Source organism: Aulonocara stuartgranti (assembly GCF_965226115.1).
Source record: "Aulonocara stuartgranti genome assembly, chromosome: 12".
NCBI classification, from domain to species: Eukaryota; Metazoa; Chordata; class Actinopteri; order Cichliformes; family Cichlidae; genus Aulonocara; species Aulonocara stuartgranti.
In genome coordinates, this window is record NC_138948.1 from 5,624,417 (window position 1) to 5,740,598 (window position 116,182).

At 40.3% G+C, this 116,182-nt stretch overlaps 5 protein-coding genes across 9 annotated transcripts; 2 read left to right on the plus strand and 3 right to left on the minus strand.

Annotated features, from left to right (window-relative positions):
• Positions 1-2,642: 2,642 nt before the first annotated feature.
• LOC309718388 (natterin-3-like) lies at positions 2,643-5,019 on the minus strand (the record flags this gene model as incomplete). The annotated part of the gene is made up of 3 exons (XM_082553556.1): positions 4,992-5,019; positions 4,048-4,141; positions 2,643-3,730 (listed from the first exon to the last, which is right to left on the minus strand). The coding sequence occupies exons 2-3, from the start codon at positions 4,139-4,141 to the stop codon at positions 2,643-2,645; spliced, it is 1,182 nt and encodes a 393-aa protein (XP_082409682.1). The 5' UTR covers positions 4,992-5,019.
• Positions 5,020-10,633: 5,614 nt separating this feature from the next.
• On the plus strand, positions 10,634-28,770 carry LOC309719516 (natterin-3-like; the record flags this gene model as incomplete). Its single annotated transcript, XM_082555678.1, has 4 exons — positions 10,634-10,679; positions 13,117-13,194; positions 26,336-27,577; positions 28,742-28,770. The coding sequence occupies exons 1-4, from the start codon at positions 10,673-10,675 to the stop codon at positions 28,768-28,770; spliced, it is 1,356 nt and encodes a 451-aa protein (XP_082411804.1). The 5' UTR covers positions 10,634-10,672.
• Positions 28,771-34,948: 6,178 nt separating this feature from the next.
• On the minus strand, positions 34,949-37,150 carry LOC309718387 (natterin-3-like). Its single transcript, XM_082553555.1, has 3 exons — positions 37,052-37,150; positions 36,697-36,775; positions 34,949-36,091 (listed from the first exon to the last, which is right to left on the minus strand). The coding sequence occupies exons 1-3, from the start codon at positions 37,055-37,057 to the stop codon at positions 35,001-35,003; spliced, it is 1,176 nt and encodes a 391-aa protein (XP_082409681.1). The 5' UTR covers positions 37,058-37,150; the 3' UTR covers positions 34,949-35,000.
• Positions 37,151-57,993: 20,843 nt separating this feature from the next.
• On the plus strand, positions 57,994-71,569 carry fam163b (family with sequence similarity 163 member B). Of its 4 annotated transcripts, none has more exons than XM_082553909.1 (3): positions 57,994-58,767; positions 64,181-64,296; positions 67,389-71,569. In XM_082553909.1, exons 2-3 carry the CDS (start codon positions 64,204-64,206, stop codon positions 67,833-67,835), a joined length of 540 nt encoding a protein of 179 aa, XP_082410035.1. In that variant the 5' UTR covers positions 57,994-58,767; positions 64,181-64,203; the 3' UTR covers positions 67,836-71,569. The 4 variants fall into 4 exon arrangements, with proteins under 4 accessions (XP_082410035.1, XP_082410036.1, XP_082410038.1 ...); XM_082553910.1 differs by lacking the exon at positions 57,994-58,767 and adding an exon at positions 59,015-59,158; XM_082553912.1 differs by lacking the exon at positions 57,994-58,767 and adding an exon at positions 61,230-61,245.
• A 5,325-nt stretch (positions 71,570-76,894) lies between these two features.
• Positions 76,895-112,858, minus strand: LOC309719574 (ADAMTS-like protein 2). 2 transcript variants are annotated; one of them, XM_082555749.1, is made up of 19 exons: positions 112,545-112,858; positions 98,595-98,700; positions 95,819-95,961; positions 93,504-93,579; positions 93,148-93,250; positions 91,619-91,764; positions 90,637-90,760; positions 90,376-90,456; positions 90,095-90,270; positions 88,395-88,695; positions 86,993-87,338; positions 85,492-85,595; positions 84,456-84,582; positions 84,149-84,362; positions 82,287-82,442; positions 81,118-81,288; positions 78,990-79,166; positions 78,730-78,874; positions 76,895-78,509 (listed from the first exon to the last, which is right to left on the minus strand). In XM_082555749.1, the coding sequence occupies exons 2-19, from the start codon at positions 98,697-98,699 to the stop codon at positions 78,382-78,384; spliced, it is 2,823 nt and encodes a 940-aa protein (XP_082411875.1). In that variant the 5' UTR covers position 98,700; positions 112,545-112,858; the 3' UTR covers positions 76,895-78,381. The 2 variants fall into 2 exon arrangements, with proteins under 2 accessions (XP_082411875.1, XP_082411876.1); XM_082555750.1 differs by lacking the exon at positions 112,545-112,858 and adding an exon at positions 107,206-107,400.
• Between the last annotated feature and the right edge of the window lie 3,324 nt (positions 112,859-116,182).

Sequence of the window (116,182 nt, forward strand, 5' to 3'; positions counted from 1 at the left end):
TGAGTTTGTTTGAGCTTCTGCAACATACCGTTACACTCATATGGTGTGTAATCATACTGACAGTTACAGCCAATTGGCAGCTTTAATGTCTTGTTCAAGGACACAGTCTTACAGAGGCTGTGAGTGTCATGAAGTCTTCTGCTTGCTCAGAGGATTTGAAAAACTAAAATAGGTCAAACATCCAGGGTACGAATGCTTGTTTCTGTTACTTTACAATGCAGATGATGAATTGGTGCAGTTTTGCTATTGAAACTTGAATTGAAAATTGGTTATAAGTAAAATAATTTTGAAAGAAGTAAGAAAGAATTTGTTTTTCCATTGTGATACCCAAGGAGAAAACTAATTTGGTTGCACTGTTTTAACAACTTACATTTTTTCAGCCCTCAAAATGAATTGTTAATATCTTCTATGAAGTGATGAAATGCTGGAAAAATTGTGTGAACTCACTCGTACCTATGTGCGTACATAGGGACAGGTCAGGTACTTAGATAATGTGGAACAGTTTAATAGTATGTGGCGAAACTTTTCAATGTACTGTGCAAAAAAAAGAGCTGCTCCTGAGGGGGTTTGTGGACTGATTATTTTTTTAGAATAACATCAAGACACTGAGATATTCCATCATTTGGTGTTTGATGAAAGCTTTTTATCAGTGTACAAAACTGCAACAGATGTATGAGGAGCCTAGCTTACAGCATTGTCTTCCCCATCAAACCCCTCTTGGCCTATAGATGAGGAGCACTTTCATCTGTTGTACTGGTTTTTAGTCACCGTGAGAACCCAAAACATGCCAGCCACAGTTTCCCTTCACTGTGGAAGTCAAGATTTAAGGGTTTTCCTTAAATTTGCAAAGAATTTAGGTCAGCTTAAAGACTCATGAATGGATGGCTGCGGTTGACCTTGACCTGAAAGCCTGCAGCTCACGAGTGTTGGAAACAAAAGTCCTCATGCGCCTGATGATAACAGGACTCCTTATTGATCCTTGCTCTTATTTAATAAGATCGTTAAAAGTGCCTCATAAATAAATTTGCTTGGATTTAGTGTGCCGTATCTACTCGATCACATGATGTCCAAAGTGCTGTGGCCTCTCTCTCGCCGCTGATGAAAAGATCCTGTACGTTCAGATAAGCTCGGACAGAGAACAAGTTGATTAGATCTCCTGTAATAGCGGGTCAGTGATTAAGACGGGCCTTGTTGCGTAATGTCGCTGGCTGCCAAGATTCAGCTGGAGAAGAAGCCGCTCAGCACGGACATTGTTCTCCACACACAGTGCTATCATTGAAAATCGCTGATGTCAGGGCCATCTCTGTGCGTCCTTCAGACAGAAAGTTATTATCAATTTATTTATTTAGGGCTGAATGAGGACTGTGTATCAAACAAGGCTGTGCAAAGGTCATTTGCACTGATTAAACTGCACAGTCACCAGTTTCAGCTGCTTCAGCATCCAGTCTCTGTCTGTAAAGAACATTTATATTATGCTATTCAGATTCAGCCTATATCAGTGAGCGTGCCAAGCAGTTATTCAGTCAGACAGCTGATGATGTTTTTCTGTCTCACCATTTTATTTTCACACAATAGAGGCTAAATGTTCTCAGTGTGATTTACAGTTTCAAATTAAATGATTATTTTATTCATTGTCAAAACTGGACAATGGATTGTGCTACAAAACAAATTAAAAGCGCTTTTTAAAAACTCTACTATGTGTTAGCACATCATTTCCAGAAAGTTTTTCTGTAGTTGTCCAACACCAACAAATTATTTTCTTACCCATGTTTGAAATCAGTTTGCGTCGCTGTCTTGAAAAAATGACTGAATTAATGCCTCTTTTCCTCTTATTCAGTCTTCTACCAAAACACATTAATATCTATGATACTAATGTGAATTGTGAGTAAAAGTTTAACCAAGAACTGAATAATATAAAGGGAAAAAAATATATATACCCCAGGGCCTATCACAGAGTTATTATGCCTATGAACCCATGCTGATGCTGCCTTGGGTTGCTATAGTGAGACCAGATGAAAGCTGTGGGTAAATATTTTCTTCCAAAAAGAGAAATTTGAATGTTTTAGAACTTAGGAAACATTTTAAAAACACAAGTTCTGACAGTGAAAATAAAGATAAACTTTTCAATTGTGTAACTCAACCTGTAGTCTTGGTTCACCTGTTAGAATTACAGCTTTGTAATAATGAGAAGCATGACATCAGAACTGTGTGTCAGAAGTCAAATTATTATTTATGCCTTCTAATGAATCTGAAATAGTACTGTTTGCTATGCTGTGGGTTAATAGAGGGATATGTCTTTATTGAAAGTAGATCAATTATTGTGCCAATTTACAAACGATATAGCAGAAATAGAAAACCGTGCTTGAGTACATATCTGGCCTCAATTGCCCAGATACCCTTTTTTTGGCACATTCTGGTGATTGATTTAATGAGCTAATTTAACAAAATGCAGAAAACAGGAGAAACGTGCCAAATTGCTTTATTTTTGAATAAACTCATACACTTGCGCACATGAAAGATATTTTAAATTTACCAACAAAGACATGAGTGGTATTTTTTATTGTGACATATCATTTGCTTCCATTATCACAATCACCAGATAAGATCAGAAAAATATGATTTAGTGTATCTTCTCCCAGGTTTTAGGGGCAAGGCTTGGCATCTATGACAGGTTCACAGCGGTCCACCACTGCCCGGACTTCTCCGATCTGGACTCCGTCGTATGTCCCGGTGATGGTGGTCCACTGGGTTTCTCCGTTGCGGTAGGTTCGGCTGAGGCGAGCCGTGTAGGGGATATCGGCTTTCATCTTGCGACCCTCCATGCGGACTTTGCAGGTGTGGTTTGGTGGGACTGTGAGCTCCACAGACACGGAGTGGCTGAGCGTCTCGATTACGGTGGTTCCCCTGGAGAACTGCAGCGTCTTCTCAGCACCAAGCTCAATGCCCCCGGAGCCGATGAAGGGGATTTCGGCTGTGATGCTGCCCGTGACACCAAGCATCGTGGCTCGTCCGATGTTCCAGGTAGTCTCCACCTCTGAGGTCTTTGTGATGGTGACTGTCTTCACCACTGTCTGGCACTCATTGTTGGTGATACCAGAGATACGCATGGTCTCAGGAGGATACTGGAAGATGGTGACCTCATCAATGCCATACTTAACATCAGAGATGTGCTGGGTGTAGGCGTCCCTGTTGATGGCTAGGACCTGGTAGTTCTTATACCAGTACTCATCACCTTCCCAGGGCAGGAAGAAGGCCTCAAACTGAGGAACAACCTTCCCGAGACCGTACTTGTTCTTCCCAACGTAGATGTCAACTCCTGCACACGTCCTCACTGAATGTTGTGGGAGTGAACCGTAGGAGCCTTCCTTCCATTCCAGGAATTCAAAGTTGTCCTTGTTAGCCAGGATCTCAAACTCAGGGGCGTAATACTCACGGTCACCATAGGGGTAGCGGCAGTAAGGTCCCAGGTTAGGGTTATAAAAGCCAGCCTCACACTTGTACTTGCAGACATAGTCAATACGCTCGGTATAGCCGTTGTAGATGGAAACGGCTCCATTGGGCAGAGATCCATCCCAGGTCAGCCACTGCAGGTTGACATTATCGCCAAAGAGGAAGGAGGAAGGCAGATCCTGTTGCTGCTCCAGATCAGCAGGATTTAGAGGACCCAACACCTTTCTGTTACCAGTTGGTTCAGGGACCCGGCCCTCCACCTCTGGTTTCAATAAGGACACTATATAAGAGAGACAAAGAAAAGAAAAAATGCCATAAAACAGAAGAGATAAGTGTCAAACACATCAACCTCAATTCAGGCAACAAGCTTTAATCTCTTTTTAACCTCTTAACACTTGAATGATCCTGAATTAAGGTTGTTTTTCCTTTCTTTTATTCTAGCTACAAAATATACAAAATATTCAGAAACTACATTTTTGTGGGGGATCTTTGGATGTTGAACGCAACACACTTCAGGTTTACTTTGGTTTAAGTGTTACTACAAAGCTGTTATCCATATCTCTATACAATATGTCATAAAATGTATGATATGCTTACCTTTTCTGAGTTGTATGCTCTTCTTCACAATGTCCTGCAGACTGGCTGAGGACAGAGCCAGCAGGGCCGAGAGCAACAACACAGACAGCTTCATCTGAAGATGAAACACAAAACCTTAGTTATGAGATCTTTTTACAAGCTAAATCTTTAACATCAGAATCTATTATTCCACCAATCCAGCTATCCAAATGACAAATGAGCTCAAATATTTTCTGGCGTAATATTTTACAGTTTCAAATATTATTTCTTTCTTTCAGCTGGTTTCAGTTATTACAATGTTTATCTTCACCAGTGTCAAACACCTTAAACGACAAAGAACTAAATTTACAGCCATTTATTTTTGACTTTACTCTGAAAGGTTAGAATCCAACATAGTGAACTCCATTTTCACTGAAAACCCCCAAAATATAGAAGAAATAAACATCTGTGCCACCACAATAACGCTTTATATGTAGTTTATCTTCTATGTTACATTTTTGGGTGTATTGGGTCTATTTATTCTACATTTCCCCCCATCCCTCCGACCCAAAAGAGACAGTATTTATGACAGTAGTATGCATCAGTGAAACAAAACAAATACAAATTTAAAGCATTATAAATTTATATTATTATAAATATATAAATTAATATATATAAATATATATTATCATACTATTATTTCCATTATAGGTCAGGTGGAAGTTATAAACACACATATAGCATATAAAATAACTTTACATTTGATGACTTATTGCCTTAAAATGGTAATATTAAAGCATTTCTTAAAACCACACTATATATTAAAATAGTAGAGTTCCTCTTGCCACATCTGATTAGATTTTTACTTGACATACATTTATAAAATAAAATGAAATATCCCACTTTATTAAAAGAAAATTAACATCTGAATATGTCAGATTATTGTCATTAGAAATTTGAGCATGAATGTGCTGATCAGCACTCACCCTTACTGTCGCTCTCCGGTGAGTCCACCTCGGGACACCTCCAGGTTTATATAGCTGCTTTATGGCTGAATCATAAAGCAGACTGTGCACTTTCACTGTCTGGATACTGACTTTGAGCAATAAACTGGTCAAAGAAAACTGTGTGAATGTGTGTGTGAATGGGTGAATGACTGAATGTAGTGTAAAGCGCTTTGGGGTCCATACACTGTAATCCCAAAAGTTATTATCATTCAAATGGTTTAGCTATAATCACTGATGGTAATTAATTTTCTTTGTAAAACTAAAATCATATAACTGTGTCAGACAGAACTCATTGGTGGAAGCTTTTTGCACTTAACCTATATTGTTTTGCATGTGATGCACTAAAATGAATACATTTAACATGGTCCTTTCTATTTTAAGTTTATTCTAATAAATAGTTTAAGTTCAATTTTTATAAGAGAATAAGTTTTAAACTCAACACTCAAATAATAAAAGTAAATTTGATGTTTACTGATCATGTTTAGTTGAAAGCACTTTCACTATTTTTAAGTTTTTGTTGCCCCTCCCATATTTTTCCCAGCACTGGAACCGAAGAGACGTCTGGACTTGTTTGTCAGGAAAAATTAAGACAAGTCGTTTTTGGTGGTTTTGCCTGGGATTGGACATGTTTGTTTCAGTCTACAGTCGATGGAGTACTTTTCCTCAAACCTCCACGCACACTGGTGAGTTAAATCTTTTTATTTCAACTTTAAGCAAAAATAGTTGCATGTTACATTACGCAAATGTGCACGCTAATTCAATCTACAGTGAACCCTCGTTTACCGCGGGGGTTACGTCCCAAAAACAACCCGCAATAAGTGAAATCCGCAAAGTAGTGAAAAGTATTTATTATAAATGTTTTAAGGCTGTAACCCTCACAGCCTTAACCCCTGCTCATGCGTAATGGTTCTAGCATCTTCCTCGTCCATCCAAACCGCGCGGTTCCATTGTGTGGTGTGAGCACATCCAAACCGTGTTCAGGGTTAGCCCGGGTCCGGACTCCGGCCCCGGTCAGAGGAGGAGGACCAGAGCACGGCCGGGCACCTCCAGCCGTTCACACGGACAAATAAACCTGTCATTATTCTCTGCACAGCCGCGCTCTGACGCTCAGCCCCTCGCTGAGGCTCGAGGGGCTGAACACCGCTCCTCTGCACCTGTACGGCCTCTCGTAAAGTTTACTTTATTAACATGTGCGCCGCTGCAGCGCCATTCTCTTGACGGGTTGCTGCCTTATCAACATTGAAGAATGGGTCAAATGCAGAGGACAAACTTCATTATACAGTTGTTTAATGACAATAAGCCTTACAGATTCCCCAAAATTTCCTGTTGTTTTTTTATTTGAACAATTAACTTGTACTTAAATAATAAACAACATTTATAGAAATACAATACTTTGACCTTTTATACTTACTCTCCACCAACAGGTTAACTCACAGTCCCCCCCCCCCCCCCCCCCCCCAGAATGCTGCTGATGGTGACCTTGAAATCCCAATAGGAATCATCTTCAATGGTGAAAACGGAAGTCCAGAGCAAGAACTGAACCCCTCCCAGCTGGGGATCCTTCTAGAGGACAATGTGGTAATGGATTCCATCTGCAGTCTTCCTTTGGCAATGTGTCTCCTGTTTGGACTGACTTATGCACTCCACTTGGAGTACCCAAAGTGCGTGAAGAATACATTCCTGTTTATCCAGCAGATTATGCTGAATCTGGGATGAAACGATCCTCCTCCAAAATTCCAAAGGCTAAAAAATGAGCTTTCAATGTGTGCATAGATACATTGAATGTTCACTCTTCATTGAGCAGCTTTTTCCCAAGTTCAGGAAGTCATTATTGTGTTTGTAATTGTCTTTTTTTGTTTTTAGTGGATGGCAAAACCAGGGCTTAAAGGAGTAGTTCACTGATTTTACATACTGAGATATGTTCTTACCTTAGCTTTGAAGAGTTGATGCATATCTGTCTTGTCTTTGTGCGAGACAAAGGCTCTCCCATATATTCCAACTACCTCCACTTTTTGCTCCTTTTAGAAGCTACCGAGCTCCTCCACGTTTTCCCTATTTATGTAAAATTACATGAAAGGTTACACTATCTAAGTTTAGTTTCACTAAATTTAATGTATAGATTTTTTAAGCCGATAAAAAGGGGCACTATATTACAAGCGCGCAGTAACCCTAGTGCACTCTGGAGCATAGACTGAGTTACTGGGGGGATGAAGAAGTGCTCCTACAGTGTTATTACACCTTGTAATATAGTACCCCTTCTTATCGGCTTAGAAAATCCACACGTTAAATTTAGTTAAACTAAACTTGGAGAGTGTCACTTTTCATGTAATTTTACATAAATAGGGAAAACATGGGGGAACTTGGTAGCTTCTAAAAGGAGCAAAAAGTGGAGGTATTTGGAATATATGGGAGAGGCTTTGCTCCATTTGCATGACTGAGGGCACGCACAAAGACAAGACTGGTACACATCAACTTGTCAAAGCTAAGGTAAGAACATATCTTATTACGTAAAATCAGTGAACTATTCCTTTAATTTCATTGTCTCGCTGGGGCCATTCCTTATTCCATAGTTTTTATTTTTCCAAGTTAAAATATTTGTGAAAATAAGTTTTACTGTTACAACTTGTTACCCAGAGTGTCGCACCAAAGTTCTTTACTTGTGATACACAGTTTTATCTGTTTAAAAGGATTGTTTTAAAGAAAATGTTTTATTGGAAGTCCAATTGTGCTAACAAAAAACTTACTGTTAAAAAAAACTACCTCAGAGACCACAAATAAATTCTTGTCAAAAAGTGGCTAGGAACAACTGAAATATTGTGTTTGTTTCTGAAAGAAATGTCTTCTTAGAAGCGCCATGTGTAAAAATTGGAATACTGTTCAAAGGAAAACAAAAGTCTTGTTTTGTTATAAATAAAGTAAAAAACAAAAACAAAAAACACTTTAGTGGTCTTTGGTTTTGAGTGTGTTTGCCTTGACATATTAAATTTTAGTAATAATAATACATTTAATTAAAAGACGCTTTTAATTAAACACTACGCAAAAAAGTGAGTTTTGTAATATTAGCACCAATTTAGTTTTTTCTATTAATATTAATTTAACTGTACTTAAACAAATTATTTTTGAAATATTGAATACTTAAACACTTTAGGTAGCGATGACTCAATATAGTAAATTGTGACAATTTTACTTTTAAGTTTACTTGACTAAATCAGTTAATTTTTTGTTTTGGGTTGATTACTCAAATCATTTGAAGGGAATCGGTTTCCTCAAACGATTTAAATGGTAAATGGCCTGTATTTATATAGCGCTTTTACTAGTCCCTAAGGACCCCAAAGCGCTTTACATATCCAGTCATCCACCCATTCACACACTGGTGATGGCAAGCTACATTGTAGCCACAGCCACCCTGGGGCGCACTGACAGAGGCGAGGCTGCCGGACACTGGCGCCACCAGGCCCTCTGACCACCACCAGTAGGCAACGGGTGAAGCGTCTCGCCCAAGGACACAACGGCCGAGACTGTCCAAGCCGGGGCTCGAACCGGCAACCTTCCGATTACAAGGCGAACTCCTAACTCTTGAGCCACGATCAAGTGTATTGAACTTATCCGGGTTTACAGTGTAGGGACTAAGTAAAGCTGTCATGGTTAGCTGTGTGGCAGGCAGGCAGGAGTGGTGGACACAAAATGCAGGATTCAACACGGAAGTCAAACTTAAAGCGCAGCTTTATTGCTGGGACAAAAACCTCTAAAACTCATCAAACCAAACAAAACTCTGTACAGAGGAACTAAGGACTGAAACACTGGGAAAGAAACACTAAGCCAGAGCAGGAGACTAAACACACAGCAGGTTGAGGGTACAACACAACAGGGGAAACAGGAAAACACAGGGCTTATATACACAGGGGAGTAATCAGGGAATGGAAAACAGGAGGGAGACACAGGGAGCAAAGCTAGACACACTGACACAAGGCACAACCTTTCACAATAAAACAGGAAACAAGAAACAGACACAGACCTGACACTGAACTGAACCTAAACTAAACAAGAGACACAACCTAAGAACTAATCCCTCACAAAGAATAACTAAAACACAGAATAATACTAATAAACAAAGCATAACAAAAGGATCAGAATACAAACCATAATACAAAGGAATTTAAGAACTGAAAATGCTGGGTCAAAATGACCCAGGACCGTGACAAAAGCGCTATACAAATGCAAGCCATTTACTGGTTTTGTCGGGATTGTTTTCAGATTAAGATGAAATTCCTTTTCGCGAATGTGTGACTTCTTCATCCATGTAACCAGGACAAAAAGAGAACATAATTATTAATTTACACATTAATATACATAACACATAAGATGTGTTTTCATAGTTAACAATGTTATAGAGGTGTTTTGCATTGAAGTCACCATAAATCATTCAAATGAAACAAAAGCGTGAGGATTTTTCCTTATTAGACTTTGTCCCAAATTCTAAATATTGAGGATAAGAACAAAACAACACTGGCCCAGAAGAGGGCCGTCAAACAATGATTTTATTAAACACACGCGTGGGAAGATGTACACTGCAACACATCAGCATAGATCTTCGCCCAAAAATAGCCTTCAGACTGCTTTTATTTCATCGGGGTTCCGCCCCTTCATGTGTGACTGATGAATATGACATGCATCAGTTGCAGTAAATGGTCAATTAAAAAGCTAAAAACAGAGAATGAAGTTCCTCTTTCAATCACATTCTTCCATACATGGCAATTTGTTTCACATTCCAGGTGGTCCCTGAGGGTTTGTACTCTTCTTTACTCTTCTTCTGTCACCTGTTACTAGGCAAACTCAAATGCAGCTAGAAGCAAAATTAATTCCAGGCCTTTGTGTTTGTAAGCGTGTATGCGTTTTAACCTTCTGTTGCACCGAGTCACTTACACCATAGATCGTCAGGACATCAAGCCAAACGAAGCTTAAGACCTTTAAATAGACTGAGCATCAACTCTTTGATGAGCACAACCTGCAATGTGTGTATAAAATGATTATGGCCGCACCTGTAATAAAAGTTTTAATCTAATGCCAGTAGCTTTTAATTAACTTTTAATGCAATGATAATGATGAAAGCTATATGTAGCAGTAAAATATTTTCTTTATTCCCACAACTTCTTTGTGCCTCTTCTCTGCCACCTGTCCAATCAATTCACCAGATATTTCTCCAGGAAATAGCATCACCATTACTATATAGTTCTCAGAATCAGCTCTTTGAGCACAAGAATGACAACATCACAGAGCATAAGTTTGATAACATCATGGAGAAGCTCACGGCTCTCCAACGGGAGATTGAGAGACCAGTGTCGGACTGTTAGAACAGCTTTGAAATTCATATGAGTTGTTCGCACTAAAGTAAAATACACCATCATTTCACGCGGATACCCCTTCGGCGCCAGCTGTGGTCTCAAGGCTGGAGCTGAACAACAACACCCTGATAACGACTGTGTTTAGACTGTTCCCCCCATTCAGAAATATAACAGCAAAATATTTTCAGGAAACTCCCTCACATCCTACTTTTATCGCACTGGCCCCTTTAAAAGAGAGTGGAAAGAGAAAGTAAGCACACACATACTTAATCACAAGGAAGTCACAGGTCAGTTGAAGCAAGCGAAAGCAGACCGAAGATGGAAGGTGAGCACTGCTTATTGTGTTCTTTGCCAATTTTAACAAACATTACACATTTTCAAAACAGGTTGTAAACGTTTAGCTCCTCTTTCAAAAGGAATTCTGTCATGAATCGCTGTGTGGCAGGCAGGAGTTGGACCCAAGATGCAGGCACTCAGACTCGAGGGATGAACTCAAAAAACTCAGCTGTATTTGCTGACAGGGGAAAAGCATACTAAACTAAACTGGGAAAAATATAAACTCACACTTTGCAGAGAGGCACACAAGGAAACAAACAGCTTGAGGGTACGACGCGACACTGGGCACAGGAAAACACAGGGCTACACACACACACACACACACACTAACATAAGACATAGACTTTCACAATAAAACAGAAAAAAAGACACAAGGATGCAGACTAGGAAACACAGACTTAACACGGGCAGAACTAAGAATAAACCAGAATAAGCTGGAACATAGAACATCATCATAATCATCATCATCACAAGCACTAAGAGAATAAGGAAACAATCAAACACACCAAAGTAACTTGAAAGGCAGATTCATCATAAAACCCAACAAAGCACCAGAGAAACATAAAGAACAATCATTCAAAAATAAACCAAAACATAACTCAAAATACTGGGTCAACCTGACCGTGACAAATTCCCCATCAGCGACGTGCAGGGGGGGGGGGGGGGGCTAGAGGGGCTTGAGCACCCTTTCCTGATGAGTGCCCAAAGTGCCCTTTTGTTGAGGCAACTTTTAAATTTTTTTTATTTATTTTTTTTATGTGTGTGTGCGTGCGGAGTCCTGTCTGTGCCCCTCAACAATAATATTTAACTATTAATCACAGTTTTGCTAAATAAAAGGATCTGGCTTGCATCAGTCACATGATCACTATTAACCAATGATCGCCCTCGACGGCAGAACGCGCTGGTTACGAGCCGGGAACGAGCTCACAAAGAGCACGCGCATTTTTTGCGGTCCGCAGCTGCAGGAGAAACACAAGTTAACTCAGAGACACAGACTGATGCGACAAAACCAGTAAGTAGGTGCACAGCGTACACTGTAGTGTGTAGCACACAGGAGTATTAGCTTATTACGTACACGTTGGTAAGTTGTCTTGTTGCAACTGACGAACTGAAACAAACGAGCGTGCTGTGTGTGCAACAGCGCGACAAACATTACCTGTCCTTTTATTAACTGCACATGTAGTGCTGGTCATAGCTGCTGGCTACCTGTGTAAGGCTGTCATGGGTCTGTAGCTCTGTCACCGTTTTAGGGAACATATTTAGTTTTAAAGTAAGTTTCTGGGCATTTCCTGCCTTTCTGGAGGGATTATATTTCACTAAAAAACGATCTAATATGCATGTCCACATAATAATAATTATAATTATAATATATTAAAAAACACACGCTGTATTTTAAAGAACATACATTAAGAAGCAGATTATATTAGATTTATATTTTAAATAAGACAAAAGTTGGATTTTACAGCAGTAAAATGATTGTATCTCTACAGTTTAAAAATGTAATAAGCTTTGCCCTGCACAGAGTGGATAGTGAAACAAATGGAATCATCATAAATACATTATTTCATATTTATTACTTCCCACTCCTCTTTGCTTTATTATTGTAGCTCTAGTAATAAATAATAATGTAAGGATTCTGGATCAGCACCATGATGCCCATAGTATATACAGTATTCTGAAGAAGGTCTAAAATGTCACTGTGTGTGTGTGCATGTGTGTGTTTTATTTAGCTGGATTTAAAAAAATATTACTCATGATATAACATTGTGCAGACATGGCTGGTAAGGACATGAGGAGGAAACAGTAGGAGCTGTATGAGGCTACTAAAGGCAGGGCTATAACATTTTTCTGTCATCATTTTATTATAGATTAAGTGCAAGAGTTGTTAGGTGTGGATAATTAAATTATAGTTTATTGCAATAACAAGTTGTGCCTTGTTCTCAGATAGACAGCAAGTGGAGAGTGATATATGAAATGATGGGAAGGAAGGAAGAAGAGAAGCAAAGAGTGATTCACAGGCAGAGCCTAAATTATTTCTCACAGTTTTTTGCTGCCTTATGGTTCCAAGTGCTGTCACCAATCTTTGCATTTTGTTATTATCTCATGACACTTGTTTAATCAGCTACCATCTCTCCTATGGACTTTTTAATGTCTACAGTCTCAGATCAACACAGCCCCGCCCTTCCCATATTAGATTCTTGATGAATGTGTGTTGTTGTTATTCAGCCTGGTTCAATGTGCCCTTTTTTAACTTTGAGCACCCGCCCCTTTAAACCTCTCTGCACGTCCCTGTTCCCCATCTTGAGACAGTTCAGACTCTTGACTCAGTGTCTTCATAGCTTTGCTGTTCAGAGCTTTTATTGATTTTATACACTCCTGATTATATGATTTTCCCCCTGTTTTCATATCCCACATACATTTGCCAGTGTTGTTGCTGCTGATCCTGCTAATTCTGTCTTCAGCCAGTTCTCATGACATTGAGAACAGTACGCAGCAGAAAGACGGTAAGCACAAACTGTCAGCAGAAATTTGGTAAATTATATGCTTATAATCAAATGTCTGACAGCAAATGTGATACAGAGGCTAATAACTTCATTTCATACTGTTTCAAATGGGTTTAAAAGTAAAAGGAATAGTGTGCCAAACAGACATAGAGCACAACGCCCAAGCAGTATATACTTGTACCTAGGGTTGCTCAATTAATCGAATTTTAATCACGATTACGATCTGGGCTTTCAACGATCATTAAAAATGACTGAGCCGATTATTAGCCCCTCCCTCGTTTATCCGCGACACCTTAAAGGCCGGTCCATGAAAATATTGTCGGGCATAAACCGGTCCGTGGCGCAAAAAAGGTTGAGACCGCTGATTAAGAGGACCCGAGGGAAGCTCGGAAAGCTAAGCAGAAGTTATTTGGAGAGGAGAGTGACTGCCGTTGGTTGAAAAGAGAGGTAAAAAAAACTTCAGTGGTGTTGCACACTATTTTATATTATTTTTTAAAGTCATTATTCAATACATTGTTATTGTTAACCCTTTAAAGCCGGTCAGAGCAGCACGCTCCGTTTTGTGTAACTATTTTTAAATCCCTGTAGAACCTGAACCGTGTAAGCTAGCGCAATAATTTGTTTTGCATATGAAACTTACATCTTATGTCATCAGCTTGTCCTCGGTCACGGTTTCCTTCCACATAAATTGCATAAAAAGCGCTTGCAGGAACAAAAACATAATATTCCAGAAACACGCTTTGCCGATCCGATCAGCTGTTCGTAACACTTCGCACATTGAAACAGAAGTCACCGCTAACTATCACATGTCCGCCATTTCCTGCCCGAAACCGGAAGTGATGTCATTTTCACGGAAAATGTAGTTTTTTTTTAACTTGTAGGCCTTAAAAGCCTATACTGGTCATGTTTGACTTTTCTGAATAGTTTCTGGGATGCTTAGAACTCGAATTGCACTGCTGGAAATAGTTAATTTTGATGCACCTGCTGTTTTCTTTGCAAATTTGCATCATAGGATTGTTTTCGTTTTTCCTGCAGTATATAAAAATTGCTGTATCTCCAAAATAAAACTATGAAGACACTCAAAATTAATTTCCTGTTGTTGTAAACTATTTTTTGCAACTTTTTTGTATTTAAAGTTTTGAGGGATAAACCTCTTAAATTTCTCCAAGTAGAAATATATGTTAAAAAACAAAAACGATTTTCAATTTTTTTTGTAGTTTATTGCACTTTTTTGCAATTAATGTAGTTACTATGGACTTAATGCATACATATTATTAAAATATGGGCTATAACAGTTGTATAGCAACTTGAAATGCTCCCACAAATGGCACTACAACATGTAAAAAAATAATATAAGCTCTGGCGGACTTGGTTCTATGGTAGGTCTTAAAGGGTTAAATAAATATCGTCAAATAATCGAGATCTCAATTTCAGTGAAAATAATCGTGATTATCATTTTAGCCATAATCGAGCAGCCCTACTTGTACCCCTTTATTTGGAGCTGGGCCCAGCTCTTGGCTAAATTTACAGTTTGGAATGGAAAACTCTGGAATGGAAATCCCCCTCCAAGAAAAGAGCAGAAAAACAACCCCTCCCTCCCTTCCCTCTTATATTGAGTTAGGTTCCCAACACATGTTGTCACAATCACATTTTAGGAAAAAAGTTAAATATTAAGGAAATATTATAATATTTCTCTTAATAGTATAATAAGGAAATATATAGAAGTAAAATGATAATATATTATGTTTAATTATGGTTTTTTTTTCCCCTATTGATGCTGTATAATGATGCTATTATACGGTGTATTTTGATAGCACCTGGTCATCAAGCAAAGTGATGCAAATGAAAGAAATTAATAAAAATCTCAAAAAATCTTTATATTGCTACCTTTATTCTGGTGGTTAATGATTTTTCCATCATTTTACTTTTTGTGTATCTGCATTTTAAAATTTCATGCATGTCCTTTTCCTTTTTAATAATAATAGTGCCTCTAATGATTGGCCTGTTTTAAACTTTTGTATACAAACCATGGATGTAGTTTCCAGGTCTGAAAAGTGAAGCCTATGTGGAAGTACCTTAAGTCTGCATTTCTCTAATGATCAGCAAAGAGTCAACTCTTGTATTTGTGTAAACACTTCTGGTCATATGAACGTCTGGGAAAATAAATCTCTACTGCTCCCTTCATCCGTGACATCACTTTTCTGATGTGACGTTGTTAATCATGTGTCAGTGTGTTTCAGGTCAGTTCTTACAGAGTAATGCAAAAAATAATGTAATGAATAATGTAATGTATTGCTTTCTTTGGTGAGTAACTAAAATAAAGAAGTTAAAAACTCTACATCTTCAGATTATTCTAAAATGTGAAAAATAAAAAATGTTTTTATAACAACTTGAATGTGATAATTGTTAATGATTGTTCAATGATAGATAGATAGATAGATAGATAGATAGATAGATAGATCTATTCTTCCTGCTAGTAGGACGGGGGATAACAGTGTCTGAATCTCAATCACAGTTCAGTGACATTAAAAAACCCCGAAACGAAACATAAAAGTCTTTAATGTTGGGGCTCATTCTGTTTTAATCATGTGTATTTATATTGGGGCTTGAGTTTGATGTTTGTTTTAAGCCAAATAGCTGGATTTACTTCATGGTTTGGAGTTTTTGGCGACTTCATATATGACTGCAAATATGTGGACAGAAAAATAAGCACAGGCAGTGAGCCCCTCTAGTGGACTGATAGAATAACTGTCTCTAAAGTAAAGTGCAGAAGTAAATATTTTCAGTTATACTTTTCAGCCATTCCACTGGTGAAGGTATAAACTGCAGATCCATGTAGACATTGATCCAGATTAAAATACAGCAGAATCTGTTGTGATGAATCTGAATCTGTGGTACGCATTCATGCTACCTATAGAACAACCTTAAAACAAAAGGCTTAAAACACAAAAACTCTAATTTCAGTTACAACTGATAAAACATGGTAAGATTTTGAGTTTTTGCAGTGTGGTAGTCAGTGTTGGGTGTAACGCGTTACTAAATTGGGTGTAAATTACCCAAGTCAGTGTTGGGTGTAAATTACAGTAACGCGTTACTTAATTACTTTTCCACTAAAAAAGTAGAGTAACTAATTACTGTTCATTTTTAGGTATTTTAATTACAGTTACTTACAATGTACTTGCGTTACATTGTAAAATAATTAAACTCGCTGAATATCATTATTTAATTTAATTAATTTATCTTCTAAACGTAGAAGTAAACTCTGCCGCTTTAACATCGCTGTAGTGCAGGTGCACGTCATTTCGCACCAGTTTGCTGCATAGTTGTATTCTAAAGCGGAAGATGTCAGACTCGGCTGAAGCGTGTGGCTGTTTTATGAAATGGACATATTCCCGTCTCTTCACTTTTCTGAAACAAGCAGACAAGAACATTACAGCAATATGTAAGCTATGTCCTGGGGAGAAAAAACTATCGGCTGCTGTTAATAGCGCGAGTAATCTACTGAAGCGCCTGACACAGAGCATAGACGAACACTTCTGAGTGATTCTTGTTCATCATCCATGGATAATGTTAAGGTTCAAAAATTGAGGAAGGAGAGTACAAACAACCATGGTCCAGAAGATCTTGGTCAAACAACTGATTTTAATGAATACACACGCGTGGGAAGACCAGCTCCGTTCGCCGACAGGAATTGATCTTCGACTTAATCAAAGCATACACAGATTTTTATAGCATCAGGGTTTAAATTAATGACGCCCCTTCATACGTCACAGACAGATTATATACATACGTCAAATCAAAACCACAATGACTTTTAACACAGTTCAAAAGAACATCGTCTTCTATCTTCATAACAGGTACATCCTGTCACTGCCGGATGCTCGCTTGTCATCTTGACACCTCAGCAGCAGTTGTGCGACAAACTGCTCTTTTTGCAACATCAAAGCATAACATGATTAAACTTTCCCCTATAAATGATTCTCTCTGAGTGTGTGTGTGTGTGTGTCTGTGTGCTAACCACAATTGCACCCTATTTCACCTCGCCGACTAGCTCTTGACCTCTAACCAGACAGAGAGACAGAAACCACTCTCGTATATGTAATAATCTTTCATCTATAAATAAATCTAACTAATGTGTGTGTGTGTGTGTGTGTGTGTGTGTGTGTGTGTGTGTGTGTGTGTGTGTGTGTGTGTGTGTGTGTGTGTGTGTGTGTGTGTTGACCTCACATGCTCTCTCATCTCACCGTTGCACTTCTGACCTTTTACCAGACCAGAGGCTCATCCTTAGGTACAATAACCTAACTGAAACTACATGTACTATGTTGAATAAATGTTTTAATCAAGAACCTCTAATGAAAACTTAATATAAAATGACCTGATATAAGTGTTTTGTAAGCATGTATTGCAATCCTTCTATGTTCTAGTTTTCCCTCAGCATGGATCATCTGGACACTCTCACCAGTGAAGCTTAAGACCCTTAATGAACCTGAACATCAACTCAAAATAAGCACAGATATGCAATATGTATAAAATAGTTATAACTGCATCTGGAATTCAAGGTTAATATAATAACTGTATGCATAAACATCTTAAGGCCTTCTTAAAGCTATCTGTTACATTGTTAGAGCAATGATCAATTTGAATAACCTAGTAATTCAAATAGCCTCGTCTAGCCAGCTGCTCAGAATAACTTAAGACTCTGCTTTCACTTCTGCAAACTCTCTGCAAGCCTGCAGTTTCCTGTCAGCCTGTGACTTTAATCTTTCTGAAAGACACACACTGTTAAACCTCTGAATGCAATATCAATGCTGCAGATTATATTCTTAATGCAATGGTAATGATGATTCTTTAACAATAGCAGTAAAATAATTTCCCTGCTCCACAATAACACCGCGGCAACTCCTGCTAAGCCGCAAAACGGGATTTTACTTCAGCAGCACAGAATGCGTCTGAAGGTGAGCTTAAAAAATGACTGCAGGCTACATAGCTGGACTGGCCATCGGCCCACCGGGCGGTGATTTTTCGTTTTTATGGGCCGATGGGGGTTTTTTTTCTTCGTTTTTTCCGTAACGGTATAAACACTGAAAGTTGGTGGATTTGCCAGATGAAGGGAGATGTGTAAAAATAACTCAATTGTTTGGTGGTGGCTATTGCGGAGCTTCTACAGATTCAGTAACATTAGCAAGTGGTGGAGGCCAGCAGATGCAACACGCTGGCAGGTGAATGATGGAAAGGCAGGAGGAGCAGAGACCCGAGGCAGTGAACTGAACTTCAGGTAAGAAGTTATGACCTGCAGTCTGTCTGGGTCAGATATAAACCAAGTTTAGGTGGAGTTTATTTTCGTTATGCTGACTTTTTACAGTCAGTTACAATAACTCGTTTCTATACTGCTGGGCGGGTGCTATGATATTATTGATGTTGAACTTGTTTTATCTCATTTATAAGGTTAGTTATTAGAGTTTCCAACTGTCCCGTAAAAAACGGAATCGTCTCGTATACAGAGAAAATATTGCGCGTTTGGTATTGAGGTGAAAAGGAACACAGTTTGTCCCGTGTTTCAGCTACAATGAAAAAGACACAAAGCTGGAGTTATTCTGTGTCTTTGCTGCACAGCTGCCTCTTCTTCTCTCATTCTCTCCCCTCCCTCTCCTGTTTCTACTTCAATCATGAAACTGATCAATGATCAGCTGATCGGCTTTTCTCTCTTGTTTGTTTATCGCTCTGAATCTTAAAACAAACGTATGATGACTCAGTAGTGGGTAATATACAGAAATGGGAATTTATTAAATTCAAAATCAGAGAATTCACTATAAAATTCTGCAAAGAACTGAACAGGGAAAAACAGGAATATGAAAGTAATTTACTTCTTGAAATAACTCAGTGCTGTAGTAAAGAAAAACTAAACGTGCAAGAGAAGAATAAATTGATGGAGTTACAAACTAAATTAGACGATCTTTACCTAGAGAAAGCCCAGGGTGCCTTTATAAGATCGAGAGCCAAGTGGATTGAGGCAGGTGAAAAGAACTCATCATATTTTAGTAAGCTGGAAAAGTGTAGACAGCAGAGAAATCTAATCTCAAGCTTGTTGATAAATGGGACTGAATGTAAAGATTTCAGAAAGATTGAAAAGGAAGTCTTCACTTTTTATTCCAAATTGTACTCCTCAGAATATTCGGCAACTGATTCTGATAGTTTCTTTGATAAGATTCATAATCTCATCCCATGTATTGACAAGCCGTTCAAAGATCTGTGTGATTCAGAGTTTAAAATTGAGGAACCGGATTTGGTGGTCATGAAAATGGCATTAAACAAGTCCCCAGGGACAGATGGTGTGATGGCTGCACTTACAGCCACACAGTGGTAATCTCACCATGTTAGTGTAGAGGCTTTTAAGTAACATTGCATTCACATTTCTTTCTTTAAATATAGGAGTTTATTTACAGAACAATAAATAACTGGTTTTGGTTTAGAATTCATTCACATATCCACATAACACTGCATTCTAAAATAAGTGCGCACATTTTAGTTTACACTGTTATGTATGATTAATCTTTTGTTTTCTGAGTTACCTTAGTTGCAGCTGTTCCAGTCCCATGATTAAGGAGCCAAGAGGTGGAAAAGGGGCGGAGCGAGCTTTAAAGGAAGGCTACAAATTGGTTCACGCCATAACTCAGGACCATGGGGGGGAATTGGAGTTCATTATGCTTGGTTTAGTTAGGTTTTGTGTGTTTTACCCCTTTTCCTGTTTTTGTGGGCTGATCAGCCACTATTTAAGTTTCCCCTTTGTCTCATTAAGTTAGGTCAGTTTGTTTGTGTTGTCAGTTGTGTTGTCAACTTTGAGTAGAGTTTTGTTAGTTTGACCTCTTTTATGGGCCCAAGATTTTGATTCTTTTTGCATGAGTTAACCAATTATGTTTTTCGGGTTAAATAAAAAAATCATTTTTTGGACTTTAACCTGTGCCTAAGTTTCCTTCACTGCTCGGTCCATCACAGATGGACTCACTACTAATTTTTATCAATTCTTCTGGAAGGACCTAAGAACTTTATTGTTTGATGCATTAAAGGAATCGATAGAGAAATAAGAACTGTTCTTGCATCCTATATCCTGTTCTTGGATTTTTACAAAGCATTTGACTCAGTTGAACATACGTTCATATTAAAAACTCTGCAGTCTTTTGGTTTTGGAGAGGAATTTATCAATGTTATAGAGATGCTATATAATGACATTAACAGCTCTGTTTTGCTAGAACATGGTACATGTTCAAGGTTTGAGGTTAATAGAGGGATAAGGCAGGGATGTAGCAGCTCACCGCTTCTGTTCATCATGGTTGCTGAGCTGTAAAGTAAAGTGTGCGTGTTAGTCCCCATAGGGAAATAGTTCCTCTGCATTTAACCCATTCACCCAGTGAAGCAGTGGGCAGCCACCAATGCAGCGCCCGGGGAGCAGTGTGTAGGGACGGTACCTTGCTCAGGGGTACCTCAGAGTAGCTGTTCAGTGGAGTCGAACCCCCGACCTTCCGATCATGGGGCCACCACTCTACCTACTGAGCTATCCCTGCCCTGAGCTGTTGTCTATTTTGATTAAAAACAGTCACATTGAGGGGTTAACTGTGATGGGTGAACAGATAATAATCAGTCAGCTTGCAGATGACACCACCCTGTTTCTAAAAAATGAGGACCAGATTCCTTTAGCCTTACAGGTGATCAACCACTTCTCCAAAGCTTCTGGCCTACAGCTGAATATTAATAAATGCGAAATTCTAGCTCTGCATGAGTGTCCCCTGCAAGCAATAAATAATATACAGATCAAAAAAGAGGCATTGTAATTTGCAAGGATAAGACATCAACAGAAAATAAGAATATCTGTGCCAATATAGAAAAGTGTAAGTCAATTTTAAACATGTGGCTGCAAAGGGACATATCTCTGTTTGGGAGAATCTTGCTAACCAAAATGGACAGTCTATCCAGACTAATCTATCCAGCCTTTTCTCTGCCCATATCTCCAAAACTAATTAAATCTATAAATAATCTTAATTTTAGGTTCATATGGAGGAACAAATGTCAATATATAAAGAAAAATTATATAATTAAGAATTATGAAGAGGGTGGGGCTAATGCCATTGACTTTGATGTTATGAATGGTGTACTAAAATTGAAATGGTTTCATTAGGAACAAAAATTCCTTTTGGAACATTATTCCCAATGTGATTTTTGGCAAAATGGGTGGAATAGACTTTTTGTTACGTTGTGACTTTGATTGCAGTTCGTTACCTGTTAAACTCTCAGCTTTCCATCAGCAGGTCCTTCTCTACTAGAAATTAATCTATAAACATAACTTTACTCCTCACAATACCCCTATATGGAACAACAGGTATATCTGTTTGTGTAGGAAATCTGTGTACGTGGATGAATGGAGATCTAAAGGGATTTGGGCTGTAGCTCATTTTATGGATGATAATGGGGTCTTATTAAAACATGAGATATGTTGTGAGAAATTTAATGTAAGATGTACTGTTAAGAGATATAAATCCCTAGTGAAAGCCATCCCAGTCCCTTTGAGATCAATGATAAAAGAAGATATTGTGCACTCTAAAATTTCTTCTGGACTGAGGCAGCTCTGCATAACTGGAGTTGAATTTGGTGACAGCAGGTTTACAAACAAAGTGATCAGGAATATTTTGATAAACGAAATTTGCCCTAATCCGGTTAAAAGAAATTATATCCTTAAAGAATTTGAGACCATGGAGGTTAAGGCGATAAGAAAAAAGTATATCTCACTTCCTCTTTCTCCTAAAGTAAAAGAGGTTCACTTTTTTTTTCTTTCTTTTTGGCCTGTCCCATTTGGTTCTTTAGCCATCAGAATTGTTGTCTGAAGACCAACAAGGATACCCAATGGATTTACTTTGCCAAATGGATCATCGTGGCATTGCCGTATTGGTCCATTTCATCGATCTTTGTTTTTGTTATTTATTATATTTTATTTTCAGATGTTACAGACGGGACAGACATGAGTGAGGGATAGGAAAGGGAAAAAGAAAGAGGAAGGAAAGGAAAAACAGAAGGGGAGAGGGACAGTGAGAAAGGGGGGAGAAAAAAAATAAAAATCTCCTGGATCACCTGTTGAGAGAGGAATAGAAAACAAGCAAAAAAAACCCAAAAAACAAACAAACAAAGCAACATACTAAACACAACACCATCGCATTAATCTAGCTAAGTGTAAACAGCAGTAAATACTAAATATTCAATGTTGTTGTGCAGCACGCAGGACAGACAGCGCACAATGTGCTTCGAAGTAGCAGCCAAGAAAGGTGTAAAAGAGGTTCACTTTAAAATCATTAATGAGGTTTATCCAACCAATGAATTCTTAAGACGGAAATTTAACTTAGATGTGAACGCCTGCACATTTTGTGAAAATGATATTGAAAGTCTGGATCACTTGTTTTTCAACTGTGAATCAGTGCACTCCTTCTGGACTGACATGTGGAGCTGGCTACTGTTTGGAATACTTGCTGAGAATGCAGATTTTGACCTGTTGATTAGGACGTTTTTGTTAATGGGAAATTTTTTTATTCACAAATGCAGATACTTTAAAGCTAAACCATGTATAAACAGATGGCTGAATGACTTTAAACTCTGGGCTAAATCGCTGAAACTTGTGAATACTAAGAAACCCCATAAACTTGTTGTTTTATTTAAAGAGTTTAATCTATGTTAAAAAAAAACCCCAAAAAAACCCCTCCCTATTTTATAATCATGACTGCCCTTTTTTGCTCATGTTATTTTTTGCCTTTGGTTCAAATCCTTCAATGACTGTTCTTTCTTTTTGTACTAACTCTTTTAGCTTTGTGCTTATTGTTTTTTTGTTTTTTTTTTTCGTTTTGTTTGTTTGTTTGTTTGTTTGTTTGTTTGTTTTTCTTGCTATAATGCTCAACCGAGGATGTAACATAATCAGATTAATGACGGTGCCTTGTATGTTATACTGTTGTTTGTAAATAAAGTTAAAATAAATAAATAAATAAATAAATAAATAAATCTTACAACAAACGTTTTCATCTGATGTAAAATGTATAGAAATCCATTATTGTACATAGTATTTTTTTAGGGTCCCATCATAATTTCTTCAGAAGTAGCTAAGTACTGTTTATGATGCCAGCATTTTCCCACATTTTCTAGATACTGTACCAGTACTGTGTGTAAAATGCCATCAAAAAGTCAATTAAGTTTTTTCTTTCTCATCTGTCTTTCTGTCTCCTTTCACTTTTTAAAGGTTGCCATGTTAGAAAAAATATTTTGCCCTGCCATGGTGTTTATTGATGTGGCAAATGAATGGTTTATGAAAATATATCTAAATCTGTCATCAGTAATCAGTAATGATCATGTCTCACCTCTAGTCTTCTGTCTTAATTTCAGGTTTTCACCATGTTTTGTAAATAGTTCAGGAGGTTAACTCGACCAAGCAGTCTACTTTCGGGTACTGTTTAGAATACCAGAATAGGGAGGATGCGTAGGTTTAAGTTTATTAGATTGATACATATATACCAGCACAACCCGTTCTCACTCCCAAAGCGTAACATTTTACGCTAGGTGACAAATCGTCACCATATTACGTTTTCGGCTACCCACCACGTTCCTAAATGACGACCTCGGAAAAAAGAGGAAATATGAGAACCGTCTGGACTGAATCTACACATGTTTGCTCTTTTTCTTCAAATCGCTTAGAAACACGCTATTTAACATCATTAAAGTCGGAATAAGGTTATGGTCAGGGCTAGGGATAAGGTTAGGTTTAGGGCTGGAATACAGGGCTGGAACGTCTATTACCGCGGGAGCGTCATTTCACTGGATTCCAGCCATAACCCGCCACGTACCATAAGAACGCCGAAGGTCTCCTTTCGCGTTCCTCAGGAACAAGTGGAGAGTGATATATGAAAAGATGGGATGGAAGGAAGAAGAGAAGCAAAGAGTGATTCACAGGTAGAGCCTAAATTATTTCTCACAGTTTTTTGTTGCCTTATGGTTCCAAGCGCTGTCACCAATCTTTGCATTTTGTTATTATCTCATGACACTTGTTTAATCAGCTACCATCTCTCCTATGGACTTTTTAATGTCTACAGTCTCAGATCAACACAGCCCTGCCCTTCCCATATTAGATTCTTTTTTTTTTTTTTTTTTTTTTTTTCTAAATGACATCAGAAACAGCAGTATGCGACATTACGTGATGGCAGAGCTTCAGTTCATCCTTTGTCATTTTTTTTTTTTTTTTTTTTAATAAATAGGACAGGGGGAATGAATGAGAGAGAGAGGGGGAGAGAAAGAAAGAAAACCAAAGGGGAGAAGAGACGGTGAGAAGGGGGGGGAAGAGAGAGAAAAAAAAAAAAAACTCCTGGGTCACCTGTATGGAGAAAAAACAAACAAACAAACAAACAAACAAACAAAAACAAACAGAGGAGACAGCAAACAACAAAGAGCAACATAATAATAGAGAAAACAAAGCACCATCACAATAAACTAGCTAGTCATAGATATCAGTATTTACTAAGTAATAAACGATATTGTGCAGCACGCAAGATAGACAGCGCACAGTGTGCTTTGAGGCAGCAGCCAAGAAAGCTTTAGTCCGCGTCTGTGAATACCCATGTGTGCATACCTGTGTGGATCAGCATGCTTGCATTCCAAAGGTTTCTCCATGTAATGATCTGCTAGGGAGTGTGGGGGGGCCACAGCCCCGTCCTCCAGGGTGTGAAGCGGGTATGGAGGAGATCAAAACTCCAGACATCCAGAGACCCCCATATTAGATTCTTGATGAATGTGTGTTGTTGTTATTCAGCCTGGTTCAATGTGCCCCTTTTTGACTTTGAGCACCCGCCCCTTTAAACCTCTCTGCACGGCCCTGCATCACAGAAATATAACAGCAAAATATTTTCAGGAAACTCCCTCACATCCTATTTTTATCTCACTGGCCTCCTTATAAGAGAGTGGAAAGAAAAAGTAAGTCACAGGACAGTTGAAGCAAGCGAAAGCAGACTGAAGATGGAAGGTGAGCACTGCTTGTTTGCAAATTTTAACCAACACTACACATTTTCAAAACAGGTTGTAAACGTTTAGCTCCTCTCTGAAAGGGAATTCCCCATCTTGAGACAGTTCAGACTCTTGACTCAGTGTCTTCATAGCTTTGCTGTTCAGAGCTTTTATTGATTTTATACACTCCTGATTATATGATTTTCCCCCTGTTTTCATATCCCACATACATTTGCCATTGTTGTTGCTGCTGATCCTACCTCTGGATTTTGATTTTAAATGGTAAATGGCGTGTATTTGTATGAGTCTGCGTCTGTTAAGTTCTGTGTCTCGTCTGGATCTCTCTATCTGCCGTGTACTTTCTGTTTTATTTTGTAGGTCTGTGCCTAATGTCTGTGCGTTCAGCTTTGTGCTCTCCCTGTCTCGTCAGTGTAATCAGCGTCAGCCGTTTCTCCCAGCTGTTTCCTCTTAGCTCTGTTCACCTCTTGTATTTAGTGTCTGCATCTTCCCCTGCTCGTTGTTGCGTCACACCCTCACTTTCACTGTGTGTTCTGTTTGCCAGCCTGCCTACCTGTTTAGTTTGCTCCGTATTCCCAGTTTAGTTAGTTTTTGTTCAGTTTCTTCCCAGCAATAAAGCTGAGTATTGTGAGTTACTTCTGTCTCTGAGTCCTGCATTTTGGGTCCTCTCTTCCTGCCTGCCTGCACACAGCAATGACAAAAACAGTATTAAATTGAGTCACGTAATATTATTTCTACATGTTCGGAGGGTTTTTGAGTATATTTTTGGGACTTTTGAGTCTTTTCTTTATTAAGATGATTTAGGTCTGCGTTTTAGTCTTCCCATGGTCTTTGAGTTTACTCATGTTTTCCAGTCTGGTCCTTGTGTTTCATTCCATTTCATCATATTTCAGAGGGAAATTATTCTGAAATTATCTACAGGAAAAATTGTTTAATGAACATATAAATTAAGGTGATGTGTATAGCATCGTGCTGTTTAATGATGCTATTATAATTTGTATTTTGAGGCTTTGCAAATAATGTTTTGAGACATTTGCATCATTTTACTTTGTGTGCCTGCATTTTAGTTTCATGCATGTCCTTTTCCTTTTATCCACATGAACAGATTCCAGTGGCATCCCTCCAACTGCAGTGAACAGACTGATGCAAACAAATCTGCCACTTCTAAGTGTTCATAACTTCAGACAGAAGAGACAAGTTCAGTCTTCCTCCTTTGTCCCTATCAATGGCACTAACCTGATGTGGGTGACCTGGAACAACTCTCTTCCTAATCATACCGTCTCGATTTACAATGGCTATACTAATCGAGTTGATTATATCTGTAAGTACAAGTGTGACGCTGGCTTTTATACGCCCAGCAAGGGTCGATATTGCTACTATCCTAGCGCAATAGAAAAGAGAAGTTTTCAATTTGAAATATTGGTTAACAAAGACAACTTTGAGATCCTGGAGTGGAATGCTGATTCGTATGGTTCAGTACCGAAGAATTCAGTCTGGACCTGCTCAGGGAAGCAAATATATGTGGGCAAGAACGAATATGGACTGGGGAAGGTGTCCACTAAAGATAAGGTTTTCTACTTGCCTTATAAGGATAAAGAATATTCATACAAGAAGTATAAGGTCTTGACCATCAGTGAAAATGTAATCAGCCAGACGATCTACAATGTCAGATACAACAATGATGATTCTAAAGTCTTCAAATTTCCTCCTGAGGTCATGCATGAAGCAACCATCAGCAACTATGAATGTCACAAAGTAGTGAAAACAGTGACACTCTCAAAGACATATGAGGTGCAGCAGAGGTGGGACTTTGCCTTTTCTGTCAAGTTTGGGGCTAACACAACCATTAAGGCTGGCATTCCACTCCTTGTGGGAGGAACTGTTGAAGTCAGCACAGAGGTGCAGTTTCAGTTTACAAAGGGAGCCACTGTGACAGAGAGTATGACTGACACTGCCTCTGTGGAGCTTACCGTGCCACCAAACCACTCCTGTAAATTTTCCACTGTTCGGCACAAAGAAAAAGTTGATATTTCATTCACAGCACTCCTCAGGCGTACTTACGGTGATGGAGAGATCCACACAACGTCAATCACTGGGACATATGATAATATTCAGATTGGAGAAATCCAGGCTGTGGTCGATCGATGTGAACTTCTAGAAAAATTCAAGCATTGTCCGGTCCAATCCAGTTCCACTGAACAGAAAAACGCAGCAAACCACACAAAACACAACGAAAATAGGAAAAAAGAAAACAGAAATAGGAAAAAAGAAAACAGAAATAGGAGAAAACTGAGGCTATTGTCAGCTAATGTGAATTTCTTAGAAAACCCCGTCGAATCCAGTTCCAGTATGTCTAATAATGTCAATCTTGTTTTTCTTCTCTTAACATCATTTTACCATTTTTGTTTGCTTTGAATCAGTTTCAAAGCTTAATAAAAAGGATATAAACGAATAAAAAGGATACGGATGAATAAACATGATATTAAAATGATATAATCCCCACACATTATACCTTTAATCAAAGAATGGTTGAATCATGATTAGGGATGCGTATCGTTTAGGTTTTATCCGATACCAGTACCAAACCGGTACTTTTGAAACGGTGCCGGTGCTTAAACGGTGCTCGAACCGGTGCTCGAACCGGTGCTTAAAGAATGGAGAACACAAAATTGACCCAAAAACCTCTTGTGTTTAGCTGTTAAACATTTAACAGTTGGAGGTTTATCATTGAGCAGGAAGAAAGCAAATCAAAACGCTTTCTTATCACGACTGCTGCTGATGACTTTGTATTCAATAAGCTTAGAAAGTTAATAATGTGTCAGATAATATGTATTTTATGTGGAGCAATGTGTATTTCATCAGTCAGTTAAACCTTTGACGTAAATAGAATATTACAAGATAACCGAGTCTGAGTAGAATCAACAGGATGACTGCAGTCGCTGACATTAACAGGTTATCTGGAAGTTACAAAGAGCAGCTGACCTGCATTTGCTCGCTGTTGGCAGAGGTATGAAAATGCGCAGTGAAATCTAACGCACATGGCAAACTTCGCCGACGATATTCTAGGGAGGAAAAAATACACATCAGCCATCGGCCATTTTGATGAACGCATACGCCCCCTAGAGCGCGCTAACTTTATTAACAGCCACACAAATGTAAAGCACATATCAAACATAAATAGACCATTTGACTGTCTCCATAATTGAGAGCATTTTCTCTTCTTATTTCAACACCCCCACTTGCTCTCATATTATGATGCTCTTAAGCAAACAAAAAACAACAAACAAAAGGTTTCTTCCTCAGTACTGTATACATGTCCGTATACCATGTTAATGCCCGAACATAAACTTCTCAAACTTGAACAACTTAACTTTTGTTGCAGGTTTTGTCATTACATCTGCAACCATCTCTTCTGTTGAACAATAATCCAGAGTTATTTTTCCTGCACTCACAGTTGACCTCACAAAGTGGTACTTTATGTCAACATGTTTACATCTCTGTCTCGTCACAGGATTCTTCGCCAACGCAATGGCACCCTGATTATCTTCATGAACTTTTGGCGGTGCATATTTTTGTCCATCAATACCTTGTAACAGTTGCATTAGGTACAAAACTTCTTGTAGGGTTGCAGCTAAAGCCATGTACTCCGCTTCACAGGTAGATAATGCAACAGTAGGTTGTCTTTTGGTTTTCCATGAGATTAAAGGACCATCTACAGACAAGCTTATGCAATAACCAGTTGTACTCCGTCTGTCTGTTACATCAGCTGCCCAATCAGCATCGCTGTATGCCCACAACCTCAGTTCTTTGTTGTCACATTTCCTGTAACACAGTTCTTTCTCGGTTGTCCCTTTCAGATACCTCAGTACATGTTTTACTGTAGTCCATTGGTCTTCAGTTGGCTCAGTAAAGTACTGTGAAAGTTTACTGACTATAAAACTCAAGTCTGGTCTTGTGCATGTAGCCAAATAGATCAGATTACCAACTGCCTCTCTGTACCTTTTGACATCACTCATCATTTCTGCATCATCAGCATAGTTCAGTTTTTGCTCACAGGGTGTCTGTCTTTCTTTACAATCCTGCATGTTGAATCTTTCAAGTATTTTTTCCACATATTGTTTTTGTGACATTTTTACACAGTTATCACTCTGGTCAAAATCTATACCAATGAAATGTCTCAGTTTACCCAAATCCTTCATTTTGAATTTTGCTGCAAGCATTTTCTTCACAACAGTTAGTTCACTTTCATCACTAGCAGCAATGATCAGGTCATCCACCCATACTGTCAGAATCACCTTCTTATTTTCTGTCATTTTTGTGTAAACACAATGGTCAGTGGGGTTCTGCACAAAGTTGTTCTCACTCAGATATTCATGCAACAACTTGTTCCAATTTCGGCCTGATTGTTTTAGCCCATATAGCGACTTTTTCAACTTGCACACAAGTTTTTCATTTGTGTCGGATTTTACCTCATAACCCTCAGGTTGTTCCATGAATACCTCACAATCTATTGGTGCGTGAAGATAGGCAGCTTTAACATCCATCTGATGTAAAAGCATGTTTTCTTGTGCTGCCTTTTGCATCAACACTCTGATACTAGTCAGGTTAGCAGTAGGGGAAAATGTTTCTTCATAATCCACACCTATCCTCTGACTATATCCTTTAGCAACATAACGTGCCTTGTACTTCTCAGATCCATCAACATTGTTTTTGACTGCGTACACCCATCTACCCCCCACTGTCTTCTTACCCTCAGGCAAAGTGGTTAAGGTAAATGTGTCATTTTCACTTAGTGATTGCATCTCTTCATCCATTGCACTGACTCATTTCTCTGAGTTAGATGAAGTTATTGCTTCCTTGAATGTTTGGGGAATGTTACACATTGCTCTGTAACAATAATCCATGTTTGTAAGTACTTGATCACAATCCTCCTTGTCAGTAACATATTCACTTAAATACCCAGGCCTTTTTCTCACTCTGGAAGGATACCTTGCAGCCTCGCAGTCGAGTTCATTCTCCTGTGACTGGCTGCTCATCTCAGACATGCTTACTGGGATCTGTTCCTGAGTATCTGTGTGTTCTGTACTCACATCAGTCTGTTCTCTGGTCTTGGTAAACCTGTTTGGTGTCTCAAAGTCACCCTCATCATCTGGCACCTGGTCAGTCTGTGTTTGTCTCTCTACTCTTGTTTTAGTCTCAAACTTCACCAGTCTATGCTTCTGTACTTTCCCACTGTCTGGGTAGTAGACCATATAAGCTGGACTGTTCTTGTCATAGCCAACAAAAATTCCTTTCTCACACCTTGAGTCTAGTTTTCTCTTGTTCTGCCTGTAGGCATAACACACTGACCCAAATGTCTGCATCCTGGAAAGGTTTGGCCTTCTTCCTGTCAGCATCAAACATGGTGTCTGTCCTGTGCGTCTGTTAAAACATCTATTCCTCACTACAGCTGCTGTTTGCACTGCGTAAGTCCACAACTCTTTAGGTAACTGCTTCTCTATTAACATACACCTGGCCATATCAAAAAGAGTGCGCCAATTGCGTTCTGCAGTACCATTTTGGTGTGGTGAGTATGGTGCTGAGGTCTCATGCCTGATTCCATTTTTGCTAAGGAGTGCCTGATACTCATTTCCCATAAACTCTGTTCCATTGTCAGACCTGATACATTTAACTTGCCCATACGGGGCTGTATCAGCCAAAAACTTCTGTGTCGCTTTTGCTGTGTCACTCTTGTTTTTCAGAAAATACACAAACACCGCACTGGAATAGTCATCAGTGAATGATAGTGCAAATCTATATCCATCTCTGGACTCTGGGTCTACTGGACCAGCTAGGTCTGTGTGTACCAGCTCTAAGGCGGTTTTGGCTCGTGCATCAGGGTCCCTGTTTCTAGTTTGAACAAACTTTCCCTGCGTGCACACTTCACAATGCAAGACAGATTTGTCTGTTTTTCCTTTGATTGCCATACCATCAACAACCCCCTGTAATTTCTGAATGTCATCATAATTACAGTGACCGAGAATTTCATGCCATGTTTGCATGTCATAGCAACCCTTACACTGGTCTTTACCTTCAGTGTTTACTGTTTGTAGGTAGTACAGTCTGTTGTACTCATATATTGGGAACCTTGTACCGTCTTTGTGTCGCAGGGTGTCTTTTCCTTGCTTGAAGATCATAGTTGCCCCATTTGAGGTAGCTGCTTTCACAGAGAAGATGTCTTGTGGATACGATGGGATGTACAGTGCCTGTTTCAGGGTTGTTTTGTGGCACTGCCCCCTGCTGTCCATCAAGCAAAACTCTGCCTCCCCTCTTTGCTCTGCAACTCCAGTGCACTTTGTGCCGTCAGCCAACTCTACGTAGTGTGACTTGGGCTGGAAACTGTCGTCAAATCTCCTGAACTTCGTTATATCTGTGACAATATGCGAAGTTGCCCCTGTGTCCACCATCAGACCCTTTTTGTTGATGCCATGCTCTGACTGGAACGCTGCATCCTCGCTGCTTACCCGGAATGCGTAGTCTTTGCTACCCGACTCCTCAGAAACTTTCCGTGCGTTGTCTTGCCGCCGTCTCCGTCTGCATGTTGAGTCCCGATGGGTGGTGCTTTTACACTCGCTGCACCACTGCTTGCGCTGACACGTCCTGGCTTTGTGTCCTTTTAGTCTGCATCTGAAACACACTATGTCTGCGTTGCCGGCCCCACGGTCATTCGATTTTTCAAACGTGGAATTGTCGCTCGGTCTTGCACGTGCTTTCATGATGTTGTCATCTGACGCTGCGGCGCGCATTTTCTCTGTGTCTTCAAAGCTTCGCAGTTTAGTTTTAAATTCAGCAAAAGTCACTTCAACTTCACTTTGTGTGACATGGATAGCAAACGGTTTGAACGATTCTGGCAGTCCCTTCAAAACCATTGCTACCAATAGCCCATCACTCAATGTTTCACCAGCATTCCTCAGGGCTGTGATTATTGTCTCTGCTCGTATCACATACTCAGTCACACTCTCACTGCTGGGCTTTTGGAGCGAAGTGAGTTCTGTATACAGGCTAATTATACGAGGTTTTCCTTTACCTGCATAATAGTTTCTTAGAATCCCCAGCGCCTTCCGTCCATCGTCCGCTGCTTCTCGCATAACAAGAGACAAACTTTTGTCATCCAGAAACTGGATCAGCTCCGCGTAGGCCTCTGCATTCTTTGCTCCGTCTTCTTCTCCCTCCACGTCGGTAGGCTGCCTCAAAATAATGTCTCTTAAACCCTGCAAACGAAGGTGGCCCAAAAATTTCGTCTCCCATAGTTCGTAATTCTTTTCGTCTCCATCAAAAACTAGCCGAGCCCAACGGCTATTTCACTCAGCGGCTCGTCGGCTCATGGCGCTAGCATGGTATGCTAATCCTCACCGAGTGCACAGTACGTCGCGGCGTTTCTCTCGGTGGCAAAAAAACAGATGGACTCTTTCGGAAAACTTCTTAGCTTCCTGGGCCCATAACCTGTTGGCAGAGGTATGAAAATGCGCAGTGAAATCTAACGCACATGGCAAACTTCGCCGACGATATTCTAGGGAGGAAAAAATACACATCAGCCATCGGCCATTTTGATGAACGCATACGCCCCCTAGAGCGCGCTAACTTTATTAACAGCCACACAAATGTAAAGCACACATCAAACATAAATAGACCATTTGACTGTCTCCATAATTGAGAGCATTTTCTCTTCTTATTTCAACACTCGCTTTTTCAAGACTTTGTTTAAATAAACTTGGTCACAAGTAGGGATGGGTATCGAAACCCGGTTCTTGTTGAGCGTCATTTACCTGGCAGGAAACACGGCGCCTAAGCGGCTCAAACGCTCAAAAGTTTGGTCATACTTTACGAGAACGGATGACAACAGGGCAACTTGCAATACTTGCAAAGTAGATGTTTAATTTAAGGGAGGAAACACTACGAATATGCAAAAGCATTTGCTCACAAAACACGCGATGACCTTAAAATGAATGTCGTGTTTTTAATTCCACTCCGGACTCGTGAATCTCAACGCAGCAGCAGCGGTAACGTTTGCACGTCCTCTCCCGTTAATGCGGCAGGTAAATAATCAACTAACAGTGCATATTATGTTAGCGCGATCTGCCTTATTACAAAACCTGCCATTACTGTGCATTTAGGCGACCATGATGAGAGAGACAGAGTCTGGCTCAGATGCTGGCAGTTCTCGCTGCAGTCTACCGATAGCGTCTCCTTTCAGACCAGGATAGACGAATGTCACCGAGCAGTGACTAAGTTTGTGGTAAAAGGCTTGAACCCATTTGCCACAGCAGATGCCCCCGATATTCGGTAAGTGAATGTGTGTAATTGTAGGCAGGGACATTACTGGATATTCTTGTGTAATTGCTACAGAACAATTTATGTTATACTTTGTTATTGCTACAGAAGAATATTTATTTTATTATTTTACATTTACCCTGTGACACCCCATCAAAGAGCCGTAGGCTGTGGATCTCTTAAGATCTCACTGTTGGGTTTGTAAGGCCATGTTACTCCTAAATTTCTATCTTGTTCAAATAGAAGATATAAGTATAGAGGATACAAGTATACACTGTTATTTTTAGCATTTAATTATGATTATATGCATTAGATGAAAATGAAAGTGTTGCTGAATGTCAACTTAACTGACCTTAAAATGTCAGTTTCAATAAAACTGTGTCTAAACTAGTAAATCTAGTAGTAAACTAGCCTTTTTTTTCATTATAAAAAAAAAGGCTGTGGTGAGCAGTTAATGAGGTTTCAGTGCCATCTGCTGGATTGACTGAACACACCCAACAAGAAAGCCAGGTACAAAAACAGTTTTCACAATTTTTTGTGAAGAATTAAAAACTGATGTAGTGATCACACCACTAAAAAGTTTATTCTTGGTAAGTCAACATGTAATTATTTATTATTAGTGAGCACATGGGCAGAGATAAGGAGAGTGTGGCTCTTCCTTTACTTTATCACATTATCTTGGAAGGAAGGTAGGAAGTTTTATTTTTAGTCTGATTTAAGAGGGTCACAGTGTCTCGTGAATGACCAATTCCTTGAATAAGATATCAAATACTACAGTCCAGCAAAGAAAAAAATTATCATGATAATTATTCTTATAGATTCATAAAAACTAAGCAGGTAGAGCAAAGTTGCCAATTTGTATGCATTCAAACATCAGTCCAGCTATTTAATTCAATTCAATTCAATTTGTTTTTATACAGCCTCAATTCAAAACAACTGTTACTGTTATATTGTAAGGTAAAACCCATAAAATAATACAATAGAGAAAACCCTGACAATTACATATTCCCTTTAAGCAAGCACTTTGGTATCACTCCAAAAAGTTGATTCTGTTCATCTGGACGTAGTGTTTTGTGGGAGAAACGTTTCGTCACTCATCCAAGTGACTTCTTCAGTCTCAGCTGACTGCAGGTTTCCCCAATCTTATAAACAGTACATTTGCATAATGACTGAAACCAGCCCACTGAAGGAACAATGGGTGGGGAGGTCAGTTCCTTAATCTTAAATATGCAAATTCTCATGACCATTGATCAACAACCACTGACCAAAACCCACTGATCAAAGACCACTGATTAATGGCCATGAGTACCATTCACAGAGACTTGGGGAATGGCTGCAATCACAGCATTGTAAGATGGCGAACGATGTACCCTTAGGCCCCCTCCTCAATTCATAAATTTGGAATATTAAGTTTTACTTTACAACTTAACTTGTATATACACATGATTACAACTGTGTTATTATGTCTTTTGTGGGCATGGCTGTGCAGAAGTTAGGTATTCACATCTTTCTACCACAGCAAGGACCTCTCCCGTCTGGATGCTGTAGTATGTCCCTGAGATGTGTGATCGTTTCATTGCTGTGTTCCTGTAGGTTCGGGTGAGGAGAGCAGTAAAAGGGATGTTTACATCATACTTATAAGCCAGCATTTTGACTTTGCAGGAGTGGTTTGGTGGGACGGAGACCTGTACTTCAACAGTGTGGGTGTGATCTTCTGCATGAGTTGCCCCATTTGAATAGTCAAATGTAAATTGACCGCTAACCTGAATGCTTCCGGATGCTACGGCAGGGACTCCTGCAGTAAAAGTCTTAGTGACACCAACCGAGACAGAAGCGTGAATGTCCCACCTTTTCTCATCTCTAACTGTCTTTGAAAGAGTTACTGTTTTTGTCACTGGATTGCATCCATTGTTAATACCGGAAGAGATGTGCATGGTCTCAGGAGCATGCTTGCTGATTTTAGCGTTGTTAGTTTTATATCTGACATCAGAGATGATCTCACTGTCAATATCTCTATTAATGGTCAGCACCTCATAGTACTTGTACCAATATTCTTTACCTCTCCAAGGTAGAAAAAATGCAGTGTGTCTACGATGCACTTTACCTAGACCATACTCGTTTTTTCCAACATAAACCTCATCACTAGAACATGTTCTAACTGCATGTTCGGGCACTGAACCATAGGAACCTTTCTTCCACTCCACGATCTCAAAGTCATCTTTGTTCACAAGGATATCAAATGAGTTTGTACGATACTCTTTGTCGCCATAGGGATAGTGGCAGAAATCTCCCAAGCTATGGCTGTACAAGCCAGCATGGCATCCATGTTTACAGACATAGTCAAAACGTCCCACATATGTGTTGTAAATTGACACTGCTCCATCAGGGAGGGAACCATTCCAGGTATGCCATTTCACGTTGCCCTTATTATCAAACGCCTGCCTTTTCTGTTTCATCTTGGCTGGAAACAAAAGATGTTGATATACTGATGTGTTAACTGAGATGTCTGTCATTTCAGGAGCTCTGTCCAGATCTGGGTTCAGAGAGGTCACTGTACGAAAGAAAACAAAAACCTTTTTAAAAAAAATAATCATATGCATGTGTGAAAAGATGAAACTTCAGAAACTGCTCTTTCCATAAGGTCGACACAATTTTAACTTGACTATGATATTTTCTCCTAGTAGTTTCAATTCATCTTAAATTTCTCTTTTAGTTCAGAATTTCTTATGACTGTCAGTTAAAACGGTTTTAAAATCAGGTTTAAGCCAAATCTTGGTAAAAAATAAATAAATAAATAATAATAATTAAAAATGAAAATATGAACTGGACGTCTCGTTATTTCCTGATATTTCTAAATGGGTTAATTCAGATTTAAGCAGGAGATAAACAATTCCAGTGCCTCAAGGTAAATTGATGATCCAAGGACGAATTTGTAGTGTTTGGTGTGTTGCAGCCTTTAGACTGACGAATCCTGGTCTTTAGCTGTTTGATTAGTGCTTATTGCTCCTGAGCACATAGTGTACACTGGGTTTATCTGAGCATTTCATCTCTAAGTAGTTTTAGAGCTAGTATAAAAAAGTGAATCTCACTTGTTTATTTTCACAAAAGGACTTTTGAGGACACTTTTGCAAATTCATAATGCCAGTTACATTTTACCATTTCTGTCCTCTGAGTGCTTCTTCACAGTGCCCTGAGGACTGGCTGGGGACAGAGCCAGCAGCAACAGCAATGACAGCTTTAATAAAAAGGAAAAGCTGTTTTATTGCAAACAGTTTATATTGCAGCCATTATACAGCTGACCACCACTGTTACCCTAAACGCAGAGGCTGCACAAGAAACATGAAACTCAAACATATGGTAAAATCTGAAAACAAAAATTCCTTAGAAATCAAATGTTAAATTATCTTCAGCAATAAGTGAACAGTCTGCTTTGTTTTGCAGTTTTATATTTAGGTTAATTACATTTTCAAAACCTGTTTCAACATTTACTGTGAAGTAAAAAGTTACTCACCATCATAAGTGTAGGTTGCTAAGTCTTTCGAGGTCTGACGCGTGTCTGACTGCAGACCAACATCTTATTTTGGACTCTGACCAATCAACAGGTGGGTGAAAGCAGAGATCAATAACATGTTACAGTGTGTTTGTGCTTGTGTCACGTTGCATTTATTACCTTTCCCAATATGTCTGTGAAGGTTCTCAGTCATTCAGGTCATCGTAGTCTAAGGAGCTTGGAAAGAAAAGCGTCTGGACTTCTTTAAGTTGTTTCAAGATGTTTCACCTCTCATCCGAGAAGCTTCTTCAGCTCTAAGGTCAAATGGTGGAGAGTCCCAGATTTAAGCCCTATAGGAGCGTCCCCCAAGAAGGATGCCCACTCACATTTAGACCTTTTGACCTCAGGAAATCACATGATAGGGTGGAGCTAGGTTTCACAGTGGGTTCACCTGAAACCTTGGCTGATTGTAACCTACACCCATTTTCACACCTTGTCTCGTGTGATTAGGTAGAGGATCAACAGGGGGTTCATGTCCCTCTTAGGGAGACACTCTCATAGGGCTTAAATGGGACTCTCCACCATTTGACCTTAGAACTGAAGAAGCTTCAAGCCAGACACTTTTCTTTTCGAGCTCCTTAGACTACCTTTCCCAGTGAGTGTTCACATTTTTGACATACATGATGACTATTTACATTTTTAGAGTGGAGGTTGCTTCCTTCCTTCCTCATTAACCACCACTTGTAATATTTCACACAGTATGCTTTTTGCAATTACATACATTTGTGCATTGTTGCCTTGTGAAATTGAAGTAAGTAAAAACAACTTGATAATTGCAAATCCTGGTCTAAAATCTACATCATCTACCATTAATGGTGACTTCACAGATAAGCAAGTTACCTGAGTTAGCTGAACAAGTGGAACTGTGAGCTGATAACAATCAAATGATCCCTGCTGATGATTTTCCAAAAGGACTTTTAAATGCTGACAGGTCAGTTTTTTACTTCAGCTCAGGCCATCTTACATAACTTGAGGGTTTGAAAGCAGCTGGTTTGTGAAAGTTAGAGTTCAATGTGGTATTTGTGCATTCGGTGATGAACTATGTTCACTTATGATGGTTGTGTGAAGTTACCTGTTACCTGTTACCTGTTACACACGGCTGACAGACTCTAAAGGGGTTTAACAAGAGAATAATGGAGCTTGTTATCTGCCATTAGTCCACCAATTAAAAGATTCTGGTACGCTCAGTCATTTGTGCTGTAAAAGAGGTAAATACACTCCAGTGTTGGTAACATTAGAGTAGGATGATAGCTACATTAATTGAGTGCTTGTTGGGGTTGACAACATTTTTTAAACTGCATTGTTAGTGCCTATTTGTGTGTGTGTGTGTGTGTGTGTGTGTGTGTGTGTGTGTGCGCGCGCACGCCTGGTCGTTGGACTATTGTGTAAGCCTTTTTCCTCTCTCTCTTCTGTTCCCTGTATTTGCTATTTTGTCTGTTTGCATTGGTTTCATCATCTGATCTCTTTTTGTTGACCTTTTGCCAAGTAGCAAAGATTTGAGTTTCAGGCTTTCATTTACTAATGTGGGTCCTCGTCTCCCGTCAGTCAACCATCAGTCACAAAGAGGTGAAAAAAACTGAACAATGAATTAATGTTGGAGCAGAAATCAAGACTCAGATAAGGCAACATTTTTCCAGTCAACCAGTACTATGCAATGTCTCCTGTTTCCTGTTCTTAAATGGCAAGAGTGACACCCAGTGTGGTCATCTGCTGCAGCCCATCTGCTTCAAGTTTTGACATGTGTTCAAAGATGCTCTTCTGCAAACCTTGGTTGTAACAAACAGTTATTCAGTCACTGATGCTTTCCTATCAGCTAGAAGCTGTCTGATCATTGTCCTCTGGCATTAATATGTCATTTTTGCCAAATGCTGCTCACTGCCCTTTACAAATGAATTTATTTTTCATTTCAAATAACAGATTTTATCTGTCTTTGAAACTGCAATAGTTTCTTACTCTCATCACGCATGTTTGCTATTGTTTCCAGAAGCCCTGGTTCTGTATATGCAATTTTATTTAGCAACTAATTGAATTTGCATGTGATCATGATCAGCCTAGAGGCTAAAAATACGGTGACAGAAATGTATTAAGACCACTCTGTCGTCATAATGCGCAGGTTAACCAAGTGGTGTCAAACTTACTTTAGTTGAACAGTTACAGCTCAGTTTGATCTCTGGTTGGCCAGACCAGTAGAAAAGTTACATAATAGCCTGCCTTTCTTTTTCCTTTAAAGTAGGGCACAGACTAATGAAGTCCAAATAAGCTTTCAAATTACATTTTTAATGTGCATTTACAAACACAAATAGGCACAACAACAACATGCATTACAGATGATGGAAACAGAAAAACCTACAAACCTTAGTTTTGTAGTTTTATAAACAAAAGCAAGTGTGTTAATTTATTATTTATTATTCAAACCTCCATACAATATTTTGTGGCAATGTTCACAATAAATCGCTGCATTCGAAATCCAACTTGATATTAAACAGCAAAGACAAAAGTACTCACTATGCAAAATGTCAGATTATACAGTCAATGTCCATTACAGTTATTGGTCCATAAATGTTTACATTCTAAAGTTGAAGCTTTAGCTGTTTTCTGAGACAGAGACAGAGACAGAATGCACTTTCACTGAATTTGAGAGAAGAGAAGTCAACAATTTCAGTTCAGTAGGTAAAAGCATAAATCAATGAGATGTTGAAGGAGTTTGTCTTTGTGCTTAAGTTGTGGTTTTGGATAGATTGACCACTTTCACTATAATTTTACCTCTTTAAATATTTTTTTTCAGTACTGTAACCACATAATTTAGGTTTGACAGCATTTCAGCAGGTAATAGCAGATGGCGTGAGCATAAACTGAGCCTGCGATGTTGATGGGGAACCAGTAAAATTCCGATAAATTATCCTCTCTAAACATTAATACAAATGTAAACATTGAAATAACATTTATTTCTTAAAGTTTAGATATCTTGTCCTCAACTTTCTTAATGTAGGTCCCAAGGAGTGGAAGAAATACTGTTGTATTTTTGTAAATCAAAGAAAGCAAAAGAGATATTTTCTAAAACATTTTGGAGATTCATGTCAGAGAATACATTTCTGAATAAATTTTTGTAACTGAAGAAGTCATTATGGATTACTGGTACAAACAGGTATATTATGTGCTTTATTTCTCTGAAACTTAAAATGGCATTAGCAGAGCATAAGCTTATAAATGCATATGTATGTAGGGCAGAGAGTCAGCAGGAGGCAGCAACTGACTAGAAAACTCCAGCTTCTTGTCAGAAATGAATTCTCTTCCCTCATACGCATGTGTTTATACTGCCTGACTATAATATCTGTATATGTTCAAAGATTTTGTGTGTAAGTAGGTAAGTAAATAAACTTTATTTATATATCACCTTTATAGATAAAAGATCACAAAGTGTTTCACACATGGATAACAAAGTATAAAACAAAACAGACAACAGTTAACAAAATGCACTGCTAAAAAGATGTTTTTAGTTTTTTTTTTAAAAGAAGCTACTGAGTCCAGAGATCTTAAGCTCAGTGGGATTGAGTTCCACAGTCTGGAAGCCACAGTGGCAAAAGCTCTGTCTTAGTTCTCAGCCTTCTATGATGAATGACAAGTAGACCCTGATTACATGACCTAAGAGACCTGCTGGGGACAAAGGGCTGTAGAAGTTCAGTGATGTAGGCAGGAGCTTGTCCATGAAGAGCTCTATAAGTCAGCACCAGAATCTTGAAATTGACTCTGAAATCACTTGTGCACTTTCATTTAAATTGTTTAATTTATCTATCCATTGTTCATATAATGTTATTTATATACACAACTATCATATTTATATTGTCCTACAGTACGACAGAGAATCCCAATAATCAGATGATCCTCTAAGACCTTCAGCAGAACCACTCAGAGAGCAGCAGCCATTTATCTCAGTTGGTTGAGAAGAAAGAAAAGACAGGAAAGAGCAGCATAAGCAGAGCACTAATGACAAAGAGGAGAAAACACAAAATACAAAAGAGTGAGCAAAAAAAAACATGTAGCGGAAAGAAGGTTGGAGAAAAAAATGGTTGGTACATAATGGGACACTACCCCAGCAACCTGAGAGTATAACAATCTCACTAAAAGAGTGGTTCAAGGTCACCTGGTCCAGCTTTAACTTTAAGCTTTTTCAATCAATCAAACAAACAAACAAACAAACAAACAAAAGAATTAAAGTTAAAATGAAAGATTGTAGAAGTAGAGAGGTCTTTGTAACCCAGACTGGGAGCTGGTTCAAATGGAGAGGAGCCAGGCATTTGAAGGCTCTGCACTTCGAGACCCAAATAAATCTTTGTTAGCCTAAAATATAATGAGGGTTTTAAAAAGTATCAACACTTTGTGCTTTTCTGACAATTCCAAAAGCTCAGAGCATAAATAATAAACGGTGCTTATTCAAACTTTTTGTTCTGAACTTTGGATCGACTAAATGTCTTGGCACACAAGGTGCTATGCTGGGTTCACAGGCTGGAGGTAGTGAGTGGTGAAGAATTAAGATTTTAGTTAAAGAACAGTGCTCTGTAGGGCTGGTAGCATGTTCTCATCCCAAGGCATCAAACATTGCTGTTCTGTCAGATACCACCATGTCTTCAAATTATTAAGGTGTCTTTCTTTCTTTCTTTTTTTCCTTTGCTTTCACTCATAACTCATGATTTTCATTTGTGCTTACTTTTTACTTTAGTCACTGGTTAAGCTTAGACATCAGAGAGAGAAGTGCTTAAGTTTGAGCATTTACGTTAAAATACTAAAAAATCATGCTAAACTCTAAACGGTGCATTTAAAAGTGAGACCTTTCCTTGACACACATCCATATGTGGCACATCAGCAGCCACAGACCCACTATTTCTTTAACTGGGTGTGTCAGGCATGATGCAGGTTATGCATAATTTGGAGACGTCAACAGGAGAGGTGATGTAATGGCAGCACTTGATTCGAATGAGGATGACTGCAGGACACTTCCTGCACACTTGGCTGCTGCTTTGGACGTTCCAGTGAAATGTTCTCATGCAGCAGTTTTACTGCAGCTCTCACTGCCACTTACCCACAAATAAATAAATCATAGACTCCTATCTTGCCATCTATCTATATCTTTCTGTCTCTTTGTCTCAAACACTCACAGATATACTCTCAAAGATTCAAGTCCGCTGGCTCCTACTGGAGATTTAAATCTTTAAAATCTCACATTATAGAAGACGTGTATTTTATGTTTCCTAAAGCAGCCAGTCACAGTTGTTCTTTGCAAGCATCACTCAAACAGAAGATTGCAGCTGCAGATTTATTCTCACATGGGGCTCTGCTGAGTACATGAAGCAGAATCATGTATGTGGGATTCATATTTACGGAGCCCCGCAGGGGACATGGGAGAAAAAAAAATTAGGGAGGAAAAAAAAAAATTAGGGAGAAAAAAAAAAAATTAAGACGGACTTTTGCGAGCTCTCGCAAAAGTATTGCGAGAGCTCGCAAAAGTTTTAGCCACATTCTTCGGAGGCCGCCATCTCGAAGCCGACCGGGAGGTCGAGGCACGATGTGCCGGGAAAGCGGTGTTCCTCCCGGCTGTAGTAGGTCTCGACCTCCCGTTAGCTTCGAGCTAGTGGGTGTCAGATCTCCAAAAACGTTGGAGCACTTTTGCAAATATGTGATGTCTTGTAAACCGAGCAGGTATCTGACGTTTACACAACTACATTCACGCCTCAAAATATCTTAAAAGTGTATTTTGTGACCCAGAAAGAGCAATATTACAACTAAGTAGCTGCCGCCATTGTTGGAATTCAACTTTTGCGAGCGCTCGCAATACTTTTGCGAGATCTCGCAAAAGTCCGTCTTAATTTTTTTTTTTCTTTTGCTTAAACTTTGGCATACTACATCTAAGTATGCTTGGAATAAATACATGCAAGAATGCAGGGACTTTGAATTTAACAATGGGACAAAGGCAGTAAAAATGAAAAAGTATTTGCATCATTCACCAAATTTCTTATACTAGCAAGTTCAGCTCAGTGTGAATCATTGATGCACATCACGCTAATTTCTTCTCTCAATGTGTGTGTGTATCTACACTACACCTGAAAGTTTATTGAAGTAAATTAGTACTAAATTAATACTGAATTTAGTCGATGACTACATGTAATGTTTTCATTGGGTAGTACGAGCTCCCCATCAAGTCTGAATATAAAGAGAGAGAGAGGGAAGCCAACAGGAAAAACATCATAATCTTTGCAGATTTTTCATCCTGTCAGCTCACTTGATTACAATTAAAAATGTACAAAAAAATGCATAAAGTATGTCCAGATATCCTGTTAGATACCAATGCCCTGCTGTTGAATTGTGGCATAGTAAATGCAGAACAACACTGAACTGAATAGACAAAATCGGTGCGCACAGTGGCACAGTTACCCGATCCAGATCAATATCTGATCCAAATGTGAGATCCCTTAAAACAAGTACAGTTTCAAATGATTTCCAAGAATGCTAGACAGTCACAGTTCAGACCCTGTCAGCTGTGTGCGTTCACAGCAGCACATTCTGCAGACTGGGTCGGCAGTGCAATGGAAAAAAGGTCAGACAGGGTGACCAGCGTGTGTTTTAGGGCGAGCCGGCACTTTGCAGTGTCCTTGACAGCCGTGTCAGGCTTCATTTCAGCTGAATGAGCTGTTCTGTTTTGGGTTGTTAGATGGATAACTGTCTGTGCTCAGGGTGATGATGATCAGGCAAACAGCTCATTAAAAAACAGATGAACTACCACACCATGCCAGTTTTAATGAGACACTGACAGTAAGGAGAGCCTGAAGCCGCTGCTCTCTGAGTTACTGTGTCTCTCACACAGAGACAAAAAGCAAAATGTGATGTACACCTCATATATATGTATAAAATGAATAATTCCCAAATACTACCCCAAAAATAATGGTAAATGGTAAATGGCCTGTATTTGTATAGCGCTTTACTAGTCTCTAAGGACCCCAAAGCGCTTTACACATCCAGTCATCCACCCATTCACACACACATTCACACACAGGTGATGGCAGCTACATTGTAGCCACAGCCACCCTGGGGCGCACTGACAGAGGCGAGGCTGCCGGACACTGGCGCCACCGGCCCCTCTGACCACCACCAGTAGGCAACAGGTGAAGTGTCTTGCCCAAGGACACAATGACCGAGACTGTCAAAGCTGACAGCCTTCCGATTACAAGTCGAACTCCCAACTCTTGAGCCACGATGGCCCATAATATAATAATATAATATAAAAATATCTTTAAGTTGTTATCTGCCTTATAAAACTTGAACGTTGTGATCCAAAATATAAAGAAATCTAATCTTGAAAGATCCCAGTTTCTTCCAGGAGGAAACACAAACCCAGCTTCATGGGATCACAAGCTTGTATGCTGCATGCTGAAAGAGAGGGCTGCGTCAGGAAGGGCATTCATGTGTGACATAAAGTCTGTGCCAAAGCAAACATGTGGATCCATCTGCAGCAGTGACCCATTTGGGAGCATCTGAAAGAACTTTCCATGAACTCCAGTTTGCAGATGACATTTTGATCTGTAGTGAGAGTAGGTAACAGGTAGAACTGAGCATGGAGAGGTAGAGGTATGCTCTGGAGAGAAGTGGAATAAAAGGCAGTATAAGTAAAATAGAATAAATGTGTGTAAATGAGACAATGCACAATTAGGAGAAGAGGAATGCTGGCAGTGTGGAGTGGGTAGAGATGAGTGTCAGGGGTGATTTGTGACAGATGGATAGCAGCGAGAGTGAAAGAGAAGTTTTAAAAGACAGTAGTGAGACCTGCTATGATGTATGGCGTTAAGATGGTGGCACTAACTAAAGCAGGAGCACTGTAAAAGTGCATAATAAAATAACCTTAACCTGGTCATCTTTGTTTAACAGTAATGCATTCATTATTATTGCCCTAATTATTCAAGATACAGCGTGTCCACAGTCTGATAGGCTCATGTTGGCTCTGTGTCTGCTCTACATTGTTTTCCTGGGAGAGTAAGAGTCATATTGAGTTGATATGTACTAAGAGGAGTATATCCTCAGGCTCTATGCATGCATCCATGTCAAACAAAATAGTTTAGTTTAGATAGTTGCTGAGGATCATATCAGTATTTTCTCAGCCAGTCTCACACAGGAAAGCACCAGTGCTTAAAACTTAAGTACAGGAATAGTTTAGGCTGATATATCAGGCTGGTGGAAACAGTAGGAGGGCAACCAGGGCAATATAAAAACTATAGAAAAGATTAGAGTGGAATTGAGAGTATTAGATGCTCACCTGAATTGGATAAGTGGAAGGACATTGATGGATGGATCAATTAAGTAGCATTTTGTCTCAAAAAGAAAATTTGAATCAGGGAAACACAAGGTAGTAAAGCAGCATTTCTAATTTTTCTGCTATTATTTCAGTGTGGAAAACAGACTTGCAGCTAATTAAAAAAAAAAAAAACATAGAAAGAATCTGAATGTTTGACCTTTTGTTGGTCTCACCAAAATAAAATGAAGCATTCAAAAACAAAATAATTCCCACTAATCCTAATTAACACTGAATTTTACAGAAGTTGCTGCTTAAGTTGAAGTCAAATTTCAGTTCCTCCAATCACAAGATCAATCCGAGTGCCTGAATTCTAAGTTCTGCTTAAGAAATGTGAAGTTAGCGAAGCTGCTGTGTTCATCATTTAAAATGCAGAGATTCATCTTACTTGCAGCAGGGGGGTATTTGTGGACAAACTGCAAACAGCTGGTCATTAGTCAAAGAGTCCATTATGCTCCATTATATGTGGCATATATACTGTGATTCACTCACTGGGCCCACATCCTAATTTTAGGTTTGACAGCGTTTTAGTAGATAAAGGTGAATAGCTTGGACATGAATTGAGCTGCGGTTTGGGGAAGGCCTAGAAGGGGACTGGTGGAGGCTCCTGGGCCTGGCAGACCCCCCATGGACTAATGAGAATTGAAGAAAATAACTTGAAAAAAGGGAGGGAGGGTGGGGCTCGTAAAGAAGAACAAACAGCTTGTAGAACTGGGGGAATATATATAGATGAGAACTGAAAGGAGAGTGTTTGGAGGCGTGGTCCCACTCCCGAAATTCAGATACTTTATCTCCAATATAAGGATGCACCTTTCTGTCTTCTGCCCTTTGATTTTATTTAACACAGAGGAAAAACCTTTCTAGGGGTAATTTTCTAGCTGTGTCTCTTCTCTGTAGTTGGAGATAAATTATCTGAATTTCAGGAGTGGGACTACACATCCAAACAAGCCCCTTCTGGGTCTTATCTATATATGACCCCCCACTTCTACAAGCTGTTTTCGTTTTTGTGCCCCAACCTCAGATTTCAGAAACAGATTTCACTCATTCCAGTAATGTTAAGATAACGTAGCATTATCACATGAGTGTCATTAAATTCTTTCTAGTATTTCAGGAATCTTGTGATCTATTGGCTCCACCCACTGACAGGAAGTGAGACAAACTGAGGTTTTACCTGCCTCTAAACCAGCTGTTCCTGGACTTTAATGTTAGTATTGTGAACGATCTCCTTTGCTGCCACCACTTTGTCAGGCCTTCCTGCATCTTGTCCAGCTCGTGAACATAATGAATGCTGACCTGCTGTCCCCTCAGGGGGCCGATCTGCCCACTCTCTCTCTGCATGCCCTCTGATTCAGCTGTTCCCCTCCTGCTGACATTTATGTCACTGGCTATGCTAATTCCCCGAAAAATATGCTAATTTAAGTGCCAACGAATATTCATTAACTTACTGGAATACATTCAGGGTGACAGTTGGGAGCTGAGACTTGATGCCTTTGGAGGAAAGGTAAAACTTAACTTTATGGCTGCTTTGTCTAAATCTGACTCACCAGGTAACCTCAGGGTAGATCGTACAGTCGCTGGTTTGAGTTCCAGAATGGCTGGTTAGGAGAGAGAACGGTTCCCTGTGGGTAAAATCTCAATGTGACAAGACGGAGTGGGTGAGAAATGTTTAGTCAAGATTCATGTTCCTGAGAGAATAAATGCATGTGACTGTGAAAACAGAGTTTTAAGCCTGGTCAGGTTTGCGTACCTGAACATATTTTCAAGGAGCAGTTTTTATCAAAGCTGCAGGCGTGGCTCAGTTTCACACTCTTTTATGATTTGAATGTAACAGATTTTTTTATTTAAAGTTGGAGGTCACTTTAAAGTTCTATTCACGTGTAACAGAGCGTTGCTAATGACAGCGTATGCACTCAGAAAGTGCCAGTTGTTTCCTCAATCTTTATTTTTATGCAATCTCCACCTTTTATGCATGGTTTATTAAAGTGATCTCTCTCTCTCTCTCTCTCTCTCTCTCTCTCTCACACACACACACACACACACACACACATGCTTGGTTTTTTCACCTGGACCTAATCTGCATATCTTAATAGCATGACCTTGTGTGTGAAGTTTTTAACCTTCATTTATTTATGAAAGACTTTTCCAGCTTTGTCACAATTCATACAGTACAATAAGCTTCCTTCTTCAACCCGCCTGTCAGCAGGTAACACCTAAAATCTTTTACAGATATTGACAATTATTTCAGACCTTTCAGTTTCTCCTTTATTTGTTTGTTGGTGTTATTTGAGATAAACAATCACACTGTCGTCTGGCTCTACACATTCTGTAAAAGAAGCCAGAAATAATACAAATGGAGGAAATGCAGAAAATGAGTTTTAAAGAACACTACAATTAAGACATGTTTATACAGTCACGGCTAGCAGAGAAGCTGACTGTGTGGAGTGAGGACTCGTGCTGGACTCATGCAGTTGATATATGTTCTGTGAAGTGATGAATGATCTTCTCTATCAGGCAGACTGATGGATGAAAACTCTGCTTTCAGTTTTGTGCGAACAGTTTGGGAAAGGGCCTTTTCTGCTCCAGCATGACTGTAGCCCATTGTGCAAACTAACCATAATAGCACGACACCTCGTCAAACACCTTTGAGATGAAGCAGGAGGTGACTGGCAAGACCTTCTTGCCTAAGATCTGTTTCTGACCTCACAAAGCTTTGGCCACTGCAGCTGCAAAGGGGGGGGACCAACATCCACATTAATGCCTATGGAGTGCAATAAAACCTTCCTATTACATCTGAAGGTGAAATTATTATTATTATTATTATATTATTACACTTTATTTATTACATCAACATTATTGTGACTCTCCCATAGTAATAGTTTTGCTACCAGAGCATCAATATCCATCAGCTCTTTCAGGAACAGTAAATTATTAGGATGTTTTTTTTTAATCTTAAGATGAACTGTTTAAGAGCAAAGATCTTTCTACTCCACTAACAATTCATCTGGTTCATCTTTACATCATTTTTCTCTAAGAAAAATTGAGAATTTTTTCTAGAGCTGAACATTTAATCATTGCAGCCTCTGACATCTGAATGTTTGAACCGTCTTCTGCTGTGTTAGTGGGACAGAAAAGCCTGAGACGGTGCAGGAAGATGAGGACGGGCAGGCGCTCTTAGGCTCCACACGCCATAAAAGCTTCCTCAAAACAGAGATGCTCTCGGCGCGCTTCACTGGAGATGAGTTGAAATATTCTTTGAAAAAGCCTTTTTCATTTTTCTAAAAGTGTGGTCGGAGCATCACAGAGTGGCCAAGCCATCAAGTAGAAATCTTTGTGTTTCATTATTAATAATACTGTTGGTTCTCTGCTGAGCACTGCATGGGGAGGATAAGGAGGTGTCTCTGCAACCAGATGGCACATGTGGGATGACTTTAGACCGTACACTTCTGTGTTACTACAAACAAATATGTTACCTTTCTGACCCAGTAACAGTGTTCGAAATGATTAAACAATAATCACTATGTTTTTAAGAGATTTTTTCTTTGTCCTACATGTTTCATGCAAAAATCTCTAACTACCGAATGGTTTTCAGTGAGAACTTTGCTACTTAGTGTCATTGTTGAAACGTTTCAAATCTAAGTTTGTTACCAAACTGTGGACTCGCAAAAATACATGCAAGAGCACTTATGGGTTCTCTGATGTTAGCTTTTAGTTTGTGCTCAAATTGGTGAACTTAGCAAAAGTATTAAGATCATATTTTTTTCTTCTATCTTGTGAGACACTTTAGAATGTGAGCTATATTTTAAGCTGTAGTGTCACCCAGCTGAGGTTTCCAACTGTGGAGAAAACCATAAGAGTTAAGAAGCAGATTTAAAAACTGAACTGAAGCCATTTGTTTCATTTATTTAGCGTCTTCTTTGTGTCTAATTATTTTTAGGTCTTTGTGTGCAAAAAACAGCTTATTTCTTTTCCATAAAATTCACAACCCAAACGCAAAGACACAGATACTGATTAATTAGTGCTAAGTTCAAAAGGATAAACTTAAGAATAACATTAGCAAATTTATTATGCCTATACCACACAGTAATGTAAGTATGCAATTAATATAGTCACATATCACTATAAAAATGCTCTAAAAGGCTCAAAAAGGGTAAGTGAAAGGACAAAGTCAAAGCATGATCTGTATTAAACCATAGACATGTTTGTTTCTGGTGTAAAACCTGACATTTTAACCACAGACAGCATCAAAGATGCTGATTTTGATGACTCAGCTTTTTTTGCCACTGCCATGAATGAGAATTGGATGATGTGATTAGCTAACGCTAGCAACCTTGGTTGGAAGCTGTGTCTTTATAGACATGACGCACAAGCACAAACATTTGCTAATTAGTGTTAATTAGCAGACTAATAAAATACTAGAATTTCACTTATCAAAACTGAAGCACAAATTTCTTGCACAGGCTGTTTCTGCACAGTGAGACATAACAAGCAGAAAATTCCATTAAAAAGCCTTAAAAGGCACCAACAGCACACACACACACACACACACACACACACACACACACACACACACACACACACACACACACACACACGGTAGAGGTCCAGTTGATTGACTCTAATTAGTGTAGATAAGGCCTAGCTGCCTGTGCAGAGACGCCTGTCAGTTAAAGAAGCCACACCGCTAACTTTAGTATCTAGATGGATGATTTAGAAAATAATCTCCCCACTCAGAGTTGACATGAAGAGGAGACAAGTCTTTGTACCAGGCTGGGCATGTTAACACAGGAGTCTATAGGATGTGACTTTTGGATCCAAACTGCAGTGGTCATTAGAGGAATTTCAGTTTTTGGCACTAGCCAATAAAGTATTGGCTATTACTTTATCATTATTATTATTATTATCATCATTATTATAATTATTATAATTATAATTATTATTATTATTATATTCAGGTCTGGAAGTTGATGATTTAAGGCAGAGATTGGTAGTGGAGCAGGACCCAAGTCCTTGCTGAGTCTTTCCTCTGCCCTGTTGTTTGAGCTCTGTACAGATATAGCGTCACAAACATCGTAACTACTGAGACTTTTTATAGAGTAGTAATTATTTTACTTATGCTGAGCCCATTCATTAACCCACTCCAATAATTTATTTACTGCTTTGATTTCTTTGAGACTTCACAGACTGCACAATAATTAAATAAAACATTAACTTATACACTTGTGCATAAGTTGCTCAGACAGAATTATTACATTATTTCTTGAAACTTGCTGTTTTGTTGGGTAATTACAGGGATTCAGTATCGCACGTAAAATCTTATAATATTATATTATTAAACCAAAGTGTTAAAAATATGAGCCAGTAAATTACATACATGTATAACTTTATGGAAATGAATTTGTATTTCTCAGTGCTGTAGCTTTAGTAATATCCCACTGAGAGAGTCAACTGACATCATTAATGTAAAAGAAAAAAAACTATCACATTTTCTAAAGCTTGACCTGTCAGCCAAAAACCTGTAAGTCTGCAGATGAGGTTGGTTTATTGATCCTTTTAAAAAATCGAATTACACTCATTTAACCGCTGGAAACAAATCCACGAGGTAAGAACAGAAGCTCATGACGACAGGAGGAACACGGCTTCTTTCCTCTGTTTTGTCTGAAGGTGAGGGTCTGTTTGTGCACTCTTCAGGATCTGAGGGCCATTTGAATGGATCCAAGCTGACTGATGACGCAGGGAGACGGCGCAGAGCAGCAGCCTGACATCATGAGCTGTAACATGAGGATAACTCTATATACCCTATAAACATTGGGGTTTCATGGGAAAGGCTGGGAGGGTTGATGTAGCACTAACATCCCCATTGCTTTAAGGAAATCCAGCTCACCACAGCACCGAGGGCCTTCACACCACAGCAGGTAGCCATCCAGGAGTCTGTCCTTTCAAAGACAACCTCTGAGCTGATGAAATGATAATAAGGCTGCCAGGTGCCAAAAGCTCCCTCCCTGCTTTCCCTTTACAGAGGTCGTAGGTGCCTGTTTTTCTCACACTGGATTCCTTAGACTAAATAACAGGCAGAACAATAGACACCTGTAAGCTCACAAGCCAAATCAGTGGAGGCAAACTGCTCTGATGCGCACACTGAATGTAGACGTTCAAATGAAAGTCATCAGGATCAGGTGTCTGCAGCAGCACTCGATGTCAATGTTGAAATGCAAAGAAAAGTCCAAATATGAAGCCCATGTTTTCAGGCTTTACTTTGAGATTACAGTTCTTCTTGTTTTTGTATATTTTCTGACAGTGTTGTTGCTTTATTTTGTACAAACCTGTGTTCCCTCTTTTCAAATCCTTCACATCCTGTTTTCTAATCTTGTCTGCCCTTCTAATTTTCTGTGTCTTAGCCCATGTATGTTCACACTTTCACACTATTAAGAACTGCTACATGAAATGCTTTCATTTTTCTTCTAGTTTTGTATTACATTGTAATAGTTATTTTGCAGTAAAATCATTTTGTAAATGTGTGAAAATTGCAAATTGCTAACACAATTCAGTAGTTAGCATGACAGCTGCAACCAAACTTTGCAAACATTTCTAATGCATGCACATTTTGTCATGTTCTAATTAAGACAAAACTACATTATCAAAATTGAGATTCTTGTACTTATGTTCTCTGTGTGAGAGCATCTGTACCAGAACTGAGACACACTGTGTATTTCTGTGCCAGCAGACAAACACGTGACGTGTTCATGAGTCGGGTGTTTCGCTATTCCTCGTCTTATGTTAGTCTTCTTCTTCTGTGTTTTGAACCTCGCTAATTATCATTAAAAAACTGATATTTTGGACTTGTACCTTGGTTATGTTTGAACCCTAAAAAATGGTGACCAACATTTGCTATAGTTTCCCGATTAAACAACACATTTAATGTTTTTTTTAAAGTGGGAAGCAGGCTTGTTTGCCCTTATTTGGTGGTTGTGTCTAAAGTGTTAGACTATTACGAGTGATTTTGCTTCTATTAAATCTATTATATGCCTCTTTAAAAAAAAAAGGAGTGCACATTTATAATGACGTGCTGTAGGTGCAATGCTTGCATAACCTAACCGGGAACTCACTAAGCTACATTTTCCATTTAAAAGATATTTTTCCATGTTTTCTCAGAGCTGAATGCAATACTTTTTCTGAGGAATCCAACATGACTTTAACCACCGTGATTTGCTGGGACGGAGGGCACTGCTGACACAATCTAAACCTGCAGGCCAGTTTGTCAGAGCAGATTTAACTGTAACTGAATGCCAGAAGAGAGAAGAGTCATCTCTGCTAAAAAGCCGTTTTAATGAGGATCTGTCCCGGCTGATGACGGCCACAAAGATGTCTGTGTTATGCCAATCTAATGCACTGAGGAGTCTCAACACTCTATCTATATCTATTTGTTTCTACTGTCTGTTGTGGTGTTTGATTGAAGCGAATGTGAAACAGTTATTTGGAAAGAAAACGGCTTGCATGCTGTACTCTGATCCTTCTGCACAGCTAAGAGACAAACATGGTTGCGTTTGTTGGACTTGTTGAATAAACTGACTGAAATTTTGAGTTTAATCTTAAGAAATAAAGGCTTTTTTCAGAATTTCTGTGGCAAGTGAAAATGTCACATCAGATGAACAACGGACTTTATAGGATTTAGCAGAAAGAGCCTTAAGCAACCAACTCGTCATGAGTGGTATCAGCCCCAAAAAAGAAACATTTGACTGTCAAAAAAGGTGCAAGTGTTGATTTTGAGTGTAAATTATTTGTATTGATTTATATATCGCTGTGCAGTTGTTGCAAAAAAATGCAAAAAACTTAAACAAAAGTGGAAGCGAGTTCAAGAACAGCACATCAGTTTCTTACACTACAATCCAAGCAAACATATTAAAAATAAGTCTGATTTTGCCAGAAAACCCTAAGCAAGTTAGCAAAGGCTGTACATTGAAGTATGGAGAACTCACTAAGAATTTGGGGGTAATTTCAGGCTTAAGTCTGGGATTTAATTGCTGTTTCAAGAGCAAATTATGTTTGTGATGAGAGAACAGTATGTAGAACAGCAATTGAAGTAAAAGAAAATTATATTTGTATATAATAAGGAGTAAGACTTAAATCTTCCACAGAAAGAACTGATGCGTGTTTCAGGCTCTGATCTTGCAGCTTGTTGTGCTGATGCGTCAGCTGTAAACAGATTTTGTGTGGAGATCCAGAGGGAGATGGAAACATCCTGTCAGCCCTTGGCTCGCTAAGTCAGGAGCCATGTTCTGGATGACGCTCCGACTGAAAAAACAAGAGCTCAGATCAGTCAGAGCGAAGCAGAATGTGAGAGATACAGAGGAGGACTGAAGGCATCTGGTGGGTATCATGACGCTGTGTCACATCAAGTATTCTGCAGTGCCTGAACTGGAGTGGAACATGTCCTGGAGGACAGATACTCGCCTGCTTAGACTATGAAGAGTACGAAGAAAACCACAGACACAGATAACTTTATTTTAGCCCATTTTCAAACTTCAACAGGGCTCTGTTATCATTTTAATTATGAAAAAACTGTTACTTTTTGTTTGCTCTTTTAAAAAAAAAAAAAGAAAAACACAACACACTTCATCCCTGTACAGTTGATTAATACACGTACTGTGTGATACTCAGTTTTTCACAGTTTAGGTCATCATTTAACAATTGCACCTTACATTTTCTTAACAGAGGCACTGAACTGGTGATACTTTTTTATCCGCTTATTAACTACTTGTTGTTGTTATCAGCTTTATAAAGGAGCAAATTCTCTTCTTTGTGTCCCTGTTAAATGAAGAAAATAATTTCAAATCCTTCTTTGCACATAGAAAGTCCTGAATGTTTAAGCCCTGTACTCACCACATCATACTATTCCAAAAGGACATTTTGGTCCGAGACTGCAGGTTTACATGTGGTGCCTAGAGTTTCTAAAATTAGAAAGAGAGGCAGAGACTTCAGTTATCAGACTCCTCTCCTGTGAACCGGCTTCCAGTTTGGGGTCAGAATTTCCTTTCTTGTGTAGCTTACAGTTAGCCTGGTTCTTCCTGAACTATCCCATATGGGTGCATAAATAGCTTGAGACTGCCAGGGAAGTTCCCATGAAGCACTGAGCACTTTTCCTCTATTCCCCTCTTTTCATATATTTACATGTGTGTCATAAATTTTTTGGTTTTCTTTCCTCTAGTTTTTGTTTTGTCTTTGGTCTCTTTATGCTCCTTTTTCTCTTCTCTTTCCCTTTATTGCCAAACCTGCCCCTGTCCTTCCCCGAGCCTGGTTCTTACAGAGGTCTCTCCTGTTAAAAGGAATCTGATTTTTAGGGTTTTCTCTCTAACATTATAGGTTTTTGCTATTGCTAGATTATTGCCATATAAATGAGACTGAGCTGGACATACTGTGTACATGTATATAAATTGCAGACTGGCTTTTCAAGTTTCAGTTTCCAGGCTGAGAAATCCACACCTTTAATTTTGATAATGGAAACAGATTTTCAGTTGCTGGTTATTCTGACGTTACTGTGTGACCCACTGAATTCCTCATCTGTCCTGGACTTCGCCTCGTCAGTGCTTCAGTGTCTGTTACCTGACCTTGGCAGGTGCACCTGCTGTAAGCTGATCCGTCGCCCCGAAGTGGAGATCAATGTGGATCTCCACATCAAAGTGGACGACTTACACCGAAAGCCTGTTTGTCTTATTGAGCGATGCCATTAAACGGCCAGTGAGAGGAGGAGGATGGAGAGAGGCAGCGTTTGAGTGTGGAGTCATGTGTCCGTCCTTTCACTGAGGTTTAAATAGCGTCATGTTCACAGTTTAATGTAGTCAAAATGGAAGCAACTAACTCAGCTGTGACCCCAGTGGCACCAACAAACAAACAAATTCGGACCACTTTAAAGTTTCCTTATGTTGTAAGTAGATACAATTTTGGAACTTCATCAAAAATCTTTTTCCTCATCCTGTAATGTTCCTGTAGAAACATCAAATTTAAGGTGAATCTCATCTGCTGTGGAGTTGAGCTTTATGAATAACCTGACCTCCAGTGGTGGGTGTGTCATCCCCCTCATCACCGGACTCCACTGCAGTGTCAGTGGGAGTCAGGAGATCCTCAGTGTTCTTTCCACCACCCGACTATATCCTCAGTTGAAGTCAGCAATGCCCCGTCCACTCTCTACACAATGAATCTGAGTTTGCTCAGCTGTAGACTGTAAAATATTTTTCTTATCAGTTTTGTGGTTAACATAACAAAATCTGAAGCTGCCTTTTTTATGTCAGCGCTTGACAATTAAGTCAACTCAGTGAGATACAACTGAGGGCTCCAGCTGTGAGAAACAAATATGAGGACTCTCCATCTGTGTCGTATTAGTACCTTAGTGCCTCTGGTGAGTTCCATTTACACACTGGGTCATTAGTTAGAGAGATCTGTCACTGCCAACTGATGTGTAGCAAGCAGTGTTACTGTAAGTAAGAAGTGTGGTTTAGCTCTAAGAATAACCATTTTCCTGAACCCAACTATAGGTTTTAGTGCTTAAACCTAATTAAACCAAATGTCATAGACAGTAAAAACTAAATTAACAAAATCTACAAATTCCAAAACATAAAGGTATCAGTGGGGCACAAACCTGCACCTTATGCCAACATCACCCCGTCTGTCTAACGTGGAACATGTAAGTAAAACTAGACTGTTATCTCTCAGCAGCGAGGCAAGAACACTAAATGAGGCCTTGAATTAGTTTATACACCGAAATGTTAGCTCTATGACAAACAATAATAACAATGTTTTGCAATATTCCTTAAAAAAACAAACAACACCCCCCACTAATGAGTTAGAAGCATGGTTTTAAGAAGCATACGAGCATGATCGGAGCCTATTTTGGTGTATCAAAGTCTATAAGCAATTTACAACTTTAAACTCAACATCTGTTCTCTGGCCTGAAACAGCCTAATAAAAGACACAGTTTGTCACTGTGCTGTCACTGTTCCAGCTTTGACCCTAAAATCTTCACTTTTTGCTGCTCGGAGCAGAGGCTTCCTCAGGGAGCGGCTGCATGCTGAAAGAAAGAAGCACTGCAAGACCGCAGGAGCAGGAGAAAAGATGAAAAATAACCTCTAACATCTCAACTCCATTAATATTACACGCTCGTGTCTGTACAATACAGTGGAATCTCAGCCTGCTTTATCCTCTAAATAATTCACGCAATAAAATCTTTTCTCTCTATAAAGCCCTTAAACTTGTCTCTTCTTGGTGCCGCTCCAAGTGTAGGATGGGAAAAAAAAGACCGTGGCAGACTGCGAACAAAGAGTAACCCAGAAGAAACAAAAACGTATATTTATTTGGAACAAAGACATATTCCAAATCTGAGCTTTGTTGCTTCCTTGCTGACTGAATACAAATATCTTTTTGATATATCTTTAGAAAAGTCAGAAAGTATGGAATTGTTTATCTATATCTATTTTGGAGGAATTTTAATCCTGTTGGGTCATTTTAAAAATAAAAACAAAAAACTCTTCAGTCAACAAATTTTAATTTTTCTCTATGGTAAGTCACATTTTATAATTATGTTGCCTGTTTAAACACAAAAAAGGTGTGAAAGTCTTATGGACATTAAAATCACTTTCAGATTAGAAAACAAACATTTTCTGCAACATAAACTAAACATCTGTCAGTTTTTGTGAAATTGTAGCTCCATAAATATTCCTTGGACACAAGATCACATAAGACAAACAAGTTCAGCTCTAATGTTGGTGTTTTGTCCCTTGAAGAGCGAATATGAAGAGCAAACTAAGGGAATTAGATTTGATACAGACATAAATTTATTCAATTTAAGCTGTTAAAGATTTTATGTTACAGTCTAGGCATAAAAAATGCAGTTATTTCATCAGACAATGGATGATGTTTGGATCAAAATCAGTACTCTTTGTTGCCATAAGAAACAAAACTGACACTCTTCTTTTTGTTTTTAGTTGTCTCATAGCCAAGTTATCCCTTATTAACAACTGTACACTTTTTTCTACATTTAACAAAGAAATTTGTATTAAGAGCTAAAGTTTAGCTTTAGTAGGGGCCTGATTGCTTTAAGTGACAGATGGAATCTGACTAAGGCAGCTGTAAACATCTGTTAGACTTCACTTCAGCTTCAGCTGCACAGATGCAGCCTGCTAGCAAAGCCTATGTTAGCTAATTAATTAGCTTTCCACCCAATTTAAATATGGCTTCCAAGTCCAGAAAAGTCAAGAGACCAGTGGGTGATAAAACGGAGAGTCTATGCTGTTAACTAACACAAAATATTAACATAATTTAGGGTAAAACACCTTCACAGTTCAGATCTGTTCACATGTTTTGACCAAAGATTACTGGTGACTTTTAAGCTTTAAGCTGCTGGCTTTAAAACTGAAAAAACATGCTCAGTATCCTATAATTATATATAATTATATATAATTATATATAATTATATGTATATATATTTGTGTATTTCACACAGTTTTATATATGTTACGAAAATTAGTGAGTTTAGAACAAATCTTTTTACAAAGGTAATTTGGTGTCGAATATTTTCATATACTGGAAAATGTTCAACGTATTCTAAGAAGAGGGAAAGTAGATTATTACAATTCTTTCTATTTCCCCCCTGAATCTACCTGGATTTTACCTGTTTCTGCAGCGCGCTGCTGTGACGCACGTCGCGTCCTCTCTCGGGTCAGCATCGGAAATATGTGCTGCTACACAGACAGGATGAGACCGGATCCAGTGTGCACAGCATACACCTGCAGTTACTTAGAAGCGGACACGACCCTTTCTCCTCCTCTCTCGTCCTTGAGATCAGCCGCTTTTTGAAGATTTTGTTGGGACCAAAGCCAAGAGAAAATCTGGGGACCTGAAACTCGCACTGGGAATATTTCCAGTCAGATTTCGGGATTTTTGAGTTCATGAGCGCTTTTGTACCTCCAACTTGCAACACAGCCAGTCATGAAAAAGTAAAAGAAGAAAGTGTGAGAAGACAGCTCCTCGATGAAAAAGAGCTGTATTGTTTTTCAGAATTGCGTTTTTACGCATATGCATCTCAAACCTGGAGTGAAACACAGGCTGTGAAATTACAGAAAATATTTGAAGATTCGTCTTTCTCTAACTGAAACACAGATTTCTACTAATGGTTGTCATGGGACACACCAGCGCGCGGATGTGAATAAAGATAAACTCACAGATTTACAGATTGGGTAACATCCAGCTTAAACGCGACTTTACTTTCCCGTCACCTCTGGTCACAAAACGGGACATTCTGAAGCGAAGGTGCCGTGGTTAACGCCATGAGACCATCCAAATACTAATGTGATGGGTAAGATTACCACTTAATGCACACATCGCCTGTTACGCGCGTTAATAAATCAAACACCATCTAGCCACGCATTTTCTTCCTCTTATCAGGTCTCCAAAAACGCTTCCCACTGTGGGGGCATGAAAAAGTCATTTTAAATCAATTGTAGGGTCTTAGTTATTTTTTTTCCTCCAAATTTGTGGATAACTTTGTATTTTTATTTAGAACATAAGAATCTGCAAACGCAGCTCAGATGATGAACGGACGGAATGAAAGAGTGTTTAATGAAGAGAACCTGATGTGCGTTGAACCGCAGCTTGTACGCAAAATAATTCAATTCAATTCAGTTCAATTCAGTATTATTTATAGAGCACCAAATCACAACAGCATTCCCATAAAGGCGCTTTGTATGGTAAGGTAGACCCTACAATAATTATTCTAATGCTGGGTAATAATTGGATCATTAACTTCACTGTATTTACTGGATTATCTCCACATTGTAGGAACAGAAAGTCAGTCATTACTTATGTTTTATAAAAACATGTTAGATTCATGATCCTACTCAGTTTTTTTTTATGAAAAGATGAGAAATCAGATTCATTCATTTTGCCTCTGTTTTCCTAGTTGAAATCATACATTTAACTACAAATTTACTTCTTCTTTTTTTTCAAATAAGAAGCTCTAAACATTTCCTTGGTTGTTTAACAAAAGTTTTAATCGTCTGAATGTAATCTAATCAAATGGTTTAAAAAAATGGGTATATTTTCATAATTTTCTGGCTCAGACTCTATATGATGTTTGTGCATTTGAATCACACACTGTGATAGAATTTGAGTGGAAACTAACTGAAAGGGTTGAAGGAGAAAACCAGGTTTAATAGAACGGTCTCTTTATAACATAACTAGCACTGCATTAGTGCATTTTTCAGCACCTTTTCCACCTTCCTGCTCTCTTTAACACAAGCCAGTTACTCAACAAATTACGGCTCTGTCGAAGAAGCCACAGATGTTGGATAAACTGACAATAATTGTTATTATTGTAAATTTAACTTTTGCTTTTTGTTTTTTAATTGGTTCTGTCGACAGTAAGAAACATCTAAAAGAATCTGTTTTGACATACGAGTGAAACTTTCTGTTTTTCCTTTATCTGCTTCACAATGTGAATCTCCATCACCAATGAAGAGAAATGCAGTTTGGTGATAAAACATCAGCCTTTCCATTACAAATAAACTCGTGTAAAGAATTTTCTAAAATTAAGAAGTGCAGGAAAAAGGTTTTAGGATGTTATTGTGCTTTTCTAGAACATGTGCACAAAAATAGGTTGAAATATTTATATTTTTCTGGTTTTAAGAAAATTTCACTTCTGCAGCCCATTTCCTGGCAATAAATATTTATGAAAGCTGGGTTAATATATCAGATTTATTTTCATTTTTAAGTCTAATGAAGAAGATATGATGTGCTTAGTTGGAGTGAAGCACTCAGCAAGCACTGAAGGGTGGACTGATGGCTGTTGACCTTTGAGTGTGTGTTGTGTTTGGTCATTTGTGTATAATGCTGACTGGCTGTGTGGGTGTAAATGACTCTCCAGCCCTCAGGGGTGACAGGGTACCGTCACTATGGAAACCCAACGCAATAGCCAGTGATGAGTTGATCCTCAGCCTGCTGATGAGGGAGCTCATCAGCTCAGAGTGTGTTGTATAAAATTTCTGAGTGGCTTCAAGTTCAAATGTGTCCGACTTTGATTGTATCACAGCACGCTGACATACTGTCATCTTCAGCCTGGAGCCTTTACAGATTACAGATCATATGAAAATGATGCTGAGAGTGCAGATGGATTACGGTGACAAAATGCGTGTAGCATGAAAGTGTGGTCAAGTAGACCTATGGTAGTGCTTTTCTGTGATGTGTAAGTAACAGAGAGAGTTTAATTCATGTATTAGTATTTGGTTGCTATAAATTATGATCCATAGGGTTTTTAATTTTGGTTTAAATGGCTGTGACAGGCCTTTATCAGAAGAAACGTACATGTAGTGAATGTGTGTGTGAATGGGTGGATGACAGGTTGTGTAAAGCGCTTTGGGGTCCTTAGGGACTAGAAAAGCGCTATACAAATACAGGCCATTTACCATGTAAGTAGGTCAAACATAATGAATATTATATTATTCTATATTCGGTATATAATAATATTTATTATTTACTGGGAACTACTCAACTTTTAGCTCCTTAAATTATTTTCATACCAAAAAGTGCTCTAAAAAGATCCATAAAGCAGACTTGTCACATCCTAGTTTTCTAAACCTAAGTTTGGACTCAACCTTGCATTTATTTATTTTTAATTCTAGAAAGTACCTTTGTATTTGTATGTTTCTCCTGTTTGTCCAGTATCATGCAATCTTACAGATCCACAGAACATTTATGACATCTGGTAGCTTCTAGGTGGATTACCTCCACTCTCTGATGATGAAGTGAAAACCTGTGGTTCTTCGAAAACCTGCATCAGGTTGGCTTTAAATATGGCACAATCCCTGTAGACACCCAAAGAAAATGACAAACATGGTGCACTAAAAGTACTTTTAGAAGTACATTTTCCCAAACACTTACATTTACTGAAATTTACTTGAGTAGGGTTAGGGGTTGGCACTTCTTCATGCAGTCATGTTCTATAGAGTCTTGCTAATGACCTACTAATTGTATTCAGGTGTGTTGCAACACTCTCAGGACACTGGCCCCTGAGGACTGGAGTTCGAGACTCCTGCGTATGCAAGCTGTATGCTAGCTTTTACCTGTGGTAAAAAAATAATTGTACTTTTAATCCAATTGCCTGACAATTATAAGGCTTTTTGTGAGGCACAAACAGCATGTTCACCAGTTTTGATGTGTTAAAGTCTAGCACTTTATTAATCTGTCGCCTAACACTTATGGTAAACATTCCAGTACTAGACTAGCATAATTTCCACTTTGTTGAGTACTCAAAGTACTTGCTGCAAAAAACAAAAAACTGCTGAGCAATGGACGATGATTAAAAACTCATATTCTGGTTCCACCAATGAGGAAGTTTTTTCTCCCTGATGAAGCTTTGGACAGTTTCAGGGAATTTGTATTGTATTAAGATTTTAGCTTTATGTTAGTTACATCTCCTTTCATGTTACTGTCTGCATCTGCCTGCTGGCATTTTAGTGTCTGTCATGATTTATTTTGTAAATCATCAAGAAAACTCAAAGTCATGATGCAACATTGGACTGACTGACTGCAGTCATTCAATTGCCTGCAAGGGGAACTTGTCAGATTTCCTTCTGCTGACGCATTAAATGGTTGACGAACATTTGCTAGTGTCTCAATAGTGTTTTAATTTTTCTTTCAGTTCACTAATACACATGTAATTCTGCTTTGGGACCATACATATATTAAATATGAATGAAAAGCAAATGATACAATGTAATGATGTAATGTTTCTGTTTTTCTCTTATATCGTTTGAAGGAGACAAACTAGATTAGGTGTAACCTTTTTCCAATTTCTAATCTGAAAACAGTTTAGTGCATGTTTGTGCGCCAATGGATGCTTTATTGTTTAATTCTCAGGTTGTTTTAAGTGCATTTAGCTGAATGCCTTCAAGTAACAGGCGCCAAATGTTTAATGGACAGTTAGCCTGTAAAATACTGACAAGTGAGGCTTGTTTAGATTTTTTTTAACCTTCACAACGTGTCTGAGAAGCCCAGTTGACCTGAACAGAAAGAAATTATACAATTTCTTTTAGTTTTGATGCATTCTCAATCATCCAGGAAAGTAAATCTACAAAAGTTGATTCTGTTCATCTGGACGTAGCGTTTTGTGGGAGAAATGTTTCGTCACTCATCCAAGTCACTTCTTCAGTCTCAGCTGACTGCAGGTTTCCCCAATCTTATAAACAGTAGATGTGCATGATGACTGAAACCAGCCCACTGAAGGAACAATGGGCTGGGAGGTCAGTTCCTTCATCATAATTATGCAAATTCTCATTCTCATTCCCACAAAACGCTACGTCCAGATGAACAGAATCAACTTTTGGAGAAATTTCTATTAGAAACGTATACATTTGTACACCTCCTGATTATTGTTTTTTATTAATCCAGACACGATGAAAGGTATGACTAAATGTCCACTTCAGAGTGTGACACAGTGGAACTCAACTTGACAATATCTCTTACGTGATTTCAATGCCAATGTGAAAACTCTGAGAAGAGCTGTTTCAGTGGGAAATCCAGATTAAAATGTCTCGAGGATGCTTGATTATGGTTTGCCATGTTAAACTGAGCTCTCCTTAAAGTCTGGATCAAGTGGGAAATGCATTTTCTTCCTTGGACCTCTCGATTGTTGGCTGGCTTTGCACTTGGCTTACTGTGACTACATTTTCTGACCAATTAGATTACTGACAAAAATGAAGTATTAGAATCAATAAGCAGTATTTTCTGTAATGGCTGCTGGCAAGAGTTCAAACATTTTAGAGCTTCACGGCAGAGCCATAAAGTATAGTTGTAAAAATGTAACAGCAACATCATTATCTTTCCTACAGCCTCCCCACCCACCATCTGCATCCCTTTTTCCTTATATATCATCATCATCTCTTTTAATTTTCCTTCCCCGTCACTATGCTCTCTCCCCCATAACATGATTTTCCTCATTACCTTCTTTTTCTCTGACCTTCTTCATCTTTGTGTATCCTTCACCCTGCTTCTTTCCCCTCCTCTCATTATCTTCTTTCCATCTGTTCTTTTGCACCTCCTGGCTGACCTGTCCCTCTCTCTCTTCTTCCTTCTCTTGCTCCATTTCCAACCCAATCTCTTCTCTAATAAGCGTTTCCTGCATAGAAACCCTCACTTTCTCCCAAAAGAGCTTTTGGGCAAAGCCAAAGGGAAACTGCCAGCGTTGTAATAAGTTTAGGTTTTTAAATGAGTTATTTTAATGAGGGTTTCAGTTACTCAACCATAACAAACATTCCTGTTTACAGAGAATTGAAAAAATCCACAGACTTCTATCAAATAACATAACAAAGACTCATTGCAGACTCATTACTCTTATGCTGGCTAATTGTCCTTACGCAGGTCAGTCACCAGCCAAATCCCAGTGTGAGTCAGGAAAACCCTGCTAATATTCCCTCGGTGGTCTCCTTCTCCCTTTTCCATTCTCTTCTGAGAAAAGTTTAAAATAATTTTAAACTTAAGACCTTCTCTCAATCTGGATTTTGATTGAGTTTCCTTTAAACCAATCATACATATGTTGCTTCCGTGTTTGACCATTTAACCAGGTTCAATCACTGATCTGGGTTTGCACCCCAAACCCAGATAAACTGCCAAAAATGGCTGTCCGGATGAATAGTTACTGGTTTCTCAGTCATGTGTGAAGTCCTTTAAACTACTCGAACCAAAAAATAAACTCTGACTCATTGCTTTGATTGCAGGGTGTTGATGGAGAGGATTTCGGATGTCAGCCGGGACAGTGGTCATCGCAGGAGGAATTTTGGCTACAGTCATCTTACTGACGATCGTCGCTGTGCTGTGTTTATGTAGGTTGCAGGTATGATTGTCTCACTGTTCATTACACATCTAAAGTTTAACAGAATGCAAAATGCACCTCAGCACCGTATTCATGAAAACAAGAAACTTGACAAATGTTCACACATGATGTGTGCAGTGCAAAAAGCTGGGAGTAATTTGCTGCCCCAGACAGTTTTCCTAATTATCAAAGTAGTCCAAGTGGAACATTTCTGTGTTTACTTTTGGCCAGACTGGATTTGTGTAACAATCTTGCTTTTCTTTTTAGAAATCTACAGCTGACATCCAAATAGTGCAACACAACCTGCCGAGACAGAGCATACACACTAATAACAAATAACCCATGTTGAAATAATCCTCAACTGTAAGACCTTTAAAACCGGATGGGACTTTTTCTGAGACTTTCAGAAACTCACATCCACATGTTTTCTTCTTGAGTGAGTCCTAGCAGTTAGCATGTAAGATTGCAACTGTAGTTTTAGGAGTGATGGATGCTTTTTGTAATCATCATCATCATCAACTTTATTTATAAAGCACTTTAAAACAACCACAGCTGACACAAAGTGCTGTACATTGGAACTGTAAAATAAAATTACATGAGATATAAATAAAACACAGATAAAAGAAGAGTGAAATCATTAATTAAATAACTACTTCAATTAAAAGAGAAACTAAGTCTCACTGAGGTTAAAAGCCAAAGAATAAAAGTGGGTTTTAAGACGTGATTTAAAAGTGGACAGTGAAGGGGCCTATCTAACATGCAGTGCAAATTATTCCATAATTTTGGAGCCACAATAGAGAAGGCCCTGTCCCCTATGAGATTCCTCCTGGATCTCGGTACCTCTGGGAGCAGCTGGTCAGCTGACCTGAGAGACCGACAGGGTATGTGGGGATGAAGAAGCTCAGAGGGGTAAGGCGGGGCAAGACTGTGAAGGCATTTAAAAACAAACATAAGAATTTTAAAATTAACTCTAAAAGACACAGGCAGCCAGTGCAGAGAGGCTAGCACGGGGGTTATATGCTCTCTTTTTCGAGTTCCTGTTAGGAGTCGTGCAGCCGCATTTTGAACCAGCTGCAGATGTGAGAGCAATGACTGACTGACCCCCACATAAAGTGAGTTACAGTAGTCCAGGCGGGAAGAAATAAAAGCATGGATCACTGTTTCGAGGTGCTGCCTCGAAAGAAAAGATTTTACTCTTGCCAGTCGCCTTAAATGATAAAAACTGGACTTCACCACTGCTCTGATTTGGTTGTCCAATTTAAAATCACTGTCCAACTTAAAACCAAGGTCAGTAACAACAGATTTAAAATAGACTTCCAGGGATCCTAAAACAACAGTGGAGGACTCACAGGGACCACTGGGTCCAAACACCAACACTTCTGTTTTCTTTTCATTAAAATTTAAAAAGTTTAGAGCCAACCAAGCTTTAATGTCATCTAGACATGTCAAGAGAGGTTTTATGGAGATGCCATCCTTGTGTTTTAGTGGCAAATAAATTTGGCAGTCATCAGCATAACAATGAAATGAGATCCCATGCCTTCTAAGGATATAACCCAGAGGCAATAGATACAGTGAAAAGAGCAGTGGCCCTAAAATTGAGACCTGTGGGACGCCACATGACAGAGGAGCAGAAGACTGACAGAGAAAGTTCTATCTGACAAATAAGACCTAAACCAATTAAGTGCAGTGCCACCAATACCCACTACATCATGTAATCGAGAAATTAGAATATTGTGGTCTACGGTGTCAAAGGCAGCAGTTCGGTCAAGCAAGACAAGAACAACATGGTTACCAGAATCACATGCCAGAAGGATGTCATTAAAAACTCTTAATAATGCAGATTCTGTGCTGTGAAGGGTTTTAAAACCTGATTGAAAAACCTCAAAGATTCCATTTTCATCTAGAAAATCTTTCAGTTGACTAAAAACAATTTTCTCTAAAACCTTGGAGACTAAAGGCAGCTTGGAAATAGGCCTATAGTTTGCTAAAACTGTGTGATCAAGGCCAGGTTTCTTAAGCAGTGGCTGTACTACTGCATGTTTGAAATTTGCAGGAACCATACCAGAAGACAGACTGCTGTTAATAATGTCAAGGACATACTGTTGTATACTAGGAAAAAATTTCTTTAAAGAATTGTGGAGGGACAGGATCCCGTGGGGAACCTGTGGGCTTAATATGGCGAACCACATCCTCTAAAGTGGAGAGCATCACAAGCTCAAACTGAGTGAAAACAGCAGCGCAAGGGACAGAGACAGAAGGGTCAGAGTCAAGAGCTGTGATAAGAGCCCTGGTGGTGACAACCTTTTCAATAAAAAAGTTCAGAAAATCATTGCAAATCTCAGGAAAAAACTTCCAAACAGACATTCAAAGGAGTATTAAGAACAGTGTCAATGGTCCTAAATAACACACGTGGGTTATGAGAGTTGGAAGAAATAATATTTGCAAAATATTCCCTTTTTGCCTCTTTAACAGTGTTCTGGTAGTGATGCCAGCAGTCTTTTAGAATTTGAAATGATACATGCAGTTTATCCTTTTTCCACCTCCGTTCTGCGCGATCACCTGCCAAATATCATTTGAAAGTGATGGTCTGCAAGTGCCTTTCATGCACACGCTCTCACAGAGACGCCAAGTATATGCTAGCTACTTCCTAGCTTTGAAAGCTCCTCAGCTGGCAGTTTGTTCTTCATCTTTGTGATTCTGTTTACACCTGATTTCTTCCATGTTACCAGTAGGTGGTCATAGATAGACGGTTCATTGCTTTCATGAAAATGTTAAGATTCAGACAAAGACATGCCAACTAGCTCACTACACTCGCTCGCTATCTTTCAAAGTTACACAAACCAGCTTGTTTTTTCATGCCCTGTATTTACTGTGGCTTATACTTATAGTTAACACGGATCCGATTGGTTGAAACATATGATTTGAAACTCTCCAAAAGTTGATTCTGTTCATCTGGACGTAGCGTTTTCTCCAGATGAACAGAATCAACTTTTGGAGATTTACTTACCTGGATGATTGAGAATGCATCAAGACATTTGTTTTGAAAGTGCTCGTTATTTTCTCCTTTGGTTAACCGTTTGTCTTTTAAAATGTTTGACTCTCACCTGGTCCAGTATTACTGCTGTAAGAGGGAGGAGTCTGAGAAGGGGGAAGAGGAGGAACCTGAGCTCGCCACCATGTCGCCGTCTCGCCCCCTGGCTCTGTCGGCTCCTCCTACGCCTCCGACGCCAGAGCAATACAGTGACGAGCCCGAGATGTACCCTCCCACTTTCCTCACTGAAGCCAACGGCCCCGTCAGCTACTCACCTCCGCCTCCGCCGCCACGCAGGTGCTATCGCTCGCATGCCTTCTGCCCTTCCTGTGCCCGCTGCTCACTACCCTTCTACTTGCAGCACCCAGAGAGGCTGTGCAATGGCGGTCGCAGGATCAGCTACAGGACTGTGCAGCAGCAGGACATGGAGTTGCCCATGGACTTGGCCAGCTTCTACCAGAAGCTGAACCTCATCCGCCAGGTCACCATGAAGGAAGTAGTCACCCACAGCGTCAGCACCGACGTTTAGGAAAGCAGCACCGCTGATTTAAACGATTCGATACACATTCAATTATTTCAGCACTTTGCTGTCAGTGTTAAACTGATAAATGGCTTTTAGACCAAACGTCAGGGCAGCGATGATGGAAATTCTGCAATGCTAAATGCATCATCGAAACACACGAAGGGACTAATTTCATAAACTGCTCCTTTTATTTGCTGAATAGCTAGGTAAGTAGCTACTTAACATATCTGCTGTCAAAGGATAAACAAGAATCGACAAAAATCAACACAGATTTCATTTGTTTAAATGCACCACACCAGTGCGAACAGAGGAGGTAAGATAAGTCTGGTTGTGTGGATATTAAAGCTAATGTCAGACCAAAACCAGCAAGTATTATGTGAGTGTATCAAAGCCTGCTCTCTCTGTCCCACAGAGCTCCACTGTTGTTCCTAAAATAGTTAGATATCTCACTGTTGACCTCGGTGACTTGTTCTTTCATTAGCATGAATGCAAACATTGTAGCATACATAGGCCTAGCCCCGCACACACTGTCCCGCTGTCACAAAAAACCACTGAAGCACCAAATGTAGATTAATCTGTCACTGAAAATAGTCCCCAGCTATTGGTCTGTTAAATCCAATGACTGAGGAAATAATCTTTTCAACAGAGAGTATTTATTTGTATGTAAGCTGTTTTTCAACTCTTACACACTTAGTTTAACTTCAGGTAAAAGCTCATAACTGCACAGACACGGTCTCTTCCTTTGAAAGAGTGATCGGGTGTTGAGACCAAGCGCACGGAAAAGTTTTCACGCAGCGATTAAATAGATTCATGCCATAAGAGGCCATGTGTTCAAAAAAAATGTAATTTTTAACAAAAACATATGCGTCACACAGAGTTGAGATTGAGCACTGAAAATCAGAAACAAAAGACATGCTTTTACAAGCTGTAATCAGAACAGCGCAGTTTCATAAAAATCAAAAAGTCTACCCAGTTTTGATTTGGGCTCATATTCAAGTGTATCTCCTTGTGCACCTGTGGACTGGTTTCATCCTGGCTTCTATTGTTTTTCATGCAGTGTATGCTGGATCTCCTTCACTGTGCGAAAATGTTGATCTTAAGAGTTCATTTTATTTTGGTGGTAAAAATTCCAGTGAGGCAAATTTGGTGAATGATCGTGTTGGTGTGGAGTTTTCAATGCACTCTGCACTCTGAGCGGACACATCACGGCACATAAAACCACACCACAGACCCTCTGACTGGTCTCCCTCAGACTCCCCATGTTGAATTCATGAACTCGTGATTAATAAACTGAGCAATTCTGCCTTTGAGCAGCTTCTTGGTCATCACCAAGTGCTGATCGCCTTCTTGTGAAATTTGGGTCGGTTTTAAACAAAAGATGTTTGACCTCTGCCAAAGTTTAAGGTCACAGTGTAAATACCCAAAATGAGATTTCCGTGACATGGTCTAAAAATCGCAGCTATTCGGACGTGCCTGAGGAGGTGATTATGAATGGGAGACTGGCTAGATTGATCACACCTTGTATAAAGAGACAGAATTTAAAAAAACAGAATGTGCAGAGGAGGAGAAGAGGATGACCACAGAAAATTCCTGGATGTAGTGAAGGAGGACATGCAGAGGGTGTGTGTGACAGAAGAGGATGCTGGGATATGGTGATGATAGAGGCAGATGAGCTGCTGTGGTGACTCCTAAAGGGAGCAGCTGAAAGAAGAAGAAGAAAACGATACGTAAAACTGCATAAAAGCTCAAATAATTTCTCATACAGATTCTGGTTGACTCATATTTGTGTTCATTGGTGTAGCTGTCACACAGGGTCAACACGGGGTTGTTAGTTTTTTGTTTGCCTTCCGACATCAGAGGCTGGAGAGCCAGGCTGTGATATGTCAGTATGTGACTGTTTCAGTATTAACAGAGAAAACTAACATTATTTTAAAGGGCTTTTCTGGAGCATTCAGTGATCCAGTGACTGTGAATTATGAGGGACAACATTTATATCCTGTTAAGACATCATGCTGTAGATAAACGCTGTTCTTCAACTTAGATATTAAGTATTTAATACCTAAAAGAGAAGGAATGAATTGTACATTCAGTATTTAAGGGGAAAAGATACAGATATATGTCAAATATTCTTGATGACAGAGCAGTAGATCCTAATTATATTTTACAAATTTTACATCCATAGAGAGAAACAACTCTACAGCTCCTGGACTCATTTCTTCTTCTTTCACAAAACAACACAGATGCTGACACATTTATCGGATCGGAAACTTTGTTTCGAGCAAACTTTCACTCTAGCAACATGTATGATAAAATAGTACGCTGCTAATCAAAAAGGTTTGTTCTCATAGGCTCACAGAGAGACTGGGTGTATTTGCCTGTCTGTCAAACAGTGCACAACCTGCAGTGCTGTGATCTGAAACATATATTTGGAAATCTTTCAGCAGAAGACTTTTACTATATGATGAAAACTTATGAGACTGTATATGCCTATATGTATATCTCCAACTGCATTGCTGGAGTCTGATATTTTTTGGCCACCTTTTTTGAGCAAGAAGGTAAATCTAACCAAGAGCAAGAACAGACCACACAGTTATACAACCGGAACTTACCAGCCATGCCCTCAATCATACACTGCTTCACAATTCACTCTGAACGAGACCATGATTTAAAATAAACCTCATATTATATCAAATAAATAACGGCTTGAAACTAGTAATAGAAGCTATCAATTCAGGAAAGCACTGTTCTTCACAACCAGAGCAGTTGCTACATGATGGCCATTAAGAAATATGCAGGTTTACTTAGTTTAGTGCAGCATTACTGCAATAAAAAAACTTAAAACTGGCTGTTTGTACACTGACACAGCTAAACTGACTGCACAGTAGATCTGTTCAGTTTTTGGTAAACATTAGCAAATGATCCTTCACTTTTCTAACAAGCTTCAAGCCGGATGGATGGTAGAATCACAGCCATGAAGACAAGAACAGAGAGGCACATCATCCAACTCCTGCCCCCTTGTCATAGTGTGGTCTGTGCCAGCTGGTGCTGAAGCCACCATCTTTAGTCAGTGCATTTGGTTTGTTTCTCTCCTCTGCTCGCTGTTTCACTTTGTTTGTGTGAGGTGCTTTTAGTCCTTCAATTCACTGCATCAAAAAATAAATGAACATATATGTGCAGCATCTACACATCTTTCATTACCTCATACATGGATTATTATCTCTAAGTTTAATGTCCACAGAAAAACCATGTTCCATACATTATTCCATATGGTCATCCCATGATTTCTCCATGCAGCCTCCAGAAAGCTGAACATGCTTAGAAAAGATGTCAAGAAAGGTTATATTTTTATTTGGTCGTCCTAAGTAAAGCACTGTCCTCACAGCTCCTTCTGATCTGTGTGAGTTTGGGTCATGGATTGCTTCTGCTCATTGAGGAATGACACTATTCAGGGTAAGAGAACATATTTGTGCCACTTAAGGTGTTTTCCGAGATACAGCTGCAGGTTGCTCACTGTGATGACTGCAGAGTTTTTATCCACAGCAGTTCTTCATTTTTTATTTTATTTTATTTTTTTTTAGAAAAGATTGAAACTGTTGCTTTGGTTTTTTGTCTGCTTGATGTGTTTCAATTATCCTGTCAGTGCAGCAGATGAGGCGTTTGGGTCTGTCAAACTGGCCAGCAGGAGGCGTCAGTCACCTCTGCAGCCAAACCTTTGTTTACTGTAGCCGCTCTGTGTGTCAAGTTCATTTACTGTGTTAATAAAATGATGCAAAACTTTGGGGTGTCGGTGTAATTCCCTCCAGAAAAGGACCAAAGCAAAATGTGCATTATTTCATTGACTTGTCTACATCCAAAACAGCTTCAGAGAGGAGAGGGGGGTCTTGGAGAAGAATAAACGCAACGTCCTCAGCACCACTTTCACACTTTACGTTACTCTGTATGAAAAAAATAACTACACTTACTCACATATTGTAGTTACAGTATATTAGCCCAGCTAAATTACAGACCATAGACTCAGTTTTAGGACTCTGAACTAGACTAAATTAGAATATGCCGCTCCGTCTGCTACAAATGAAACTCTTACACTTTCATGTCATTTAAATTGCAGTTTGCTTTGAGCCCTTGGTCCCAGATTTCTGTGCTGTTTTAGTGTTTGCATTTCTTATTCTTGAAGTTGTTGAGCTTGTGGTTCCTGTTTGCCTTTGTTGTTATTTTTTTACAAGATGTTTGGGTTGTGTGATATTATCTTATTTCTGTGGTCTCTGTGTTGATTTTGTTATGACAGTCTCCCTGTTTATGCCTCTCTTTGTCTCATCTTCATGCTCAGGCTTAGCTGTTTACTTCCTTACTTTTTACTTCCTGTTTTATTTTTTAAGGTTAGTTTTCTTTCGTGTCTTACATTAATTTTACATTCTGCCCTGATTGTCTTCACCTATGCTCATTTCTTTTCATCTTTGTCTCTTTGTTCTTCTGTCACGTCCCAATCAGCTCTCAGTGTAAATGTAGCCCTGTTTTCCCTTTTCCTTTGTGATAAGGCATCTGATAGACGGCTCATTTTTGCTTACTGCATGTGGTTTTCTCTCATTTGCTCCTTCGTATAGCTGAACTTTAGTTTATGGTTTGGATCTTTAGCATTTTGCTAAGTAGACCAAAGATCATGGCCTTTGTTTTTATTTTGACAGCATACTGTATTTGGGTCGTCTATACTGCACAGCCTTGACACATATCTTTGACACCTGCTGTCAAATCCATAAGTATTTGAGATAATAACCCTCAGCCGCTACAGTGGAGTGGCCTATAGACCTGGTCCCTGTACTACGAAGCAAGTTCACATACCCAGGATATCTGGATTCACTTAACCTAACAATCAGGCTAAGCAGTCAAGGTGGATATCATCCTAATAAGATGAGTGAGTTCACGTGACCTGGAAACTTGGAAACATGACGAGAACTCAACACACAACCTGACACTGGACAAAGGAAGACATAGGACTTAAATACACACAGGAGGTGATCAGGGGAAGTGGAAACACCTGGAGAATTAGCTGCGTAAATATAAGTAAATGAGACTTAAACATAAACAATCAGAATCAGAATCAGAATACTTTATTGATCCCTGGGGGAAATTATTTTTTGTTACAGTGCTCCATTTTAAACCAACATTAAGACAAGACAGACAATACACTAACTAAGAATAGTACAATATATACATATATATACATACATACATACATAAGTCACTCATAAATAAATAGCTGAACAAGAAACATGTGTAGTTGTAGCAGCAAACAGTGTGTTAAGTGGATACATTGTACAGGGAGATGGCCACAGGCAGGAATGATTTCCTGTGTCGTTCAGTGGTGCTTTTCGGTAATCTCAGTCTCTCACTGAACGAGCTCCTGTGACTGACCAACATGTCATGGAGTGGGTGGGAGGTGTTATCCAACATTGTCTTTATCTTGGACAGCATCCGCCTCTCCGACACCACCTTGAGGGAGTCCAGCTCCATCCCCACAACATTGCTGGCCTTACGGATTAGTTTATTAAGTCTGTTGGCATCTGCGACCCTCAGCCTGCTCCCCCAGCATGCAACAGCATAGAGGATCGCACTGGCCACAACAGACTCATAGAAAATCCTCAGCATTTTCTGGCAGATGTTGAAGGACCTCAGTCGCCTCAAAAAATAGAGACGACTCTGGCCCTTCCTGTAAAGTGCTGTGGTGTTTTTAGCCCAGTCCAGTTTATTGTCAATGTGTACTCCAAGGTATTTATAGTCCTCCACAATGTCAACACTGACCCCCTGAATTGAAACAGGGGTCAAGTGTTTCCTGGTCTTCCTGAAGTCCACGATCAGTTCCTTGGTCTTTGCCACGTTGAGCTGCAGATGATTCTGCTCACACCACGTGACAAAGGAGTCGACCACAGCCCGGTACTCTGTCTCATCATCCCTGCTGATGCATCCAACCACCGCAGAGTCATCAGAAAACTTCTGAAGATGGCAGGTCTCTGTGCAGTGGCTGAAGTCTGTGGTGTAGAGGGTGAAGAGGAAGGGGGAGGACAGTCCCCTGTGGTGCCCCTGTGTTGCTAATCACCTTGTCAGACACACACTGTGGGAGACGTACATATTGTGGTCTTCCTGTCAGGTAATCAACAATCCAGGACACCAGAGAAGCATCCACCTGCATCGCTGCTAACTTATCACCCAGGAGGGTCGGCCTGATGGTGTTGAAAGCACTGGAAAAGTCAAAAAACATGACCCTCACAGTGCTCGCCGGCTAGTCCAGATGGGTGTAGACACGATTGAGCAGGTAGATGATGGCGTCCTCTGTTCCGAGACGAGGCTGATAAGCGAACTGAAGGGGATCCAGGTGTGGTCTTACTATGGGTCGCAGCTGGTCCAGGATGAGCCTTTCCAGGGTCTTCATGATGTGGGAGGTCAATGCCACGGGCCTGTAATCCTGGGGGCCACTGGGACGAGGCGTCTTTGGTACAGGGACGAGGCATGATGTCTTCCACATCACCGGGACCCTCTGCAGACTCAGACTCAGCATAAACAGTTTATGAAAGACTCCACACAGCTGGGGGGCACAGGTCTTGAGGACAAGGGGACTCACTCCGTCTGGTCCAGCAGACTTGCCTGAGTGAAGTCTCCTCATTTGCATCTCAACCTGGTATTGAGTGAAGGTGATGGGTGGGGGAGGGGTGTCAGGAATCTCACAGGAGGCAACAGCGCCATGTGAAGGGAGAGGCTGGCACAGTGGTGTGGCTCTGGATTCCAGGCTGACTGCAGGTGAGGTTGTGGGGGTAGGAGCAGACACTGTGGTGTCGAATCTATTGAAAAACAGATTCAACTCGTCGGCTCTATTCTCACCTCCCTCAGCTCCCCTGCTGTTGGTTGGCCTGAATCCAGTGATGGTCTTCATGCCCCTCCACACCTCTCTCATGCTGTTCTGCTGGAGTTTCCACTCCAGCTTCCTCCTGTAATTGTCCTTAGCCTCTCTGATCTTGTCCTTTAGTAACACCTGGACCTTCCTCACCTCCTCTTTGTTGCCCCCTCTGAAAGCCCTCTTCTTGTTGTTGAGGAGGGCTTTGATGTCCTTAGTCACCCACGGCTTGTTATTTGGGTAACAATGAACAGTCTGAGCTGGAACAATGGAGTCGGTGCAGAAAGTTATGTAGTCTGTGATACACTCAGTAAGCCCATTGATGTCCTCGGCGTGAGGCTCACAGAGTGTTTCCCAGTCGGTCACCTCGAAACAGCCCTGTAGTTCTGCTAAGGCCTCCTCTGACCACCTCCTGACAGTCCTGGTGGTCACAGGTTCCCTCCTCACAATTGGCACATAGCGGGGGGTGAGGTGAATCAGGTTATGATCTGACCTACCAAGTGGGCGGAGGGAGGAGGAGCTGTATGCATCCTTGACGTTAGCATACAGTAAGTCTAAAGTTTTCTCTCCCCTGGTGGGACAGTCCACATATTGTTTGAATGTTGGTAGTGTATTGTCCAGTGATACATGGTTGAAGTCACCCGAGATCACAATAAAGGCACTCGGGTGCTGAGTTTGTAGCCGAGCTATGGCAGAGTGGATAGTGTCACATGCAGCTGTGGGGTTAGCAGAGGGGGGTACATAAACAGCCACCAAGATGACGTGAGAGAATTCCCTGGGTAAATAATACGGCCTGAGTCCAACAGCACACAGTTCAGTGTCCGGGCAACAAATCCTTTCTTTGATTGTTATGTTGGCAGGGTTACACCACCGGTTGTTAACTAAAACAGCAAGCCCACCTCCTTTCCGCTTACCGCTAGCGATGAATGAATGAATGAATATCAAAGTATAAGAAAACTCCAAACCCTGGGTCAATTGACCCAGAACCGTGCCATAATATTTGAATATTAATGTGTAAGTTCACAGATTTATCAGTATCACATCATTAAGACACAGGATAATCTGATTGATTATAATTCTTATTACATTAAATGAGAGTTTAGATATATATGTGTGAGGCACAGCTGTCGTGGTGGTGTTTAACGACCTGAGAGAAATAACTAAATAAATAGAATTTAAATGCAGGCTTAATCTGCATGCAAACATGATATGAAGTAAACAAGTAAAAACAGGTGGGAGTCAAGGACAAGGAGACGTGTGCCACAGTGCAGTTCATTCATTCCCAGTTCACATCTTGCTATGATATAGTAACGCAAACAAGCCCAGTAAAGCCTTTCTTTTCAGTTTCAAGTCTTCTGTCATAGCCATCTAAAGATATTAACTCTTCCTAAGATGAAGATTATTTTGGCTGCTCCTGTATTCACAAAAGATGATTTGCAGACTATTCTTTGTGGCAGTTGCCCTTCGTGACACAATTTTATTGGAGATTATGTATCGGAATTTCAGGAGCGGGATCACACCTCCAAACACACTCCTTCCGGTTGTCATCTGTATAGGTTCCCCCAGTTCTGCAAGCTGTTCATTCTCGTTTGCGTGCCCCACCGTCCCTCCCTCCTTGTTCTCAATTCTTTAACTTCTTCCTTTCTATTTAGTGCATGGGGATCTGTCAGGCCCACAAGCCATCGCCAGTCCCCTTCCGGCCTTTCCCAAAGCGCAGCTCAATTCATGTCAAAGCATTCACTTTTACCTACTAGAACGCTGTCAAACCTAAAATGAAGACGTGGGCCCAGCTAGTGAACAGGAGTTTGGGTCTCCTCCTGAGTTTTAACAGGCACTTGTTAGGTAAATGTGTAAAGCACTACACTACGGGACCAACAGACTAACCTTTCTTAAAGATGTGCGATTGCCCCAGTCTAACTGAGGCTTTGGAGATATTGGCTAACAACAAACTACCATCCTCTGAACTGGCACAATAACTAAAAGTAGCCAGTCCCAGTTGTGTTTTAAGAAAAAGAAATCTTCAAGTCAGACAAGTCTTGTTGTGACTATGTGTTAAAATGTTCCTACAGATTTCTTTCTACAGTTTGTTACTCAAATTAAAAACTCAAAAACTAATGTGGTATCCATTCCTGTAAAGAAAAATATCAAAAAAGTGCAAAAGTTAAACATGAGAGAGGCGAAATGTTTGAACTGTTATTTAATTGAAATACATGTCAGTACCATTAGGTTTTCAGTTTATTATCAACAGTACACAAACTCCATATTTAGTTTTGTACAAAGAGGTATCGGCAATATAAAAACACAGTACACATTAGTTAGACATACACGTACACGTCTTCTGAATACATTTCACCCATACTTCAAGTTTCAGGGATCTCTCTGTCTGTGTTCGGATCAACTCTCTCCTCCTCTGTCGCGCACACAGACCAGAGCTGGTATCAGTTGACCTGATGAATAACCATAGACTGGCATCAGGAGCGTCACGCTAAATGAAAATGTTCTATCACTAATAAATATGCTTCCATATCCTGCAGGCACGCCGGTGTGGCGTCAAAAGGCAGGAGACGGAATGGAAATATAAGCTATATATATATTTATATATATTTAATTTTTTTACTTCCTGTTTGGCCATACCAGACGCTAAAACTGAAACACATTTAAATAATATTTCATAAACAGTATCTGTTTTAAATATTCTACTCATGCAATATCTTCAGTTGAGAAATAATTTAATAGAGCTCTTCCTTGCAGCGATAACAGGAGCATGCTGCTAACTGGTGATAGAGGTTTGTGAGACCGCTTTACTGTTGACTCCGTTGTGTCTCCAACTCCGCATGTTGTTTAGCGCAAATTTTCTAAAGGAACTGAAATGATGGACCCATAAATATTCAGTAACAACTGGTACAACAGGGTCTGCAGGGTTAAATATAAAGAAAATAAGAAGAAATATGATAATAAGGGAGAGGCATGCTCTGCTTTATTTTCCCCGAGGGGCTGATAAATGATAAATGAGCCAAAAACGGCGCTTCCTTGGTTCACTACTAGAGGCTGGGTCAAAAAGTGAGTGAGCTCAGGAGCAAATTTAGAGGGCACAACGCTCTGACTGTGAGAACAGAGGCTCCACTCACCTGCTGTTTGTACCTGCTGTTACTGAGATGCTGCCACAAGGGTCTTTATAAGATACGTGAGGATTATTTTGAAATATTACTCATGCAAAGCTACTCTGGTAGAATCTAAAAATACAAATATTGACTGGAAAAGAGCAGAAAGGAACTATTTAATATTTGATCATGCATTGTGTCGGAAATCCTCTCAAAACAAGAAGAAACTAAAATCTTTTTGTAGCATCGAAGCAGAAAAAAGAGACGTTTGTTTACTCGTCCTCATTAATTTCAAAGTGCCTCCCAAAGTGCACATTTCTTTTGTCTAATTTTGTGTGAGAACACTGCAGCTGATGTTGTAACATCAACAGGAACTGACAGGACTTCATTTGAGATCATTTAAACTGACCCATCTAAATCCAAGTTATCTGAGGAACTTCGTCTTTTTAAAAAAGGCAGACTGACATTTATCTTTCCCTCATTATTCACAGTAACTGCTGTACAGCTGAATGTATTTCCTCATGCCGGAGTTGAGAGTCAGGGTGGAGAGAGGCTGCGGCGTCCTCGACTAGGAGGCTGGAGGTCGAACAGCGCGGCAGGAGTGGCAGCAGGCCTTGCTGTAGTACCAGTGGCTACACAGGTTGACCTTAAGAGCTAGCAGGCAGTTGGTGGAGGGCCGATCCTGACAGCTCTCATCTGGGAAACAGTCAGACTCACAATTAGTCCTGGAGGCAACTTTCAAACAGCTGTGGAGATTATACTCCACTCTGAGCTGTCTATCTTTCTTCAATACTGCCTCTGCCAAAACTGGCAGACATGAGTAAAAAAAAGGCAGCTGGCAGTTCACTTATAACGCCTGCAAGACTCATTAGGAACAGTGGTTAGGAGGGAAGTAGCAGATTCTCTTTGTTGTTACCTGGAGGCTCAGTGGGGCACGGCTGCAGAGTGCAGGTCTGTTTGGCCACTGGTTTGGTGAGGGGGTCACAACCTCGGACCAGCTCCCTGCCCTGGTAACACTTCACGTCCCTCATCCTCACACCGATGCCACATGTCTTGGTGCACTGAAGGCACATGAAGCCAGAAACACAGTCATTAAACACGTCTGTTTTGCTGTTATCCTAATTTATCTTCATTTTGAGAGTTTATTTCACACTCGAAGACTTTCTGTGGACCCACCTCAGACCAGGGGGTGGTGTACCATTTGAAGCATGGCCTCTCGAAGCAGGTGTTCTCTTCTTCAGGCTTCTCGTTCCCCACACATGCCTCCTCATCGAAGATCTGGAACTTTCCTCCGCTGATGCCGACGCATTGAACGATCCTCCGTTTCACACCACGACCACAGGTTGTGTTGCACTGCAGTTAAAGGTAAAATCTTTGTAGCATTGTCAACATTAAAAAGGGACTTTGTGCATTTAAAGTTTCTTCATAAAGCTCTGCAAATATTTCATAAAAAATTATATCCTTAGTTTATTTGTCTTGGGGGTTTTTTGTTAATAAACAGTCTGAAAAATGCAAAAGTTGCAGTGCAAGTTGGGCCTTTTGTTTTATAGAGGAAATGTTCACCCTGTGAATATATTCAGAACCTAACAGATCTTCCCTGCATATTCATGAAAATGATAACACTATCTCCAAACATGCTCCTTTCCTTTTTGTTTGAACTGTTACCACTGTGTGAAATATTAAATGCTGTTAGATTGCATTATTTTAAGAAATCCCATGCTTGTAACAATTCTTTAGCTATTCAGTGACAGGAGAGGAAAGTCTTTCAGAGAACAACAATTAAAGAGTCTTTGGGTGAGCACTGACTGTTTAGGGTGTTGGATAAAAATGTCCCAACATTTGCTGTCTTCTTTATGATTACCCTCTGTTGATATCCTGAATGTGGTCTGTAACTGAGTTGGTACATGTGACTGATACATGTCAAAGTAACATCCACCTGAATGGCAGGAAACCAATAACCTTGTCTGGCTGCCTTCCCTTCTGCACTCACACATACACTTAATGTAAATATCAATCCATTCTCTTCCGCTTATCCTTTTCAGGGTCGTGGGGAGGTTGGACCTTATTCCAGCTGTCTTAAGGCGAGAGGCGCAGTACACCCTGGACAGGTCGCCAGTCTGCCGCAGGGCTAACACATAGAGACAGATAACCATTCACATTCACACCTATGGGCGATTTAGAGTTCCCAACTAACCTATAGCCACTACTGCATGTCTTTGGACATCTTTAGTGTGTGATTAAGGTTGTCTGATTAAATCTGATTAAGGTGACAGACCTGGTCACCCTAATCCAAACTAAAACTAAACTAAAACCTAACCCTTACAGGCTGCTCTACAAGAGGTAATGATGAGAAAGTTCCATATGCAGCTTTTCAAATGAGTTAGTATTGAAATATAAGATGGCCTGTAAACAAGGTTTCCAAACAGGGAGACCAAAACCCTAAGCTACTGCAGAGGTGACAGGTTCATATCCATTCCTATATTTTTAAAGGAACAACGCAGGGGGCATCCGGAATTGAACCAGAGACCTCGTGATGTGCAGTCAAATACTCTTCCACTGAGCTACTGCCCATGTCTGACATTTTCCAACAGAAAGCAAATGCAGCACGCATAAGGCAGGGATTATAATCTGTTGCAGACATATGCAGGCATCACGGGTGAGGAGTCTCTCTGAGTACACTCAAGTCTGCTCAAAACCACCTGAAGGGCAGATGGATAGCATGTGCACTGACAAATAGTGTCTCAGTGGACAAATATGAACTATCACAAAAAAAATGTGCAGGCAAGCTAACATCTGCACATATCCAAGTCACTCAGACCCAAGCAGACCCTAGCATGCTCACCGAACTGTATGCTCTAATACATGTTAAAACCAGATCTTTAGATCAAGGCTGTTACTGGTAGGTTTAGAATGTAGTAACATTTCTTTAGCAAAAGTTTAAAACTAGAGCGAATTAGAATAAAGCCTTAAATGCATTTAGGTTTATAAAGGAACTATATCTAAGTGTTTTCATGGGATTAGTCAGTATCCATCCAGAGGAAACAGCTGCATGATCTTTACTCATAAACTAGTTAGAATCCTCTTGTAAAGCATAAATTTCTTTCCCCTTCCATAACTCTAGGCACTGGGATTTGAACAAGAGACCTCTTAAAGTGCAATCAAATGGGCTCCCACTGAGCTATAACTCCAGGTCCCCCCAAACACGTGTGTCATGCTTTTCTGTGATTACAAAAATCACTTAAAATGTGTGTCGGGTCTGCTCGTAGTAACATCTTAATTCAGACAGTGTGTATCCGGGCCTCACCCTCTCCCAGTCTTGACTCAGCCAGTGCGGAGCGCAGTCTCTGTCTCCACAGGGGTGAATGGCTAAGGGCTTGTTCTCTGCTGAGCACTGGTTCTCGGGAACCACGCGACCCTCCGGAGCCTTACAGTACACATGACGCACCATCTTCCCCTGGCCGCACGACCCCGAGCACTGCAACAAACAAAGGTCACGCCCGATGAGTCATTATCAAGCGGGAGCAATTGAGTTCTAATCACAGTTATCTGCAGCCAAGCTTTGTCGCACACAGCGTGAAGTCATTTCAGGTCACCTCACATCATGGAAAATAAAAGATCAGCATGTGAGGCCGTGTTTAGGCAGATGTTAAATAACAACACATGTCACCAGAGTTTAATATTTACTGCAGTTAAAGTAGTTCATCAACAACACAACAGCAAAACCTCACTATGCTGCGCACACTGAGTTTATTATTAAAAACTATATTTGTTGGTCGTGCTGCGATTAAACTTTTAGACCAGGCGTGTGTAGCTCAATAAGCAAGTTTTGTAGCAGCATGGCTTTATCCACGTCATTTACATTTACGAGACAGGCGTAATTTCAAACCAATTTCCTTCCAGTACAGAATAAACTTGTAAATCTGAAGACATCAGAAATGAAAAGTTACATCTGGTTACATCTGTTCTCAGTTGGCAAATTTATGAAAACAAAGATAAACTTTTTTGGCCTTGAGTTGTGAATTGTGATTTTTGTGTGTCAAAGTGACAGCTCTTTAGTTTTCTGTGTTTTTCCAAGTCGGAGGCTGCGGTTGTAAATTAGTCCTGCGATTTTCCAGACTTTCACTTTGAATGGAACATCGGCAACTACACCTCGTGTCCGTAACACAATAAAAGCAATAAATTCACACCGTGGCACTTAAAAGACGGCTGGGACAGACGAGCTGTTTTTCCAACAACCATGAAAATGATGGAGGAATGTTAGACGCAGGAAAAAGAATTTAAAATAAAAGAAATAGAACGTTTAACTTAGACACGGATTGTAACATTAAAACATAAATTAAGCGTCTTTCCTTTTTTTCACTGTCTGAGATTCCAGCAGGGACGAGAGATAAAATATGCAGATATGGTAAGATTTTAACTCCTCATCACTCATGTTCACTGACACGCAGGTTTGTGTAAAGTAAAAACACTCACGGGTCCCCACTCGGACACAGTCCAGTGGCGTTCGCAGGGAGGACCGGTGCAGTTTTTGACGTTCGGCGGTTTGGTCAACGGGTCACATGGTCTGGTCTCATCAGAGCAGCGCACATCGCGGGTTACCTGAGCTTTGCGGCCACATTTAGCAGGACACTGCAATGAGGAAAGAGTCGTTGTCATGAAGAAAATGAAGCACGTTGATTGGTAGAAATGCATTAATTACATTATATTCTTTATTGTTTATCTTTGCTTTGAATAAATATCTTGAAAAGACAGAAGAAAATTATTTCAGAATCAGTAGGAACTTTTATGGGTGGCCTAGGCATCACTTTTAACCCTTTAAGACCTACCATAGAACCAAGTTCGCCAGAGCTTATATTATATTTTTACATGCTGTGGAGCCATTTTTGGGAGCATTTCAAGTTGCTATACATCAATACAACCATTATAGCCCAAACTTTAATAATATGTCTGCATTAGGTGCATAGTAATTACATAAATTGCAAAAAAGTGCAATAAACTACAAAAAAATTGAAAATCGTTTTTGTTTTTTTAACATATATTTCTAGTTAGAGAAATTTAAGAGGCTTATCCCTCAAAACTGTAAATGCAAAAAAGTTACACAAACTAGTTTCCCACCACAGGAAATTTATTTTGAGTGTCTTCATAGTTTTATTTTTGAAATACACCAATTTTTATATACTGCAGGAAAAACGAAAATAAATATTATAGTGCAAATTTGCAAAATAACAGCATATGCATCAAAATAAACTATTTCCAGCAGTGCAATATGAGTCTTAAGCATCCCAGAAACGACACAGAAAGTCATAAAGTCAAACATAACTTTTTAAAACACATAACAAGTAAAACACAAGCTCATAAGGCCCCGATCGTAAAAAACTACATTTCCGCGAAAATGACGTCACTTCCGGTTTCGGGCAGGTCATGCGGTCATGTGATAGTTCGCGCTGATGGACGTAGGAAGTGTTACAAACAGCTGATGGATCGGCGAAGCGTGTTTCTGGAATATCATGTTTTTGTTGCTGCAAGTGATTTTTATGCAGTTTTTGCAAAGCTATATGTGGAAGGAAACTGTGACCTAGGACAAGCTGATGGCATAAGATGTAAGTACAACTCCTCCAGTTTCATATGCAAAAAAAATTATTGCGCTAGCTTACTTGGTTGCAGAGCTACCGGGATTTAAAAATAGTTACGCAAAACAGAGCGTGCCCGCTCCGATCGGCTGTAAAGGGTTAAAGCTTTTTCCTCAAAAATGCACAAAACCACCCCAAAAACATGTTTATTACATTTTCCTAACAGCACCGTTTACTGTTCGTATGTAATGTAAAAGAATGAATGAATGACTGTGGTCATGTCTGCATTGATCCACAAAGAAAAAAAAACATCAGCATGCGTACCCGACATTTCTGTCATTCTCTCTCTGTGTCATACAACCTCTAACAATCTAACAGAGTCACATTTAGGGTTTTTGGTGTCTGTTAAGTGTTTCTGGAGAATCCATCAGTGACCACAATCTGACCACAAGACTGTAGCACACAGCTGCAGCCCTCAAAGCTTGACAAGAGAACGACAGAGACATCTGCACTGCAAGAAAAAACAAATCCTGCAGAGTGCCGGGGAATGTTTGCACAGAAATCAAATGCAAAAATCCAAGCAAACAAAAAAATATGCAAAGTAAAGATACTCTGTATGTTTTAAAGGGACAGTTCACCTCAAAAGTACATGTCTTTCTTAAGCTTGTAGTGCTATTTATTCAGCTACATCTACTCAACACACAGAAAAGTAAATCAGATTGTTTTAGTATATTAGTACAAGCTCACATTCCTGGTTTATCATACCTCCATCCACTCGGCCACCTCCCACTGTGGGCCGCACGCGGGGCTCTTGCAGGGTCTTCTCTCCACGGGTCTCTCCAGGTCAGCCATGGTGCAGAGGTCACTGTAGACCGAGCTGTCCAAACCCGGCGAGAGCATCTTCCAGCAGCGCACCTGACGAAACTGGAAACCTTCCCCGCAGGTCCTGGAGCACTCGCTCCAACTGCTCGCCTCCCACCTGAAAGATTTGTCCATAATTATCAGAGGAAAAGAAGCAGCCACAGTAATGATCTGTTTATTAAAAGGTTTATGTTCCTCCGGGGGATCGCACCTGGGCTGACATTCTCGGCCAATGCAGAAGTCATGGACTGGCTCTGGTCTGGTCAGAGCATCGCAATACATATCGTGTACTTCCACGCCATCGTAACGAACACATGTGACAAAGGACCTGGAGACTCCTGGATTGTAGGCAGAGTAAACTGATTTATGCAACGCATTTTATATACAAGGGGGGAAAAAAAGCACAGTGCACACAGAGTATCAAAGTCCTTTCTAAGTGCATTGGATTTCTGTATATTAGTGCAATTCCTGTTTTGTCTTGAAGCTGTACCTATATTGAAAAAAAAGTCCAGTGGAAATCAAAGTGACCACTAGTTCAGATGAAGTCAAGCTCAGCAGGAATCTCAGTAGATCAGCTTATCCTAAACTGATGGCTTAGGTGTTAGCTGTCTGCTAAAAATCTCTATACTGCATGCTATCTGAGATGCTTTCGCCCGTTCGCGGTTTTTACAGGTAAAGTTGCTGTGCTGCTTTCCAGAATTGGAAACACTTATTCATTCATAACATTTGTTCATTAAAAAACAGAGAAAAAACATGAAACATAAAAGTAAGAGCGGGAGAGGAGGTGGGTTGCAATGCAAACCATCTTGCACATGTGCAGCTCCTGTGGACTGGCTAAAACTGGTATATGTTCAAACTGGATGCATAGACAGTACAGCTATCAGCTCACATGGGCCGACACAGAGATCACCAAATTTGCAGGAATTGGAGTGGAGCTTGAATTTGTGCCCTGGCATAAATTACGTTAATAATAACTTGTTAAATCTATCTTCATTTTAAACAGAAACAGAATGCATTGCATGTCTTACATAGACAATGGGAAAATTACAAATTATATGGAAAGGAACAATCACTTCGCTGCACAGCAAATGCACAGAAAGTTGCTGCACCACACAAGCTCTGTCAGGTTTCAAGAGTCAAAGGTGTTACAGGGACCTGTCAGGTCTGGGATCTTAACTGATATCACACTCTCACTGAACATGGATGTTCTCATGGATGTTTTATGTGTGCTTTGAGTGTTTGCATACCTATGGAGCAGGTCATGCTGCACGGCTCCTGTGATGAAAGTTTCCAGCGGTACAAGTCAGCAGGACTCAGCTTCAGGTTCTTCTGGTAGAGCCGCTGATTCCCCCTGTCACGCACAAAGGACACAGGTCAGTTGTGTGTGTTTGAGTATGCAACTGCAGCATGCTATGCAGATGCAGTTCCTATGAATCCTCAACCTGCAGATATCAAGTTTTCAGGGCAACATTTTAAGAGCACGTCTTCAAACCGGGTAATTTGAATGAAATATCCTTTTCGGGACTTTTAAGAATACCCAGGAGTAAACACACAAACACCCACACAGAGGCAGGCTGTCTCCCAGGCCTCAGACAAGCACAGCATGACAGCTGATTCACAGCCCGCATCCCGGCAGACGCACTTTGTTTTTTCACCACATCACATAAAAGTCATGCACACATTCCTGTCATAACAGTCGTTCCCAGACATTTATCTGAAAATTGGAGACACGTTGAGTTATACCTCACCGGCATCCCTCCATGTAAGCCAGACCAAATGCTGTCCATTATTTTCTCACCAGAAGTGATGGCAGCCTGACAGCGGAACACGTTCCCCTCTGCATCATATTTCTCACTTTTCTTGCAAATACCTTGAATTATTTGTTTCTAAGCACGGCTGCATTTCCCACCTCCTCCACCTTCCTCCCCTCTGTGTTGCTCTGCTCCGCTCGTTTCCTCTCCTGTCTCTGTCTCCCTGAGGAAAGGGCGTGTCGCTGTATGTTTTATAGCTGCTGGCTGCAGAACGGGTGAAGCCAACATGAATTATAAATATGACGAATGCAAAACCTGCCAAGTCTACCTGTCGGCCTGTCCTGCAGCATATATCTGCCTGACTGCTGTACTGACCGTATATCTACTTGTCTGTCTGCATTGCTTCCTTGTACAGTACTGGTCCACCTGCTTTTCTGCCAATTGGTCTACCTGTCTGACTGATTTACTGCCTGCACTGTTTATCTATGCGTCTTCCTGCTTTGCTGCTTGTCAGTTAACATGGCTGTTTTTTCTTGCAACCAGTACAGTGTACATTGTGTATATTGTCTCATCTAACTGCCTAGCTACATGCACATGCGCCTGATTACCTGTCTAAGTGTACGTCTGTCTTTCTACCTGCGTTACACTGACTACCTGTTATTTTGGCAAAGCTGTCTGTTCCACTAGCACTCTCACTTTGAACCTTTTCTTGCCGTCAGTCTTGTCTCAATGTGACACTCTGTGTCTCTGCCTGGACATCTCTTTAAAAGCGCCCATTTCTCTCAGCCTGCTTCTCTTTAGCCTGCAGCCAGAATCAAGTCCAGAGGTTTGACAGTGTGTGAACAGTCTGAACACTTTCAGTCCAGACTTCATCCGATTTGAGATGAAATGTCTTTATGTGAGCCCAAACCTGAACCTGTGAACAACGGGCTTCTGCTCTGCATCATCTTAAAACTCATATGCGATGCTGATGTCCCTTATGCTCTTTTTACATTACCTGGTTCTGTTGGAGCGGTTGGAAGTCCTCCCGCCGCTCGGCACCGTCCTGTTCTGGCTGTCTCCGCTGTCGTTGCGTTTCTGGCCCAGAGTAAACTCGAGTGTATCGTTTAGATCATCTCGCTCCAGGCTGCTCAGACCCACTTCTGCTGGTCCCACCTCAGAAGAGAACAAACTGTCTCCCTCGGTCAGCAGCTGGTTGGTCGAAATGTTGATAAGTAACTCATCTGCACCAATTCGGCCGTCCATCAGGACCCTCCAGATGAGGTTTGGGGAATCGGGTGGTGTATCCAGGCCCGCACCATCAGTAACAGGTTTGGCAGTGCTGTCTATTTGGCTGCTGTTACCTTCACACAAAGTCAACAAATTCAGCTCTGCTTGTGATGGAAGTCATTACAAGTTATCTGAATAAAGGATTTCATAAAAGTATATTTTTAAAAAAAAACAGGAAACACTAAAATCACCAACAAAACCTGTGATTTTCTGGAATCTGGAGAAATCTCTGCATGGAAAGAACAAGGCTGAAAACGTGTAAGAGTGTCAAACACAAGTCCCGGGGGCCAAAATTGGGACCAGAAAACTTCTAAACCAGTCCAGTGGATTGCTTTGGAAAATGTGAGAGAGGACATGCTCTTTGGACTTTAAACTCTATTTTTCTATTTATTTTTGTAGGTTTTTTTTTTTTTTTTTTACTTTTATAGCTTTTCCTAATGATAAAGACCTGAACCATGGCCACCATGTATGTCTGTGCTTTACCTTGTTACTAGTTACAGAGAGCTGTGCCGGCAGATTTCTTTTATTTACTAAAGCAGAATCTTTTAACATGTAGAGAAAGTGAGTAAAAACTCAGTGAGTAAAAACAGAGAGTGAAAACACGAACGAGCGGTTTCAGTCGGAGCGCAGCATCTTGTCCGTAGTATGATGTCGACTGGAGTAAAAAGTGTACGGCGAGCCTTTCACCACCGCCGCCTCTCCCTGAAGCAGTGGTGTAATGGCCTCAGCAGTCAGCTGAATGAGCTGAGAGCCCTCAGGAAGTGCCATTACTGCTCATGTTTGTGATGCTGCCTTTCTTAAAAGAAGAAAACGCCACAAAACTCTGAATTTTTCATCTGCTGCTGATTGTTTTTATCTAGCCGCATCATGAATAATACAGAGTTGCAAAGGGCCATCTTACACACATCCAGAATAAGGCAGTAAGATGGAGGGTGGTGCTACCTGGCTTAGGATCCATCATCTGTCTTACAGTCATCTTATATCAGAACTTATTTTTTATATTGCTTTATATGCCCTGAGCTACACTTCCAGGAGGTATAAAGGTAAAGGAATTTTTTCTCTAAAAATGTGCATGTAAATTGTATGTATTAGTGTAATAGTTTATAGAGAACTTGTCACATAATCTCTACCTGTAAACTTTGGGGCAGCTACTCCATCTTCACAGTCGATGGCTGCTGTCTCCTCATACACCTCGTTGGTCTCTTTGCCCTTCTGCCCATCTGTACCTTCTGTCTCCACCTGGCCCCCAGGAGCCACCTGGTCACAGATGCTGCCATTGGGGGTCAGTAGACCACTTACTTCTACAGACACCTCTCCGGCTGAGGTGTCTGACCCGGTGTAGACCGGAGGAGGAGGAACGGGTGGCAGGGAGTCTCGGAGGACTGTGTATTCGTAGGTGATGTAAGGTGTGCGGCCATTTTGGTTCCACACCTGTCAGATGAGGAGAGTAAATCGAAGATGTTTATGGAGTCACAAAACAAAAACTATAATTAGACCAACTCAAGGTGGTCTCAGAGATAGACTCAAACATTCAGACAGAAAATGTTTGGTTTAATTAAATTTTTTTATATAACTGTTGCCTCAAGGATGAATGTGTTGGCAGTCTCCCCTGCTACGGTGAAAAAAAAACATGCCGTCAGTCTGAATCAGCGGGACCTTTAGCCCATAGCTAGCTAATAAAAACAGGCCATTACAGCAAATATTCCTACATTTCTATCATATAAAGGCTTTTGTGAAATATTGTGTAACGATTTTTAATGGGGATTAAAAATGAGAATTTGTGATATGTGAAGTCAGTATATACAGTCATATGAACAAGAAAGATTTCACATGTTTTCAGTTTGATCCGACTGTTTGTGCAGCTTTTCGGCTGTCCAGCATCTCTCTGCATTGCTATCTCCTCGGTCCCAGCGACCTCCCAATAAAAGAAGCTGATCAACCCAAGCTGCTCTGCCAGCCTCCTGACACCCCCTGAACCCACTGCACCACGACTCCTGTGCAGCAGAACTGCAGACCACACCTCCACCACAACAACATTGATTCATTATGTTTTGTGTGTGATTGTCTATGCTCAGCTCTCTTAAGGTCCCGTCAAAGACACAAGGTCTGTACTGGGCCATTGCGAAACATTGATTCTTTTCTTTTTCAGCCGTTCTGTTGTAGACTTGGTGCTGTACATGAGATCATTGTTATGCTGCATGACCTAGTTTTGGCTTTAGCTGTCGGACTGAAGGCCTCATTTCTGGCTGTCATGGGCAAGTTCATGGGCAACAATGCAAGATGCCCAGGTCCTGAGGCCACAAATCCCAAATTATGACCCCTCCACCACCATGCTTACAGTTGGCATGAGGTGTTTGTTCTGGTATGCCGTATATGCTTTTCTTCAAATGTGGCTCGTTGCAGTATGGCCAAACTTCTCCATTTGGCCTCCAAATTGTTCCAGAAGTATTGTGGTTCATTCATAAGAGACTTGACGAACCCAAGCCGTGTTGCAATGTTTCCTTTAGAGAGGTTTGGGCTCTCATATGCTCTTGCATATTCAAAATTTTTCATCTTAAAATTGCTAACTGGTCACCGATTGAACCAACACAATAAATGCTCACAATGAAAATTCATAGTTCTTTTTGTGCACACGTTTGAAATTCATAGGTGTTGTCTGTGCACATCTGCACTTTCCAAGGTGAAAGCATCGATTTCATGTTGGTTTTTTATGGATGAAGCCACAGTACTTTAACTTTGCACCATGGCAGCAGCGTGGTTTCCACAAGCTATAAACAACAAGACTTAAATCATGGAATTCAAGAGTAAAGGAGGAAAGGGTAATGTGTACCAGAATATTGATGGGTTGGTCAATGGGGCCTTTGGCAACAATGTACTCGATACCAGTCTCATACACGTCCATAGGTCGGCGGTATTTAAAGACGGTGCCTGCTGCATGGAAATTCTGCGGACTGTCCACCTTGTAGTCACCGTTAAAGAAGAAGTTTCCTGCCTGATCAGTCACAGCTTTAGGAGGGGGAGAAGCAGAATTAAGAGAACTTTAAAACAGTTCTTTGCTTTCTTTTTACACACTGCAATAATATTTGTGTGTGTGCGTGGGGGGGTATATACCGAGAACATCAGCCAATTTCTTCCTCTCGATGATCTGTATGTCCCAGGAGCCTTCAGGGATTTGAGTTATAAAAGAGTAACCTGCATGACAGCAAAGAGAAAGTCATCAGCAACATGGCATGCTCTTTGTTTATTTAACAGTAATGACAGATCGGTCAGTTTTTAATTCAGTGTCTGGTCCTGTCCTAGTTATATTAGGCCATGCTACACTGTAATAATAGTTTTTGAATATGCATTAGGTAACTGAACTGCGAGGTTTACCCAGAGTCGAGGGTCCTCGACGGAAGTTTCCAGTGACTCGGCTGCAGCTGCTGCCGTCACCCTGACAGACACCACACTTATCCAAAGTGTTGGAGGAGAACAGTACCCCATCACATCCAATTGGCTGAGCAGCAAGGCAAGATGTGGGAGTACAGAAGACAAAGAATCGTACTAAACATGTGATAATAATTAGCTCGCTTACCACAATTGTTTTGGGAAGGTTATCCAGAAGAATTTACTGTGCACAAAAGTATCATGTGTAAAAATGGTACTACTGAAAGATTTAGCTTCTTCATTGCTTCTTCGTGTTTTGTTTTATCTACACATTGTAACTCTTGGGGATTTCCCAATTATTGTCTCAACCTTAATGAGAAAAAAAACCATAGTTCCTCATGCTGCATTGAAGGTGTCTGTATCTTTATTGTACTGCATCTAAACAATGTTTCAAAGCAATGTAAAACCTGTGCTTCCTAAAGTGTCCGCTTGAGGCTGGCTCCAAATCCCCACAGATCTTAACATACCTAACTTTGGCTATGTGATTAACACATTTACAGTCTGAAACAAAATACAGTTTCGGTCTGTAAAGCTAATTTCCGCCCTGTTCTCTTCCACTTATCCAGTGCAGGGTCACAAGGGTGCTAGGAACTATCCACGCTGTCATAGAGTGAGAGGCAAAGTACACCCTGGCAATTTAACCTAATCCCACCAATTACATGCTTTTGGACTATGGGAGGAGGCCAGAGGACGCAGAGAGAACCGACATAAACACCAAGGAATATGTGACCTCCGCATCCTCCAGATGATGGATTTGAACCCAGTACTCTCTTGGTGTAATGTTAATTATAGAGTGCAGAAACCAACAACTGACGTGATGCTACATCCTGCAGTGTGGCTCGGCAATAAATACAAATAATGTTGTGTTAAATTTGATTGGGAGACATTAGCATTTAGTGATGCCAAATAAATAAGAAGCTGGACTCACCTCACACTTACCGTCCACGCAGACGCCGCGGTAGCTGCTGTACTTGCAAGACGTGCCGTCTCGTGCCATCACCATCAGCTGCCTCTGGCCGTCGGTCGTGGTGCAGTGGAGGTCACAGGGATTGCTGGAGATATGAACGTAGTCATCTGGAGACAAATGGTAGATGTTTTTCACTGTTTTATACCCACTTAAATTCGCAAGGTCAGACTGCATACTGCATATTCCTAATAACTTCCGGCAATGTTATACAATTATTCTTTAGCCACAACTGTTCATTTCTTTACTACTGTACTCACACTGCATCATAGTGGTACAAATATATGCTGGTATATACCAGTATGATGTATATAAATAATATACAATTATTTCAATTATAGTTTCATTATGAGGACTCAAAGCAACATCAACTCTCACTGGTTTTGTAACCTGATGAATCTAAGTAATACTTTTACTCCTTTTTTCTCAGGTTTGATTTCCATTAATCAATAATAATAAAAAACGCAAATCGGATTCTTTAACTAGTCCTCAACAATTAGTCATGAATTTATCTGCCATCATACTGTTCATATCCTGGTTTCAAGTTCTCACGTTTCCTGTTTTATTTTGAAACATCTCAAACTGTTTTCATTCTTGTTAATTTTGCTTCTACTTCCCAAGCCTGCCTCAGTCCTGCTATAGTAAGTCTGAGACTGTCTATCGCGTTACCCTCTGTTCCAATTAATTAGGCCGTGCCTGTTAGATCCTACAAGGCCATTATAAAAGTAGCTTTTTTGAAGGAAATGCTAAGGCATCTCAAATGTGCATTATTTTTAAACACCACCAGAGGGCGATAGCTCAAGTTGCAAAAACACTACTGGTCCTATAGGAGTCTTTAGGAAAACGGCCCTTTGCTGGTGTTTCTGTAAACACTTTCCCGCTAAGTTTATGGGCTCAGTCACTCATTTCAGGTCGTATGAATAAAACATCAAGTCCATTTTATAAATCTTGGTCATTCTAAGTTTCAGTATGCTCCACCCCTAAATCACATCCAGGTTCAAAACACCAGGATGCCAACTGCGGTAATGTCACGTCTTTTTCAGTGTCTGCTGGTCCCACCTCAGCTACAGTAACTGATCAGAGTTGGAACTCTTGACCGCTCTTTCAGGAGCATTTTCATGGCTGGTGTGATGAATTTTCAGATGTGCTGCAGTTTCACTTAAGAAATTCTGTGATTTTGTTCATTAAAATGCTTCGTAGCACTAATTGGCCAGTGTCTGTGTGACGCTCCCAAGCAGTCTATAAATGCACTAACAACGATAGCATTGACTAATGCCTTAGCACTTGACCTGGTCATCCACTATCAGCACATCAAAATCAAAGAGGCCAAGTCCATCTTTTATATGCAGTTAAAACCACTTTATCAGAAGATATACAAAGTTTGTTACTTTGGTTTCTGGTTGTGTTGAAGACTAGCAGGTCATAGAGAAGAATTCCCTCATCACTGCACTATTTAAAGAGAGGCTGTCAAGGTTTTTTATTGGTGTTATTACCGGGATATAGAGGTTTCCACTGATAGTTCCTCCCATTATAACGTTGTGAGTTAAAGGACCAACATTGCTCCTCTCTGAAGCTCCTCCCAGTGGGAGGACATTCCTGCAGAGAAGAGACACAACACAGACCATTTAAAGAGGTTTGTTTCACACTTGTTAATATGTGGTTTTACGGTATGCTATACAAATAAATTCTTGTTAAGCCTTTATTTGTGCAGAGGTGGTTTCTGAGAGTACACTGTTGGGAACTCCACCCAGCTCCATGACAGCCATCCTGTTCAGTCAGCCAGTCAAATCCACCGTGTTTGTTTTAATAAAGGTGTGAGACAAAAATGAACTGGAAGTGTGTGACTCACTTTGGTGTTGCAGAGATAATATTTCTTAGCAGTTCCCGTACAGGTCATGTTGTCCTTCCCAGCAGCAGCTTTCTTTCTTTGGACCGAAAACAAACATTGAATGAAAAAAAATAAGGCAATAAAAATCATACTGAGTAGAAAACACAGTAGAAATATATCAGCATTGTTCATGTCTGTTAGCTAAGCATAAATACATTTCAGCCCAAACTTATCACTCTAAACTGAGAGACTATATAGTAGGTAGCATTGAAACTGTTGACTGTCAGGTTCTACTCAATATGAACCTATGTAGGTCTTTTATTGGAGTATATACACTTCATTGGGTACACCTTGGTGGGGAAGAGATTTTGGCCCATATTGACATGTTAGCATCAAAGAATAGCTTCATATTTGTTGAGAGCAGATCCAAGATGTGAATGTTTCATTGCGCCACATCTCAAATGTGCTCTATTGGAGTGAGATCTGGTGACTCTGGAAGTCATTTGAGTACAGTAAGCACATTCTCCTGTTCAGGAAAGCAGTTTGAGATGATTTGAGCTTTGTGACATGGCAAGTTATCAGCAACAATATTCAGACTATAAGATTTTAAATGATGCTTAGTTGATATTAAGGGGAACAAAATATCCCCCACATAACTGAACCACCACTAGAAATCTGACTTACTACTAACAAGAAGGCAGGATGGTTGAATGCTTCTGTGTTGGTTGTGCCAAATTCTCACCCAAGCGCTCAAAAAAGTGAACGTTTTTCTAGTTTCCTGGTTTTAGCTGACAGGAGTGGCACCTAGTGTGGTCCTCTGTTACTGTAGCTCATCTGCTTCAAGGTACAACAAGTGTGCATTCAGATATGCTCTTCTTCATAGCTTTGTTGTGTTGAGTTACTGTTGCCTTCCTATCACTTCAAAGCAGTCTGGCCATTCGCCTCTCACCTCTGGCACGAAGGAGGCATTTTCAGCCAGAAGTTATAGTTTCTGTTTCCTCTTCTCAAATTTCCTACATTTTACTGTGAGCTCATTGAATTAGAACATGCACAACTGCCACACATTACTATTAATGTTTCTGCATGAATATGTACTTTAATGCTTTCCTGTTACTGCCATTAAAACACGAGAGTCTAAAAATAAGTTGATCTGCATCTTTGCTTCATGTGCATCTTTGCTGATTTGATGAAAGCCCAATTAGGATTGGGCTAATTGGAATTTCATCAAGTCAGCAAAGAGGCACAGAAAAGAAGATCAGACACCAGGTAGGGAGGAATAGAAAAACAAGCGCAACAACATTGTCATCCTCTATGTAGCCGGTGTATCAGAAAAACTCAGGCGAGTCTTCTCCAAGCACGACATCCCGGTGCATTTCAGACCCAGCAACACACTCACACAAAAACTGGTTCATCCCAAAGACAAAACTCCAAAACACAAACTTAACAATGTGGTGTTTGCTGTACAGTGTAGCGAGGAATGCCCAGACCTCTACATTGGAGAGACCAAACAGCCACTTCATAAACGCATGGCACAACATAGAAGAGCCACCTCCACAGGACAAGACTCGGCAGTCCATCTGCATCTAAAGGACAAAGGTCACTCTTTCGAGGATGCCAGTGTTCATATTTTGGACAGAGAAGACAGATGGTTTGAAAGAGGAGTAAAAGAAGCCATTTATGTCCACTGTGAGCGACCATCTTTGAAAAGAGGCGGTGGTTTACGACACCAACTGTCTGCCATCTATAATCCAGTTTTGAGATCCCTTCCCAGACGCCTTAACGCCCACTCACATCCTGGGCCATCTGACCTCAGGAAATCACATGATAGGGTGGGTCCAGGTTTCACAATGAGCTCACCCAAAACCTTGGCTGATTGTAACCTACACCAGTTTTCACACCTTGGCTCATGTGATTAGGTAGAGGATCATCAGGGGGTCCTTTGTCCCTCTTCAGATGAAGCTTGTTCAGAGGGGACGCTCCCACTCTGAACAAGCTTCATCTGAACAAGCTTCTCAGATGAGAGGTGAAATGTCTTCGAGCAATTTAAAGAAGTCCAGACGCTTTTCTTTCCAAGCTCCTTAGACCAGTCAGCTTTACAGTCACAAAGAGCACCTTATAGGACAGTCTGCCTACAAAGAAAAATCAACTGGAGCTCACAGTAGAAAAATTTGGAAGTTTATTGGAGGCAAGTAATTTTCCCCTCTGCGGTGATCTTAGGCCAAATCCCACTTTAACTGCTGACTGTATGTAAAATACCATGAACAGTATTAAACAGGGTTGGAGATGTGTCCATTTCTGGGATATTTTAGCTTGTCGTCTGGTGCAGACTGACTGACCTCTGTTTGAGGCAGTGACGCTCCTGTGACATCACTCCTCCTCCACAGGTACGAGTGCATGCTGTCCACTTGGCCCATTCCCCCCACCAGTACGTGGTCACCTCGAGCTGCTCCTCCAGACTGTTGGAGGCCACTCCGTCCTCCTACACACACACACGCACACACACACACACACACACAAACTTTACTACTTAACACTGCTTAACCAGCCAATGTAGTAGTGCCTTTGTTTCGTGTTAATACTCTTAAAGATGCCATATGGTTTTTATTTTAAAAACTGTTTTATAAAGCAGCTGGCCGAGGTCTTCCTCAGTGCCATTTGGGTTCCTCTCCAGTGAACCAAAGATGGATTGTAGCCTTGATGAACTTGGCCTAGCAGGAGAATAACCTCATCTCCCATTTACTACTATATACTCATATCTTCTCTAACTGTAAACTTTCGAATTTGTAAATATTTGATCAAACTTTCTTTGCAGCACAGGAAGTCACATTATCAAATTTATTTAAAACATGCAAATTTCAATCCATAAAAGGGGGCATTTCATTTGTTGCATTTAGCTCAGAATTGCAAATTCCTGATTGTACTCTAAAACTGACATGATCAAGTAAACTTCACTGTAGGCTAATGGGCTAATAATTTGCTAAACCTTTTGATATTCTGGGCATCTGCCACTAGTGCTAGCACTCGCTGTGGAATATTGACACAAGCAAAAGTGGCAGAAAAAGCAGAAGCAGCATTAGCAGCTGTCATAGCATTAATGCTAGTGGTATAAAAACAGAGTTAGCACAACAGCGTGCGTCACAGTCGAGCAGAATCACGCTAAATGATCGTCAGAGTGTTTTGTGCTGAGGCTTTGGCTCGTGAAGACGTTCAGCATTTCACACATTCCTGATGTGCACCAGCAGCATTAACTGAGGCCGGTGGCTGTGTCGCCTTTTATTCAGACAGATTTATCAGAGTGACCGCTGGAATGTGCACTGAGCACCTTGAAAAGGTGTGAGATGGAGCAGCTGTGGGAGAGAGAGAGAGAGAGAGAGAGAGTGAGAGACACTGGAAATACCAGACACTCAGCATATGTGAGAGAATGGGAGATGGGCAAGAGTTAGAGTAGAGGGAGCTGAGAGGAGTCATTGATCGGTGGGCTGACAGATCAGTTTTACGGCCATTCACCAAACTGCTTAAATTACTGAGCATTTGGTATTTTAGACTTTTATGTCTTTTAGTTTCAGCTCAGTTGGTTTAAATTGATTTGTTTTGCTTTGTTGGTGCATTCTGTCACTCTTTAATTTTCGCTCTCAGAGAAAGAAGTGATATTTCTCAGTCTGGCCATCCTATTAAGATCAATTTAGTTTGAACATGGCATTTTACAGTACGCTACCTCTGACACCAGGCTTGTTTAATGTGACTACTCATGACTGATAGCAATGGTTCATGTACAGTGGATATATAGCATGTATATGGTGCACATGAGCCTACATTAACTTAACTGGTCATAAAGACTGTTTTCAGTGGCTTTCAGTTTAAACACGATGTCATGGTTTTACTTTTAGTGCCTTTATTTCTGGGGAGGAATATTGTTTATCAGAAATCCGATCATTCAAATTGTCAGTTCATAATTTTTTTTTAAACCCCAATATCATATTTTAAAGGCTAATTCTATGTACTTATTAATGTAGTTTCTTTAGGAGTTGCAAAAAGCTCATACTATAATGAAAAGCGTAAGCTTTGTTCTGTAATGAATTATGTCAAATATGAAGTATTTGGACCTGGCCACTGTGGTCATTTTGAAGCCTCTTTCCCTGTTGCTATGTTGTTTCTTGGAGCCCAAAGTTACCATATTTGGACAGAGGCTGGAGTTGTCAGTTCACCCCAGAAAGCTTGATTAACAAGCTATATTCAAAATTAGGAGAAACTTACTGGACAGTCTGCACCACATAGCATGTCCTGTTTAGTGACTCTTATTAGAGGAGGTTAGGCTACAGCTGCCTGTCTCAATCAAAGCCGAAATCTCAAGATTTAGATTTTTTTTTAAATTCACCCCTGTATAATTTTTATTAAGCTAAAAGTCATCGAGATCAAAGCTGTTCTTTGTACCTGACTGTAAACATGCATTTCAGTGCTGCAAAGTTTTTCGTTTTAACGTAGACATCTACAGTGACTGACTTGTATTTGAGCCACCCTCAAGTGGCCACTGTGGGTAATGCAGTTTTTGACACTTCTACGTCAGCTTAATTTCTGCCCACGAGGTTTCTACTTTGTATAAACACAAATTCGCCAACTAAAAGTTCTATTTTCTCATCTCCCTTAGAGATATCATATGATCATCCATTATTCATCCTCAAACTGATTTGCTTCCTATGTGTCAGGCTTATTGTTCAGCACATGTTGAAGGTTCTAAAGCACCAGATACAACACATAAAATAATTTTTACCTGTTTTAACAGGTTTTAGTTACCACATCAAGACATGAGCATTCAGTACAGTGATGTTTATTCCCATTGAAGTATAAGTAATGTTTCTGAAGACTGAACATTTACTAGTTGTAGTTCTACAGCTTTGGATTACTGACAATCTTGCCTTCATATGCAGTGTTACAGTGCTCACTCAGTCACTGCAGCAGAGGCAGACAGTATAAACATAGTCCTCTTTGGTCTAGGACTATGCCTCATCCATCTCCGAGAGTCCTAAAGTTCTTGCTAGACAAAATGTGCTTCAGTTTGTCGGAGTGTATGTTTCCCTGTAACAGAGGAAGAGTGTTTTCCTGTTTGCTGTGTACCTGCAGCCCCCTGGTGGACAGGTTTCCCAAACACATCGTCAGCGTCAGGAAGCCCAGCAGAACCACGCCTGTCTCCCCACACTGTTCCCATGACCACACCCTCATCCTGATGAATGAGAGAGAGGAAAGGATAAAAGAAATAAAAATAAGTTTTAAATGTCAACAAAAATATCTTGAGGTTTATGAGACAGCAGCCCTGATGCTGTGATTAATGAAGGGTATTTGGGTAAAAACCTGTCTCTGAATGGAAGCAGCCAGAGATGTGTGTTTAACAAAGGTGGAAGAGTTTGAAGGGAAATCTGATGACCGCTAATGACTTCTTGTGGCCAACCACTTAGGCGAGCTTTGGATGCTGAGACATGTGGGTGTTTTTTCACTCTAAATTGAGGCTTCTCAGCTTCCAGACTCTCAGAAGGGTTTGAAGTGGGACACATTTGTGGTCATAATATTTCCTTTCTGACTCTGCAGTGAAAGCCCTCACCTCTCACATCTGTAGTTGTTTAGCTGAACATAAGTGCTGCTGCTGTCTTTTACCTTTGCAGAGAGTGGAGGGTGTTTTACAAGAAATCACATAATTGCTGATTTCTGAGATATCTGTCCAAGATTCAAGAGAGCACTGGAGCAATTACGGGAGTGGTGTCAAACAGCAGATACACAATAGACACGCAACAATGTGCAGAAGAGCACCATTGGCACTGAAATATTCTGTCAATCCTATTTTAAAAAGTGAAGATCTTGCAAAGATTTCATTGTGGCAGTCCTATTTGATGATTAGAAATATTTATGCCAATTCAAGAAATACGGTTACATAATGAAGCAGCTACGGAGGTAAAAGGTCCTGGAGTTGATTTAAAATGTTGCATTTGCAAAGGTGATCTCAGTGCAAATAAAATCTTTTCCTTTAGTAGCACAAAAAAGCAAAAACAAAACATTAATAAGAAACAAATTCATCGGAGAGTTACATTGAGCCAGGTCAAATCAGTAATTCTAGAATGACCTCTGTAATACAAAACTGCCTGGATGCAAACATAGATCAGCAGTGAAGGATGATCACGGGATTGTTTCCACTGTAGAGAAAAATTACCGTTGCGATATCCAGCCAAGAGATTAACACACTTCAAGAGGAACACATATTCGTATTTTAGTGTAACATAAAAACAAGACGTCACGCAAAAGACAAAGGGGGATCATCAAAAGCCACAAATCATTCATCGGCCTCAAGACCTGAAAGAGTTAGATTTGATTTTTTTAACATAAAACAGCTACAAAAAAAATCCCATCAGTTTTTTTAATTACTTCATGATTATTTAGTTTCAATTAGAGCATTACGCAAGATGATTCTTACCACTGGAGAGGACAGGATTAACCTGTGCTGTCATCTTTCTCAAGATGTTTCAGGCTGTTTTCATAACTTTCTATAATTTCTATAGGACTCATTTTTTAATAAACTGAACAGAGTTAAAGGTTAACTTCCATTATTTTCTTAATTGCATTAAAGTATCTAAAAGATCATCTGATTCAGGTGAAGTCTGCTTTGAATAATCCAGTACATTATGCACAGTCAGGTTTCCGAGCACATCAGACAAATGCAGACAAAACAATGGCAAGCAAAGAGCATTTTCTCAGATAATGCACGCTGGTTTTGGTGTACCAGCTGTAGGTATCCAAATGTGTTGGCAGTCTGTGGAGACTAGCGTTGGCAGGTGGAGAGTGGCACAGACAGGCTGTTGAGGGCCACAGGTGTTGGAGACGGGAGTTGGACAGCACAGAGGCCAACGTAAAACTTAAACAAGTCTCGATGTGCTGGAAGGATGAAGGTAAGTTTCCTAGGACTTTACACAGGTAGGTCTTTGTTCAGCTGTTCAGACTATAAGGAAATGTAGATGTCTGTATGTAGAGGCTAACATAAACATGTACAGACATACAGGAAAAGGAGGGTACTCAAAGGACTCTGCAGTTGTATATATGAGTTTGAGGAGTGTAAGAGTCAATACTTAATTGTTGAAAGGGACACAGAAGAGGTAAATGCTCCCGTTTCAATGCACAGAAATTAATTCCTGCAACATATCCCAGTTTTCTTTTGTTCATTCGAACATTGCAGCCACATACCTTTAACTTAGCACTGTTTGCCGATTACTTTTATCATACCAAACTGTAGTGCTGATTCAAGAGCAGATACATTTTATTTGTAGACTATCATCCATTAGCTACATTTTTCACAAGAAAAGATACAGGAGAATTTGGAGGAAGGATAGTTACATTAGTGAGTAAGCTGCAGAAAGGTGCAATGAAGAAAGGGGTTCAGCAAGCTGCCCATACCTGAGGCCTTGGAAACTGCAAAGCAGCTGGACAGCACCAGGCCCCGACATGATTCACGCCCACTGGCTGAAGAAGCTGACTGTACTCCATAAGCGTCTGGCCACATAAATAAACCAGTTACTAATCAACGAGAGACACTTGGAATGGCTAACAGAAGGCCGGACAGTCCAGATCACCAAGGATCCCCAGAAGGGACCAGTTCCATCCAACTATCAGCCAAAACACCAGCTACTGGTAGACAGAACAGTCGCTCAAGATTGCAAGACTAGGCTCACTAGGCACACCACCTAGTGAGCCCACACATTGACCCTGGAATGCCTAGAGCTATACAAGATCAACATTACCCTAAGAGCCTTCATCAGGAATTCAATGGGGATGTTGCGTACAACACTAGACAACTTCAAATCTATAGCACAAGTCACCATGTAGTGTGGGATCTACCAAGGAAATGCTCTGTCCCCACTGCTCTTCTCCAAAACTCTGAACCCCCTCAGTGAGATCATTAACAAGACTGGCTACAGATACAGACTATGGAATAGAGCAATCATCAGCTACCTCCTCTACATGGATGACATCAAGCTGCATGCCAAGAGTGAATGAGACATCGATTTACTCATCAACATCACTTGGACATAAAGCAATGACATCGGAATTTCATTCGGATTGGAGAAGTGTAGCTGGATGATAACAAAGAGAGGGAAGGTAATCAGAACTCAGGAGATTGAACTACCAGAAGGGAAAATTGCAGATATCAAGGACTGCTACAAGTAGCTGGGAACAGCATCAGCAGGTCCATGCATGGCATGTACCACTGCCAGATACAAGAAGTGGCTGACATTGAGAAATCCTACCAGTTCCTGGACAAATGCAAGGCATAAAACTCCATAACCAAGTGGCTGGCATAGTATACAGGAACATGTGTGCCGTGTGTGGCCTGTAAGTCTCCATGTCAAAATGGGACACATTCCTTAGGGTGGTTAAGAATGACTGAACTAAGATCCTGTTGGACTTCCACAGACAGACAACAAACTGTTGGCTAACCGAGCAGTGGTGGACAAGCAGAGGAAAACGGCCACACTGATAGATGTAGCTACACCAGGAGGAGGGTAAAGGTAACAGTGGTCCCAGTTGGGGCCAGCCCAGCCCACAAGTGCCAAACTTAGCAAGTGTCTCCAGCAGATCCGTGGAGCAACATCTGAGATATCTGTCCAAAAGAGCACACACTGAGGAACATGTGATGCGCAGGACCCTCAATCTCCCAGGCCTCTGATAGAGGACTTGAGCTTGAAGGATAAAGACCGTCCATGAGAGGGTGTGTGTAGAGATAAAAACATCAATAACCACAGTCACCATAACATTTGATTTGTTTGTTATGTTGTTTTGACTTGTCAATTGTGACGCAATCACCATGTTGGGTTAGGCTAGCAACATTGTTACCAAGTATAAAACACAAACACCTACCTGCTACGTACCAGAACAATCAAGTACTGCCTGAAATACCTCACCTAAGAGGTGTTCAAGAGACAGACCAAATGAAGTGCCCAAACCACATCCTTCACTTGTAGAGGAGCAGCAGCTCTATTCTGAACTAGTCCTGAATCACTAAATTCCACCCACAGAGTCCACCCACACTACAGAGGAAACTCATTTGTGCCTCTTCTGTGCAAGATCTCCCCTTTTTGGTAAATGACCTCAGCTCCAGTGGGGAAGTGAGGGTAGGAATATATGTCGCAGAGTAAGTCAACAGCTTCACTTTCCGCTCAGGGATCTCCTCACTACCAGACCGGCACAGCATTCGCACCACTTTTGGCTCTATCCATCTGTTAGTCTGTCCTGTTGCACTCTTTCCTCATTTGTAAACAACACCTTCCTCGACTGAGCAGAAACGTATTCCCAACCAAGAGTAGGTTGGATCTGAAAACTGCTGTTCACAAACGCTGTCCATCTAATCTGACTGGGCTGGAGCTGTTTTGCAAAGAAGAATGGGCAAGAATTTCAGTCGCTAGATGTGCAAAGCTGGTAGAGACATACCCTAAAAGACTGGCAGCTGTAATTGCAGCCACAGGTGGTTCTACAAAGTATTGACTCAGGGGGCTGAATAATTACGCACACCCCACTTTTCAGTTATTTATTTGTAAAAAATGTTTGGAATCATGTATGATTTTCGTTCCACTTCTCACGTGTGCACCACTTTGTGTTGGTCTTTCACATGGAATTCCAATAAAATTGATTCATGTTTGTGGCTGTGATGTGACAAAATGTGGGAAAGTTCAAGGGGGCCGAATACTTTTGCAAGACACTGTAGTTCTCATTCATATTCAGCTGCAAAAAAGTGAGGTGGAGATTGCTGGTCATTGAAGGCAAAAGGACGAGACCACCATCATACTGACTAGCCATTGGAAATTTATATCCAGTCCAGTCGACTATCCAGTCCAGAATTGGCGTAACTATTACAACTGATTTAGTTAAAACCACACTTTCTTAAGCCTAGGCTGTGTTTCCAGCTGAAAAATACAAATGTATAAAATATAAATGTTTGATGGGTTCTAGTGCTTCTCTCCACAAAAAATATGTTTTTTAAGCAAACAATTGTATGTACGAGTCTGCAAGCGATACAATGTTCAAATTCCTGCTGAAATTAAATGTTTTCTCTCCCTTAGTTTAAAATCCTAAAATTATATTTAACAAATGATGCAAATATATGTTAATTTATTTTGAATTTTGTAATCCTGAAAATCTTGTTTCTTTTGAGGCTAAATTTCAGGGAACCAATGTGAATCCACAGTAGCAGACGGAGTTAAATGAGCTCCGGAGACGCATATGCAGACGTATACGTTCATATACACATTGAGCTTCTAGGAAAGATCTCATAGTACATCCTGTCTCCTCAGGTCCAGTTAGGCAGCCTTGTTAAAATAAGCAAGCAGCTCGTCTCGCCCCTGTTTGCAGTCTGGCTTTCTCTGGCACTAAATATTGGTGACAGGTGTCTTAAAGCAGGCACAGCAGCACCTGGACTTCATTATCCAACCAGACGCAGCTGGAGCCCGGCCAGCTGCCAAACACACATACAGTCAGACACAGCCACATATGTGCATACACTCAGCCAGTTCGTGACTCTGTACACACACACACTTAGACACATGCACACTGAGTATTGTGCACGTACAGGTATGCAGACATCATGGCATAAATGTACGCGCTCAAACACACACAGTCAATCACTTTCTCCAAATCTCCTTCTTTGCTGCTTACGCATATTTGCACAATGATATTAACCTACACCCAAGTGTATTTTAATTTTAACCCTAATTGCTCTTTTGAGAAAGTGAACTCGCCAACATGTCAAAAGTTGGTGCTACTTTGGATGGTCTGCTATTGTAATTATCATGGTGTGAGCTATTAGCCATATCTGACACTTGTTGAGGAAATAATTTCAACTCCTTTTCCGAAGTTTCCAAGTGTGGCCCACAGTTTTCGATGAGCCACATCTGGGCTTAACAGACAGTGTTGAATTAGGAAGAGTTTGGCAGATTTAACTTAGCCACAGGTACGTGTTATATCACCGCAGGCCCCACCTAATGACGTCTGGGCCACAACATTTGCCAGTCTAATAATTGAGCTCTCAGTGTCAAAAGTAGCCTAGACTAGGCCCAGATGTTTCTATTAGCTGAGGTTGATCTGGAAGACTACGCCAGCACGGACAGAGTGTGACGTTTACACAGGAGGGAGGACAGCCTTAAGGTCTCCAGGCATTGCACAACTGACAAAGAGGCTGTTCATTCCCCAAATCATTTCGATTAAATAACAATAAGGCATTGATGTTTTTACTTATTGATCTGTCTGCTCCTCCTCACACCTGCCCAGCCGTCTAAAACACCATGTATTGGTAGTCGATGCTCCGCGACTCAAAAACGCTTAAAAAATATTATCACTCACTGTTAGAAGATTTAATGTTTCTGTAATTCTTCGTTATACAGTCGTGTGCAAAAGTTACAAATGTATTCACGAAGGTTTCATTAGCGACAGTATCCTCTTTTTTGTATCTTTCTTGGTCCTTACTACAAGTATATTACGTGCAGAAATGTTACCCTAAAATCCAGTTTAAATACACTGTAAACTGCATCATAAGTCATAGGCACTATTATAACTAAACACATCTGGTCCTGGTAGAAGGAATACCTTCTACCTGGAGTGAAATAAACACACACACACACACACACACACACACACACACACACACACAATCCAGACACAGTCTTCCTCTTTCCTTCTTTCCTCCGCTGTCGTTTCCCAGGCGGCCAGGCATAAGACAAAAGTAAACAGTCCCTCATCCTCTCTGACTCTCCCTCCCTCACCCCTGAGCCGTCCCCACCCTGAAGGCCCCCTGGGGCCCCTCGCCTTGCCGTTTTGTTTATGTAGCACTGGCAGCCTCAGCAGATAGACAGACAGCAGTAGTCTGTCTGTCCCCTGAGAGGTTGGACTGAATAAGACCGGTCTGACATATCAAACAATATATCAGACCAATACTTGATTTTTATTATCTAATATTGGATGCTTTCCAGTCTCTGGTGGCCACATGTAATGGAGATGGATACAGTTATGCAGTTGGACAGAAAATAACCAAATAATTTACTACGTATTGTTTACATTGTGTTTGAAAGCTATTCTTCTGTTAACCCTTTAAGACCTACCATAGAACCAAGTCCGCCAGAGCTTATATTATATTTTTACATGCTGTAGTGCCATTTTTGGGAGCATTTCAAGTTGCTATACATCAATACAACCATTATAGCCCAAATTTTAATAATATGTATGCATTAAGTGCATAGAAATTACATAAATTGCAAGAAAGTGCAATAAACTACAAAAGAATTGAAAATCGTTTTTGTGTTTTTAACATATATTTCTAGTTAGAGAAATGTAAGAGGCTTATCCCTCAAAACTGTGAATACAAAAAAGTTGCACAAAATAGTTTCCCACCACAGGAAATGTATTTTGAGTGTCTTCATAGTTTTCTTTTTGAAATACACCAATTTTTATACACTGCAGGAAAAACGAAAATAAATATTATAGTGTAAATTTGCAAAAAAGCAGAATATGCATCAAAATAAACTATTTCCAGCAGTGCAATTTTAGTTCTAAGCATCCCAGAAACGACACAGAAAGTCAGAAAGTCAAACATAATTTAGGCTCATGAGGCCCTGATGGTAAAAAACTACATTTTCGCGAAAATGACGTCACTTCCGGTTTCAGGCAGGTAATGGCGGACACGCGATAATTCACGCTGACGTCTATTCTAACGTAGGAAGTGTTACAAACAGCTGATGGCATAAGATGTAAGTACAACTCCTCCGGTTTCATATGCAAAAAAAATTATTGCGCTAGCTTACGTGGTTGCAGTTCTAAGGGATTTAAAAGTAGTTGCGCAAAACGGACCGTGCCCGCTCCGACTGGTTTTAAAGGGTTAATACCAATGAGATATATGTTACACACTGGCTTTAGGAGGACTCTGTCTATGATCTTCCATAAATGATAACGCTGTCTTCTGAAATACCGAATGAGCCTGTCAAACTCGCCCAACAATCTCCCTCTCTACTTTTAGGATTAGATTTCAAACTTTCTTTTTTGATAATGCTTATAGTTAGGATCAGATGACCTTGAAGTATCCTTTAGGTATTCTACTACAGTGCTGTGCAAATGCCTTAAGTCACCCCTCTTTTCTTTATATTTCGGTTCTTGAGCAATGGTTCTCCAGGCTTTCTGAAGGTTTTACAAAGTTGTTTTTGGACATTGTCTGCACTCTTTGTCAGCCCAGTTCTTGTTTCTGAACATCAGAGTAGACTCTTAACACTGACCCGTGAAGACACCTAACTCAAGGGATGAACCAGTGTCGAGTTCAAACTTGGCATAGTGTGTCCTTAAAAAATGTGAGGAAACTGGATCAGTGGAGGCAGGCCTAAAAAAGCAAAAGCTAGCTTTAGCAGGTAAACAGTATCTGAAAGTCACGTCCTTAATAAATAGGACAAAAATCCTGCAATCCAGTCATCAGTATGCATGAAAAGTGAAGGTCCCTGTCATCTGTAAAACACAGTGCAGGCTCTGCTATGGATGGGTGGTGAAAACGTGTCGCCCAACTGAAAATACTAAGTCCAGATGAACAGAATCTACTTTTTAGATATTTCCTTACCTGGACGATTGAGCATACATCAAAAAGGCTCTGTCATAGTTTGAGGTTACCTTTAGTTTTGGGGATTTTGTCAAAATTGATGGAATTATGAACAGAGAAAAGTACCATCAGATTTTGGTCCACCATGCAATATCATCCAGCTCCATTTTTCAGCATGATCCCAAACACGCTACCAATCCTGCAAAGTCATACTGAGACAGAAAAAAACCCCGAAGTGGAATCCTAGCAGTCATGGTTTGGCCTCTCCAGAGCCCAGATCCCAACATTATTGAAGCCGTGTGAGATCATCTTAACAGAGAATGGAACAGAAGGAAACAAACATCCAAAGACGAGTTTTGAATGTCCTTCAAGAATCCTGGAGAAGTATTCCTGAAGACTGCTTAACGAGCCTAATAGAGTTCAGGCTGTGTTGAAGAATAAAGGTGGTCATACTGAATATTGGCAGGCAAGCTCATTGTAATTGACTCTGTTTTGCATCTACACATACCGTATCAAAATTAGTTTTTGCATAGTACTTATATAGGCTCAGCCTACTGGTGGACTTCCCATGATGCAATGAGCACTTTTTCTCCCCTTGTATCATTCCTGATCTATTTCTTTGCCATTATTGCCTGTCGTCAGTTCGTATTGGACTGTGTGATTGTTGGAGCTCGCTCCAATATCTGTGGGTACTATATACAAAGATTTTTTTTCGGTAGCAAATTGGAGCCTGGTATTTCTGATACTCTTTCATCTGCTCTAGGAAGCAGATGAAGGAGTATCAGAAATACTGATATCATGTTCCCATAGTCTGAAGTCATCAGTGCTGTGGGCTGCAGTGGAACTTGTCTTGGTAATTTAAAATTCATTCTCACACAGCAAACTGCCATGAAAGGTGCCAGTCTGGCCATCAGGAGACATTCAGATTTCAGTGTCTTGAAGCACCAAATGTGCGATTAACAGTTCATTTTCTCTGCTGAGTCTGGAAAGTTTTGCAAATATTGTGTTTTTTCACAAGAAAGCAAACACAACTTATGACAATTGTGGCGCACTTTACAGCTAACTCATAAGAGTTAACAGGATAATGCTTCTCCAATATTTGAACCCAGAAAATTAGAGTTAATGGTAAATGCAATTTAGATGTAAACTGCATACTTTTGACATAAAAAGTGCAATGACACATAAGTGAGCAGAAAAATCCCAGTGCGTCATTGCTTCCCAAAATTCGGATAACGTCATGGAGGAGTATGAGGCGGTTGGGGATGTCTGCTTGTCTCCAGGAAGATTCATTCTCCTGCCTTTTACCCCTTGAGCCAAACTCTTTTCCTTTCTCAAGTGTGCATGCAAAGCTGAAACAGGATCCAGGCCCTTCCCTTGTATACAGAAAGGAAAAAAGCCACCAAGAGAGCCAACAATGATGGATAAGTGAGCAAAAGAAACAGAAAGGAGGGAAGACGCAAAGGATGAGTAAGAAAGGCAGTCTGAGAAGTTGAAGATGGGTCAGCAGAGTTCAGATGCCCCTGGGACAAACAGAGACTGGGTTAAATTGCTCACACTTGAACCCTGACCTATTTATTGATTCACTTTTCAGAGCTGGCTTACCCAGGAGAAGGACCACGCTCATTCATCTTTATTAGACTCACTCACAGTGAAAAGAAGCAGGTCTTTTGAATGTGCTCGAACCAATCAGTAATCCACTTTGACCACAAGGCTAAATTGTGGTCAAAGGCTAAATCTTGGACTAAATCTGTGTGGACTGATAATCACATTGGTGAAGAGCAACAGTGCTTTGTTCACGAACTAAAGGTGAATTCTGTTGTTATTGTGAGCAGTTACAATCTGTGAAAAACCAGCATATTAACGTTATTAAGGGAACTCAACAATTGATTGGGTAATGCTAATCAGCAGCTCATTTATGTATTTATATATAAACACATACAGAACTGTGGATAACAGCCAACAAATCAGCAGAGGTGGGACCAAGTCATTGTTTTGCAAGTCTCAAGTAAGTCTCAAGTCTTTATCCTCAAGTCTCAAGTCAAGTCTCAAGTAATGTCAGGCAAGTCAGAGTCGAGTCTCAAGTCACTGGTGTAAAAGTCCGAGTCAAGTCACAAGTCTGAAACTTTGAATTTCAAGTCCTTTCGAGTCTTTAAAAAAAAAAAAAAATGAAAAAAGCATGTTGCAGTTATATGTTAAATGTAAATATTAGACCATGTAATTTTAAAATCTGTGTTTTTCTCAACACATGACAAAATAGTGAACTTAGAAAATATACACAAATTGTGTAATTGCACCTCTTTAAAATGCAGCTCAATTAAACCTAGCTCCAAGAATAATTTTCACCGACAGTTCTGAGATACGCTGCATGTTATTCTTGGATGCGGTTGTAGGACCGGCTTTAAAATCGCATGACAAAAATATCATACATATTAAAAAAAACTGTATCACCAACGTAGCCTGGACAACATTTGCTAGTTAGATGAAGTCATCTATCTCATCGTAGCATATTTATATGCATATTTATAATCATACGGTTCTTGGAGTGAGTGCATACACTCATGAAGTTTAGTAACTTCAGGTCACTGCAACAAGCCCAGGTACAGTTTACCGCCGGATGGGTGCAGGACCTTGAAATGCACCGTGTAGAACGAAAGACCATCGTACGTATCATAAGTTTACCAGTCTCACAAATTGTCTTCATAAATACACATTCGTTAACCGTTTATTAATAGGACCTTTGAGCTCAAGGGTAATTAATTAGTAGTGGAAATAATTTCTGGTAGCATCACAGAAATGTAGCAGTGACAATAATACTGTATGCTGTAATCGTACTGGGCAATTAGTGATACAAAAAACCTGTTTTATCCTGTGAATAAAAGTATATATTTTTGTCAATGTACCATAATAACAGAGGCGAAACGCAATATTGTGTCAGGACAATTCACTGTTTATGCACAATAAATAAAGGAGCATAGCGCGACAATTTCTGTTCAGCGCCAGACTTGCTTGTAACCTATATCACCAATTATGTTATGAAAATGACGTATTAACTACAACAGAAGACTTGCCTTCGTGTAAATGCTTGGAGCAGACTAACCTGTGAGCTGGAGTGTTCTAGGACGTTATATTTGGTCTTTGAATGGCTGCAATCCAGGCCATCCGTCACGTCTTTGTTACTTCGGAAACATGGCTCGAACAATTTCTTTTCAACGACGTAATCCGATAACAACCGATCTCTTTACCCGTCGGCTTCCCGTGGCTGTCATGCGACCGGCTATTGCAGTTAATAATACAACAGCTTCTTGACATTTTTTGTGTTTCTTTTTATCGCTGTGTGACTGATTTCAATTGAAAGCCTGCGTGTGCTAGTACCGCTTGCCACGAGTTCCCAGAATCCTTTGCGGTTTACCCCTGAATGACGTCACATTTTCAATCTCTATATAATATGCATGTTAAATTTTATATTTGGGGTGAAATATCAAGTCTTTTCAAGTAAACCGGTTCAAGTCCAATTCAAGTCCCAGGTCATTGGTGTAAAAGTCCAAGTCAAGTCACAAGTCTTAGAACATTTTTTCAAGTCAAGTCTAAAGTCATAAAATTAATGACTCGAGTCTGACTCGAGTCCAAGTCATGTGACTCGAGTCCACACCTCTGCAAATCAGGCTGTCCGAAGTTGCTCTTCTGCATGTGGTTCACAGCAGGGAGCGGTCCACTTCAGACACATTTGCTCTACTCGCAATACTTGTTTTGGTTTCGGCAAGGGTGGAGCCTGGTACAGCGTGCAGGAAGCATGACACTCCAAACTGTGAATTCACTAGACAATTAACTCTGTTTCTCTATGAGCTCAGTCCAATTTATTGTAACGTGAACTCTTGTACTGTGGAGCTGGCTGGTTACAGACCTCTTTCATCTATTTGAACTGTATTCTGATAATGACCCCACCAGAATATGTCGTTCTTTGTGGTAAATGGCCTGTATTTGTATAGCGCTCTTACTAGTCCCCCCTAGGGACCCCAAAGCACTTTACACACCCAGTCATCCACCCATTTACACACTGGTGGAGGCAAGCTACAGTTGTAGCCACAGCTGCCCTGGGGCAGACTGACAGAAGCGAGGCTGCTCCATCGGCCCTTCTGGCCAACACCAGTAGGCGGTAGGTGAAGTGTCTTGCCCAAGGACACAACGACCGAGACTGTCCGAGCCGGGGCTCGAACCGGCAACCTTCCGATTACAAGGTGAACTCCCAGCTCTTGAGCCACGATCGCCCCATTGTGGACAGTTTCACTTTTATTTTGGACAGAATAGTAGAATAGACAGGAAAAGGGGGAGAGAGGGCAGAACTCAAACCCAGGCCTCCTGCAGTAGCTTTTGGAAATATAAGTCATCCACTCAGTCAGTGAGTTGCCTTTGTTTTTGAATACGCTCAGCAATCAGAGGACCAACAAAGTAATAATTCTTCCCAACAAAAGTCATTTAAATTTTCTAAAAAATTGGTTTTTGGTTAAATTTGGAAACTTGTGCTAAGATCATCAGCAATGGTGACTTGTATTTTAGAGTTACACAAAGAAAGCATATTTTAAGAAATTACAAAATATCACCCTACTGTGTATTTTTGTTTAAGTACATGGCCAATAGGTTAAAAAAAACTGTAGACATTGTCTAAACCTAACATTTAATAGATCAGTGGCAGTTTGTTAGGTGTTATGAGTTTAAACAATGAACTATTCCAAACCTCTTCATCTGCATTTTTTTTAATGGCAAAACCATCAAGTCTGTGCTTTTTAGGCATTTTAAAGGCTGACACAGCAAAAAGCCTTGACATGTGACTTACTTTCTAAAGCGTTACTTTAATAATGACCTAAATGTAACTTTCCTAAACTATTAGGAGGACCTTTTGTGAGGGAAATGCAACAGGCAAGACGTGGGGAGATTTTTTTCTTCCAATTCTCTACAGCAGTTTAGAGCCACAAGAGAGAGAAAAAAACTACACTTTGACAAGTAGCACTGGCACGAATATTAGCCTCTACCTCACCAGTTTACACACACGCACACACATCTCCCAACAGCTGACAAGTTTCCAGACAGACTCGGGCCTCTCCAGGATCTCACACACAAACACACGCACACATGCATGCCTGCACAAAAACACACTCCTCTGAAAGAGAGTCAGCATTATTTTGTGGATTTGTTTTGGTCTGGTGCAAAGCACAAGTCTCATTGGCTCTGGTGTGCCTCATAAACACACACACACACGCACGCGCGCACACTTAGATGCACACACACATTGTACACAAAGAGCAGAGGCCAGAGGCAAACCAGCACATGCAGACATGCAAACAATCACACACACAAACACACAGGATGGAAAACACACAACTCAGAAAAACTCTCACACAGTATAAACACACTCACACACACACAATCATGCACACATAGAAGGAGGTTGCAAATATTTACCCACTCACCTCGCCTGCAGCAGTCCAAGGGCGTCTCAGTCTGTGTTGAGGATGCCGATTAATGTGTGTATGTGTGCGTGTGTGCATGTGTGTGTGTATGTGTATAGGTGTGTGTGTGTGTGTGTGTGTGTGTGTGTGTGTATGTGCGTGTGTGTGTGTGTGCGTGTGTATGTGTGTGCAGGGATGTGTAAGTGTGTGTCAGCCTGCCAGAGACAGTGGTGGTGTGTTGTGGTGTTTTGGTGAGAGCTGCTGTGGAGTGAAGAGTGGGAGAGACAGAGAAAGGGAGGAAGAAAGTGAGGAAGGAAGGGAGGGAGGTAAGGTGTGCTCTCCCTGCATCCCTCTTCCTCCTCCTTCTCCTCCTCCTTAGTTAGCAGGAGCAGCAAGAGTGGTAGCAAAGGGAGAAGGTGGGAGGATCAGTAAAGTTAAAAAAGAAAAAAAAACAGGAGCACCCCTGGTTTGGTGCTCTGGCTTCTTTCTGTTTTCTTCCTGAGTTTATTAGAATCTCAAGTCCAAAAACATACAAACAAAAACTTCATATGTTTATATTCCATCCAAATGTCCCTTAACTTCAGTCTGCCTCCATCTTTCCTTCGGAGACTGCCGTTGGGATCAAGCGTGTCACTCTGAGAGGCAGACAAATGATTGAACAAAGACACAGACAGACAGGAACTGCCCATTTCCCACAGTGCTCTCCTCCCCTGGGTCCTCTGCCCTCCATACTGAGCTGAAACTTCACTTTCCGGAAGTTCTCAATCATTTTCTTGTGTTGCACTGATCTGGATTTTCTATGGAAGCAAAAATAGATGCTGATACACTTTTCTATGAGAACACACAGAGCAAGATGCTTCTGTCCTGCAATTTAAGGACAGCTGTAATCTCCCGAAATACAATCACAAACTTCTCAAGGTGGATGCGCTGAATTTATGATAGAGATGTGCCACTTCAAATTCAGTTACACTGAATATTTAGATATACGTGAAAGGAAGGCGCAGACATTTGACAAGGTTTTTTTTTTTTCTTTCTAATGATAAATTCTGGTGACGTCAACCGATGGCAAATGGAAGCACAAAAAAAGGTCAAGTTGCTTGTTTTTGTAGCAACTTTGAAAACCACCTAATTTGCATTGATCCCTCACACGCCACCAAGAGCACAGACCCAACAGGGGCATACCAGCACATCTCTTGCAGACACATTGGGTACTGTGGATCGTGGGGGGGATCTCTCAAGAAACAGGAAAGTTAAGAGTCTGGGTTAACACCTCGAGTTCTTTCTTCAGTTTGTTCCTGAGTAGATTTTGCAGCTTTTTGGGGAAAACTGTTGCTATAACAGGCTGATACAATCAAAGAGTGTAGCTGTCATTTGTAGGTTTGCTTGGAAATTGAAGTAAAAACAAAACCCTGAAAGAATGCTCCATAAATACAATAAAATATAATACAAATCTGCATGAAATGTCTTTGGCTTTGGTGTTTGTCAATTTATTGAAATTTGTAAGCACCCACAGGCTAAAAGGGCAATAATGCAAATGTTTACTGATCATGGGACGTCTATATGACAGCGACTGTGTGTTTGCATTTTTTTAATCGTATTATTGTACTGTTGTGAACTAATAATCCAAACTGAACAGTGAACTGAAAAGAACAAAAGCACTCTACCTGAAACGCACCTGAATTGAAAATAAAACATTTCAAATGAAATAAAAATAAAATTATAGCTGCAAATAAAATTTGGAGCTATAAGAGCGATGGCTTGCAACAAGGTATGTGTCAAGGTGACATCCACAGGACTGTCAGGATCTCACAGAGCATTACATAGTAACAAGGTGATCAATGCTGTGGCCGATCAATGAATATCTGTTGTGTTGAACAAAGTGGACATGGAGCTGTTTTGTGTTTAGTGTGAGGGGTTTGTCCTTTCATGCTGCGCTTTCTTTTTCAGGTGAACTAGTCCTTTAAGTGATCCGAAACACTCTGAGGAAGCCAACAACAGACGGGAGGACAGCGATTCAGACAGAGGAATGAGAGACGCTGTGGGAAGAGTGAATGATGAGGAGGACAAGCAGACATCTGAGGACCACCGTGTCTGCCCACCATGTCGTCTTCCCCTCTTTTCCCCCCATCTGTCTGCCTCACTCCCTCCTGTTCATTACGATTTCTGCTATTCTCACGTATGTTTTTCTCTATCGGCTTCTTATTTCTCACCCCTCCCTCTCCTCCTCTCCGTATGTGTCTCTCTCCTCTTTCAGTTTATTCGCTTCTCTGTTTCTACAGCTGTTTTTGCAGCGCTGCACTTGTTCTCTTTGTTACTGTCTTGTCTCTTTCCCCCCTTGATCTCTCATTTAATTCTGTCCATGTGTAACTTATGTCCTTATTTTAATCCAAATAAAATGTGTCAGTTACTTAATAATGCACTTGGTAATAACTTTAAATATATTTTTTGAATAGGGATACAGATGTTAATTTCCATTAATGATTACTTTTGTGTTGTATTGGCACATTGTGAAACCTAATGTGAGTCATTCAGGTGGGTGACTGTGTGGCGCCTTGGAAGAAATTATGTAAGGTGCATGTTGGGTTATTTGGTGATTTAAGTTGGCCATCAGTTGGAGGTAGGTAAAGTGTTTTAAGTGCATAGTATTAAACACTTTATGAATGTATGGTATGCAATGTATCCTATGTAAATGGCGCCCCATTTAAAGCATAATGCAACATTCTGTACTGTTCTTTTAACAAAGAAGTGAAATCTGGCCACCTGTGCAGCAAGTCCAGCTGTGAAAATTCTTTGGTCCTAAATATTCCATATTTAACTTTTAGTGGTGTTATGATGAAGTGGAAGCAATTAATAATGACAGCAACTAAGCCACAAAGTGGTAGGTGTCGCAAAATCACAGAGCAACCACTCTGGTTTTACGTGGTCCCTACTCTGACCTCACAATTTTCTGCAGACTCAATAGCTGCAGGCCTCCTGACTTCATTTGGCTTTAGATTAGCTCAAGGACAGTGCGTACAGAGCTTCATGGTTTCCATGGCTGTGAAGCTGCATCCGAGCCTTACATCACCAAGCGCAATGCAAAGTGTCAGATGCAGTGGTGTAAATCACGCCATAAATGGACTCTAGAACAGTGAAGATGTGTTCTCTGCAGTGGCAGATCACACTTCTCAGTCTGGTAATCCGAATGATGTGTATGGATTTGGTGGCCCCTCTTCTATGGAACCAACTTCCAGTTTGGATTCAGGAGACAGACACTATCTCTACTTTAGGACTGGATCAGGTGACCCTGAATCTTCCCTTAGTTATGCTGCAATAGGCGTAGGCTATTCCCATGATGCACTATTTCTTCTCCCATCACCTTTCTCGCTCACTATGTGCTAATAGACCTATTTGCATTGAATCAGCAGCACGATGGCACGGTGGTTAGCAATGTTGCTGCACAGCAAGAAGGTCCTGCGTTCAACTCCACCATCAGGCTGGGGTCTTTCTTTGTGGAGTTTGCATGTTTGGTACTCTGGCTTCCTCCCACAGTCCAAAGACATGCAGTCAGTGGGGATAGGTTACTTGATCAGTCTAAATTGCCCATAGGTGTGAATGTGAGTGTGAATGGTTGTTTCTCTCTGTGTGTTAGACTGGCGACCTGTCCAAGGTGTACCCTG

Coding starts and splice junctions, on each gene's coding strand:
- LOC309718387 (XM_082553555.1), bottom strand. Junction 36,092..36,696: donor GCACTCAGAGGACAGAAATG/GTAAAATGTAAC, acceptor TCTTTCGTACAG/TGACCTCTCTGAACCCAGAT.
- LOC309719574 (XM_082555749.1), bottom strand. CDS start 98,699: ATGAGGGTGTGGTCATGGGAACAGTGTGGGGAGACAGGCGTGGTTCTG. Junction 87,339..88,394: donor AGCTGCCCCAAAGTTTACAG/GTAGAGATTATG, acceptor CTTTGTGTGAAG/GTAACAGCAGCCAAATAGAC. Junction 85,596..86,992: donor AACCGCTCCAACAGAACCAG/GTAATGTAAAAA, acceptor TGTGCGTGACAG/GGGGAATCAGCGGCTCTACC.
- fam163b (XM_082553909.1), top strand. CDS start 64,204: ATGTCAGCCGGGACAGTGGTCATCGCAGGAGGAATTTTGGCTACAGTC. Junction 64,297..67,388: donor TGTGTTTATGTAGGTTGCAG/GTATGATTGTCT, acceptor CACCTGGTCCAG/TATTACTGCTGTAAGAGGGA.